The following is a 144,179-nucleotide window of genomic DNA, read 5'->3' as shown; positions in this document are numbered from 1 at the left end:
AGCAGTAGAAAAAAAAGTGTCTGTAGGAGCTGTGCACTGATATAATTCTTCTTGTAAGCTGCCAGTTTTTGAAACCTGAAAGTTCTTGTTTAAATATATGACTATATCCAAAATAGAGCAATAGCTTTCTCATTTACATTCCTATAGTACTCATTCTGCCTTTTATCGAGCAGTTGACAGGATTCAATAGAAATTTTAAAAATAATTTACTAAAGGTAAATTTCACAGAGGTGTGAATGAAGTTAGTGGTACTCAAATGGGAAATTGGAGTACTCGAGAACAACACTTAAGAAGCCTTTGCTCCCCCTAGGCCTGAATAGAGAAAGAAAATTGAATTTCCAGAACCTAATGAGAGCAAAAGCTTCAGTGAAGAACCATCTAAGAGGCTGTTTAATTGTAGGAGGAAGCAATTAACAGTGGAACTGCAGCTAAATTGAAAAGTTGAGGCCAGAGGGGGGAAAAATCTACCTCCATTTTCTCAATGCTTCATCCCATGGAACAAGTGGGACTAATGCATGGGCAAGCCACTCTTTGCAAGAAAGCTCGGTAAGGCCAATTTGTGAGCCTTCCTGGGCACGGAGCAGGGCAGGGACATGCAGAGAATGCATCTCAGGGGAATGGGAAGGGACAGAAAATACCAAATATCACTGGTAAGTTCCTGGGTATAGAGCTTGCATCTTCTCTGCATTTGTGACTCATCTCTACCCCACATCACAGTACACTGGCTAAATTATTCAAACTTAGAGAGTTTTTCAGTAGAATTTGCTGAATGAATTTTCTTACTAAAAATTCAATTTGTTTTTAGTCAATAGAGAAATCCAAGAAGGTAAGAGTCATTTCTTCTACAATTTAAAAACATGTTGGTTGTGTTAAAAAAAAATAAGAATTCAAATAAATCTGAAGATCTAATTGGCTTCATTAAACAATTCATGAATTAAGTAGCATCCCATCTAGCAAACTGAGGGGATTCTAAGGAGTTGTACAAAATGGAAGGGTTTTATAGGAAGGAGGGTGGAGCAAGAAAGTTAAAAGCTAAAGAAAAGAAAGGACTGTTTCAGACAAGACCACCTTCCCGTAGGGGAACGCAAGGGGGTTTATTTATTTATTTATTTATTTATTTATTTATTATTTTTTTTTTTTTCACAAGGGGGTTTATGAGGCAGATTACCTTAGCTTCCTCTGGGGAGTTGAGGGAACCCAAGTCAAAGATTACCTCATTGGTGCTTATTAGAAAGTCCCTGAATGACTAGTTCAGTCTTAAATTTCTGGAAGAAGTTGAAACAATGACTTGGTTTAAATATTAGGCCCTCATTTACTGACTTGTGGCCTTGACCTATATGATGCCATTTTGGGTCTGTGGGTTTCCTTTTAACGTCTGTCATTTGTTTATCTTCTAAATCAAAGAGGAGGAAAATAATTAGAGTCACTGACTTAAATTAATTGTTTTAAAGCTTATTTTGCTTTTTGGGGGAGCTTGGGAGATTTCAATTGACCCTGTGTTTCTTGACAGTGTAGTACTGAACATACAACATTTGGTAAGAAAATTTCTTATAAATAATTACAGATCATTTAATCTAATTATAAATTAGAATTTAGTGGTGTGTAGAACACACTAAGTATTACATTTAATTATCTAAAGATTTAGGGATTTTTAAAAACCCAGAATAAGACAAAGTAACTTTTTAAAAGACTTGATATGCTTAGGATAAAATGAATCATGTGGAATATTTCTTCCACTCATCCACTGTCACAAAAATGTTATTTACCTGAATGTCCAAATTTGATTGAAGCTTTGTATAATTTTGACATCTTTAAATTATGTTTCCTTAAATTATGATCTCATTGTAGAATATTAACCATATCATTAACATATCTATTAATGATAATATTAATATATTACATATAACAAAAATTTATTAAACAATTCTTACAAAAAATAAGGACAGGCTATTTTCATTTTGAACAGTACCAAAGAAGCTGTAAAAATTGGTTGACATCATCATGCAGTAGTTTTAGGATATATGAATGGGAAATAATTCCAGAATCTACATGAAACTCTTGGTTCTCTTTTGCACAGGAATTTTAACTTGGTTAGGTATACAGACTCAAGTCACCTACTTTTTTCCTACCAAAACTTTGTAGACATTACTCCTCTATTTTCTGTTATGTTTAAAGTTACTAAAAAAAATAAAGTTATTAGGGAAAAATGTCTAGAACAGGGTTGATATTTCTTTAAGTTATGTCTGGTATCTGAGTATATGGAGAATATATTTCCTTTGGGATTCAATCCCTTTACCAATTTATTTTTCAATTGTTAATTTTCAATAATAGTGCCATGTATACAGTGAGACTTTTTATTGCATAGATTCAGGCCTTTAATTTCCATTGTATTTTTGAATAAAATCCCTGTATCACTTCTCAGCCTTTAGGCTAAGATCAAGTGTGAATAAAATCCCTGTTCCATTTTTATGTTTGTTTACCTTAATTTACTTAGGAATACTAATTATGATCATGTTTCCTCACCATGATTTGCAATTCTATACCTACTGTTTTCCCTATAACTGCTTTCCTCTTTTCATCCCCCTTCATGACATCTTAGGGAATTTTCTCAAGCCTACTTTCTTAGATACAGAATTATTTTATTTTATTTATTATTTTATTTTATTTTTATTTTTAGTTGTCCTTAACCTTTTTAATATGTATATTATTTTATCAAAGTTCCATTTGCCAACATATAGTATAACTCTCAGTGCTCATCCCATCAAGTGCCCCCTCAGTGCCCATCATCCAGTCACCCCATTCCCCCACCCACCTCCCCTTCCACTATCCCCTGTTCATTTCCCAGAGTTAGGTGTCTCTCATGTTCCATCACCCTCTCTAATTTTTCCCACTCACTTCCCCTCCTTTCCCTCACAGTCCCTTTCATTATTTCTTATATTCCCCATATGAGTGAGACCATATGATGATTGTCCTTCTCTGATTGACTTACTGCACTCAGCACAATACCCTCCAGTTCCATCCATGTCGAAGCAAATGGTGGGTATTTGTCATTTCTAATGGCTGAGGAATATTCCATTGTTTACATAAACCACAACTTCTTTATCCATCATCTGTCAATGGACACCGAGGCTCCTTCCACAGTGTGGCTACTGTGGACATTGCTGCTATAAACATCGGGGTGCAGGTGTCCTGGTGTTCCATTGCATCTGTATCTTTGGGGTAAATCCCCAGCAGTGCAATTGCTGGGTCGTAGGGCAGGTCTATTTTTAACTCTTTGAGGAACCTCCACACAGTTTCCCAGAGTGGCTGCACCAGTTCACATTCCCACCAACAGTGCAGGAGGGTCCCCCTTTCTCCGCATCCTCTCCAACATGTGTGGTTTCCCGTCTTGTTAATTTTCCCCATTCTCACTGGGGTGAGGTGGGATCTCATTGTGGTTTTGATTTGTATTTCCCTGATGGCAAGTGATGCAGAGCATTTTCTCATGTGTGTGTTGGCCATGTCTATGTCTTCCTCTGTGAGATTTCTCTTCATGTCTCTTGCCCATTTCATGATTGGATTGTTTCTTTGCTGTTGAGTTTAATAAGTTCTTTATAGATCTTGGATACTAGCCCTTTATCTGATACGTCATTTGTGAATATCTTCTTCAATTCTGATCTTTGCTCTTTCTAGTATCATTTTAATAATGTAACATTATTTGTCTTCTTTACTTCTTTCCTTAGTTCTGACCCCCACAGTTATAATAAGTTTTTATATTGCTTCCTATTCTTATTATATCATTCATAACATTTTTTTAAAGTTATGAGCTTTTTCCTAAAGTTTTTCCAAGATATATATTTTTAAAAACTATATCATCTTAAGAAAACCAAAAAACCAAAAACCAAAAAACAAAAACAACTATATCATCTGAGGGGCACCTGGGTGTCTGAGTCTTGGTTTCAGCTCAAGTCTCAATCTCAGCATCCCAGGATCATGAGTTTAGGCCTTGCCAAATAATTAAATAAATAAATAAATAAATAAATAAATAAATAAATACTACTACTACTACTACTAGAATAATAATAGCAAAATTTTAAAAATATCATTTCAGGAAACAATAAAAAATTTAAAAAACTATATCATCTCTTTATTCACTTAATTTTATGTTTATTTTCTTCTTATTGAGGAAAGGTGGCATAATTTTATGTTTATTTTCTTCTTATTGAGGAAAGATGGCATAAAACCCACAAAGTATTCTGTTTTCTATGTACTTACTTATGGGTGATCTTTTCTACGTTTTGATGTTTGATTCCCTTTTCTCCTGCTCTCCTTCTCTCTCTCTCCACCCATCTCCAAAGATCATTAAAATTCTTATACCATAGAACTGAAGCTGGAAATAATTATGGGAGTATATGGTTATGAATGCATATTCTTTCAGCTTCTACAGAAAGCTTAGGGTGAGATAGGTCTTGGGGTAGGAGGTAGAAAATAGAGAAAATACTTAGAAAAACTATCATTACAGTACGGACATTTTATTTGACAATCACAATATTTTGTGTTCATATTTACTAAAACTCGTGCTCGCTTCGGCAGCACATACACATATTTACTAAAACTGTGCATCAGTCCTGAGCCCTGCTGTGTTAGAGGCATATTCCCCACTGGAGTTAGAGATTGGACGTTTTCTACTGTTCGTTTTGATTCTACTCTGAGATGCTCCACAAACTTTTATGAGGAGTTAGAAAGAGGCACCTAAGTTTGGCTGAACAGAGCCAAACAACCTTCTGTCTTGTACACTTTTTTTTCCCCTGCTATTCACATTTATAGAAATAGCTCCTTAGAGATTGTTCTCCATCATTTTGAAATCTATCACAGCCTCCAGACCTTTTTTTTTTCTATTTCTTGTCAGACCAAAATTGTACCAATATTGAAATCTATGTCAAAAAATGTAGCATGAAGCCAATGTTTCTATATCATTCATGCCAGTACTATTGCTACTTGATAGGTAAAGGGAGTGCAGATGGACACCATCTACTCATTCCATTGTTCGCTCTTCCTTTCAGGATTTTTCCTAGAGACTTAGGGCTGTTTTGAGTTTCCATATGTCCTTTACTAATAATTTAAAATTATTTACCACATTTCTTGGAAAGGTATTTTCATCTCACCCTCTAAGTTATTTGATTATAATTTTATAAATTATAGTGTTTTTAAGAAAGAGTTTTTAAAGTTTGTAATATAAAGCTAATCTGTATGTTTCTGAACCTCTCTTGCTTGTCTTTCGTTTTGTTTACTTCAGTGAATAAATCCATCTTTATGCCAATAGTTTTAACTTAGCAAAGCATAAAAATAGGCAATAGACAAAGACAATTATACGCCTCCTCTATAGCCAATCATTCTGTGTTCTGTGGAAGCTCTGCATTCCCCATAAGATAGAGCCCAAATTTATAATATGGCAAACAGGTGCCCATTTATCTTTCCAGTATCATCTCTCACTCTTCATATCTGGGATATAGGGTTGCAACTATATCAACATAGTTATAGTTGCTTATATGCAGTCCTTTTTATCACTTTCCTGCCTTTGAAACTCTGCTTTTTCTTTCTTCTTGATCATTTGCCTTATTTCTCAATTCAGTCGCTATACCTTTCTGGTAGCTTTAACAAACACCTTAGTTATTTTTTGATACTTTCTATTTCCAGTTCTCCAGAATCTAGTAAACAATGTCCTATTTGCTTTACTCATTTCCTTTGTGACTTTATAACCTTTAATTATTTTGTCTCTATAAAAAATATTCTAGTTAATAGAATATTATTCTATTGCTCTATATAGCATTTCTCATTCACTCCCCTTTTTCATCCCTTTCTCTAGCCTCCAACACCTTTTTCCCCCAAGTTTGAGGACTGTCTAAAACACATTTTATGTATGGTAAAACAGTATGGCTTCTTATATGTTATAGAGCAAGAAAATAATTATACCTTTTCAAAAAATTAATTTACCTGCAATATAATTTTAACCTCTTTACAACAACAAATTGGGTTAATATTTTCCAAAAGTAATCTGCAATAATTCCCAAGTCTATTTTTTATAAGTTATAGCTAAAAGTTCAGGGACTATTTTCTTATACATTTAGTTTAGGTTGTTTTGTGAATTTTCTTACCTATATTGTAGTTCATCTGCCACTTTTTAGACCACAGTCAATATGAAAGCATCCCCCGTAGTTTATCATTATCAGCTTGGTATTTCCATGACTGGAAGAATATATTATTGCTTTAAACTCAGCTATTTCTCTGTTTAGTCTCTTGGCATTAAATTAAAATGTTCAACAAAAAGTAAATTGATTCAGCTATCAGTTTATTTAGAGAAAACAAACAAACAAACCATGGAATACATTGTGAAAAATGTGCACATGGAGAATACAAGTTGTTTATTTTTTTAATGGAAAACAGATATCACTAACGAAAGCCATTTAAAGTATTTTAATCTAGCTTGTTAATAACGTTTGTGTTCTACTGAGCAATCTGGTTTATATGCACATCTCCGGGTATAGTGCTATCACAACTAGATTTTTGTCAAGTAAATGAGAATGGTGCTATTGGGCCAATGGGATCTTCTTATGGAGCCATGGAGCACTTTCAGCAAAAGCATGTTGAATTCTGAGCCTTAATTATGGCTTCAGTTCCAGAATTGTCTAAAAGAGTACACCCTTATAGGTCTAGTTAAATCCAACCGTTTTCAGGTTTAGCCATAAAGAAATACTGTTGAGCATATGTTTGAAAGTCATATGTTTGCTTCCACAATTCTAGGGATATCATGTTTTCTTATAGTCATAGTTTACTTTCAGCTCAAAAATTTCCTTTTGAAACTCACCCTCAGTGACAGGAAAGATTATTTATGATTCAGACAGTAAATGAGATTTGCTATTGAAAAACTGACAATTTAAATAATGGCTCATAGTATTCACAATCTATGAAATTCCTCTGAAATCATACTCTTATGTCCGCCAAAAAGATGTGGATTTTTTTTTTCAATTCTGTGATTCTTTTGAACTGAAGCCATTTCAGAAATTGGTATGGGGATAAAAGATAAAAATTCAGATCCCATTTACTCAATCTGAATGTACAGTTTGATTTTAGTATTTGTGCTTGCTTTTAAAACTTTTCAAAAAATTTTAGTAGAACAGTCTCATGTTCAGAATGTTCAAATAATAATATGGTAAAATCACATGAGTCACCAAGGATCTGAGAAATCAAAGTTTTCACAAGTCTTTCATTTCAAGATGTGAACTGAGCCATCAGCTCTATGAATTTCCGTTAAATATTTCCATCATTTGTTTTTCTAGCTGCCTCAGAAAAAATAAAATAAACCCCCCTATACCATGTCTCATCCTCTTACCTACCCATATTCCAGATGCTCCTGCAGCAACTATTTCCTGCAAGGGTAACCTGGTTGTGTTTGATTCTTGTTGCACCATACATCACAGTGCTTCCTGAGTGTCCTGGCCTGTTGCTCACGGCACAAAGTGCACGAGAGTCCACCACATTTGTGGCCATCCTTGGTAGCGGAGGATGAGCACCTGTGAGTACACACACTCCCTTCTTTGGCAGCTTGAACAAATAATTCAACACGGCTCCTCAGAGGATCCCTGACTGTTCAGCTCCACCTTCCCACAGTGATGATTAACCGGATGATCCACCATCATTTTGGCTTCCCTATTTTCCTGTCTCTCTCTTCTGGGATCCCTGCTTCCTCAAAGAAGAAAACAGACCACTAGTACTCAAGTCCTTAGGTCAAGTTCTCCTTTCTGGGGGAGAAGTCAGGATAAGAAATTCTGCTTCATATTTCTGAAATCGTGTGTGATGAGGAGAGTGGAAAGCTTAATTTTGAAGGAAAGTTATCATTTCTTAACTTTCTCTGTTTATTCAATAAAAACATTATATCCAAGAATGACATTTTTGGTAATTTTTCTTAATATGTCCAAAATTAAGCTCTTCACAGTGCCCTAAACTAAATCCTATTTAAATATATATTATTTTAATTATTAATATTAATATTAAATTAGTTAATACTAAATTAAATACTATTAATTAAATATTATATACACAATTTAATTAATATATAATATTTAATTAATATGTCATATTAAATACCCTATATTTAATATATCCTAAATTAATATACCCTATATTAAATTAATATTTAATTAATATATCCTCTCAGGTGCTCCAGAAAACTAAAAATTAGATTCTCTCCTTCCCTCACATGCCACATTTAATCCCTTTGAAAAATGCTATCCGCTCTACTTTCAGAAGATAACCAGTTTGTGACGACTTCTTAACCCTCCCTGCTATTGTCTCTTGCCTGGTGTTTGTAATAGCTTTCCTACTTTTAGATATTTTTCCCCCTTAATCTGAATTCAGAATACATTCCAAAGCCTTCCTAAAAGAACTTGCCAGATCTTGTCATCTGCCTCAAAATCTTACATGATTTTTCCATCTCATTCAGATTAAAACCAAAGTTTCTATTGTAGCGTAGCCTACAGGACACAAAAGCATCTTGATTACCTCTATGCTACTATCACCCTTTCGCACTGCACTCCAGCCATCCTGGCCTTTTCATTATTTTTTGAACAGATCCCTCTAGTAGTTCCCCTCGAATATTTACTCCTTCGCTTTGCTACTCTCTCTGTCTGGAATGTTTGACCTTTAGATATAGGCATAGTCAAACATTTACCCCCTTACTCTGGTATTAACTCAATATAACCTCCTCAGTGAGGCCACCCTATTTAACATGTTACACCCTGGCACTAATTATCTTCTCTTACTCTTTTATTTTTCCCCTCAGCCCTTAGCCCTACATGCCGAGCTCCACAGTTTAATCACTTATCTGACATAGTGTCCGTGTGTCTTTTCAAGTATAAGCTAATGAGGGGAGATTGCTTTCCGCTGTATTCATTGCTGTATCTCCCCTAATCCTCACCTCATGACAAGGCCAATAATGTTTGTTAAATTAATCAATACGTAAGAAAATGAATGTTAACAATATGAACTTTTTTCCCTCCAATTTATTGAACAAACCCTACCCGTGGCAAATGAATTCAGTTTTTGTTTTTATTTTTATTTTGCATTTTTTGAGAGAGAGAGAAAATGAGAGAAAGAGCTTATGTGCAGGGAGGCAGGGAGGGGCAGAGAGGCATCTCCAACAGGCTCCACACCCAGCATGGAGACCGACGCGGGAGGCTCCATCTCACAACCCTAAGATCATGATCCCAGCTGAAGTCAAGAGTTGGACACTCAACTGACTGAGCTCCCAGTTTTCTTTTTAAAGTCAATCTCATATTTATTTTATATTATTGATTCTAGTGTTTTATCTGTAAGTAAATACAGATATTGATATATAATAGACAAATAAACAGAATTTTCTGAATTTCTGCAGAGATAAAATTTTCATTATCATTCAGTACAAACTATACCCTTATTTGCATTGTGATAGCTGCTTTTACCCACTTTGTATTTAGAAACATACTAATACACTTTCACACACTTAGAATTTTTTTTTTTTTTAATTTTGTTGTTGGTTTCTGGATTAATTCAGTGGTGGTCAGAGATTGTATGACTTTATATTTCCAAGAGTTGTTGAATCTGTTTTCTGAGTCAGCATATCATCATTTTAGAAATATATTCCATGAGAATTTCAAAAAATGTATACTGTACTTCTGGGATGCAGTTTCTTTATTTGTTAATGTGGTCATTTGATAATCCTGTTGTTCAAATCTATATAGTTACTGAATTTCTGTTTACTTCTTTATCAAGGTTTTGAGCATATTCATTTTCTTATTTATTTCTCATGATTTTGATTAAATATATTGTGAATTATGTTACCAGGGATATTCAAGTTAATAATTATATTATTTTGGTGTATTTTACATTTTATGGTCATTGACTATCCATCTGTAACTTTAATAATGTTTCCTTAAAAGTTTTATCTGTCAGTATTGCTATACCTGCTTTGACTTGGCTTCTGTTTCTAAATAGTATATTTTCTTTTATTTTATAAAAAATAATATTTTCTCTTATTTACTTCTATCTTATATTCTTGTATTAAATGTGTATCTGTGATAAGTAGCATGAAGTCTTAAAAACTCCATTTTGGCAGTGTCACTTAATTGCTTTCATTTTTATATTTAAATTTAATATTACTGACATATATTCTGTTTCTTATTATTCCATATTGTTAAATTAACTTATTTGTCCTTCTCATTGCAAATATTTTTTTCCTGTGAGTCTGTGCTTCCATCTGGTATAATTTCCCATTGCTCATTATCATCTACTGGGTGCAGGTCTGCTTATTATGAAATATTTTAATATTCATATTCTGAAAATAAGTTTATTTCATCTTTAATTTTGAAGGATAGTTTCACTTGCTACATATTGCTATTTTTTTCAAATTGTATTCTTCAATTTGAAGATATAATTCAATTGCTTCAAGTTTCCATTGTTTCCATTGAATGCCAGTCTTTCTGCTTCTTCTGTGAAAAGTCTTCTTTTCTCCATCTTGGAAGCTTTTAAGAATTTTAATTGTCAGAAGTTGTATTATATTCTGCCTAAGTTATATTTTAGGAGTTTAAATTTTTCTTGGGCTTTATATCACTTTTAATATCTGTTTAAGGTCGTTAGGCAATTTTAGAAAGTTCTATGTCATTATCTTTTTGTTGATAATGATATTATTTCATTCTTTCATCTTTTCTGTTTTGTTTTGTTTTTTTTAAAGATTTATTTATTCATTGTAGAGTCAGAGAAAGAGCACGAGAGGCAGAGGCAGAGGCAGAGGGTGAGGGAACCTCAAGCAGACGCCATGCTGAGCATGGATACTGACCCGTCGCCCAGTCCCATGACCCCGAAGCTACTACCTGTGCAGAAACCAACAGCCAGAGGCTTGACTGTACAACCCTGGGACCCCATTTCACCTTTTCTTGTGAGAATCAAATCAATCATATGTAACATGTTTTCATCATTTGCCACTTGCATATTTCTCTATTTTCTGCCTTTTGCTTTTTTTTCCTTAATTAATTCTGGGCATTTTAAAATATTTTTGAATTCATAAATTCTTTCTCCAGTTGTGTCTGATGTGCTGCTAAAGCTATCCGTTGAGTTCTTACTTTGCTATGACACATGAAACTCTCCAGCTTCTTTTTTAGTTTCTTTAATATATAGTTATACTAAAGCCCATGATTAACAACTTCAGCATTTGAATCTTTCCTTTATAACCTTTCCTTTTCTTTCTTTCTTTCTTTCTTTCTTTCTTTCTTTCTTTCTTTCTTTCTTTCTTCTTTCTTTCTTTCTTTCTTTCTTTTTCTTTCTTTCTTTCTTTCTTTTTCTTTCTTTCTTTTTCTTTCTTCTTTCTTTCTTTCTTTCTTCTTTCTTTTTTCTTTCTTTCTTCTTCTTCTTCTTTTTCTTTCTTTCTTTCTTCTTTCTTTCTTTCTTTCTTTCTTTCTTTCTTTCTTTTTCTTTCTTTCTTTCTTTTTCTTTTTTCTTTCCTTCTTTTTTTTTTCTTTTTTGGGTTTTGCTTTGCTTTCTGTCAAAATGTGAAATCTTATATGACTGGTTATTTTTTTTTAAGATTTTATTTATTTATTCATGAGAGACACAGAGAGAGAGAGAGAGGCAGAGACCCAGGCAGAGGGAGAAGCAGGCTCCATGCAGGGAGCCCAACGTGGGACTCAATCCCAGGTCTCCAGGATCAGGCCCTGGGCTGAAGGCAGCGCCAAACCACAAATGCCCTTGACTGGTATTTTTGATGGAATGCCAGGCATCTTAAATTTTAACAAATGTAATGAGAATATCATCCTCTTCAGAGGACTACATTTCTTTCTGTTAGACAGCTAGACTGGGAGTTCTGGCCAGCTAAGATCACCTTAATCTAATCAGGAATCGAATGCTTTACCTGTGGCTTTTGATGGCTGGTCTGTGGTTTATTTTAAAGTATATATTTTGGAATGCCAGGTAAAGCCTGGAATGTATAACAGGACTCCTGCTCTTTGGCAGTCTCTGAAATCCATGGTAGAATGTTTTTAGTCTACTGGAAGTTCTGCTCAGCTTTCCAGCCCCTTAGATACAGCTTTAAACATTACATCCCAGAAAAAAAATAAAAAAGGTTTTGAAGTTCTTGGCTGAAGTCTCTAAGCTTCTCTTCCTTACAATACTTTTTTGCTACAAACCCTTTCTTTAACAATTCACCTTCAAACAGATATTTTTCATATTTTTACAGGAAAGCTTGAGCCAAAATATCTACTTCCACTAATATTAAAAGTGGAACAGATAGATTTTATTTTAAATGTAATCACATTGTGAGTTCTAACCAATTTTCTATTATTGTTATAAATTTTCTTTTTATAATTAATGTGATTGTTATATTTTTATACGATGATTTAAGGTAGCTATAAACTGGTGCTAGGTTCAGGCAGTTTACCTATGTTAGAAATCTCTGACCTAAAAAAAAAAAAAAAAAAGAGATTATTCTTAATCTGAAAGTAAATATATTTACATACATAATATATATATATATATAAAATATATGCACGCACAAATACACATGGATATATATTAAAATATGTATATATATATGTTTATTTGTGTGTATATATAAATTTACCGTTGATCTATTCTCAATGGAAGCTAGTTATAGATAAAGCCTTTGTTTGCCTTCATGTACATAATTACTAAATTTCTTATTTATGTTCTATGTTTTTCTTCTCAAATTCAAATAAGATATGCCTTATGTGTTTTCCTTCCTATGTTAAACTTTTTTCTGAATTTTCCCAAAGTAGGAAGGAACTCTGTGGCTACAAGTACTAAACACTTAGTGCCATTTATATTATGTAAGTCTGCATTATAACATTTAAATTTCTTATTATATTTCCCATAGTAAAGGAAATAAATTTATTTTTTATAATAGACGTGTAAGAAGATATGTTTTGTATGTGAATTGGAAAATTCGGAATTAAAATTTGGATAAAATAAAGGAGTAACACTTGCTTAGTATTTCCAGACTGTTCCGTCTGTACCATGGGCATTATGAGTAACTTGACAATAAGACTTAACTCTTAGAGGAGTTTGCACCCTAAGAGTTCTCCTCCTATTTTTTCATTGTGATTTTCTTAACATTTTCTTAAAATCAGTTAAATATTTTATAACATGGATAATTATATTAATCATATATTGGTTAGAGAGAAACAAGAATTCTGTTCTCCTTTCCATTTCAGCCAGTAATCATAATAGGCTCTAACTAGCCCCTGGCAAAAATGTTTTTGCTGGTCTCCAGATAGCATAATAAAGCCTTTTCGCATATTGAGCTATTTAGATTTTGGTAATTTCAGATTCTTGATTTATACAAAGAAATTCACAGAAGAAGTATTTTCCAAAAGTTTATACTGGTATTGCACAGTGTTCTCTCAAATTCTAAATAACCATTAGTCTCTAAATTCCCCAGTATACTACTACTTATTCTCATAGCTTGTGATCCATGCCCCTTAGAAGAAAATTTGGAAATTAAGCTTCCTGGACTTTTTTTTTTTTTTTGTAATTACTATGACAATAATTATTCTATATTCTGTTGATAAGTTGATAGCACTAGGGTTTAGGCTGATTTTTCTGCCTTCAATATATGTATCTCATTTTTGTTTTGGCTTTTTCATTTAAACCTCAGAACATTTTCACACTTGTTAATTTGAGAAATATTGGGTAATACAAGCTCTCATGTTCATAATAGAAAGATTATATTTATTTTTACAGCCAGACATCTTTTGCTGTGTTCATATTTAATTTTAATACTAAAATAGATTATTTTTCCTTTTCTAGATATCTCATTCAGTTTAAGTTGTTCTCATCTACAGAACACATCAAATTTTTAATGGCTTACAACAAAAGTTAAATTGCAGCACTATAAACACCAAAGCATTTTCTAACACACAAATAAATGTGATTCTGTTCCCCCTCTCATGCCATACAGAATTTCTAGAGAATTACTAGTATTCAGCCCTGAAATCATGAAGACTGGGTGGATTACCAAGGTTTGGAAAAACACCTTATGGATGAAACACTAATGAGTAGAGAAACAGTAATTAGTAGAGTATGATCTACAGTGACAGCAAGTGTAGAGCTAGCTGCTCAAGGACACAAACAATCCCTAATTTCCATTTCATAAGCCAAAAAGTTTTGAAAAACAACCTAATCTCAGCTAATCTTGTGGCCAAACTTGACCTGAATTGACTTAAGACTACCTATCATTCTTTATTTACTCTATTCATAATCTTATGTTTTCTTTATATAGATGATATGTTTGGTTACAAGTGCCTCTATAAAGGGGATAACATAATTAACAGCCTATGAATCAGGTTGCCTTTCTAAAATCTGAAAAAAAATTAATTCCAAAAATATTTGACTACAGGCATTTTTGGTAAGGAGTTGTGCAATTGGATTTACTGAAAGTGTTATAGAACATTTCAATGTAAACATTCTGGTACCCAAGTGCTCATAGAACTTCTGTACCACTATAGTGAGCAAAATGAAGATAAAATATAGGCTGTCTGACCTAGTGATATGGACCTCAGGAGCATAGATACAGGGAATCAGAGAAACAAGGATTTTGAAGTAAAAGGTAGGATAGGGACAATTTAAATTCTGGAAATCCAGTGAGGCAGATGTAAAAAGGGAGAAATTACTGCATTTGACAAAATAGAAGGACTTGATCCAATATCAATAATCAAATAGTAGTTTGTGGAAAAAAAAAATAGACCAGCTGAAGGATTCCCCTGAAGGTAGATAGTGATATGTTTGTGTTAGAGTATAGAACATTAATATTTTTTTGGTATATCTTCTTTGCTTGAAAGCCATGATTTCTTTAATATTCTCTCAACTTGAGTCAGCTTTTATTATGTATTTTTCTGTTCTCAGAAATAGCCCTTACAAAATGCAATAATTATCTCTTGGTTGTTTGACAGGTTAATGTTAGGTTTAAGAAATTATATTGTGATCATTTTATACTTAAAGAACTAAATAAAAATTAACATTCTATTTCATGATTCCACTGCAAACAATGTTTATTACATGTATTATCTAAAATAATTTTGAGTGGGTGTTTTATATACTCTTTCTTTTTAAATTTTTTTTTTTTATTTTTTTTATTTTTTTTATTTATTTATGATAGTCACAGAGAGAGAGAGAGAGAGGCAGAGACACAGGCAGAGGGAGAAGCAGGCTCCATGCACCGGGAGCCTGACGTGGGATTCGATCCCGGGTCTCCAGGATCGCGCCCTGGGCCGAAGGCAGGCGCCAAACCGCTGCACCACCCAGGGATCCATACTCTTTCTTTTTAAAATTTTTTCTGTTCACCTAAAGTCACACTTAAATACAAAACTGAAAGCTGATATCTTTTTAGCAATGTTTTTTCTTTATTGCAAGAGTTTAGCAATAAATAAAATCACCTTTAGTTGTATTTTAGAAAGGTACTAGCATAACCAAGGTGACTTTTCCTTTGATTTGGACAATTTATAGTTTTCAAATTTGCAGTAACTGCAATGTTTGGTGGACTGCCTAATTACTCTTCTTGTGGAATGAATCCTACATATTGATTTACTTTGAATCTTTTGAAGTGCAAGGTGCTATATAAAATAAATATTGATTTTATATGAACCTAGTAAATGGAAAATCAGGCTATAGAACTACAGTACGTAAAATAGAGCTGAAAGAGGCCTAGAAAAGAAAGACCTACCATAGACAACAGCAGTAAAAATCACAGGCTTCAAAGCTTGTCTGAGAGAGGCAGTTAGGTTATCCTTGAGCAAGGTTTTTGGGATTATCCATGTGCAGGATGAGTATCTTAGTGTGTATCACTTCTTGTCCATTAGAATTTGACATAATATTCATAAAATCATTGTGATCTCCCTGGAAAAACATTATACGTGCATGTAAACATTATTTAAGAATGGGTGGATGAAACCATATTGATGCCTTTATCTTCATGTAACCCAAGAAAACTTTATCAAAGTTTTTACCACGTGATCAGTGGACAGTGAAATTCCTCTGATGTGAAATAAAAGGCTTAGAAGAAATTATGGCTTTGCCATTTACAAGTTCTATGACTGTGCATCAATATCTTCATTTCTCGAAAAGTCCCTCAAGAGTAAAAATAAAGATAATAGTGTCTACTACACAGGATTATAAACACTAAAGAGATAATGCATGTAAAAACCCTTTGAGAATGATACAAGTTTTGGCTACTAAATGCTGAATATGATTTAAAAAAAAAAAAAAAAAGCTTTGGGCAGCCCAGGTGGCTCAGTGGTTTAGTGCCGCCTTCAGCCCAGGGCGTGATCCTGGAGACCCAGGATCGAGTCCCACGTCCGGTTCCCTGCATGGAGCCTGCTTGTGTCTCTGCCTCTCTCTCTCTCTCTGTGTCTCTTATGAATAAATAAATAAAATATTTTTTTGTTTGTTTTAATAAGCCTTTATCTAGAAGAGAGTTGTTGGGATTTTTTAATTGAGACTTTATGAGGACCAAAAATATTTTAAGTAGGAATAGCTGAACATACGGAATAAAAACCCTTGACTTTACAGTTACTTGAGAAAATATATAAAATAACTTTTAATACTTTATTTAAAAATTATTTTCCAAAAATTATAATGTGTGTACAGACTTATGTCTATTTTAATATCTTGCGATAGGCTGGTTTTCTCCCCTTTCTGTTTTATCAAAATCTGGCTTGTACTCTACGTACAAGTACATACTGTAGTATATAACAAAATGACGTTTTCCTAGACCATGGATCTTTGTAACTCTAGCATTCGACAGTGGTGGCATCAGATGTTGTGTAAATGGTTCCTAAATGAAAGAATAATTCAGTGAGGAAGTAGGTCAAAAGCCTAATCATCTGAGATGTGGGCATCAAAGCAGAAAGTATAAAATGCTCCTACCCTTTCTCACTCCTGGAGTGAAGGTGGAGATGTTGACAATGGGGGCACCTGTAGCCCCAAGAGTGCAAGGTTTACAAGCCCTGGGTTTACTTCGGATGGTGAAACAGCCTCAGCTTCTTAGGGACATTCTGGGAGAATAGGGTTGAGTTTGCCCTGAACACTCTACCTCCAAATAGTATTCCATGAATGAAACGAGGTGTGGGATCTTCTAAAACTTGCATAATCAAGATACTAGGCAGGACTGTGGCTACGACGAGCTAATTGTGCATTGAACTCCACAAAATATAATTTAACTAGTTAAAATAGTAGAGTGGCAACACCACTGGTCTTTCCTGGCATTAGACAGTAGTTTACATCCTGTCAAATGTTTTCACTCATGTATGTATTTCTATTGCCTGCCCTGAGCGAATGCCACTCGAGAAAGGCCCGTCACGGGCGTGTTTCCTCTTACACCAGGAATGACACTTCTCACCTATGATTTGCAGAGATTTTTTCTTTTTCATTCCTACGTACTATCCTTGACTCCAGTGTCTCCTGACAGACAAGGGACAGCGTTAAGTGGGGCACTTGGTAGATAATGGCCCGTTTCTGAACCCATTAACCACACGGTCAGCCTCCCTGCTGTGTGACCGAAGAGTGACCCTGCACGGCAGCCACCGACGCTCATGTCACCCGCAAGGTGCTGAGGGACACGGGCTTCCAGGGAGTGACCGGAGCCTCTGCTCTTCCACCATAAATACCATAAATACTGTGAAGCAGGGAATGTCGCTATGACTTTTCAAATCGAATGAGAACTACCTTGATGCTATTGTAGACAGAAAAGATGATGCTTCGAAACCTCTTTTTATGTTTGAAAATACAAACTTATTCCCCCACCCCCCGGAGGGACATCAAGGAATCTTTAAGATTTAAAGCAATGGGTAGCAGTGATTGTTTGTAATTGTTTTACATATTCTGTACTTTTGAAAATTGTTTCCTGCAGAAATGAGCCGGGGACTCTTAACTAACATATTCATCTAAATCTGAGATCTAATTAGCACTTTGAAAAGCACGGGAACAGCAACGGCCTTCATTGTACTATCTGCTATGGGAGCTTAAAACGTTTTATTTGACTATTTACACTGAGAAATGTTAGTATTTCAGTTTCTCGCATTTTATTACTCTTCATTACATAAGATATACTGAAAATGGTAATATTGACACATCATGTGACAACTTTGAATTGTTTTCGTTTTACTCCCATGTATATTTACTGACTCATTAATTTACTCATGGTTTTATATCTATTTTATTTATTTATTTATTTATTTATTTATTTATTTATTTATTTTACTCATGGTTTTAGATGCTGAGAATTCCTGTATACAGACTAGCCCCCTGCCTCCCGGGAGTGCACGTTCTGGCTCAGAGGTAAATAAATATATTAAATATGTAATAAGAAAATATCAGATGGTAATACATTATATGCAGAGCAGTAAAATTCAGTGATGCTTTAGGAGGCGACCGATACTTTCGTTTCAGAGGTGAGGGGATGGTTGTCTTCTTGGTTTAGGTGATAGCATTTAAGTTGAGATCTGAATGGTAAGAAGGACTATATGTGCCAAGGAGATAGAACATTCCAGGAAGAGGAAACACCGGGAACAAAGGCTTTAGGGCAGGAACAGACAAGGTGCATTGAAAGGAAAGCCAGAAAACCGAGGGACCCGACACGTAATTGGTGCTCGGGAGAGAGATACAAAATGAGAATATTAAGGTTAGCCTGGGAAGATCACTTAGGGCATCGTAACCTTGGGGAAGGCAGTTGTATTTGAGTCTAAGTGTGATAGAAAACCACTGGATACTTTGAAAAAATAACATCAGAGCTTCTCTGTAGTAAATTGATGGATAGAGAACAAATGATAGAGGCAGGATAGCAGTTGTGAAGCTGTTCTTTCAGCAGAAGAAGACTGTAACTCTTGTTAGGGTGGTAGGACCGGAAATGAAAAGACTTTAACCGTTAACATAAAGTCTAAACAGGAAATCCTTTGACTTTTGTCTACAAATTCATGCCACTATAAGGTTGTTGTCTTTAACTTTGACATGGCCACATCAATGCTGAGAATCATACTATATTTCCAGGACCAATTATTATTATTTTTTTTTTTAAGATTTATTTACTTGCTCATAAGACACACAGAGAGAGGCAGAGACACAGGCAGAGGGAGAAGCAGGCTCCACGCAGGGAGCAAGTGGGCACCTCAGACAAGGAAGCTAGCAACCAGCCCAAGAGCAGTGATGGGACCACCTCGTCTTGAGTCGGACTTTGCCCATGGAGGATGGAAAAGAGACCTGCTGTCCTCACCAGGACAGGGAGCCCTGGCACTGGCCTGAGAGTCTCTTCTCTGAGCCCCAGTCCCAGGCAGGCCAGGCCAGAGTGAAAAGGCACCCCCAGAGGCCACCGTGGCCCCTGCCCTGGGCAAGCCCTCCACCTGCACCCTCAGGCTGCACTGGTCTACCTCCTCCTCACTGTGCCCAGGTACACTTTCGAGGCCCTGTAGCTGTGGGGTGTTATTTATTCAGCAGGCACCTGAGTGAGCAGCCCCCTCAAGAACGCATCTCCACAGGTGGCCTGGGCAACAGCCACAGCCCAGCTCTGCCCCCCTCTCCAAGCCCAACCTTCTGGGTCAAGATCTTCACATCTTTTTTAAAAAAACACTTTTAAACTTTTTAAAAACTTAAAACCTTTTTTCAGCAGAGAGGGAGAGAGCTGGCTTTTTTTTGGGGGGTGGGGGGCAGGGGAGGCATTATAAGCTAAACCGACCTTCTATGCTGCTCTGGGTCCCCTCATGGAGCTCCACAGATCCATTTCTAGAGAAGGGGTTTTGTGTTCATAACTGTCTGACCAACTCTTTGCCCTTTCTACCAAGATAAGTGACACCTAGGACCCAGGAGATAAATGCTGATGATTTGTGTGAAAAAAAAAAAAAAATTACTAGAGTCATATGCTCCAGTAGAAGCAAGCTTCTACCTTGTACTCCCAGGGTCACGACCTGAGTCAAAGGCAGATAGATGCTCAACCGCTGAGCCCCCCAGGCAACTTGTCAGTTGTCCTGGCCTGGGGTCTACACATAAGCAGATCTTAAGACAAGGATTTGGGTTTAACATATTTGTTTGATGTTTAAAAAGTCACAAGAGTGTCATCAATCCAGCTACTACTGTGAGCAATTGGAGCTGGGTCTTCCTGGAAAATCTGGACTGTCAGCCTTGCCTCAGGATTGTCCTGAGTAAGAGGTGAGAAAGCTAGATTGTGTGTCTCTTCTTCCACTTGGGATTAGCAGACGGCTGCCTGTGGGAGCACTGACTCCCTCGCACGCACCATCTGCTCCTCGTGTGGACCAACAGAAAGCCCTCAGATGAGTCACGAGTGCCGTGGGAGGAAGTCATCATCATTAAGAAGAGAGTCAGTCTTTTTTTTTTTTTTTTCCTCTCTCTCTCTCTTGATTTTATAGGAATCACAATTTACTGCAACACTATCAGAAAATAATTGCAAAGATTTCAAAGTCTGGAGTCCATAGTAGACTTGAGCCGGCAGCTGGATTTTGGCTCCAGGCTTTAGGCCTCCGTATCTATATAGAAAGGAACATATGACAAGTCTACATATTTCAGCTTACATGATGAGAAACAATCACCAGAGCACAGAAATTAAAAAAAACATAATCAAGTCTGCTGAGACATCAGCTGCGAAGCGAGTGTAGTGCACTAGTCTCTTTCATGAGGATTCTACTTTTGTTGCATAAATGCCCCCCAAGAGCTCCACCTACACGTACCCCGTTTTGGAGAGTGAAGATCTCAATCTGTAAATTTGGGGTTCTGCGAACACTCAGATCACTGCACACTTGAGACTTTTCATATCATTTATGCAGATTATATTACAAAATCTGATGGCTTAGGGAGTTAATTTCTTAATACCTCAATCTTTTCTTTCATCGTATATACAAAAAAAATGTTTTGTCACATAAAGAAATGGTTGCTGATTTTTTTTTTCCAGTACACCAAAGAGAAACCAGACCCATTTAATGATTGCAACTACCAGGTTTTGAGTGTTTCAATCTGAAAGCATTGAAAGATATTACATATATACATATATAATATATATACATTGCATAACCTGTAAGTGGCTTATTAGCTCCATTTATATGAGGAAATTAATTAAGAGCATTTAAATTATTTATTGTCGGTTTTCAAGGTATACAGTTCTGCTGGTTTTTAAGGTATATGATAAAATTTATTTCATAAAATTATGTTCAGTTAATATTTTTTAAATCATTACATATAATTTTTTTGCAATAAATGAAAGTTCTTCTGAAATCACGGATGTTAAGTAAACTAAAAGTCAGAGTATCTGGGGGGCACCTGGATGGCTCAGTCAGTTAGGTGTCCAATTCTTGACTTCAGGTCAGGTCATGATCTCAGGGTTGTGTGATCCAGAACCTGTACTGAGCATGGAGCTTGCCCCTCCCACCTCCCTCTCCTTCTTCCTCTCTAAAAAAAAAAAAAAAAGTAGTCAGGGTATCTGGAAAAAACAGAGAGTTAAACAAATGAGAATTGAGAAAGGATAGATCTTGGAGCACCTAGATGGCTCAGTAAGTTAAGCAGCCAACTCGGGTTGGGCTTAGGTCATGATCTCAGGGTCCTGGGATCGAGCCCCTCCTTGGGCTTCCTGCTCAATGAGGACTCTGCTTCTCTCCTTCTTCCTCTCCCTCTGCTCCTCCTGTATGCTCTCTCTCTCTTTCTCTCTCAAATAATAAATAAATCTTAAAAAAAAAGAAAGGATAGAGCTCAGGTGTTATTTGCCAAAAGAGTGAAGACTAACAATAGGAGAAATATAAAAGGCTACTGGAATTTATATAGACTTCTATTTTATTAATTCTTCAAAAACATATATAGTGACTACTATGTGCAAAGAATCTGAAAGTTCTATTTGGCTCTAAGAATAATGAAATTTTATAATGTTCATGATTTTATTTACCAAATTTGTGAGGCTGTCAGAATTTTCCCAAGAATTTCAGAGGCGGCTCTTGAATCTAGAATGCAGAGAAAAGTGAAGGGTTCTACTAGAAAGAAAAGCACAGTCTTTGGTAGGGAAAAATAGGAGGCTATTGAAAAAGTTCTAAATAGCCTTCAATCAAAACATAATTTGTGCTTTATTAAATTCAGAAATAGAAATGTGCCAAATAACTTACCTCAGAGTACAAAGAGAGCACAGTGTGACAGGTTAATTTTTTAATGTAGGATATTCATGGAAACACACTATATGGCAACTGGGAATATCAGTGCTTGTGCATGAGCTTGATATGATACGTGAAATGTACTCTCAAGGAACATAATCATAAAAGATCAATGGGACCAGGAAGCATAATAAATGAACTGATGGATGCATTTTTCAAAAGCATTGGTATAAAGACTAAATTTAATGATACCTGAGATACTGCAATTATAAAGAAAACTAAGCATTATCTATAAACTAGTATCGGGTATCCTGAATTTTCTTAATGACAATTACTTATATTTTAAGTTGCACAGGATGAACTATAATTTTACTTTGTTTTTTGAAATGGAGCTAAAGAAATGTAAATGATAAGCAATCTTGAAAGTTATCATTTCTACTTCTAAGAATAAGTAGATTTCAAGTTGATAAGTTTAATAAGACACTGAAGGCAGTTAGTCTAGTCAGTCTTATGCTTCTCCAGCATAATGTTTCCCCAAAAGATTTTTTAAGGTTTTATTTATGTATTCGTGAGAGACACAGAGAGAGGCAGAGACACAGGCAGAGGGAGAAGCAGGCTCCCTGCAGGGAGCCCGATGCAGAACTCGATCCCAGGACCCGGGGTCATGACCTGAACCAAAGGCAGACGCTCAACCACTGAGCCACCCAGGTATCCCCCCAAAATGGTTTGATCATGAAAACCATGGGGGGTGCTTAGTATTTATTTTCCACAAACCATACCAAGTAAAAATTATAATCAAGTAAATTGAACACACTACTTAAATACCTTCTTTAACCTGAAAACCCATGTCTTGGGTGACTACCTTTTCAAAACAAAAACAGTCTTCTGTAAAGGATGAGACAGTTGGAATACGTTCTCATGGGAACAACATCCTTGTGAGAACTTACTGCTTAACGTCCAAGCAAAAAACATGCCTCCAATTATGCGACATCAGGATGCAACATTTTCTTGAACAGTTCTAAATCCAGTCACAACCTATCTTCAGATGCTTTCATTTCCAATTTCCTTTCTCAGCCTAGTCTTCTAGATTTTGCTACAAGGATGAGAATGAAATAAAGGATATTATCACTGCAATTTAAATTTGACACATCCTGGTTTTAAATAATGTCAAAAGCTCCTAATGTTTCCATGTAATGTAAATTAATTAAATGTTAACAAGAGCAAATTACTTGAAGGTTCTCATTTGCAAATAATTATATTTGCAATGTCAAGGACAATGCCAGTAGCAAAAGAGATAATGCATATTTGGTAGATAAATAAATAACGATTTTATTATATTTGAAATCTACTGGTCAAAGTCAGTCGCACGAATGCTGGCCATCAAATGTAGCAGCAGATTGCACAGTCTTGGGTTTATGGAGCCTTATTTTAATGAAAGCAAAAAGTCCGTGTGTGTATGTTTAAAGCATGTAATTATCTCTAGGTCTTACAAAGAAAAAGAAAAGGAAGCTGAAATTTGGGTAGACAGTGTTTAGAGCAGAAGAATATGACTGGTAGAAAGAATTGTTACAGAAATAACATAATTAGAGAAAAATAGGAAAAAATACTTTTAAGGACAACAGAGTATCTTTGAGAGAACAAAGGAGAAGAAGCCTTCAAATATTTATAAAAGAGAAAATGGTATAAGGGATGCATTAACTTAGAAAATGCAAACCTGACTCTCAATAATTCATTTCCCCAAAATGATGGCAAGTGGCAGATGATTCTTCCCCCAGCTTTGTTGAAATATAATTGACATATAATATTGTTATTTTTTGTGGTTTTAAAATATTTACTTTTGCATAGGTAATAATTGTACCTGTTCAAATTTAGGAGGAATAAGGAAATATAGACTGAAACACTGTCTCTCTCCTGCCCCCTTCCTTGGCTGCTTAACTGCCTTCCCCAGGAGCCCCACACCCCAGGGCAGTATGACTGGTGTTTAGGATTCTAATCCTGTTTTCACCCTTTTCTCATAGTCGTTTATTTTCTTTTACTTGAGAAATAAGCCTGAATAACTTGCTCATTAGTACTAATGAATAATGACTTAATTGCTTTCTTATTTGCATCTAATCATATAAAGGTCGTCAGTATATCAATAATTTGAGATTGGCATGTTTGGAGGATTAAAGTTTGTTCTTTTGAAGAATTCTATCATAGTCATTTATTATTTTTAGACATCTGTAGTTATAAGAGGGAAAAAAAAAGTATTCACAGAGATAATGAATACTATTAGCATTCAGAGAAGTGAATCTGGAGAACACATATATTTTTAATATTTATGTTCCCAAACATTTATTAGGTGTGTCTGGTTTGCCAATCAAACAATTTTTTAAACCAAAACCTTTAACCGGAATATTTTATGCATTAATAATCTTTTATTCAAGTGATAGGAAAATCACCTGATAGTGACCTAAACAAAAATATAGGCATATGCACGATATATATAAACAAAGCTATATCCATGTTTTAATTTAACAGAACAGCCCAGAGGAGGGCTGCCCTTCAGACGCCCCTCTATCAAGAGATTCACGATTCCCTTCTCTAGACCCTGCCCTCCCTGTTATCAGCTTCACGTCCAGGGTCTCGGATCTCATGGGAGCAGTGGCACAGGCTCCTGCCACCTCTGCTCGCTCCATACCATTTAGGAAGGAGGGCATCTCTTCTGGTCCCATTATGGAGACAGAGAGAACGCTTTTTTACCAAAGCCCCAGCAAATCTGCGCTCATCTATCACTGGCCAAGGTTGAGCCATGTAGCCTCATCTTCATCAATTAGTTAAAATGTTGATGTTCAGTAGGGTAGAGAGGAGCGAGAGGTCATGATTAATTTGAGCCCTTACGGGCCCACCTCTGAGCTGAAAATAGGGTTCATTCCACTGGAAAGCCACGGCTAAAGATGGGAGAGGAGGGCACTCCCAGAGAAACATGGAATAAAAAGAAATGGCAGTGGCCAATGCAGAGAGAGTGTCTGCAACAAAACTACACAACTTGGAAGTCATTACTTTTAAGGTAAAATTCATGGATATATCTAACAAGCATTCTGAGCAGTGGCAAAAACATAGGCTTTCATGCACATTTTAATGCTATATATATTTCTGCTGTATATACAGGAAAAAAATTGTTGTTTTAATAACATTGGGCAGCCTAGGAGGCCCCAAAAGGGAACTCTTACACATAGATTTTTTTTTTTTTTATTGACTTAGGATAAATTTAGCAAAGAAATCCAAGTACATGCAAAGTTATTTTTCAAAAGGCTGGTGGCCGGCAGTTCTCAATTTTTGCAGAGGATGCAACCAGAGGATATGGGTTTGGGTTGGAGCACAAATGATTTGTAGGTAATATAGTAGGACTTTCCTGGAGGAGAATTGTTAAATCCTAGGATGTGTGGTCAGGGAATATTCTTTTTTTTCATTTTTTTAATTAATTAATTAATTTATTTATTTTCAGGGAATGTTCTGGAATTTACTCTGGAAGCCTCTATGAAATATTTTTTTTTCCTATTCATATTCAAAGAAATTGTGCTTGAAAGATAAACTGGACAACTTTTTAATAAATATTTAATAAACATTGATTTTTTTTTTAAAGATTGATATTTTAAGCTGAAAATAATCAGCCAGGAGTAGACTAAAGAAGACAGATCCTTTTCCAAATAGAATTAAACCTCCAATTCCTCATTTGGTATACTAACTCAGCAAAATGGGAGTGATTGTATTTTAGAGATTACAGCAGATGTGACTTAAAATAATGGCTTAAAATCTTATATTTAAATTGCTATCTTTTAAACGAAATCTTTTCAGCATGTAAACACCTTCGGTGCAGAATTTTTAGAACACGGGGATAATTCCTTCTATGAAATTAAGACCAACAGTTTTTTTGAACAGCATAAAAGCAACCATTTTTCAGTTCTGTGCAATTTAAGTCATATTAGCATACATTAGTCATATTAGAAACCAAAATTCAATTCTCCTAGTCAGGAAACTTGTGTCGAGTAATTATTGGATATAACATTACTGTTATTGCTCATAGCTATGCACGTGTCCCATTGAGAAAGCGGCGTTTACTTCACAAGGAAAATGGAAAGCAAGAATATTGCAACTGGCAATCAAAAATCCATTAGAACCAATATTGTTTTCCTTTTCTTTTAGCTTTGCAATAGTTCTACTTTTTGGCTTTTATATTCTGACTATGCATAAATTGCAACCTACAGCCAACATTTAATTTTTACCCTGTGTTAGCAAAGGCTCATAACGGCAGTGAAATAAAACATGCTTTTTTTAAGTGCTAGAAATTATAGGATATGGAAATAAATTTTTTGAATTTACATGATTTACCCATGAAAACCAATATTAGAAATATTTACACGTGGAAATCTGGGAATGGGCTTTTAGATTTCCGTAGTTATGAAGAAATGTTGTTCTTCTTAAATGAATAATAAATTCAGTAACAATATAATTCATCTTTTTGATTAAATTATTTTAAACAAAAAACAAATGCCTCATTTTGGATTTTGAGTTATAATTAGTAAAAGTTTTGTGGGGGGGGGTCGGCATCAAGGCAAAATTGTATGAAAAGCAAGTGGTTGAGCACTGGGTGTTATTTTGTATGTTGGTAAATTGAACACCAATAAAAAATAAATTTATTATTAAAAAAAAGAAAAGCAAGTGGTAGATTATTATCTTGCTACACGATGTCAAGCAAGAAACAGTTTTGATGAAAACAAATGGAAAATCATAAATATGTATTTTCCACGATTAGTTTAGGAAACCACTGTCATCCTTTTTAGTATTCAAACCCATGAGAAGCTACTCTGGATTCCTAAGACTAACAGAACCCCAAGAATCTAACCTAAGACAGCAGTAATTCCTACTCAGGGAAAATGGGACCATATAGCTGATTCAAGATTACTAAATTATCCTTTGACTTACAAATACACAGTTTTAAGAGACCTTGATGCAAAATGACCTGAACAGTAAAAGCAGCACTATCTCATTCTATCTCTTCGGATAATTTCTTAAATTCATTTTATGTAAAGAAACCCTACATTCTTTGTTTTCTATTGCCAGCTCTGCTTCAGTTTCATGTATCGAATGCCTTATTCACATAGTAGATATAAATACACAAATTCATCCGTAAACATTAACATTATTTGGCTCTTCACAATATACCAGTTGCATTTTAGAATCCTACGGATGGAGAATTTCTGGTGTACTTTTGCCAAATCCTCAGACTCACCCCAAAGACATTTTTCTCTTTTCAATCTTGGTTTCCTGTTCAATAACCAAGAATACTCGTTTTTAAACTCTGTAGAGCAGAAGTCTGTTTGTGAATTCCCAGGTCCTCAAGAAAGCTAATTTTCTGGAATCATGCTGCCTCAGAAGTGGTCACCAACACCATCACGGCTGTCCCCAACCTTTGGCGTTCTTACCTATGGGGTACAGTTGGAGTCCAAGGAAGTTTTTGTTTTAATTGTCCTCATTGATAAATGTCAGCTCCTATTATTCTGAAGAGCAGTGAGATTTACTCTGGAAAAGCCTCTAGTTATATATAAGACCAATTTCCTGACCTGTTAAGAAAAGCCTAAGTATGGCCGCAGGATTATGAATACTGATTTCGCGAAGGGACCTAAACACAAGATGAAGATACATGTTTCGCCCCTTTCATATGACTATTTTAGAAACATTGCATTTCAGAGTAATGTGTGAATGCAAAACAGAACTATGGCAGGTGAAATAAAAATTATTATTTGCACAGGACCTTGTCACAATGACACTTTTCCTTAACTCCCTTACTTCTTCTTGAACTTCTTAATGTGTTTTATTTATTCAGTTCTCCTAACCACTCTGCAAAATATGTATTAAAATATTATTTCCAATTATATTTGAGGAAACTGCTTTTAAGAAAAGGTGAAGTGACTGATTTTAAGTCAGAGAGACGACAAGAAGGGCTGAAGCACAGTAGAATCAAGGTTTGCTAAGGAGAAATCACAGGATCTATCCACCAGCACTATTTGCAGATCTAATCAATGTATCTCAACCATTTCTTTAAAAAAATGACAACCTTTAAAAATAAATTAAATCTGTCTTCTATGCTGTGAAATAATTCTGTATTCTTTCCTACACATCGGCTGTCAACAAATAACAGCTCCCCAGTGACTAAGGAAATGGCATGAGCACCGTGTCGAAGGAGGAGACAACCAAGGATTAGACATCATGGTCCATAAATTTCAGGAGCAATAATAATGAACAAGGAAGAAGGAAAAGGAATGATTGTAGAAGTCATACTTTGGTAAATGTCTTACACTTAATCCTGAAGAAAATGATTTAAAAAAAATAGAAAAGAAAAAAAAAAGGGAAGACAATCATATTTACATTTCATGCAGAAAATGTGTTTGTTCTTTGGAGAAAGAGATTGAAGGAGATCAACCTGGAGACAAAGAGGCCGGTTAAAAAGAAGTTGAATGACCAAGGCAAGAGCTCCATGATGATTGTCTCAAATTGTCGAGGAGGAAAGCGATTCCAACCTAAACTCAGTCAAAAAAGGGAAAGAAAATATTGCATCTAAAATTATAAATTTTCTATCTTTCCTACTCCTTCAGTCATTCTCAGTTTTTCTTTTTTCTTTTTTTTCAGTGTTTCAGTGTTATCACTAGTCCTTTCACACTTCCAGTTCTGCCATAAATTGTCTTTACTCTGACATTTTCACAGAATTTTTCATCTCCAAGGTGTCATTGAAACTTAGCTCCCAATACTGCTTCGGCTATAGGCCACTCCAAGGAAGTGGCTGCCGCCCTCACACCCCGTAACCCAAGAGGTCTGTGCTGCCTGCCTCTGGTTACCTGCCAATGGCTCCAGGTCATCACTCTTCCTTCCCTTACAAGCCCTTCTAATTTTGAGGTTCACGCCCCTGGCATTTCCATTCTTTTCCTTTCTCCTTATACTCGTCGGTGTTTGTCAGAGTGTGGGCCTCAAATCCTTCGCAGGCTCTAGCGTCCTAACAGGTGATCCCCGTCAAGGCCAAGATGCTACCAGTTTTATTCAGTTTCATTTTTTACTTATTTAAGTGATCTCTACACCCAGAGTGGGGCTCAAGCTACTCACAATCCCAAGATCAAGAGTTGGATGCTCTACTTACTGCGCCAGCCAGGCCCCCCAAGGTGCTACCATTTTTAAAGCCAATGAAACGACTAAATTGTATTGACATTGGCTTGAATGCTCAAATCTTACGCCTCCTTACTCTGGCTAGCACGTTCAATACCGTGTGACGTACAAGTGGTGGAGGGGGCATCCTTGTCTTGATGATATTAGAGGAAGACTTTTCAGCTTGTTACCATCGAGTATGGTGTGAGCTGTGGGTTTTTCATATATGGCCTTTATTATGTATGTTCCCTTTATATCCGGTTGGTTGAGAGTTTTTATTATAAACGGATGCTGAATGTTATTCGTTGCTTTTCCTGCATCTACTGACATGATCATATACGTTTTTTTACCGTCGTTTTGTTAATGTGGTACATCACACGGATTTGTGGATGTTGAACCATTTGTGCACCACTAGAATAAATCCTACTTGGTCATGGTGTGTGACCTTTTTTAATATATTCTTGAATTTGGTTTGCTAATATTTTGTTGAGAATTTTTGCATCTATGCTCATCAAGGATATTGGCCTGTAACTTTCTTTTTTTTATAGTGTCCTTGTCTAGTTTTGGTATCAGGATAATCCTGAACACGTAAAATGAGTTTGGAAGTGCTCCATCCATCCTTTTCTATTTTTGAAGAGTTTAGGAAGGATTAGTATTTTTGTTTTAAATATGGTTGGTAGGACTCACCACTGAAACTATCTGATCCTGAACTTCTGTTTGCTGGGAATGCTTTTGATTGCTTACTTAATATCCTTGTTAATAATCCCTGTGTCAGAGTTCCTTTTTTTTTTTTTTTTTTCATGATTCAGTATTGGTAGATTAGGAATTTGTTTCTAGGAATTTGTCTTTTCTAAGTTGTTTGTTTTTTTTTCTTTGTAATTAACTTTATTACATCAAGGATAAAGTCTCAAATTGGTGCCAGTTTGTATTTATTGCTCCCGCAGTAATTGCTACTCTCTTCTCTCTCTCTGTCTCCTTATTTCACTTAAGGGCAGGTAAGAATATAAACCCAGACTTTGTTTGCAGTGTATAAATTTTCTACAACTTATTTAAGGCAATTAGTTCTGGTTTCTGATTTGCAATAGTTAAAGTTCTTTAATTTGTTGGCATAAAACTGTTCACAGTAGTCTTTTATGATCTTTGTATTTCTATGGTATCAGCTATAACATCTCCTCTTGAATTTTTTATTTTAATTCTCTTTTCTTCTTGCTGAGTCCAGCTAAAGGTTTGTGACTTTTGTTTATCTCTTTTCACAGAAACAGCTCTTAGTGTCATTGATATTTTCTGTTGTTTCTTTTAATCTCTATTTCGTCTATTAGTCTCTGTTGTATTATTTACATTCTAATCTGTTATTTCTTTGCTTTTTTCCTTTGTTTTTCTATCCCTAATTCTGTAAGGTGCAAAGTGAGCTTGTTTGTGATTTTTCTTATTTCTTGAGATAGAAATTTATTACTATAAACTTTCCTTTTAGAACTGCTTTATCTACATCCCATACATTTTGGTATGTTGTATTTTCATTTTCATCTGCTTCAAGCTTATCTTTTAATTGTTCATTGACATGTTGGTTATTCATAGCATGTTGTGTAATATCCATATATTTTTTAATTTTAATTCCCTTCTTATAATTGGTTTCTAGTTCGTACCACTGGGTTTGGAAAGATGTTTGATATAATTTCAATTTTCTTAAATGTATTAAGATCTGTTTTGTGGCCTGCCATATAATCTGTCCTGGAGAATGTCCTAAGTGCACTTGAGAAGAATGCATGTTCCATTGCTTTTGAATGCATGTTTTGTATGTGTTTTAAGTCCATCAAATCTCAAATGTGGTTTAAGGCCAGTGTTTATTGATTTCCTATCTAGATGATCTACTCATTGATGAAAGTGGGAGGTTGAAATCCCCTACTATTACTGCATCACTATGTATTTCCTCCTTTAGGCTTATATATTTTGATTCTTCTATGTTTGTTCTTTTTTTTAAATATTTTATTTATTTATTCATGAGAGACACAGAGAGAGAAAGGGAGAGAGAGGCAGAAACGCAGGCAGAGGGAGAAGCAGGCTCCATGCAGGGAGCCTGACATGGGACTCAATCCCAGGACCCCGGGGTCACGCCCTGGGCTGAATGCGGGGCTAAACCGCTGAGCCACCTGGGCTGCCCTTCTATGTTTGTTCTTAAATATTTACAAATGTTATATCCACTTGTTTGACCTTTTTATCAATTAAAATGAGGATTTTTTAAAATAATGTTCTGTCTCTTATTACAATCTTTGTTTTAAAGTATATTTTGACTGATATAAATATAGCTACCCTTGCTTTCTTTTAATCTACATTTGCATGGAATCTTTCTCATTCCTTCACTTTCAGTCTGTTCGTGTCATTACATCTGAAGTGAGTTCGGTAAGCACCATATAGACTATTTTTGGTTTTATATCCATTCAGTCTCCAAAGTCACTTACTCTTTATTTTTTCTTCTTTTTGCTGCTCTGATTGGATCGGTTGCACTTCCTTGTCTTTTGAGTTAACTCATTCTTTTTCTGTGTTTCGTCTAGTCTTCTGTTGAATCTTTCCACTGTATCTTTCAGCTTAGTTATTGCATTTTTCAGCTCTGTGATTTCTCTTTGGTATTTTCTTATAGTCTCTCTTTGTTGAAATTATTATATTCATCCATTCTTGTCCCAAGTTTGGTAAACATCTTTATGACCATTATTTTGACATTTTATCAGGAAAATCACAGATCTTCATTTATTAAGGTCTTTTTCTGAGGTTTTATCTTGTACCTCCATTTGCAATATATTCCTTTATTTCTCTATCTTTCATTGAATCTCTGAGCTGATTTCTGTGCATTAAAGAACCTCCTCTTCCAGTCTGGAAGGTGTGGCCTTATATAGAAGTTAAATCTTATTTTTCAGCCATGTCTTAGCTCTTGATTGTCTTTCAAACCTCTATGATTGTCCAACCAATTATTCTCAGTGATTCCCAGGAGTGGAGGGTATGTCCCTGTCAGTGTCCCACAGGAGAGGTTTTCAGTCAGCACCTAGATTTGACTTGTTTGGAACCAGAAACTCAGGCAGCAGCTTTTTAAGCATGCTGATATGCCCCTTTCAGAGGAAGAGTAGAGATGGGCATTTCTATCTGCTCCCTCTGCATTGAGCTCTGTGATGATAGCCAGTGAAGAAATGTTACCATCCCATCAAACTATGAGCAGAAGCTCTACTGGCCACCAGAGTTAGGCTCTCAAGGAACATGACCTCTGGGTGGCAGCTACAGAACCCGGAGTGTCAGACTTCTACATGAGCTTATTTCCCTGGCAACATAAGACTGGGCAGAGGGAGAGCACTGAGGTGCTCTGGAGAAAACTGTAGTTAGCATCTACATGTGGGTTTAATTAGAAGCCTGCCCCATAGGGTGAAGCTGTGAAAATAAACTACATAGGGTTCTTTCATAGACTCTTTCAGTCTGCCTGCCTCTCTCCTTGCCCTGGGGTGTAACTAGTTAAGAACTATTTCTTTATTTGTTAGAGTCCTATGGGACCCATGATCATAAGCCCACTCGCCTCGAGAGCCGTGCAATCAAGGGCGTCCCCTGGGGGGCAGTCACAAAAATCAGTTCATGAAACATGTGCGCAAGCTGTTTTCCAGGAAATACCAGCAACTCGGAGAGAGTCAGGAGAGAACATAAAGATCTGTTGGTAGGATTACATTTGGCCCTTAGACGTGTGTTTAATTAGAAGCCTGCCCCCTCAGGCCATAGCTATGAAGATAAGCTAAGAGGCCTCTTTCACGGAAAACACTGGGCATTTTAGTTTGCAGTCTCTCCCCTGTGCCTGGAGTATAGCTGGTGAAGGCTTCTTTCTTCATTTGTTATAGTCTGATGGGACCTGTGAACATGAACCCAGCCACCGGTCCAGTCGTCCAGTGTTATCCCCTGGGTGGCAGCTCTATAAACTGTAGTTGCCAGAAGAGTGCACGAGCTCCATTCCAGGAGATCCTGGCAACCCGATGACAGGCAGGGCGTGAAGACTACACCTGCCACGTTCCATCTTTGGGAGTATTTCAGAAGCTCCTAGATTTGTGTTAAATTAGATGCCCACCCCTCAGGCTAAGGCCTTAAGGTAAATGAAAAGGCCCCTGTCACAGAGGACTGTAGTCTTCAGTTGGCTCCCTCTGGGCTGGGTCTGGGGTGTAGCCGGGTGAGCCTGCAGGGGCCTTTAAGAACGGATTCTCAGTTTGCTGTAGCCTTGTGGATCTTGTGGACACACACCTGTTGGCTCTCAAAGCTCGATGTTTTGCAGGCTAATGTCTTAGGGGTAGGTCCTAAAAGTTGAGATGCCAATGTGGGGTTCAAACCCTTTACTTCTCCTCAGGGAGAAGCTTGGGATTGTGAATTTCTTCCTGACTGTGTGTCACTATGAGGGGGGCGGGGGGAGTCACTACACAGTGAAGTTTGCGATGAGATTGTCTTATTGCCTCCTGTCTCTTTTGATATGGGTTTTTTTCTCATTTGATCCATGGGTCAGAGTTGCTCAGCCAGCTTTAGGTCTCTTTGATAGAAAATTATTTCAAACATAACTATGGATTCAGTGTGTGCGTGCTTGTGAGAGGGGGTGAGTTCAGGATCCTCCTATGTCACCATCTTGAACCAGCTGAAAAATTTCTTAATTGAAAATGAAAATAACTTTTACAGTGTCTTTTATCACTTTTTATTATAAAATGTTTCTTGGAATCCCTAAACTGTAACTGCCTGTCTTCTAAAAAAGAAATAATTGATTTAGGACCTGGCCAGGAGAAGTGTATTTCCCCTTGTCGTTGGCCATAAATTCTCCTTAAATGTTATCATGTATATGAGTGTTGCCTTTTGATAGGTTTATAAACCAAATTGTTTTTCAGAATTACATTTGGGAATTATTAATCTTAAATATAGTTATATTTAGAAGTGGATCAATTTGCATTCAAAAGCATGTGAGTTACAAAATTTGTAAGACTTTAGAAGAAAGTCTTAGAGAAGCTTTAGAAAGACTCGCTGTACAGTATAAAGGCGACAAAAACAGTGACCTGGGATCATAGGTTCCCCAAGGGATTATAAGACATATTCACATATCTTTCATTTGAAGAAACTAATATCCATATAAGACTGGAATGATTAAGTTACTGTGTGCTTTTAACCATTTATTTCAGTTCTACATTGCTCTATTATTTCCTACGTATTGCTAAACTTTTTAAAAATCTCTGCTAAACATCAGCTACGTATCAGGTATTTAGGAACTGAAACTTGATGAAGATACCTCAGACATGTGGTTATAGAGACATACCACTTGTGAAATATCAGTTTTTTTTTTTTTTGTCAGATTACCAGGTAAGTGCACCCTAAACGCTTGGCCTTTAAGAACAAGATGTGAGGTGAAAAGACATTTGGGGATCACTAAAACAGAAAAGTTTTTGAAGTCATAGTTGTGGAAGAGATTGCGTACGTAGAGTGCGTAGAATAAGATGAGAATGATATGAAATCATAAGGAATAAATACTAAGGGGTACACGGAGGAGGCATCTGGAAACAAGACTGAAAAGGTCATCTGACCTTAGCAGGCCCACAGAGAGGGTTTGCACGTAGCTAAGGAAGGTGATGTGCTGAGAAGAAAATGATGGTTGGTGGTGGAAGATACTGTAGAGAGTCCAGAAGGCGGACGGAGGTGGAAAAGTTTAGTTGCTGTAGAAGAGTTCGGACAGAGTTCTGGGGGCTACGGCTAGTCCCCTGCAATACGAGGGATAAATTTAGGCAAGACGTTAATGATGCTGAGGATGAGTGAGATTTCTAAAAGGCCGAACTGTGAGGAGACTACTAGGAGCCGAGTGCCAGAGTGCCCTAAGCTGGGCACATCAGGTTTACGGGGCTGTTTTCGTTGCGCGTGTGTTGTGATGGCATGACCTAGATTCCAAACTTGAAAATGTTGAAACGTTCGTACAGGAGGGAACTGAAGAGACAGGACAGAGTAGGTGCAGATGACAAAACGTGGTCCAGGAGTGGAGCAGTGTGCAGGATGCATCGCAGAAGGCCTCGAGTGGAGGCGAGGCCCGGGAGCGGGTCCCTGACGGCCACAGCAGCAGCAGTTCAGTCCTGAAGCATGTTCCGTTTCCCTGCAAGGCCGAGGCACCTACGGGGATACTCGGGAAGCCTTCGGTCACGCCCCAGCCTGTTCAGCGCTGACAACATTCTAGTTTCTCGCCCCACCTCCTGCCCACGTGGAATACCCATATACCGTGTGTTTCTACTGCTGCTCTACACACGGTTGTTCAGTCGTAACACACACCGTGGCACACGCGGCCTGCAACGTGGCCCTTCAGGCCTCTACAGGAGCAGCGTGCGAACTGCTCACCTTTGCCGACTTCCTAAGACTTCATGTGACCAACAGCATCATGTGGTGAACCTGACCTCTGTTGCTCGTTGTGTGAGTGTGCGCGCCTGTGTGTTTCCATGGCTTAGGTATAGGTATAGGTGTGGTGGTGAAGTCATGAGAGTATCTCGTCAGGATTGGCAATATCTCAGCTATTGCCTGCTCCCTAGAGCCAAGTTGAATATTTCTAAAACTCTGGGTCTTTATTTTTTAAAAATATTTTATTTATTTATTATTTTATTATTCATGAGAGACACAGAGAGAGGCAGAGACCCAGGCAGAGGGAGGAGCAGGCTCCATGAAGGGAGGACTCGATCCCGAGACCCCAGGGTCACAGCCTGGGCCGAAGGCAGATGCTCAACCGCTGAGCCACCCGGGCTGCCCAAATTCTGGGCCTTTAAATAGCTATTTATCATGGGTGAGATAGAAAGTAGAAATCCGAATTACTACCGTTTACATATAAAGTCAACAACTATTAGTTGAGCACCTAGTAAGTGTCAGGTGCTGTCACAGGAGAGAAATCATAAAGCCCCACAAATCCCTGCTGTCTTGCACCCTGGTTGGTGAATAATTTCACTAGTAGTGACAGAAAGAGCCTTGGAGGTAATGTGTCTATAGAGATATTATGAAAATGAAGGATCCAGGGAACCTTATGAATACTTGAACAATAACCATTTTTCTAGATTCTTCTCTCAGTTCAAGGTAGAAACTCTCATGGTTTGGTTGTTCACCCACAGCATGATTGAAATTTGCCTTAAACCGTAGACTCAAACAGCTGTAAACAAAGAAGCAAAATGAACATGAACAGGTTTGCCATACTGGCCTGGGGATAGACGCAGCGTCCTGCCTCAGTCTACCTGTCCCTAAATAGCCATATGAGAAGCTACTCCTCTCTCTCTCCTAAAATAACTTATTAGAATCATAGGCTTAAGTTATTTGTTTACATGTTTGAGTTAAATGCAAAGAGTAAAGGGTAAAATGCAAATCTCTAAGTTATAAAATTGGATGAGATTGAAGAAATGTGTAACCTTGTGTAATCACAGTGCACAACATCACTCTAGAAACTTCCCCAGCCCATTTTCTGACAATACCCAGCCTCCACTGGCAACCACCAATCTGATTTCCATTACCATAGACACATTTTACCTCTTCTTGGACTTCATATTGATGGAATTATGCAGTTTGTGCCTACTTGTGTCACTTTGTTTCTCCTTGACATTTTAAAAAAATATTCATCATGTTCTATGCATCAACACTTACACTGTATACTGATGAGGATTATTTTATTACCCGGGAATACAGTCTTCTTGATTTTATTGAGCTCAAATTGGCATATAACATTGGTAAGTTTGAGGTGTACAAAGTGCTGCTCTGATGGATTTATGTATCCCCACACGGTTACTATGGGAACCGTAGTTAATGCCGTTATCATGTCGCATGGTTAGTTCTATTTTGTGTTAACAATTAAGATCCATGGGACACCCGGGTGGCTCAGCAGTTTAGCGCTTGCCTTTGGCCCAGGGTGTGATCCTGGAGACCTGGAATCGAGTCCCACATTGGGCTCCCTGCATGGAGCCTGCTCCTCCCTCTGCCTGGGTCTCTGCCTCTCTCTCTGTGTCTCTCATGAATAAATAAATAAAATATTTAAAAAATTAATAATTAATTAATTAATTAGTACCTTTAAAATTTGTAATAAAGTAATATTAACTATGATCACTATGCTGCGTGTTAGATCTCCAGGACTTATTTAACTACTATTTGCAAGTTTTCACTCTTTACAACATCTTCCCAATTCCTAACCCCCATGACTTCCACGCTACTGTCAGTTTTTACAAATTCAGATGTTTAGATTGCATGAGGTGACATTTTACAGTATTTGTCTTTCTCTGACGTACTCACTTCACATAATGCCCTCAAGGCCATCCATGGTTACAAAGGGCAGGATTTCCTCTTTACTCAACATATATATGTATCTGTGTGTACAGACACACACACACACACACCCCACATCTTTATCCATGCATCCACTGATAGACCCGTAGGTTGTTTCTATAGGTTGTTCCTATATGTGACTAATGCTGCCGGGAACATGGGTATGCAGATACCAAGATACTGATGTCACTTGCTTCAGGTATATACCAAGGAGTGAGATTGCCAGAGCATATAATCGTTCTATTTTTAATTTTTTGAGGAACGTCCATACTGTTTTCCATTACAGCTTTACCAACTCACATCCCAGATAACCGTGTGTGAGTGTTCCCTTTTCTCTACGTCTTTGCCAATGTTTGTCATCTCTTTTATTTTTTTTTATTTTATTATTTTTTAAATTTTTATTTATTTATGTATGATAGTCACAGAGAGAGAGACAGAGAGAGAGAGAGGCAGAGACATAGGCAGAGGGAGAAGCAGGCTCCATGCACCGGGAGCCCAACGTGGGATTTGATCCTGGGCCTCCAGGATCGCCCTGGGCCAAAGGCAGGCGCTAAACCGCTGAGCCACCCAGGGATCCCTTATTTTTGATAAAAAGCCATCTTAACACATGTAAAGGGATATCTCAGTGGTGGTTTTGATATTTATGTCCCTGATGATTCATCATTTGAATATTTTCATATACCTGTTGGCCATTTATATGTCTTCTTTGGAAAAAGTATCCATTTAGTTTCTCTGCCCATTTTTTAATTAGATGATTTTCTTTTTTGATATTGATATAAGGATTCAGCTTTGTAGGGCATACATTTCTATAATTTTTTTTCTAGATTATCTAGTTTGGAATATAATTGCTAATAGTAGTCTCTTCTTTCTCTTTCTACAGTCTAACACTTTCTGTAGTATCAGTTGTAATGCCTCTAATTTCTGATTTTATTTATTTGAACCATTTGTTTCATAGTTAAGATAGATAAAGTTTTGTCAATTTTGTTAATCTTTGGAAATAACTGGGTCTTATTTTCATTGATCTTTTTGGTTGATTTTCTGGTCTTCATTTTATTTATTTCTGCTCCGATCTCTGTTATTTCCTTCCGCGCTGGTCACTTTGAGCTTACTTTGTCCTTTTTCTACTTCCTTTAGATGTAAGGCTCTATTCTTTGAGATCTTTCTTGTCTAATCTACTCATTTATAAGTATAAACTTTCCTCTTAGAACTGCTTTTGTAGTATTTCAAAGGTTTTGAAATGTTGTCATTCTATTTTTTCTGATTCAAGATATTCCTTAATTTCCCCTTTTGAGCTCTTTTTTGACCTGTTGGTTGTTCATAAACATGTTGTTTAACCTCCACATCTTTTTCTAAAATGTGTTATAAAAACTGTTACAAGAAAATAAGGAGGGCATTATATAATGATGAAAGGATCAATTCATCAAGGGGATATAATAATTGTAAATATAAATGCACCCACCACTGAAGCCCTTATATATAAAGCAAATATGATTTTAATAATTATTTAATACATTTAGATGCTCCAATATTGGGTGAATTTTTGATTTAGTCCGTTTTGTCTGATAGAAGTATAGATATCCCCGATCTCTTTTGGTTTCCATAGGTCTGAAAAAACTTTTTTTTTTTTTTTAATTTCTTCACAGCCTGTGAGTGTCTTTTTTTTTTTTTAAGATTTTATTTATTTATTCATCAGAGATACAGAGAGAGAGAGGCAGAGACACAGGCAGAGGGAGAAGCAGGCTCTATGCAGGGAGCCCGATGTGGGACTTGATCCTGGGACTCTAGGATCATGTCCTGGGCCGAAGGCAGGCACTAAACCACTGAGCCACCCAGGGATCCCCCTGTGAGTGTCCTTAAAGCTTAAGTGAATCTACTGTAGGCAGAATATATAGTTGGGTTTTTTTTTTCCTAAATCCATTTAGACAGTCTGTGTCTTTTACTCGGAGAACTTAAACCATTTATATTTAAAGTAATTATTGACAGATAAGGACTTACCATGATCATTTTGCTAAAAGCTTTATAATTGTTTTGTTTCTTTAGTAACTTTCTTCCTCTCTCGCTTTGTTGATTTTTGTGTGATATGCCTGGATTCTTGTCTCTTTATTGTTTGTGTATTTATTATAGGTTTTTGCTCCATGGTTACCATGAGGATTTCATAGTACATCTTACAACTGTCAATTTTAAGCTGGAAACTATAATTGCATTAGAAAGTTCTACCCATTTACTTACACCCCCAATTTTTGTTGGTGTTTCAAACTTTATCTCTCTACATTTATTTTTAACACTTTTGTCTCATAACCTAAGTGCTAGATTTCATAGTGATTCCCACATCATTGAATTATTAGGACATTTTTAATTTGACTATATTTATTTACCTTTACCAGTGAATTTATAGCTTCATATATTTTCACCCTACTGATAAGCATCCTTTTTTCAGCTTAAAGAACTCCCCTTAGCATTTCTTATAAAGCAGATCTGGTAGTAATTTTCTTAATTTTTGTCTGTCTAGGACTCTATTTCTTCTTCATTTCTGAATGACAACATTCCTGGATCAAGTGTTCTTGATTAACAGCTTTGTTTTTGTTTTTGTTTCCCCTTTAAGTACTTTGAATATATCATGCCATTATCTTCTGGTCTAATGTTTCTGCTCAGAAATGCTGGTAGACTTATGAGGATTCCTTTATATGTGATGATTCTTTTTTTTTCCTGCTTTCAAATTTCTCTCTTTGTCTTCCACTATCGAGATTATAATGTCTCAGTGAAAATCTCTTTCAATGAATCTGGAGATCTTTACGTTTCCCAAATCTGGGTAGCCATGTCTCTCCTTAGATTTGGGAAGTTTTCAGTCATTAATTATATAAATGAGGTTTCTGTCCTCTTTCTCTCTTTTCTCCCTTCTAGAACCTTTATAATATATTTTTTTGATCATGCCCTATAATTCATAGAGGGAAGGCTTTGTTCTTTTTCATTCTACTTTATTCTCCTCTGACTAGATATCAAGAGAACTGTCTTCAATTTCACTATTCTTCTGCCGGGTTAAGTATGATATTGAAGCTATCTATTGCATTTTTTTTAACTCATCCATTGTATTCTTCATCTCCAGAATTTCTGTTTGGTTCTTTTATTATTTTATTCATATATTCTTTTCCTGTGTTGGCTGATTTGTCTGTCTGTACTCTTTTTAATTTTTCTGAACTTCCTTAATATAATTCTTTTGAATTCTTTATCAGATAACTTGTAGATCTCCATTTTGGGGGGTCAATTATTGGAATATTGTGTGCTTTTGATGGTGTCATGCTTTCTTTTAGAGTGTGCTTCAAGTGGGTTTGCATATTTGATATTTACATACTTGAGGGCAAACACACCTCTGTTAGTCTTTTTGAACTGGCTTCAGGGAGCAAAGACTTTGACTTGGAGATGGTTATAAGGATGCTGACTGGGTGAAATGTAACGTCTTTGGTTTCAGCAAAGGTACAGTGGTGCCTCCATGCTGGTCTTTTAGCTAAGGTTAGCATTGGCCAGACTGCAGGGTTCTTATCCGGCCAAGGCTGCAGGAGACCTGCCAGTAGCGTTGGCAGGTAGCCCTATTGAGATCTTCAGAGGCCAAGGCTGTTGGGTCTTTTCCTGTTCTGTTTTCCTCATGGAAGAAAGTTCTACCTGAGGGAATCCTTCTCCTCTGTATGCTGGTGCTCAGAATACTCAGAGCTGTACTGGAACCAGGGTCCTAGTGTCAGCTACAAGCAGCACTACCACAAGGCATGTGTCCTGCAGCATAGGTGGACTTGCTATGGCACTGCTGTCTGGTGTGTGCATGTGCAGATCTCTTATGGAACTGGTACAGGGGCTTGTTACTGAGACTCCAGCTAGCTGGGGTTGGGTGACCCAACAATGACCTTGGCCTTAGGATGACAAGGTGCAGCACTGGCCTGAGCCCAAGGGACAGACCTTGTACAGTCTGTGGATGGTGGGTCAGAGCCTCAATTCTGGCTCCAGGGAGAGTCACAAGAGAGCAGGGGTACAGTTCTAGTGGTGGTCTATTAAAGCCATGTGTTGGGACCTGGCAAGGCTGACTGAGTGCAGTGGCAGTGAGGATTCAGTGTCATGTCCTTGGAGCCGAGGGGCAGCTATGTGACCGAGGACCAGGAATGGGAAAAGGGCAGTGGCAGCTCCAGTGGCATGATGATAAGGTACCTGGTCCCTGAGAGCAAACAGAACCACTCTGGCCCCAGAAGGCTGGTGTCACCCCAGCAACAGCTCCAGCCTCTGGGAGTAGAAGCAGGAAGGAGGCTGCTCGGGGCTGCTCCTTCGGTTCAGATCCATCAGTGAAGCCAGGGCGGGGGACCTCCATGTCATGGCTGGAAGGAGTTTGCAGGGATTCACCTGCCCTCCTCCCTGGGGCTTCCTCCCTGCACAGAGCTGCTTCAGAATAGGGTTGGAGCAACACAGGCAAAATACTTCCTATACTTTTCTATGTACTTACGCTTGATTTTTGAGCTCTGCAACACTTTTACTGCTTCTGCTTTGTAATACTAAGCTTTCCCCGTGTTCTGTGTTCTTTTCTTTAGTTTGTAGTTACTTACTGTCTATATTGGGGGAAGAGGGGAAGAAAGAAGACATGGAACCTTCTAGCACTCCATATTGCTGATATGATCCATAAAATAATTTTTACAATCCATTTTCCTTCAGCTGTATCTGTGGCTTCTGTCCATGTTGGGACTATTAGGAGTATAGCTGCTGGGAACTTTTTTTTAGAAATCTTTTCCTGCAAATATATTTTCATTTTTCTTAGTTAAAAATTGAGAGGAAATACTCGGGGTCATAGGTTTGGTGTATTTATTAACTTTAAAAGAAAACACCAGTTTTCAGAAAATGTTGTACACTTTTACATACCCAGTAACAAAATTTGAGTAACAAAATTGCATTACATTCTCAGCAACATTTGATGTTGTCATTTTAGTCGCTTGAAAATGGTCATTATGGTTTTAAGATGCATTGTCCTCAGAACTGATAATGTTAAAAAGTGTGTGTGTGTGTGTGTGTGTGTGAGCGCGCGCTTCTTGGCTATTTGTTTATATACTTTTGGAAAAAGTAGAAGTCTTCATTTTAATTGGCTTGGTTCTTTCATTGCTTATTTGTACTATTCTTTCTGTATCCTGGATGAATAAGCTTTGTCAGACCAAGGAAGCACAAATCTTCCACTCTGTGGCTGGCCTTCTCCTTTGTTTAAATGATATTTATTTTGTGAGTCAAAGATTGTATCTTTGATAAGGTACAATTTATCAACATTTTGTCTTTTATGATAAGAGATCTTTGCCATGCTAGTACATTAAATGTATTCTCAAGTATTTAAAAAAAATACATTTAGGCCTATCATCTATCTCAAACAATTTTTTATGTATTGTGTGAAATAGTTTATATTTTAGTTGCTTTGTTTTTGTGTCTTCAGTTATTAAAGAAATATTGAAAATTTCTGAAGTTCTTTTTCTGTTCTGTTGATCTCTGTCTATCCTTCCATCAAGTCTTAATTGCTGTGTATTTATAGTAAATCTTGCAATCAGGTGATAAAAGTTCTCCAGTATCATTCTTTTGTTCGATTATTTTAAGTTCCTTCGATTTCCATATCAATTTTACAATTAGTCTCTCCTTTTCTACCCAAAAAAATATATTGGAATTTTGATTAGAATTCTAATAAATGTATAGATCACTATAATGAAATGGACAACTTAACAGTATTCAGTCTTCTAGTCTATAGTCTAGTCTATAACTATTGCATATCTCTCCATTTATTTCAGTTTCTTTGATTTCTCTCAAAATATACAATTTTCCATATAAACATCTTGTATTTCTTTTGTAAATGTGTCATTAAATATTTTATGTTACTTGTGCTATAATGAATGGTTTTAATTTCATTTTACAATTTTTGTTGACAATAGAATTACAACTTATTTTTCATATTGATTTTATATCCTACAGTCTTGCTAATGTCCGTATTTTTCAAAGAAGTATTTCTAGATTCTTTGTGATTTCCTATATAAGCAATCATGTTATCTGTTTATAAATTCTTCTCTTCCAATCTTTAAGATTTTATTTCCCAAAGCCACAGTAAAAGTTTTGTGTGCCACACTTAAAAAGGGCATAAATAATTTTGTTCATATTTCACACAGTTCAGTGACACCCTTTTTTGTTGAACTACACCTCCCTGAGGTACAGAAAATAAATTTCTTTTGTGGACAATATCTCTGGCTTGTGGTTATGGAGTTGAATCCTGCTTGTGATTTTTTTTTCTTCCTGACAACTCTTTAGATTTGGAACTAGCTGTATCAGTTTCAACAATTGTATAAGTCAGTTCTTTATAATAAAACAATATATAATTTCTTATAAAACTACAATCTACTGATTCTGCTTCTCATTAAATACTGACTGTCGCAGATTTTGTATAAATTTTCTATAAATTATAATTTATTAGACAATTTATTCATGGATATTGTTTGAGGTAGCGCTAAAATCAATATATGTATTTTAAAAATTGTCAGTTTAATGACTGCTACCTATAATTTCTATCAATGTCTAGGCAGACTCTTAATTTGAAAAAGAATCTGTCAACTGTGGTGACATCTATATTTGTCTACACTGTTTTTTCTAATATTATTAATAGCTCATGCTTCGTAAATTTGTCTACCCCATACATACTATAATTTGGATGTGATGTCAATACATGTTTTGCAATTTATGGGAAATATTGCAACAAATCTCCAACTTTAACATATATGAAAATAATTATTAAGCTATAATTAAATTATTAAAATAATAAAATAAATATATCATTAAAATTCAAAAAACATATTTTTATCTGATATTTGTTTCTTCACTAATATTAAGTCCTATAATTTTAGGCTTAATATATAAAGATTTGATTGCTATTTTCATTTTTTCTGCACACAGTGCTTTTGTTTTCTTTTTTGCTGACCATCTTATTTCTCTATTTTTTTAAACTATCGAGTCACTTTTGTAATCTCTAAGATTTACCAAATATTTTTATGATGCGTTCTGTTGTTTGCAGAATGAAAGTATGTTCTCAGAAGCCTAAACATTCAATTCCTCCTATTTATGAGTTCCAAAAATAGATCAATTAGTTAAGGGCGACAGGGGGAAGGCAAGTTACTAAGGAACTGTTCACATCCATGTGCTCTGGGGGGGCCTCTGTGTGCACAGGCTGTGGTAGTTTCAAAGTGAGGTGTAAGCGTAAGAATTAGAAGGCGGTAAAACCTTGAAGCTCATTCCTACTATGCCTTTAGCTAAATGCATCTTCCAGAAAATATTTATACCTCTGTGCATCTCTCAACCTTTTGCAAATGTAAATTTCAACAAGAGATTCACCTTATAGAGTTCCTAATTTTACATATATTACTTTTTTTATTCCATTTTATTGAGATGTAGTTTTACACCACACTGTGTAAGTTGAATATGGCATAATGACTTCATTTACATATAATTGTAAAATGATTACCGTGAAATTTAGTTAACATCCATTACCTTAGATTGATATAAAAAAAGAATAAATAATTTAAAATAATGTTTTAAAACCTTCTGGTGAGAAGTCTTAGCAACATTCAAATATCCCTTAACCTTAGTGTGAACCACAGTGGTCATGTTGTACGTTACATCCCAAGTACTTATTTACCTTATGACTGGAAGGTTATCCCTTAATCATATTCATTCAGTTCCCCCACACCTCACCCCAAGCCTCTGGTAACCACAAATCTCTCTTTGTTTTTGAGTTTTTTTTGTTTTTTTGTTTGTTTTTTAGATTCCACATACGAATTTTTGTTTTTATGTCTGACATTTCACTTAACATTATGGTCTTAAGGGCCATCCATGTTGTCACAAATAGCAGGGTTTCCTTTTTTATGGCTGAATAATATTACACACACACACACACACACACACACACACACATTTAGCCGTCTGTCAATGGACACAAGCTATTTCCATGTCTTGGCTGTTGTAAATGATACAATGAAAAACAGGGTACAGATATCTCTTTGACATGGTGATTTTACTTCTTAGTTATGTACCTAGAAATGGAACCATGGGATCGTAAAGTAGAGTGATTTTTAATTTTTTGAAGACTCTCCATGCTGTTTTGAATAGTAGCTTTCCTAATTTACAATCCATCAACAGTGCATGGGGTTCCTTTTTTTCCACATCTTCACCAGGATTTGTCACTTCCTGTCCTTTGGTAATAGCCATTCTGAGAAGTTTGAGATGATGTCTCTTGGTGGTTTTGACTTGCATTTCTGTATGATGGTTGATATAAAATGACACCTTTTCATGTGCTTGTTGGCCATTTGGACACCTGTGTAAAAATGTCCATTCAGGTATTTGGCCCATTAAAAAATATTTATATATTTTAGAGAGAGAGAGAGGATGCACATGAGTGGGGAGAGGAGTGAGAAAAAGATTCTTCAAGCAAAATCCTTGTTGAGTGCAGAGCCCAATTGGGACTTAGTCTTATGACCCACGAGATCATGAACTGAGCTGAGACCAAATGAGCCGCCCAGGTGTTCTGTTCATTTTCTAATTAGATTTTTTTTTCTTTTGCTACTGTAGGAGTCTTCTGTATATTTTGGATATTAACCCCTTAATAGATGTATAATTTGCAAATATCTTCTCCAATTGTTTTGTTTTTGTTTTTACTTTTGTTTCCATTTTGTTGATTATTTTCTTGGGAAGATTTTTATTTTGATGTAATTCCACTTGATTCTTTTTGATTCTGTTGATTGTTCTTTAGGTGTCATATCCAAGAAACAATTGCCAGGTCTGATGTCAAGAAGCCTTTTTTCTAAGTTTTCTGAATTCAAGGTTTTACATTTAAGTCTTTAATCCATTTCATTTTTTTCTTTATTTTTTTTCTTTAATGCATTTCAAATTAAATTTTTTTTTGTGAGTAGTATAAAACAGAGGTCTAGTTTCATTCTATTGTGTGTTAACATTCAGTACTGAAGAGACTGTCTTGCTCCAACTGACTATTCTTGGCTCCCTTGTCAAGCATTATTTGACAATAACACATAATTTTATTTCTGGACTCTTGATTTCATCCCATTGATTCATGTGACTGTTTTTACGCCAACATCATACTGTTTTATTTTAAATTTGTAATATAACTTAAAATCAGGAAGTATAATACTCTTCCACTTCGTTCTTTCTGGGAATACTTTGGCTATGTATGGGCTTTTGTAGTTCCATAAAAATTTTAGGATTATTTTTACTGCTTCTGTAAAAATCACCATATGGAAATGGATTGCTTTGAATCTAAAAATGGATTTGGGCTTATGAATATTTTAGCAATATTCTTCCAATCCATACCCATGGATTGTCTTTTCATTCTTTCATTAATACCTTGTAGTTTTCACTGTACGTGTCTTTCATCTTCTAAGTTAAATTCATGTGTTTGATATTGTTAAAGGGATCAATTTAATTCTCTTATAGATAATTAATTTTGTATACTGCAAATCTACTGATTTTCTTTATTAGATATAATACCTTTTAATGACATTTTAGGATTTTCTCTATATCAAATCATGTCATTGGCAGATAGATACATTTCTTCCTTTCCCTTACAATTCTGTATGTTTTATTTATTTTTCTTGCATGATTTTTAAGTCTTGAAATTGCATTATTATATTGAATAGGGGTGTTGAGAGTGAGCATTATTGTCTTGTTCTGGATTTTAGAGGAAATGTTTTGAATTTTCCACCATACAGCGTGTTGTTAGCCATGGCCTTGTCATATACAGCATTTATGTTGAGATATGTTCCTTCTATATGTAATTTGTTGAGTTTTTATCATAAAGATATGTTGGATTTTATCAATTTCTTTTTCTGAATCTATTGACATGATTGTGATTTTTAAATTTTAATCCTTGTAACATATTACATTTATTGATATTTGTGTGTTGAACCATCTGTGTATTCCAGAAACACATCCCACTTGATCATGACAAATGATTTCTTGATGTGACTGAATTCAGTTTGCTATCATTTCATTGAAAAATTTTACATCTATGTTCTTCAGAAATATTGGCCTATAATTTACTTTTCTGCTTTGGTATCAGGGTAATTCTAGCCTCTTTGAGTGAGTTTCAGAGAGTTTACACCTGTTTGATTTTTTGGAAAAATTTGAGAAGGAATTGGCATTATTATTTTTTCAATATTTGATAAAATTTGTTTAGTGAAGCTGCATGCAAGCCCTTCATTGGAAGTTTTTTGATTACTGATTCAATATTTTTCCTAGTAATTAGCTTGTTCAAATTTTCTATTTCTTCATGAGTCAGTCCTAATGGTCTGTATATTTCTAAAAATGTATTTCTTCTAGGTTGTTTGGTTTGGTGGTATATGTGTTTTTGCAGTCGCAAATTAGGATTTGTGTTAGGATTTTTGTAATGTCTCTCATCTATAATTTTGTAGATTTACAATTTTCTCATTTTTTCCTTTAGTTAATTTAGCTAAAGTTTTGTCAATATTGTTTATCTTTTCAAAGAAATAACTCTTAGTTTTGTTATTCTTTTCTATTCTGTTTCTGTCCTCTATTTCTTTTTTTCTCTATTTCTTTTATTTCTTTTCTAATCTATACTATTTCCTTTCTACTGCTAAGTTGTGGTTTCATATGTTCTTTTTCTAGTTCCTTGAGGTATAAAGTGAGGTTTTTTAGTATCTTAGAACTACTTTTGCTGCATCCTGTAAATTTTGGTATGTTGGGTTTCCATCTTCATTTAATTCACTATACTTTTTTATTTTCCCTTTTATACATTGGCTGTTGAAGAGAGTAATAATTTCTAAGTATTGTTGAGTTTTTCTGTTTTTCACCTATTATTGATTTGTAAATTCATATCATTTGGTCAGAGATCATACTGTCATGATTTTAATCTTTTTGTATTAGTTAAGACTGATTTTGTGACCTAATATATGATCTATTCTAAAATATGTTCTATGCAGACTAGAGAAGAATGTGTATTCAGCTTTTGTTGAATAAAATATTCTCTATATGTCTGTTAGGTCCATTTCATCTATAGTTTTGTTGAAATTTCCTGTTTTCTTACTGGTTTTCTATCTGGATGTTCATCATTATTAAGTTGAAGTATTAAAGTCCCCAACTATTATTTTGTTGTGTTTCTCTTTTTATTTCTGTATTTGCTTTGGATGTTATATTTATATAATTCAATGTTAGATATATAAGTATTGACAATTATCAGATTTTGAGGAGTTGGCCATTTTATATTATATAATGACATACTTTTGTCTCTTTTTACTATTTTTACTTTAAAGTTTATTTTGACCAGTGTAAGTATAGATATCCCTGTTCAGTTTGGTTAGCCTTTGTTTGAAATGCATTCATCCCTTCACTCTTGGTATATGTGTCCTTAAAGCTTAAGCAAGTTTCTTATAGGCTCCATATCATTGAAAAAGAAAAAAAAGAAAAAAAAAAAAAAAAGCCTAGTCAAACTGTCTTTTGGTTGTATAATTAAATCCATTTAAACTAAGTAATTATTGATAGGTAAGGACTTACTATTACCATTTTTTATTGTTTTCTGATCTATTTTGTAGAAGCATTGTTTATTGCTTCTTATCTTGCTGACTTCTTTTGTGATTCAATGGCTTTTCTATCTATATTCTTTGAATTCTTCATCATGATCTTTTGTGTAACTTCATCTTTTTCCCTGTGATTACCATAAGGCTTAAATACTTAAAAATGATTGTACCTTTTGTAAACTGACAAATTATCTTTGATAGCATTCCTAAACTTTATAATTTTACTTCTCCTCCCCTTTCCTTTTAGGTTGTTGATAATACATTTTACATGTTTTATGGTGTTTATCCAATAACAGATTATTATTGTTATTTTTAAGACCTTTTAACTTTTAAATTAGAATTGTATTCAGCTTTGGGCAGGGCTTCAGAGCAGGCCCTGTGGACAGAAAAAAAGGCTATATGTTAGGGGATAAAATCAGAAAGAACTAAATGCTCACCTCCCTGGAAAATCAGTGCTTTTTCCAGCTTTGGATATGTAGTGCTGCTGGCCAGGATCTTTTCTCAAGTGCCACTATAATCAGAACAGCAGGGCATCTACTGAGATTCCTGGGATCTCTGGTTAGATTTCCTTGGAGGCAGAGTTGGACATTGTGTTCAGCAGTAGGAAGGGGCACAGATGAGCATCTCTGCCAGCAAAGGTAGGGACGGGCACACAGAATAGGCCTCAAGACTGGTGAGACTAACCAGGCAGGATTGGGCACCACTCTCTCTGGGCACTTGGATTTGCTGGCTTGGCTCTGTTGCTGGTGCTCAGGATAGGCTTTGTGGTCGAGAGAGCCTGGGAGTTACCCTCATCAGTTCTTGGCTATGAATTAGCAGACCTGTCTGGGTGGAGCAGCAGAACTAGCTTCCAGACCAGAAAGATTCTTTTTGGGGGGTCTTCACTCAAGTGGAATCATGCCCTCTGTTTCCTGAGGAACATAGTCACCGGGTTTGCCCTGCAGACAGCTCTCCTGCCAGGCTCTCCTGCCAGGCTCTCCTGCCAGTGCTGCTGGGCTAAGAAGCTTTCCAGACCCAGCCTTCTGGTTACTTAGTGCTGGTATCCACACCCAGCAATGGGTGAGGTTATGACATAGCTCCCCTCTGCTAAAGAAGGAATCATGCTGAATTTCTTGGTCAAACTGTTGATTGACTTGTCTCAGCAATTGAGGAAAACCTCCAGTTGGGACTTTTATTTGTATACCACAGACAGGAACTTGCTCTGCCAAGATCTGAGAGCTGGTTGCTAGAAGCCTCTTCCCCTTTTCTGTCATTATCCAATTCCTAGTGATCAAGCTCTGCACATTCCTTTATGATCCCTGTGAGGTGAGACCACATTGGTCTTCTGAGAAGTGGCTTACAATGTTGGGGGCACTGGATGTCCACACTGGGCTCCTTCTTTTCACTGAGACATCTCCATGTGGTAGTGTCTTGGTCTGGCAGAGGGGCAGTCAGTTTGCATCTACTGTTCTTATCTTTTAATGCTGCCTATCTGGGTCACTATGGTGCAGGGAGGGTGCTGCAATTTCACCTAGGATTTTAACAGTTCTAGGATTTTAACAGTGATATCTTGTCCATGGGAGGTAAAGTTGGGAATGGCCTGTTACCATCTTGGTAAGTTAGTCCTCTGTACTGCTTTAATTTTAATATGAGCTATTGAAAAGTATCATGTTACTTTTATATGATTCCTACATATAATTATAAAATTATATAATTATATGTAGGAATATATATAATCATATAATTATAAAATTTGGATGTCTTTGGTATTTTGAAATGAAGGTAACATTTTTAAAGAAGCTTACAGTAAATGTTAAGAACAAATATGTGTTTATTAAATAAAAAGTTCACTGAAACATCGATTATACGTTTTTAAAACTATTCCCTCTTTTATAGTTTTATTTCAAAATTTAATTTGATAACCAATTTATTTTTTATTTCCCTGTTGATTAGTTCTCAATCAAACCCATCTTGATCAATCTTTAAGTCCTTTAGACAGTTCATTTCATTTATCTAGGCCATGTTTTACTCATCAATTGAAAAAAGCAGAAGGATTATATTAATGACTTAAAACTGGGTTCTCCCAAACCACAATATTCAAAAGAAATTCAGCATTTCACCAACATCTTATAGTTTAATTTCATTTGAAATGCAAATATCAATTAACACTTAAATAAGTTAATAGACCAATGGGAGACTAATTGACTACATACTCATCTTAACCTACTGGTTAGACCTCAAAAGAAATCCAGCCTAGTGCATATATTTGAAGATCTTATAAATGTGTCCTTGATTTTAGAGGTAGGAATTTGGAATTTTTTTTTCTTTTTAAAAGCCAAATTTACAAATCTGCTAAGTTAAAATTGTACAAACCATTACAATGTTGTAAGCACACATGCAATTCAGTTATGCGACTTGTAGGCAAGTGCATGTGCCATATTTTTGTTCTCATCAAACCGAAATGTGTAGTTGCCAAACAGTATGTAATCAGATGATACACAATATAGTAGATAAGAAGAATGTTTCAATTTTGCTATTACAACTAATTTTCAACTGATGAAAAAGTAAATATAAACCATTTGATACCTAGGGAGTCTGCTATTTAGAAGAAAGAGGGTAGCAGGGAAGTTGGCAAAGTAGGTGGATCCTGAGCTCACCTTGTCCCATGGACACACTGGGGCAACAACTGTACGTAATGCACCTAACTCTTAAAATGCCTTGAAGACAAGCAGAACAGATCTTCTACAGCTGGTCATTGAGAGAAGGCCATACATACATCCATACATACAGCATTCTGCAGACTGAAAGTGAAATGGTAGGAAAAGATACTCTATGCAAATGAAAGCAAAAGCATAAAGCCAGATAAACAATTCTTACATCAGACATAGTAGACTTTAAAACAAAGACTGGAGCAAGAATAAAAAGAAGAGAATTAACTAATGACAAAGGGGTCAATCTAACAAGAGGATATAATAATTATAAATATCTATGAACTCAACATAGAAGCATTCAAATACATAAAGAAAATATTAGAAAACATAAAGAGAGGTATTGACAGTAATACAATAGTAGTAGGGAAATTTAACACTCAGTTTACATTATTAGATCACTGAATAGAAAATCAATATGAAAACAATGGCTTTGAATGATGTATTAGACCAGATAGATTTTTTTTCTATTTATCTGTTAAAACTAATAACAGTAGAATATACATTTTTTTCAAGTGAATGTGGAACATTCACTAGGAGAGATTACATTTTAGGCTATACAAAAAGGCTCAGTAAATTTAGGAGGATTAAAATTATATTAAGTATGTTTTCTGAACACAAAGTTTTGAAACTAGAAATCAGTTATAGGGAAAAAAATGCAAAAAACATAAACACATGGAGGCTAAACTTCCTACTTTAAAACCAATGAGTCAACAAAGACATCTAAGAGGAAATTTCAAAAATATATGGAGACTAATGAAAATGGAAACACATGGTCAAAAAATCACTGGAACACAGCAAGAGCAGTACTAAGAAATACAGGCCTAACTCAAGAAACAAGAAAAATTTCCAACAATTTAATCCTACACGTAAAGAAATCAGAAAAAAAGAAAAAAAGGAAAAAGAAAGGTCAGAAATAATAGAGACCAAATAAAAAAAAAAATCAAACTAAAATCTGGATCTTTGAGAAGATGAGGAAAATACATTAGACTGATTGAGAAAAAGAGATGACTCAAATAAAATTATAAATTCAAGAAGAGAAATAATACCACACAGAAACACTAAGAATTGGGGCACCTCGGTGGCTCAGTCAGTTAAGCATCTGCCTTTGGCTCAGGTCATGATCCTGGAGTCCTGGGATCAAACCACATGTTGGGCTTTCTCCTCTAAGAGGAGCCTGTTTCTCCCTCTCCCCCCACCGTTCATGTTCTCTTCAAATAAATTTAAAAAAAAATCTTAAAACAGTAGAAATACTAAGAATTAGAAGATAATGCAATAAAAAATTATATCAGAAAATTGGACAACCTAAAACAGATATGTCCCTAGAAACATATAATCTTCAAAACCAAATCAGAAAGAAATTAGAAAACTTGAACAGACTCGAAATAAGCATGAATCAATACTACTACTAGATATAATAATAATAATAATAATAATAATAATAATAATATCTTGAGCAAGAGCACAGGCCAATGGCTTCATATATGAAATCTACTAGTCTTTAAAGAAGACTTGATACTTTTCTTCTCAGACTATTAAAAATTTTTGAAGAGTAAGGAAAACTACCAAAAATTCTTTAGCAGCATTACCTTAATACCAAAGCCAGACAAAAGACACTCTTTTAAAAAACAAAAACAAAAAACAAACACTAGACAACAAGCTAATATTTCTGATGTACATAGGTGCAAAAATCTCCAGCACAACATTAGCAAGTTAAATCCAACAATACACTGAAAGAATCATATACAACACTCAAATGATTTTTTTCTTCCGGGAATGCAAGGATTACTCAATATTTACAAATAAATCAAAGTGATATCACATTAATAAGAAGAAGGATAAAAGCCATGACTATCTTGATAGATTCAGAAAAAGCACTTGACAAAATAAAACATCTGTTCATCCCAAAATCTCTCAACAAAGTGGGTTTAGAGGGAATATACCTCAACATAAGATCATTTATGATCTAGATATCATACTCAATGGTCAAAATCCAGAAGTGTTTCCTCTAAGACCAGGAACAAGAGAAGGATGTCTGTATTCCCTACTTTTGTTCATAGTACTGGAAAGTCCTAGCCACAGCAATCAGATAAGAAAAATAAATAAAACCATCCAAGTTGGTAAGATATAAGTAAAACTGTCACTATTTGCAGATGATATAATAATACATATAAAAAAAAACCTTGAACATTGTAAAGCTTCAGGATACAAAAATAATACACAGAAATTTATTATAATTCTATACACCAATAGCAAAGTAGCAGAAAGAGCAATTAAGGAAACAATGCCATTTACAATTGCATTGAAAATAAAATGTCTAAGAATAAATTTAATCAAGTAGGTGAAAGACCTATGCTCTGAAAACAATAAGATATTGATCAAAGAAATTGAAGATGACACAAACAAATGGAAAAAGATACTCACTTATAGACTGGGAGAAATAATATTGTCACAGTGTTCAAACTACCCAAAGCAATCTACGGATTCAATGCAATCCCTATCAAACTACAAGTAGTATTTTTTATAGCAATAGAGCAGATAATAACAAAATTTGTATAGAAGTACTAGAAACCCCGAATAGCCAAATAATCTTTTTTTTTTTTTTTTTTTTAGCCAAATAATCTTGACCCAAATAGCCAAATAGTCTTGAAAAAGGACAAAATTGTAGGCATTGCAATCCTAGATTTCTGGATATACTCGAAGTACAATAATCAAAATAGTATGGTACTCACACACAAAGATCAATGAATCAGAATATTGAGGCTAGAAAGAAACTTATGTTTCTGTGGTCAACTTATTTGGGACAAAGAAGCCAAGAATATATAACAGAGAAAAGACCGCCTCTTCAATAAATGATATTGGGAAAACCTGATAGCTGAATGCAAAAGAATACAACTGACCACTTTCTTATGCCACATGCGAAAATAAACTCAAGATGGATTCAAGACCTAATCATGAAACCTGAAATTAAAAAAACTCCTAAAAGAAAACATAGGCAGTAATCCCTTGGAGATCATCTACTTTAGCAACATCTTTATGGATATATTTCTTCAGGCAAGAAAAACAAAGGAGAAATAAACTATCGGGACTATTTCAAAATAAAAAGCTTTGCCCAGCCAAAGAAACCATCAACAAAATGGAAAGGCAACCTACTAAATGGGAAATAAATCTTTACAAATGACATATCTGATAAAGGGTTAGTATCCAAAATCTATGAAGAACTTACACAACATCAAAATACAAATAACCTGATTAAAAATGGGCAGAGGGCCTGAATAGACATTTGTCCAAACAAGGGGAGATGTCCAACAGACATATGAAAAGGTGCTCAACCTCACTAATCATCGGGGAAATGCAAATTCACATCACAGTGGGATGTCACCGCTCAGAAGGGTTGGTATCAAAGGACAAAAAATAAGTCTCAGCAGGGATGTGGAGAAAAAGCATCCCTTTCACACTGTTGTGGGGATGAAAATTGGTGTAGCCATTGTGGAAAGCAGTATGGAAGTTTCTAAAAGATTAACTCTAGAAATATCATATAATGCAGTCATTCCACTACTGGCTATGTACCCAAAGAAAATGAAAACATCAATTTGGAAAGATATATCCACCCCCGTATTTATTGTGGTGTAATTTATAAAAACCAAAAAATGGAAGCAACCCAGATGTCCATCTGTAAGTGAATAAATAAGAAGCTGTGGTATATGTACACAGTGGAATATTATGCAGCCATATAAAGGAATGAGATCGTGCTATTTTCAACAACATGAGTGAGTCTACAGGGTATTATGCTAAATACAGACAGAGAAAGACCAATACCAGATTATTTCATTTACATATAGAATTGGAAAAAAAAAAGACACAGACACAGACTCAACTATAGAGAACAAACTTGTGGCTGTCAGAGGGGATGTGTGGGGGATGGGTAAAATAGCCGAGAGGGATTAGGGGTACAAGCTTCCAGTTATACAATAAGTCGTGGACATGAAAAATATAGCATAGGAAATAGAGTCAATAATATTGTAATATTTTATGGTGACAGTTATTACATTTATCTTTATGAGCATACATGGTGTATAGAACTGTCAGTGTTCTACACCTGAAACTCATATGACATTTCATGCCAAATATACTTTAACAATAATAATAATTTGGAAAGAGGAGATAAATAGGTTTGGCCATACTTTGTCTATTAAAAAAAGTCATAATTTGAAAAAAAAAAATGATTTCCTCCGCACAGTGCAGCAAAAGAAAATACAAAAGCCAGGGGCTGAGGCTGGCATCACTCTACAGACAGTAGCCATTTATTATGTTTCAGTTTGGACTTGCTGACGAACAAATATACCCACCTGTCCTAGGCTGTGTCATTTTTGTTTAAGAGAGTGACGCATGCAAGTAATATTGGCTGAATAGAATTTAAAAACCTGGAAAAACATGTAACACTAAATAACTTCAGGGTATTTCGGAAAGAAAAACTAAACTAAACGAAGTTGTAAGCCAGGGTTCTTGACACTTTTTGTTTTTGTTTTTTTAATTCATCCGACCTGGAGCCACTGGAGCATCTGTACGTTGAAGTATCAACGTGAAAGGGATGGAGAGCTGACCTCACACGCCCAGGGAACGAGCTCCGCCTCGTCCTGACCTAGTGCATCGTAGCCTTGGAGCGGGAAGGCGAGCAGAACTGGTGGGGCCAATGCTTGTTTCTAGGACCAGAGCCTCAACCCCCTAGTCAAACACTATCCAACTAACATATCAGCTTCTAATCAATCAGGTTTGTGACTTTTCCTCCTTAACTAGGGCTAGTGAGGTTGGAAGATGGGCCTCCGAAAATGAAATTTGGCCATAACTAGTCTCTTCACCCAAACACAAAACACATGGCCCGTTTTTCAGACTTTTGAAGGAGCTTCACTTTTCTTATTATTTTTAAAAATGAGCTCTTTACTTGAACTATTCATTTTTAGTCATAAGTCAGTGTCAAAGTGCGAATAAAACCCAAACAGCATCTACTTCCTTATCTTATCTTCAGAGAATCTAATTTTCTTTTTTTTTTTTTTTTAAGAGTTTATTTATGTATTTGACAGAGAGAGAGGGAGCGAGCCAGTGGGGGGAGAAGCAGAGGGAAAGAATCTTCCAGCACACTCCCCGCTGAGCACAGAACCCGACAAGGCGCTGCATCTCACTGCCCGGGATCATGACCTGAGCCCAAACCTAAGAGTTGGATGCTTAACCGCTGTGCCCACAGGTGCCCCACAGAATGTCATTTTCAATTTTAGTACATTTTTATCATGATGTTTGCTTCCATTCTTCTAAAAGCCTACTGACATTTATAAGTGGGAATTTAGCCCTGACTCCTTTTTTCATACCTCCTCATTATAAAAAAATACAAAACTAATGTGATACTGGGTTAACTCAATATTCAGTGTTTACAGTCGCAGATCTATGTAAATATCATTTTTAGCTGAGACATAATGTATTTCATAATTAAATTTGCTACCTACAACTTATTTTTCCCTTCAATTAGAATTATCTTTTAAAAGATTGCATAGTTTGTACCTATTTATTGCTAATTTGCTCCCAAACTCTTAGATTATAAATCTGAAAATATAAAAGTCAGCTTTATTTTTGTCTTGGTGCCATGTGTCTTAGAAATGTCCATTTCCCTTTAGTTGGTCTTTGGTCTGGCCTGGGAATTTCCTTTTCTCTTTTCTTTATCAGATCTTTTGTTACTTGCTTTCTACATTCCTAGACTATTTTTCCATTTTAAAGAAACAGCTTCTCCAGTTTCTTCTTTAAAAATTATGCTAAAGAGAGATATTTTGTCAAGCCTCAATATCTCCGCAGCCTGATTATAGTTAATTAGTGTTTGCCTTAATATGGAATTCTATCTTGAAAATCATTTTTACTCAAAACTGCTAAGGCGTTGCCCTATTTCTAATCTTTCTCATGAGCACAGAGTGAGTTCCAAGCAGAACAACTAGTGAGCTCAAGTATGAGCTAGCCATAGCTCATGAACTTCCATAATAGCTTGGAACTTCCATTCTCGCGCGGAAGCTTGAACTTCCATGCTAGCCCACATTTGGCTATTAGAAATTTATTGCATTCTTGTTTCTGACTTCTTTCAGTCTGTGTGGAACCCAAGTTCCTTCTTCTTCCTTTCATGAGCCCGAGTTCATACCATGTCCCACCTTGAAGATCTCTGTCATTTCCTCAGACTTTAGGTTACTTGGCTAAACTGAAATATCTCCTCTCCGATGGGCTCACAAAATTTTTTTAATTTTTAGAAATACCTTCTTTGGGGCACCTGGGAGCTCAGTCAGTTAAGCATCTGGCCTTCAGCTCAGATCATGATCCCAGGGTTCTGGGATCAAATCCTACATTGGGCTCCCTGCTCAGCGGGGAGTCTGCTTCTCCCTCTCCCTCTCTGTGCTCTCTCTCTTCCTCTCTTAAATCAATCAATCAATCAATCAATCAATCAATCTTAAAATTACTTTTTTTTTTTTTGTTGTTAGACTGGGCAAAATGCTCTCTCTAGCTTTCTATACTGTACACAGAATCCAGAAGCTCATTGTTCAGTTTTTTAAAAAAAATTACATTTAGGTAAAACTAATAAAATAAATTCCCATTTGTAAAATATAACTTTTGATCCAACTTGCAGGCCATACTGGTGTGCGTGTGTTCATTATAAAATGGATGGAATGATTGATATTATTTGAATAGATATTTAGAATAGTAGATGATAACTAAATTCTAAGCTAAAGCATGTGAATTTATATCTAAAGACCTTCAAAAATTAATGTTGTAAGTATTGCAGTATTTCTCAAATTCAGGCTAGGCGAATTCAGGTCTAGTTTCTATTAATCCTTTATATCTTGCGGTGTTTTTTCCAAAAATGATATTCACTCTAGGAAATTCCCACAGGTGAATTTAGGGAAGGAGGCTATCTCCATGTGTATATTTGCAAAAACTATATAGGATCTTCCTCTAAGGGATATTACTTGTCCTTGAATTAAGGATACCCTGAAATCCACTCTGGTCTCTGAAGAGACTATGATCTGAAAACTGAGTAAGCACTCTTTAATCTCCATTTTGATGGCTCATGACAGATCAAGTCATCTAACTGGAATATTTACAATTATACCAACTGAGTAACATTTTAGTAGTTGGCTCATGAATCTCATTACAATAATCATTTAGCCACTGATTTCTTTAAATCATTCTTGTTACCACTTTTCTGTTACCCATTTATAGTATAAATTTTATGTAATTTGAATATATATATGAATATTAATATATGTAAAATACAAATGTATGTGCTAGTAGCAGCTACTTTCGGATAGCACAAAGCATGATAGGAAGCTGGGTTAATAGCCTTTAAGAATGAAAAGTCAGACATGGTATTATTGTATTAATGGCCTTACCTAGAAACTAATATCTATTGTTCTATTAAAACATAATGTTGTCTGAAGCATTTCCTTACTTGGGAGATTCTGATATTAGTAAAAGTTTTAAGGGTGTTTCAGTTCATGTACAAGGTAATATATATGTAAAAATTATTAGCAAAGTATACAAATAAAACTTTCTTTTACTTTTTTTGCTTACATCCAGATTCCATAGAATCTATTGTCCTTCCTCTCTCCCACCCCTGGAAAATAACTTTTTTCTTATATAGATTTAACTGGAGAAAAAAAAAATTTCAGAAAGAGCAGTTAGCCAAAGACCCAGTTTTATTAAGTTAATAACAAAAATAACCTAGGATAAAAAGTCGAACTAATTTTAGAAGGAAATGATGGCCAAATTACTGAAAACATGGAAATAAAATGTGTTTGTAATTATGCAAACCTTGTGAATACATTATAGATAAGGTATTCAAAGTGACAAAAATAATAACAAGTTATTTCCATGGAAACCTCTGGATCATAATACATATGGTCTTTTAGAGATTTCAAAAATATCCTTGTAGAAAAATGCAAACTCTTAATGCTGTAAAATCCCAGGAGGCAAAAATGTGTTACAGCAAACTATCACAGTTTAAAATTGCATTTAGCTTAGTGTTTATAAATATTTAGTATCTATTGAAAATAAGCGTTCCTTAGGAAAAAAAATATGCAAACATTTATACTTGGCAGCTTATTTTTATCTTTGCATGTTTCATGGCAGTAAACTTAATAACATAAAAATGACTATGTAACTATAATAACTAAATAAATATAACTATTTTCCCAAAGTTCCTTATTCTTATTAAGATGAATTGATAGAAATAGCAACTTGATTAATGCTAGCTGAATGTCCTTCTTGAGTCTTAGTTTATTTTATCAATGAAATTCAGAATGTTTTAGCAATGCATCTTTAATACATTTTGCCACTCGCTTGTTCTGGAAATCTAGGCAAATCATTAAATTTTCCCAAGTTGGTTACATTACATGTAAAATGAAGGTACAATTACGCAAGCATTCTAGTAAATTTTATATATTTAGTTATTATTTTTTTATATTCAAATGACCAGTAACACTTTATCTTTACAAAATCTAAAATAAAGTAAAAAATAAATAAATAAAAGTTCTGGTATCAAATAAATGAATCCAAAGAAACAAATGACTGTATCTATCAAGTACCAAAAATATTTTTGCACTCATGGTTTGTTTATTTTCTTCCCTATAATTCATTGACCATACCATTCAGTTACTATGTAGCAGCTCTAAATACAAACACATATTGCAGCATTTTCTCTTATACAGAAAATGTTGAGGTTATAGTAATAGAAACTTTAAAACATCGAGACTAAGTGGAAAGGTAGCATTATTTTTAACATAACATAGATCAAAAAACAACCCAATGTCACTTACTGAATGAATAAAATATTATTGACTGACCATACGACAAAATATCAGGTCACCAAAGTAACATGAGGATAATATGGTGGAGGGCCTCCTGGCTGGCTCAGTTAGTAGAGCATGCAACTCTTGTGCTTGGAGTGGTGAATTTGAGCCTCATGTTGGGCACAGACTTTACTCAGAAAATATGGTAGAGAAAGAAGTGCCAGGAATATGTTTCTCCACCTAGAAAATAATTAAATGGCACAAAATGGCTGAAGTGACTATTCTGAAACATGGAGCTCTCTTTGAATACTTAGAGTTACAAGGGGAAAACTTAACTGGTAAGCTACAGAGACTATTACCCACCCAAATTCCCTGATCTCTGTGGCAGGCAACTGTGGAGATGACAACCTGTCTTTCTGGAATGGCTTTTTGAAGCCAGTGTGGGCAATAAGGGCTTTGTCCTCCAAATATTGGGCTTATGATTCTGATTGCTGATAGCTGCCTCTTCTTGTCAAAATGCAGGTACAGAGTCTGGCCATCATTATAAATCACTCTACCAGCTAAAGGGGCCTCCAGGAAATTTGAAAGAGCCACATTTGTTTTTGGTTTTTAGACATTCAAAAACAGCAGGGCATACAGGGATATTTAGAAAGCCACTGCACATTCCCAAAGTCAGTCTTAGAAACAATCTGAGAAGTCCATAAGCTTTCACTCAGGCTAGCAAGCAGCAGAAAAACAAACAAAAAAACAAAAAAATAAAAACACATTTTCAGGACACTGAAATAAACAGAAAACCCAAAGGGAGGTAAATAATCTGAGTTTTAGAGTTACCATGTTATAAGATTCGAATGCAAATTTCTTTTTAACAACACCAACACAAAACATACAAGGAAACAGGAAAGCATGGCTTATTCAAAGGAGCAAAGGAAGTTGACAGATAACATACCTGAGAAAGTCCAGACATCAGAGTTAATGGACAAAGACTTTAAAACAACTGTCCAAAGATAATCAAATAGCTAAAGGAAGACATCATAGGGAAAGATTTATGAAGTAAATGAAAATTTTAAAAAAGCAGGATCCCTTGGTGGCTCAGTGGTTGAGCATCTGCCTTCAGCTCAGGTCAGGATCCTGGAGTCCCAGGATCGAGTCCCATGTTGTGCTCCCCCCAGGGAACCCGCTTCTCCCTCTGCCTGTGTCTCTGACTCTCTCTCTGTCTCTCATGAATCAACACATTAAATCTTAAAAATATATAAAATTTTAAAAAGGTATAAAAAAGGAACCAGAAAGAAACTTTAAAATGCACTAGAGAGATTCAAAAAGAGATTTAACAAGCAGTAGAAGGAGTCAGGAAACTTAAAGGTAGGAAATTTGATTTATTGAGTTGGATAATAGAACAAAAATGAAGAAAAATAATATACAAAAGGTTATCAACAAATTTATCAATTTTTCATCAGCAACTCTGAATGCCAAAAGGTTTGATATATTATCAGTTCTTCACAGACAAAAACAAAACAAAACAAAACAAAACAAAAAACAAACAAACAAACAGAAAACCTACCCAATGAGAATTCTATATCCAGCAAAATTCTCTTTCAAAAATGAGGACTATATTAAGACAGGGATAAAAGCTATAGATTTCATTGCAACTATATCTGTCTTGAAAGAAATGCTAAGAGGAGACTTTCAGTTTTAAATGAAAGAATATTCTAAGTAAGTCTAAGTCATGCAAATAATTAAAAGTCTCCATTATAGGTAAGTACATGGACAGTTATAATTAATTTTATTGTGTTTTGAATATGTAACTCCACTTTTTATCTTCTACATCATATAAGAGAAATTTAAAAAATCATCTATTATTATGAACCCAATGTCTAATCATAATCTGTGATACCAATAACAGAAAAGTGCTATTGAAGTTAATATATATTGAAATTAGGTTAACATTAAAATGCCAATTGTAATGCTCATGCCAACCACTAAGAAAACATCTGTAGATTGTACAGAATAGGAAATAAATGACAATTAAAATGTTTCACCATTAAACAAAACAAAACAAAACACAAAAACACCTAGAAACAAAATGGGCAGTAGTGGAGGAAATGAGGAACAAGAAAGTTGTAAGGCATAATGAAAAAAAAAAATAGCAGAAGTTCCTCCGTCAGTAGTTTCTTTAAATGTTAAGTGGATTAAACTCTCTGATCAAAAGACAGACCAGAAGAATGAATAATAATACAAAAAAGATCCAAATATATGCTGCCTACAAGAGACTCATTTTACACTCAAAGATAAAAAGAAAATTGAAAAAAAAAATATAGAAAAGATGTTCCAAGCAAAGAGTAACCAAAAGAGAATCGGGGTGGCCATCCTAATATTAGGCCAAAGAAAGTTAAAATCCAAAAAGTTTATAATAGAGAAGATATCACTTAATTTCTCAAAAGAATGAAAGTTATAAACATTGACAGATCTAAAACAAATCTTCAAAATACATGAAACAAAAATTAATGGAATTCAAGTCTTTAATTCCCTACTTTTGATAAGAGATAGATCAACCAGACAGAAAATATGTAAGGAAATAGAGGTCTTGAACAACCCACAAAGGCTTAACGGACACATACAGGGCACTCCACCCGAGTGGAGAAGAATACAGGTCCCTTTTAGGTTCACATGGGATATTCTCGACATTAGAACATATATTAGGCCATAAACACTCTCAATACATATAAAAAGATAGATATACAAAGTATCTTCTCAGACCACAAAGGGATGAAGTTAGAGACCAATAACAGAATGAAACCTGGAAAATTCATATATATATATATATATATATATATATATATATATATATAGGGAAAATTACTTAAAAAGTGTCAAATCAATGGATCAAGGAAAAACCAAGGGGAAAATTAGGCTGATTACAGATGAATTAAAATATAAACAGATCTTGAAGCACCTGGGTGGCTCAGTCAGTTAAGTGTCTGACTCCTGGTTTCAACTCAGATCAGGATCTCAGTGGCCTGGGATTGAGCCCCACAATGGGCTCCACCCTCGCTGGGGTGTCTGCTCCAAGGTTTCTCTCCCCCTCCCTCTGCCCTCCCCACAACCCTCTCTCTTAAATAAATAAATGTTTAAAAAATATAAATAAAAACACTTCTCCAAATTTATGGGATGCAGTAAGAGTAGTGTTTGAAGAAAATTTTATAGCTATAAATGACTCCATTTAAAAAGAATTTAAGATTTTATACTGAAGCAACTAAACAGCATCATGCAAAAATAAAAAATAGCAGAAGGAAGGAAATAATAGATCGGAATGGAGATAAACAAAATAGAGAATAGAAAAAGAGACAATAAAACCATAAATTGGTTATTTGAAAGATCAACAAAATTGACAAACTTTAGCTAGCTTGATGATAAAATAGAGAAGATGCAAATAACTGAAATCAGAAATGAATATAGAGATATTACCACCAAGTTTATATATAGAAGTATTATTATAATATGAACTATTATACACCAGGTTAGATAACCCAGCGCTGGAAAAATTCCTTGAAACACTCAAACTGGGGAACCCAGTGGCTCAGGCAGTTCAGCATCTACCTTCAGCTCAGGTCATGATCCCAGCGTCCTGGGATGGGGGCCCCGCATCAGGCTCCCTGCTCAGTGGAAAACCTGCTTCTCCATCTGCCTGCCCCTCTCCCACTTGTGCTCTCTCTCTCTGTCAAATAAATAAAAATAAAATATTTAAAAAAAAAAACACTCAAATTAACTAAACTGACTCAAAATGAAATAGAAAATCTCACAGACTTGTAACAAATAAAAAGATCGAATCAGTAATCAAAAACCTTTCAAAAAGGAAACGTCCTGGAACAGGTAGTTTTTTTGGTGAGTTACACCAAACAAAGAAGAATTAACACAAGTCCTTTTTAAAAACTGAAGAGAAAACACTCTTTCGTTTTAAACGTTTTAAAATCATTTTTAAAAAATATTGTATTTGTTTATTTGCTTGCTTGTGTTTTAGAGAGAGAGAAAGAATCTCAAACATACTCCCCACTGAGAGAAGAGCCAGACTTGGGGCTCCATCTCATGACTCTGAATCATGATCTGAGCTGAAATCAAGAGTCAGATACTTAACTGACTGAGCCACTCAGGTGCCTTGAGAAACACTTTTTAAAATTTTTTTGTGTCTGTGAGGTCAGCATTATCCTGATACCAAAAATAGAGAAAGCTATCACAAGAAAATTACAGACCAATATTTTTATATAGATAAAAAAAAATCTTCAACAAAATATTATCAAATCCAAGATCATATTAAAGTAATTATTCCCCTTGACTAAGCAGGATTTATCCCAGGAATTCAAGGTGTTTTAATGTAAGAAATCTAATCAATGTAATATATTATTAGGAAGGGAAAGGGAAAAACACAGATCATTCCAGTGGATGCAGAGAAAGCATTTGACAAAACCCAACACCCTTTTATTACACAGACTCTCAGATAACTAGGACTAGAAAAAATTTCTTTGACATGATAAAAAGGTATTGATGAAAAAATCTACAGTTAACATCATACTCCAGTGAAAGAATGAGTTTTCTCCCTAATATTTCAAACAAGTAAATGTTTCCTGAGTTTACTTACTGCCATTCAACATCACATTATAAATTCTAGCCACAGTTATAAGAAATAAAATATCCACATTGGAAAGAAGTTAAACCACATATATTTGCAGATGACAAGGCCCTGTATATGGAAAAATTTCCAAAACACAAAAAAGCTACTGGAACTAATAAAGTCAGAAAAGTTTCAAGGTACAAGATACTATTTCTTTATATCAGCAAAGAGCAATAAAAAATAAATTAAGACAGTAGACATGAGGTAAACATAAACTGATAGTTTTTGGTTTCCAAGTACATATACAAGTTATGCTTATATTGTGCTATTAAGTCTACTTGGTATACAATAGCATTATATCTAAAAAAATAATGTATATACCTTAATCTGAAAATAGTTTATTGCTAAAAATGCTAACCATCACCTGGGATTTCAGCAAGTTGTAATATTTTTCTGTCCTTGCATGTTATACATGTAAGGGTTCTTCTGAAGACCTGCAGCATTTATACCCAACAAATTTTGAGTGTTATCCTCAATGACCTCAGGTTTGCCCCTAGATCCACACTCTGCTCAGTACTTTGACTATCCTTGGCCTCAGAAGACAAGTTTTGAAATGGTTCACAGTTGTTTATCCCTTTAGAGCCTGTATCTTCCTCAGGAATCTTTTTCTTTTTTCTTTTCTCTTTCAAGTAGTTATTTAAATTCTAGTTAGTTAACATGTCATGTAATATTGGTTTCAGGAGTAGAGTTTAGCGACTCATCACTTACATATAGTTTCCCGGGCTCACAAGTACCCTCCTTAACATGCATCACCCATTCCCCACCCCCACCCCCATCAAGCTTCCGTTTGTTCTCTATAGTTCAGAGTCTATTGGTTTGCTTTCTCCTTTTTTGGGGACTCTAACACATCTTAATATGTGGGAAAGTAATGGTGTGGGCTGCAACATTATTAAACTTATCACTCTCCATCCAGATTGTTCCACCTCAATTCCTACTTTTAAGATTCTCAAGGTAAGGAATAGGCATCATTCTCTATATATACCCCAAAACTTCTGGATATTTTTTTTACACGTCCTCCCAAGAAACATCATTACATTTCATTTCACAAGCTGCATCTAATGGGCATAAATGCTTCAGCCTACCACTAAATATCCAGCTGACAAGAAGGTTGTTCCACTCTCAATCTGGTAGGCATCACTAATCTTAAGGGTTTCTCTCATTCGGTTCAATGGAAGAACAACTCCATGGATGACAGAAGGGAAAAATTACAATACTACCCCCAACCTCTTCAAGGACTCCTTCAAATACTCACATTTTCAGCTTTCTCTTCATATTGACTATTTTAGAGTAGTGGGGTGAGTATCGCAGCAGTGGAGTGTTATCTTCTGAAAATCCCTGGAGAGAGTATCTGGAATTTCCTCCATGCTCTCTGAAGCATGGAGCATGGGAGTGTACTAGGTTTTTTTTTTTTTTTTAGATTTGGGGCCTAAGTCAAAAATCAATACAAATATTTTAAATGTACATGGAACATTCTTCAGAATAGATCATATGATAAGCCAAAAAAATAAGTCATGTTAAATTTAAGAAGATTGAAATCATATCAAGCTTTTTTTTCCAATCATAATAGTATGAAAATAGAAATTAATTACCAAAAAAGTGGAAAAAATCCACAAATACATGAAGCAAAGCAACATGCTACTAAATAACCAATGGTTTGACAAACAAAAGAGGAAATGAAAAACAAAAACCCTTGAGATAAAATGGAAACCCAATATTCCATAATCTGTGGGATGCAGCAAAAGCATTTATAAGAGGAGTAAAGTGATATAAGCCCACCTCAAAAACAAGATTCTAAATCTAACCTGAGAAATTAAAAAAACAAGTAGGAAAATAAGTGTAAATGAAGGCTAAAGTTTTTTGTAAGAAAGGAAATAATCAGATCAGAGTAGAAATTAATAGAAAAGAATAAAAAATAATAGAAAATATAAATGAATCTAAGAGATGACTCTTTGAAAAGATTAATAATTTATATACTTTTAACCAGATTCATCAAGCAAAAAATGGAGGGTCTAAAATAAAATCATAAATGAAAGAGAAATTACAACTAACACCACAGAAATACAAAGGAATAAAGAGACAACTATGAACAATTGATGTCAACAAATTGGGCACTCTATAAGAAAATACATAAATTCCTAGAAATATACAATCTTCCAAAATTGAATAAGGAAGAAAATTAAATTCTGAGCAGACCAATTACTAGTAATGAAATGGAATTAGTAATTAAGAAGTTCTCAACAAAAGCCCAGGACAGGAGGGATTTACAGGTGAATTGTTTTAAATATTTAAATAAGAGCTAATACTCATCCTTTTCAAACTACTCTTAAAAATAAATGAAGAAAAGGAATGTTTCCAAGTTCATTCTAAGAAGCCTGCATTACCCTGACACCAAAATCAGAAAAAGCCACCAAAGAAAAAGAAAATGAAAGCCCAATATCCCTGATGAACATTGATACAAAAAAAAAAATCATCAAAATATCAGCAAATTGAATTTTAAAATATGTTGAAAGTATTAGTCACCACAATCAAGGTGGATCTATTGCAGGAAAGCAAGGATGTTTCAATATCCACAGATTAACCAATGTGATATATTAACAGATTAATGTTAAAATTATATAATTATCCCAATGGATGAAGCAGAAGCACTTGAAAAAAATCCAATATCCATTCAGGATAAAACTCTCAGCAAAGTGGGTATAGAGGTAACAAACCTCAATATAATGAAGGCCATCTAACAAACTCACAGGTAATATGGTCAACGATGAAAGGCTGAAAATTTTTCCTGTAAGATCAGGAACAAGACAGGATGCCCAGTTCTCCCACTATCCAACACAGTACTGGAATTCATAGCCACAGCAATCAGATGAGAGAAAGAAGCAAATGTCATCAAAACTGATAAGAAAGATGTAAAACTGTCACTATCATCAGACAACATAGTGTGTGCAGAAAACCCTAAAAACGCCAAGAAAAACTATTAAAAATAATAAATAAACTCAGTAAAGTTGCAGTATATAAAGTTTATATATATAAATTTGTTGTTTAGTGCACTAATAACTATTAGAGAAGTTAAGAAAAATAATTCTACTTACAATTGCATCAAAAAAATAAAATAACTAAGTATAAATTTAACCAAGGAGGTGAAAGACCTATGCTCTAAAAACTACAAAACATTGATGAAGAAAATTGGATATGATACAAATAAATGGAAAGATATGCCATGCTCACAGACTGGAGGATTTAATACAGTTACAATGTACACATTACCCAAAGCAATTCATAAATTCAGTGTGATCCTTATCAAAATACCAATGAAATTTTTCATAGAACTAGAACAAATATTCCTAAAATCCGTAAGGATCTACATATGCGACTGCATAGCCAAAGTATTCTCGAAAAAGAACAAAGCTGTGGATATCAGACTCCCAGTTATTAAACTATACTACAAAGCTATGTTATCAAAATGTATGGTATTGACACACAACAAAACACATGGATCAATGGAACAAAATAAAGAGCCCAGAAACAAACCCACACATATTGGTTAATCAGTTGTTATATAGTCCATTATGTCATTATATTGTAAATTAACCACAAAAGAGGCAGGAATATAGAATGAGAAATGGAAGAGATGGTGCTGGGAAACCAGACAGCTACGTGCAAAATAATTAAACGGGACCACTTTCTTATACCATATACAAAAGTAAACCCAAGTGAGCCAGAGACTAAGAGTAAGACCTGAAATGATAAAACCCCTAGAAGTAAACATCAGAAGTAAATTTTTAGACATTAGTCTTAGTAATATTTTTAGGGGTCTGTCTACACCAACCAGGGTAACAGAAACAAATTTATAGAATTGAGAATACATTAAATTAAAAAGATTCACATAATGGAGGGAAAAAAAATCAAAACATGAAAAGGTAATGTATTGAATGGAACGGAGATTTTCGGATCTCTCTGATACAGGGTTACTATCAAAAACACCAACCAACCAACCAACAATCTGATTGAAAACCAAGCAGAGATTTGAATAGACATTTTTCCAAAGAAGACACGCATATGCCCATCAGACACAGGAAAAGATGCTCAACATCACGGATCATCAGACAAATGGAAAACACAACCACAATGGGGTATCGCCTCACATTTGTCAGAATGGTCAGTATCAAGAAGACAAAAAACAACAAGTGGTGAAATGTGAAGAAAAGGGAAACTTTGTGTATTTTTAGTGGATATATATATATATATATATATATATATATATATATAATTAGTGGAACCCCTATAAGAAACAGTATGGAATTTCCTTAAAAAATTAAAAATAGAAGTACCAAATGATCCAGAAATTTCAATTCTGGCTAATTTGAAAGCATTCATATATGATATATGCTATCATATTTATATATTTATATATTACATATGCTATTATATTTGTATATTTATATATGCTAATATATTATATATTTAAATATATTCTATATTTATATAGAATATAAAATTCTCTCTATATATATATCTCCTGAGGTTCCTTGTGACATTATTTACAATAGCCAAGGTATGGAAACAACCTAACTCTCCATCCGTAGATGAACTGACAATGCGAATGTGAGCACACACACATACATATATAATAGAATATTATTTAAAATTCTATTCATATATAATAGAATATTAATCAGCCATAAAAAGGAATTAAATCTTGCCATTTGTGACAACTTGGAGGGACCCAGAATGCATTATGCTAAGTGAAATGAGTTAAAGGAAGGTAAATGTCTTATGTTACATATATGTGGAATCTACAAAACTGAGCAGAAACAGAAGCAGAAGCAGACCCCTAAATACAGACACAAGCCGGTGGTTGCCAGACAAGAAGGGAGGTAGGGGGATGAGCAAATAGGTAAAGAGGTAAGAGGCCCGAGCTTCTGCTGTGCGGTCGGTCACGGGCTGGGTGATACCGCGTAGTAACAGTCCATACTATTGTGACAACCGTATGGGGACAGTAACTAGACTCATTATAAGGTATATAGACGCTGAGTCAGTGTGCTGAACGGCTGAAGCTAACATAAGAGTGATCGCCAACTTCATCAAAAAAATCAAAACAAAAGGAAAATCTCAACATCTAGTCACATTATTCTGACTCAGTAATTACATAAAATAAAAACACAGCTTATAGTATCAGATACGGAAGGGGATGACGGAGACAAAACAATGTAAACACAAACTAGAAATTACCTTGAATTTGCTAAATTGGAGCATATTTGGCTAAATGGGGACTTGGCACAACAAAATGTTAGACTACTCTTAATGTAGATCAAGCTATATAATTCTGAAAGAATTTTTACAATACATTTGAAATAAAAGGGAGATGTAGGGAGATATTGGAGGGTGATGCCGCTTTAGAAAAACAAGCAAAGAAAGTCACATTTATATTTATATATATTTATATTTATATATAACTGAGTAATCATTAAAAAAATGGTGTGGAAAGATACATGCCAAGCATTATCCTATTTTATGCTTAAGAGTTGCAGTGAAGAGAGAAAAGAAAAAAATACTTTGAAAATAGAAATTATGCACAATGCGAATTAATAGAAAATATAAAATTCTATATATGGAAACACCATAAAAGATTAAAACAATACAAAAATACAAGAAAGCAAAAAGGAAAAATAAAGACATTAATGTGCTTTTGCTTTGGGATTGTGACCAAGTTATTAGGAATTTTGTTAATTTTCATGTAGCTTCTTCAGCAAAATAATTGGAGAAAAAAATGCCTGGGGTTTGTTTTGTGTAAATATTTCTCAGGTTTTCTTTCAATTGCAATTTCTCTATTAAATCTTCCTTTCAAATTAAAGTACTTCTTTCCATTTCTAAAATATTATAGCAATTATGTTCTGCATAATGTAACAATTAAAACTATTAACCACACCACTGTCTCATGATATAACTTATTTTCCTTCTTGACCTATATCCATTTTAAATTTGTACTGGAATTTCAGAATTTGTCATATTATCCAATTAGATTTTGAATTCCTTGTGGTTAGAAACTCTATCAAATCTTGGATTTCTCTAATCATTCACAACATTGTGTTGCATGCACTGATAGACACCCTGAATAAAAGTTGGGGAATTAATTTAAGAGTAAGGACTTTTGACTTAAGGACCTAAGTAAGGACTCCTTGCTTAAGGAGAGCAATTGATTTAATTCCTCTCAGTCAACAAATATTTACTTAATTGGCACTTGGGTAAAAAGTCCGTTTGTGGGTATTTGGATTATCAGATAAAAAACTATCACATATTACTGGCAATAAGCAAAAACACACTATAATAGCAGACACTGCTATGAGCGGCAAAGAGCAAACAAGACAGGGTAAAAAGGAGGAATGGGAGAAAGAAATAAGTTCTATTTTGATGTGGTACCATTTGAGCAGAGACCTAAATTCCATGAGAAAAAATCTATACGGATAACTGAGAAAAGATGAGTTCGGACTGAAGGAGTAACGCTGCCCATGTTCCAGGAAAGAAAGGAAGCCTCTGCAGCTTGAGAATCTACGAGTGCAGAGAAATGTGGTAAAGAAAAAGGTCAGGAAGTCAGCAGAGTCAGATCATGCAGGTGCTTCTAGGGTTTAGGGATTTTACTCTAAAGTGCTAGGAAGGCATTGGAATGAATAAGTGACATAATCACATACAGATTTAGAAATCATTTCTTCTGGTTTGTTCAGAACACACTTTGGGGATAAAAAAAAAAGACAAATTGGGAGAATTACGTAATGGAAATTGGGTGGTATTATGGTAAAACAGGCAAGAGGTAGTGGTACGATGAACTACCCATGAAAATGCTGAGAAATAATCAGAAGTAAAACATTTTTGGAAAGGAATCGCTCACAGATGCCACGCGGCACATGAATAATAGAAAATATTCAAAAAATATTTCAGATTTAAGGCTTGTAAAGCTGGCTGGTTAATAGTACCATATAATAAAATGGAGACTGTTTGGAGAAAGTAAGTTTGGCCTACGGAAAGGAACAATTCTGTTTACAGCATATTATGTTTCAGATGAATACTAAAGAGCTGTATTAGGTCAACTAACCATACTAAAGCACATTTCTAAAATAGAAGTGGCTTAGACCAACTGACAGCCTTATTTCTTGCTCATGTTATACTCTAACCCAGCTCGCTGATGGTGAGGGAGCAGGAGGGTCATTCAGAAACTAGGATTCCAACTCTTTTTACCCTTCTCTTCCCAGAAAAATCAGTTATACATACATTAGTTCTAGGTAAGACCCGCTTTTAACCAGATGCAGGGAAGCTTTGGTGATCCCAGATGAGTCTGTTGGAACCTACGTGGAGTGAGGAGGGTGCTTCTCAGAAACACAACCCAGCAAACGGTGTCAGAATCTGAGTGCGGTCAGGAGGCCAGGGCAGCCCCAACAGGGATTTGCAGAGCACGAGGTATGAGAACCAAAGCAGAATGAGAAGAGCATCTACACAGCAGGCAGCCTTGGATCAGGTGCCACAGCCCCCCACACGGCATATATGGCGAGAGGAGAGTGACAGCTCGGAGGGGGTCCTTGGAGCCTGGCGGGTTGAGAAAAGAATCTCTGTGAATTGACTCAAGAGAAAGCAGGGGGGTCCGGGGTGTTAAGATTCTGAGTGGAGTGAGGAGGGTGTGTTTTCAAGACAGAGCTGATGGCAGACACGGGCGACAGTGACTGTGGCACCACAACATGACCCCTGACTCCTCGTGCTTACGCTCTTGTGTGATTCCCGTACCTTGAATGTCACCAGAACCTGGCACTTGCTTCTCACCAGAATAATACAGCAAAGGCCAAGACAAGATGTGACTGTAATGATTTGCTTCCTAAGAGTGTAGTAGTCATCTTGCTTGAGTTTCTCTCTCCCTTGCTAACTTTGAGAAGGGAAGCGAAATCCCCATACTGAGGAACTTCAGGGTAGGATTTAGGGGTGGCTTGTAGGCAACATCCAGCAAGAAAATGAGTTTTTCGTCCTGACTGGTATGAGACCAGCAATTTCTCCAATAACCTGAGTGAGCTTGGAAGTACATCCTTCCTCATTTAAGAATTCAGATGAAACCACCACTCCAATGCTCAACCTTAGATTGCACCTTGATCGCAGCCTCACAGAAGACCCAGCTAACCCATGTCTCGACTTCTGATCCATAGAAAATGGCACACAATGAATATGTAATGTTTAAAGCTGCTAAACTTGTAGTAATACTGTTATAGGACAATAGTTACCTATTTAGTTACATACAGGGTGATTAATCAAATAGTTCAATATATTCAGGGTAATGAGACCAGGTCTCTTAGTATCACATGGGAGTTAAAAACCTGGAAATATAGGGGCATTTCAAATCTTAATTAGTGAAATAGTAAATTTTTAGGTTTCATTTTTACCAAAAAAGCTTAAAATGTAAGAAAACTAATGTAGTGTGTCTCTTACTCTGGGCTGAATACAGCTATATAAGTCTTCAATTTTATGGGGCATTTGCTCTTTCTTCTTTGTGTTTATGATCCACAATGACACATCCTAACAGTCTCAAGATATTTTTGACCTTGACAGGAAGACATAAAAAGGAAATACTTATCTCAGGATTATAAAATGAGTATCAAAAGTTCAGCCATGGGACGCCGTGGGACTCAGCAGTTGAGTGGCTCCCTCTGACCCAGGGCATGACCCCGGGGTCCTGGGATCGAGTGCCATGTTGGGCTCCCAGCAAGAAGCCTGCTTCTCCCTCTGCCTGTGTCTCTGCTTCTCTCTCTCTCTCTCTCTCTCTGTCTCTCATGAGTAAATAAATAAAATCTTAAAAAGATTCAGTCATAAAATTAATTGCTTGTCCAGGATCTGGAAGAAACAAGGTGTCCCTAAAAGTAACTAAGAAAATTTGCTTCTGCTTTTTCTATTCCTTAATTTTATGAGGAAAATAAAAATTTTGCAAAATTTCTGTATACATTTACCATACTTTGAGTTTTTTTTCTTCATTTTTAACTTCAAGGTTTAAAAATTGATAAATGAAGTCTTAGATAAAATTAAAATAGATATTTTCAGGAAACCAAAGTTTTAATGTTATTGAGTGTATTTAAGAGTGTTCAAAAATAAAGTTACACACATATCACCAAAAAATACCTCATATGTTACATATACAGCCAATTATATGTTTTATTTTAATGTTTTTGATGATCCAGAATTTTAACAATATAAAATTACAGTTGTTATGAAACAAAAAAATTATATATCTTTGAGGCTCCTGACTCTGCCTTCACATTCAGATTCTCTAAGAAGCTTTAAATAATAGTAATGCTCAGGCCCCCATTTGGATCCAGTCAACAGTAATTTTTAAGTTTCCCAATGTGCAGCCAGAATTAACGTAAATCTACTTTTAACAAAGTAAATGTAATTATCAGAATTATATGTAATCCATCATCTAAGAAATAAAACATAAATTCCCTGTAAAAGATAAAATACAAAATCTCAGTAATCTGAATTCTAATATGTAGATTTACGCTCATTTTCCTCTTATTTTAAAGTAAATATTTTTAACTTTGCAATTAGATTTCCTTCTCTAAATATGCAGATAACAATAACACTTAAGGAGTAACTAATTAAAATCATTTGTGATAATATTTTTAAAAAACACAAAATGACTCAAATTAATTTTGAGTATATTTGTAAAAAAGAGGAAGATCTGACTTCAATATTTACCCAAACTTTCCATTTATTATCGACTTTTTGGTTGACATTTTCCTCTTTTACCCCCTCTATGAGCATTTTGCTCAGAGTGGGGCATTTTCAAAGTAGGAGAGCAACTGCCTCTTACAGAACCCTTAGACTGTCAGGCACTGGAAGGTGGGAGGCACTAGACTATGTCACATAACAGTAAAGAGAATAAACCCATCAGTAGAAACCTTTCTAGCAACCAGTGCCAGAGGAGGAAAAATTAAACTGCAATTGATAAGTTGTGGAAGACTCCAAATGGACAAATCTAAGAATTAACAAGTCCAAAGGGACCCAGTCACAGGGTGGCTCCAACACTAGTGAATTTTACTTCCAGGAGCTCTACCTAATTCTTAAAATAAACACCCAACAATAATCTCTTTGCACCTTTAACAAGAGAAAGGAAAATTAAACATCTTGAAATATGCCAAAACTTTCTATTATTCTTAACAAGTCCTGCCTAAAGGAGAAACTTTTTTTTCTCTATTTACCAGAGAAAAATAAGGTTTATTCAGAGCCAAAGCAACCTTGGGGAAGGGAAATACCTGACTCCCATTGGCTCCAGCTAGTTTGTCCCACCTGTGGAAGGAGAAAAATGAGAAACACTGGTAAAGTACACAGACTAAGAGTACAAGGTTAAGCAAAAGACTGAGATTTAATCATAGGTCTATAGGCTCTTCCCTTACCCCACATCTCACAACATTATTAAAGGCTTGTTTACCCAGTGCATTATGTACACCTTTCAACAAAAATTACAATACATAAATTAAAATGGAAAAAGTAGTTTGAAGGGATGGAAAGAAAAACATCAGAACAAGAGTTAGAGGGGAAGAAGGCAATAATGAATATATCAGACCAGAATTTTTTTAAAAATGATTAATATCCTAAGAGTTTTAATGGAAAAAGTAAATGTCAAGCAGGCACAGATGGATGACATAAGCAGAGAAAAAAAATGTTAAAAATTATGTTGTTTTTTTTTTTAAATTGTGGAGATCAAAACATTGTAAAAGAAAGGAAGAATGCCTTTGATAGGATCATTAGAAAAGTGGATACGGATGGTGGATAAGTAAAGAACATCTGATCTTGAGGTTATGACAAGATAAACTTCCAAAACTAAAAAAAAAAAAAAGACAAAAAGAGACTGAAGGGGGAAAATCCAGAATATCTAAAAACATGGGACAATTATATGAGATGTAAATGTACATGATAGGGGTACCAAAAGACTAAGAAAGAAATAAAACAGAAGCAATAATTAAAGCATTAAAGACTCAGAATTTCACCAAATTAATGTCAGACACCAATTACAGATCAGGAGCCTCTAAAAACACAAAGTAGAATGAATGCCAAAAATTCTACACCTCGGAGTACCATAGTCAACCTCAGAAAATCAAAGATAAAGAAAAAAGTCTTGAAAGATGTCAAGAGAAGGGGGGAAACTTACCTATAGGAGCAAAGAATTAAATCAGTCCTCTTAGAAACCGGGCAAGCAAGAAGAGAGTGAAGTGGAATATTTAATGTTAAAAGAAAAACCCAACTAGTCTAGAATTCTGTTCCCTGTGAAATTAGTCTTCAAAATTGAAGGAGAAATACACATTCCCACATCCAGACAAATATCAAAGGAAATCTTGCTTTGCAAGAAATTTTATAAGAAGTTGTTCGGAGAAAAGGAAAATAACATAGGTCAGAAACTTAGATTTATACAAATAAATGCATAAAAGAAAACAATACAGATAATATAAAATGTTTATTTTCAATTGATCTAAAAGATAACTATTCATTATTTACATCAATGGACAGATCATACAAACAGAAAGACAACAAGGCAACAGCGACTTTGAATGACCCACTCAACCACATTGATTTAACAGACATGTTCAGAACATTCTATGCTAAACAGCAGAATACATATTTTTTTTAATGTACCTGGATCATTCTCCAGAAAGATCACATATTAGACCACAAAACAAGTCTCAAAAAAAAAAAAAAAAAAAAAAGAAACAAACTGGTCATACCATGTGTCTTTTCTGACCACAATGCTATGAAAATAGAAATAAAACACAAGAAAAAAAATATAAGACCACAAGTGCATGAAGATTAATAACATGCTAATAAAAAAATGAATGGATCAACCAAGAAATCAGAGAGGAAATCAAAAATTATATGAAGACAAATGAAAATGAAAACACAACATTCCAAAACATTTAGGGTGCAGCAAATGTGGTTTTAGTAAGGAAATTTGTAGCAAAACAAGCCTACCTCAAGAAGCAAGAAAAATATCAAATACATAACCTAACTTTACACCCAAGGAGTGAGAAAAAGAACAAAACCAAACCCAGAGAAAGAATATAAATAATAGGGACGCCCGAATGGCTCAGCGGTTGAGTGTCTGCCTTCAACTCAGGACGTGACCCCAGGGTCCTGAGATCGAGTCCCACATCGAGCTCCCCGCAGGGAGCCTACTTCTCCCTCTGCTGTGTCTCTGCCTCTCTCTCTCTGTCTCTCTCATGAATAAGAAAATAAAATCTTTAAAGAAAGAATATGCATAATAAAGATTAGAGCAGAAATAAATGATACAGAAACTAAAAAACAAATAAAAACAAAAAACAAACAAAAAACCAAATCACAATAGAATAAATTAATGAAACTAAGATCTGGTTCTTTGAAAAGATCAATAAATTGATAATTCTCGGAAAGACTCATGGAAAAAAGGGAGAGTATTCAAATAAACAAGTACTAATGAAAAAGAAGAAATAACCAATACCACAGAAATATAGACAATTGCAACAAAATATTATAAAAACCTCTATGCCAACTAATTGCCTTAAAAGGAATGGATAAATTTCTAGAAAAACATAATCTATCAAAGCTAACAGAGAATAAAAACCAGAAAATTTGAACAGACCAATTACCAGCAATAAAACTGAGACATAAAACAAAAAAAACAAAAACAAAAAACTCCCAGCAAACAAATGTCTAGGACCAGATGACTTCACAGCTGAATTTTACCAAACATTTAAAGAGAGTTAATGTTCATACTTCTCAAGCTATTCTAAAAAAATACAAAATTAAGAAAAGTTTCCAAATTCATTCTATGAGACCAATATCACCCTGACACTAAAACCAGAAAAAATGCCAGAGAGAGAGAGAGAGAGACAGAACTACTGGCCAAAATCTGTCATGATGTAGATACAACAATCTTCAACAAAATATTAGCAAACTGCAACCAACAATATATTTAAAGAATCATACACCATAATCAAGTGGGATTTATTCCCAAGATGCAAGGGTGGTTCAGTATTTGCAAAAACAATTAACATGATACATCACATCAATAAGAGAAGGGGAAAAATATCATTTGGATAGATGCAGAAAAGGCATTTGACAATATATAATATCCATTTATGATTAAAACCCTCTGTAAAGTAGGTCTCGAGGGAACAGATCTCAACAAAATAAAAGCTTCATATGAGAAAACCCATAGCCAGCATCATACTCAGAGTTTTTCCCCTAAGGTCAGGAGCAAGGCAAGGATGTCCACTCTTATCACTTTAATTCAATATAGTACTGGAAGTCCTATTCTTAGCACCAACAAAAAGAAATAAAAGGCATGTCAATTAGTAAGAAGAAGTAAAACTCTCACTATATGCAGATGACATGATACTGTATAGAGAAACCCTAAAGACTCCACCAAAAATAAATTGAGTAAAGTCACAGGATACAAAACCGCTGTACAGAAATCTGTTGCATTTCTATATGCTAAGATTGAAGTAGCAGAAAATGAAATCAAGGAAACAATCCCATGTACAGCTGCACCAAAACCAATAAAATATCTAGGAATAAACTTAACCAAAGAGGTGGAAGACCCGGGGGCGCCTGGGTTGCAAACATCAGACTCTTGATTTTTGGCTCAGTCATGATCTCAAGGTCATGAGATCCAGCCCTGTGTTGAATTCTGTGCTCAGCATGGAGTCTGCTTGTCCTTATTCCTCCCCCTCATCCCCTCCCTCTGTGCTCTCACTCTCTTTCTCTCTCTTAAATAAATGAATGAATAAAATCTTTATGAAAAAAAAAGGGTGAAATACCTGAACTCTAAAAACTATAAAACATTGATGAAATAAACTCAAAATGGTGCAAAGAAATAGCCATTTCATGTTCATGGGTTCAAAGGACAAACATTTTTTTTTAAGATTTTATTTATTTATTCATGACAGACTCACAGATAGAGAGACAGAGACACAGGCCGAGGGAGAAGCAGGGTCCCCGCAGGGAGCCCGACATGGGACTCAATCCCAGGACCCCGGGGTCACGCCCTGAGCTGAAGGCAGATGCTTAACCACTGAGCCACCCAGGGTCCCTCAGAACAAACATTATTAAAACGTCTACATTACCCAAAGCAATCTACACATTTAGTGCAATCTGTATCAAAATACAGACAGCCTCTTTCAAAGAACTAGAACAAACAGTACTAAAATCAGCATGGAACCACAAAAGATCTCAAATAGCCAAAGCAATTTTGAAAAAGAAAATAAAAAAAAAAAGGCCAGATTTAAATTATGCTTCACAAAAGAAACAGTCAACAAAACTAAAGTCAACCTACACAATGGGAGAAGATATTTGCAAATGACCTGTCAGATAAAGGGCTAGTTTCCAAGATCTATAAAGAACTTATTAAACTCAACACCAAAGAAACAACAATCTAATCATGAAATAGGCAAAAGACATGAACAGAAATCTCACAGAGGAGGACACAGACATGGCCAACAAGCACATGAGAAAATGCTCCGCATCACTGGCCATCAGGGAAATACAGATCCAAACCACCATGAGATCCCACCTCACACCAGTGAGAATGGGGAAAATTAACAAGGCAGGAAACCACAAATGTTGGAGAGGATGTGGAGAAAGGGGAACCCTCCTGCACTGTTGGTGGGAATGTGAACTGGTGCAGCCACTCTGGAAAACTGTGTGGAGGTTCCTCAAAGAGTTAAAAATAGACCTGCCCTACGACCCAGCAATTGCACTATTGGGGATTTACCCCAAAGATACAGATGCAGTGAAACGCCGGGACACCTGCACCCCGATGTTTCTAGCAGCAATGGCCACAATAGCCAAACTAGAAGGAGCCTCGGTGTCCATCGAAAGATGAATGGATAAAGAAGATGTGGTCTGTGACTACAGTGGGATATTCCTCAGCCATTAGAAACGACAAATACCCACCATTTGCTTCAAGGTGGATGGACCTGGAGGGTATTATGCTGAGTGAAGTAAGTCAATCAAGAAGGACAAACATATGGTCTTACTCATTTGGGGAATATAAGAAATAGTGAAAGGGAATAAAGGGGAAAGGAGGGAACGGAGTGGGAAAAATCAGAGAGGGACACAGAACATGAGAGACTCCTAACTCTGGGAAAGGAACTAGGGGTGGTAGAAAGGGAGGTGGGCGGGGGGTGGGGGTGACTGGGTGACGGGCACTGAGGGGGGCACTTGATGGGATGAGCACTGGGTGATTTATTATAGGTTGGCAAATCGAACTTCAATAAAAACAAATGTAAAAATAAATAATAAACAAGCAAACAAACTGCAAAACAGTAGTAATTAGAGCAGTATGGTACTAGCATAAAAATAGACACATAGATTAATGAAATAGAATAAAAAGCCCAGAGATAAACTCAAAATTATTTGGTCAATTAATCTTTGACAACGGAGGAAGGAATCTAGGATGGGAAAAAGTCTCTTCCACATATGCTGCTGGAAACTGGAAAGCCACTTATAAAAAATTGAAACTGAACCACTTTTTTACACCATACTCAAAATGAATTAAAGACCTGGATGTGATACATGAAACCATAAAAATCCTTGAAGAGAGCAGAGGAAGTAATTTCTCTGAGATTGGCCATAGCAACATTTTTCTAGATATTTCTATTTTCCTGATGCAAATAATCCAATTAAAAATTGGGCAGACGACATGAATAGATTTTTTTTTTTCCCCAAAGAAGACACACAGATGACTAACAGGCATGTGAAAAGATTTTCAACAGCACTAATCATCAGGAAAATGCAAATCAAAACTACATTGAGAAATAATCTCATACCTGTCAGAATGGCTAAAAAAAAAACACAAGAAACAAAAACTGTTGATAAGGATGTGGATAAAAGGAACCTCTTTTACTGTTGGTGAGAATGCAAATTGGTGCAGCTACTATGGAAAACCACAGATTCTTCAAAACCTCCTAAAAATAGAACTACCGTATGACCAACAAATTGCATTGGGTATTTATCCAAAAAAATATAAAACCACTAATTCAAAGGGATACATGCATCCCTATGTTTGCTGCAGCATGGGCAACAATGGAAGCAGCCCGAGTCCATGGATAGGTGAATGGATGAAGAGGTCGTGTATACACAATGAAATATTATTCAGCCACAGGAAGAATAAAATCTTTCCATTTGCAACAATTTGGACAGAGCTGGAGAGTACAATGCTGGGTGAAATAAGTCTATCAGAGAAGGACAAATACCATGTGATCTTATATGTAGAATTCAAGAAATAAAATAAAGGATCAAAAGGGAAGAAAAAGAGAGACAAACCAAGAAACAGACTCTTTACTATAGATAACAACTGATGGTTACCAGAGGGCAGATGGGTGGGAGGATGGGGGGAAATAAGGGATGGTGGCTAAAGAGTACACTCATCATGATAAAAAAAATGAAAAACAAAATATAATGCTAGAAAAAAGATTGTTCAAAATAGTAATAGCAGCAATGTATTTGATTACATATATGCATCTATATAGTATATCTGCTTATGATAAGTGAAATGAACAATAGCAATGATATAAAAATTAGGAGGTAAGAAGTAAGAGTATTTTGTTATTATACAATATTCCTGTTACTTGTGAAATAATGTAGTATTATTTGAAACTGCTCTTAGCTTAGTTGCTGATGCATATTACAAACTATATGGCAACCACAAAATAAATACATATACATAATATTTTATATATATATAAATGCCTTGAGTCCACATGACATTAAATAAGAAATTAATAACAAATATAACTGGAAATCTACAAAATACTTGGAAAATAAACTATGTTTCTAAATAACAAATGAATCAAAGAAGATCTCTCAAGTGAAAACTAAAACAAAAATTAGCTAAAATAAATTGAGAAAAAAAATAAACAACAGCTAATCAAAATCTGTGGGCTGCAACAAAAGCAAGCTTGGAGGAACATTTCCTGCACTGAATCCAAATATTGGAAAAGTAAATCTAAAATCACTAATTGAAGTCTGATTTTCAGGGAACTTGAAAAAGAAAAGCAAATTTAGTCCAAAATAAACAGAAGGTGGGCAGCCCGGGTGGCTCAGCGGTTGAGCGCTGCCTTCAGCCCAGGGTGTGATCCTGGAGACCCAGGACTGAGTCCCACATCGGGCTCCCTGCATGGAGCCTGCTTCTCCCTCTGTCTGTGTCTCTGTCTCTGTCTCTCTCTCAATCTCTGTGTGTGTCTCTTATGAATAAATTTTAAAAAAATCTTAAAAAAATAAACAGAAGAAAGGAAATAATAAAAACTGGAGCAGAAATCAGTGAAGTAGGAAAACTATCTCAAAAAAGAAAATCAACCAAACCAAAAGTTGATTTAAAAGATCAATAAAAGTAATAAGCCTCTAGCAATGCTCAGAAAAATGGAGGAAAGATACAAATGATTAATATCAGAATTGAAGGAGGAGACATCACTATAGATCCCGTAGACATTAAAAGGATAACAAGGGAATATTATGAAATTTATGGTCACAAATTTGATAATCTAGATGAAGTGGCCCAATTCCATAAAAGACAAAATCTTTCCAAATTCAGAAGGACAAAATAAATCATATGAAGAGGGCTGTCTCTATTAGGTGAATTAAATCAATAATAAATAAGACATTCCAAAGAGAGTACCAGGTCCAAATGGGTTTACTGATGAATTCTACAAAATATTTAAAGAAGAATCTAATCCATATATCTATAATTTCTTCCAAAAGAGAGAAGAAATATTTCCTAATTTATTATTTAAGACCAATATTAACCATGGTTCCAAAATCAAAGATATTACAAGAGAAAGAGTAGATAAAAAAAAGAGTAGATCAATATCCTTTGTGAAAATAGATTTAAAACCTGCAACAAACTATCAGCAAATAAAATTTAAAAATGTATATATATAAATAAAAATGTATAAAGATCATTATGAAATTGCAACTTAAACCAATAATGAGGTATAACTACACACTTGTAACAATGGTCGAAATTCAAAACATTGACAACAAACCCAGGAGTGGAATTAGAACAACAGTAATTCTCATTAATTAGCTGTCAGAACACAATAGTGTCTAGCTACGTTAGAATACCATTTGACAGTTTTTTATAAAACTAAATATATCCTTACTGTGTGATCCAGCAATCACACCCCTTGGAATTTCCCCGAAGGAATTGGAAACATGTAAACACAAAAACCTGCACATGGATATTTTCAGCAGTTTTATTAATAATTGGCAAGCGTGGGGGCGGCAAGGATGTCTTTTCACAGGTGAATATATGAACTGGCATATCCCATCAATGGATTATTAGTGCTAAAAACAAATAAGATATCAAGCCATGCAAAAACATGGAGAAAACCTAAATGCATAATACTAAACGAGACAAGCCAGTCTGAAAAGACTACTGTACAATTCCGAGTATATGACATTCTGGAAAAGGTTAGACTGTGAAGATAATAAAAAAGATGAGTTGGTTGCCAGGAGGAGGAGGATGGAGGCAGGCATAAGCAGAGAACGAAGGAGACTATTCCACATTATACTTTAATGTGATTGATACATATCATTATGTATTTTTTCAAATCCATTGAATGTGCACCATCAAAAGTGAACCCTAAAGAAAACTAAGGGCTTTGGGCAATAATGATGTGTCAGTGCAATTTTATCAATTGTCACAAATGTGTCACTGTTGCAGGGTGTTATAGTGGAAGAAGGTGTATGTCACTCAGAAAAGGGGTATGGGCGCAGGTGTTATATGGAAACTCGAGGTACTTTCCACTCCATTTCCTCTGAACCTAAAACTTCTTTAAAAAAAAAAAAAAACAACATTTATTAAAGAAAGTGAATTGGAACTTCTACCAAAAACAAACAAAGAAAACAAAACCAAACCAAACAGATTTCCTCTTCCATGTATGAGAGCCATGGGAATCATGCTCCATTCCTCCAAAGGGAATTAGCAAGTTACAAACACTGCCGGGGATAATAAATATTTCTGGCAAAGAGTGAACGTTCCTTTTGCCAGAATGTGCATCGCCAGTTCTTTCCCTTGGCAGTTCATGAGCAAACGTTCCAGCAGACCCGTAAGTAGGAGGCCTTGCATGATGTACAGGGAAGAAATTCCAGCATTTGCCCTGAACTCATAGCATCTGACATCTCCTCTCTGACTGGCGCCTAGTTCTCCACTTCCTAAGGCAGCTGGTTGAAACTAAATATATATTTTTGCTCTTAATATGGAGTCCAAGCTAATTTGAAAAAAGAACTGTAGTTGACCCACAATGATTGATTGATTGATTGATTGATTGATTGATTTTTAAAGATTTTTATTTATTCATTCATGAAGAACAGAGAGAGAGGCATAGACATAGGCAGAGGGAGATGCAGGATTCGATCCCAAGTCAAAGGGATCTCAACACTCAACACTGAGCCGTCCAGGTGCCCCCAGAATCTGCCTTTTAAACAGGTGTCCATGTGATTTTCATATATATATATATATATCAATATATGAGATTTAGCACGTCTCTAAACAGCTTGGCTCTGTACAGATCTATAAAGCTGTTTCTCTTTGCATTGAATTTTTAAATTTTCCCTCAAGTTTTATGTGAAAATGCCACTTTGGAATAACTATAGAAAATCAGCTGTTATAAAATCACTTAAATTTTAAAAGACTTATAAAGTCAGATAAAGTGTGAGCTTAAACTATGTTTATATATTATTTGATTTATGGTGCTATTTAATTTTTCTGTCATTTCATGAATTTTAAATGAGAAGGAAGGGAATATCTTTGCTTTTGCTCTAGGCAGTATTTTGATTTGCAAGGCTGATATCTAAACCCTGATGAAAACTGTTGTGTATCTTTATTGTGGCTTGTCTCTTATTCTAGAAAATTGTTTGAAGAATAAAAAGCAAACTTTTTCATAATGCCCACTTACTGGGAACTCTGCTTCCAGGCAAACTCTACAGCTTAGAACACAGCCAAAAAGCTCAAAATACACAAAAATGGGATCTCCAAAACAGAATAGCAGTCCTAAGGTCCCCCTGCACATGTACATATTTGCACATACATACCCCTATATATATATATTAAGACCTAAATTCTAATTCAATAAAATCCATATTTATCTATCTTCTAGAAATTTTATAAAAGCTTAAGGAACAAACTATAAAACCTTGGGGACAAAGGCATGAACAAAAATAAACCGAAAGAAGTAAAAGCTACCTATTCAAAGTATAAGAATGTAGAAATTTTAAGCTTTCAAAAATTTTTATAATTGATTTTACTTTTCCATGTTTAGTAGTGAATGGATAGGCACATTTGGATCAGTTTTTATTAAATTATTTTAATAATATATTAGATGATAATTATACTTCGTGTAATTCATGTGATTACACTTCAGAACATTTTATTCTAATATATCCTCATTTGATTCTGATGACACAAAATATTTGTCTGTATACCATTTAAAAAAAATCCAGAGTATCAGCAGTCTTCTATGTACTGACTATTGGTTCCAAATTAATAAGCATTTTACAAAAACTGAGTCTCAAAATTTGGTCAGAGGTAGACTTTGTTTCCCACATCCCAATGGCTTTCTTTAATTTTGGAGCTAGAAAACAAAAGGCAAATGAACCTTAATGTTTTCATAATAACAGAAGCTGCATTTTCCTAAATAGGTAGGACTGAGTATAACTTGAAACACCCAACACCCAACGTGCACACCTTTTGTTTTCCTAGGTAGGAAAACAAAACCCAACCCAACCCAACAAAACAAAACAAAGCAAAAAACCCCCACAACATTCAGCAGAATAAGACAGTCCATTTAAAACAGTAATAAACTCAATTGTCATCTTATTTTGCTCTTGACATTCCCCTGGCATTTGCTCATATCAGCCATTTGGGATAGTTTGTCAGCTGAATATCAAAACAATCATGACAAGCAAATAAATATAAAAGTCTGAGAAAATATACTCAGACAGGAGTCACAGCTATGTGTGAATGACAGGCAGCCACTGATACTGATGATTACATTTTATTTTGTGATAGAAGGCTAAGAATCCTTCCTCCCAATGCTCTGTAGTAGACATACTGAGATTTTTCTCATGTTAAACTCAAACACACACACACACACACACACACACACACATCTAAGCAATTTGGGAAAGTTTCATCCTCACAGTGGTTAACTCCTCGAATCTACTTTCTAAGCCAATTATGTGGACAAACATGCCTGGTTTAAGTTCAGAATGAAGTAGCCAGGATCTAAAACATCATCAGCATGACTCCTCCAAAGAACAGGAACCCCTGATCAGGAATATTCATTGTTTATTTGTTGTTTAAATAATCATCATTGAGGAAAAGAGAATTCCATTCTATAAAACAAACAAACAAACAAACAAAAAAAAAAAACTTTACTCAGAAAATCCAATGAACTGATTTGTTCATACGCTATCAATTGAAAACATTTCAAGATCAATAAAGTGATGACAACAGACAATTTGAACAAATAGTGTGTAGGATTGTTTTTGGGGAAAAACTTTCATCGATTGCAAACGGATTATGCTTAGGTTTGTACAAAAATTCAGTTATCTTTTAAGGCTCTTGATAATAAAAGCCTAATCTAATTTACAGAAGCAAGTGCTTGGCAAGTTGACTGTTCCCACACATTTAGTGTATGCCTTCTGCATAATGCATCCGTGAGTTTATCCCTCTCTCCATTGGTCAATAACAGAGAACATTCTATTGCTAGGTAGAAAAATGTTGTGCTCCCCCCACCCCTAGTGCTGAGAAATTAAATTTGCCATTCCAAGTGTGCTCTGTTGGATCATTCCTTCTGTGCTTTATCTGAGCTCCACAGGGGTTTGTTTGGAGCCACAGAGAATCAAATATTCCTACTTCATTTTTGCTGATTCTCAACTCACTAAGCTTAAGCCAAATTGATGAGACTATCACTCAAAATATCACACAGCAATCAAAGAGGACAGATTTCTAAGCACTAAATTATCTCAGAAATTGAGAAAAGCAAACTATAGTAGCTACACACAGGGAAGTTGTGTGTAGTACTAGCCACCACAATGAACTGCTAAAATTCAGGCTTATACTACCATATAGCACTTCCTATTTTTTTCTCAAATGGTAAAAAGAAGTAACACATTTTTTTCAGTGAATAAATATGAAAACATATTTCCTAGAATCAATATAAACACTAAGTTCAACCAAAGGGTCAAATGATTAGGCATATTTAATATATAGAAATGTATTTCCCAATAAAACACAGATTAATTTATTTTTTCAATATTTTTAAAGTCTACAAAGTCCTTATGAAGTCCATGAAAATAAATCACTGAGTAGTTAGTATTTTGTTTTCAGTTCATTTGTACTCCCATTAGCTAAGAGATAGTATTTGAAAAAATAATTGCCATAACTGATAAAGGACTATCATCCAAAATATACAAAAAACTCTAAAAACTCAACAATAACAAGTAGTCTGATTTAAAAATGGCTCAAAGACCTTAACAGAAATCTTACCAAAGGAAATATACAATGGTAAATAAGTATATGAAAAGATGCTTTATATCAAATGTCATTAGGAAAATGCAATGAAAACAACGAGATATCACTACACATCTACTAGAATGGCCAAAATCTGGGATACCGACAAAACCAATTGCTGGTGAGAATCTGGAGCAACAGGAATTTTCATTCATGGTCAGAGGAATGTAAAGTGATACGGCCAGTTTGGAAGATAGTTTGGTGGTTTCTTACAAAACTAAACATACTCTTACCTTACAGTCCAGCAACTATTCTCCTCGGTGTTTAGCCTTTAGCCAAAGGAGTTGAAAACTTACATCCTTACAAAAATCTGCACAAGAATGTGTATAGTAGTATTTTTTAAATAATTGCCAAAACAGGGAAGCAACCAAGAAGCCCTTCAGTAGGTGAATGGATATAAACTATGGTACATCCAGAGAATGGAATAATACCTGGCACCAAAATAAAATGACCTATCAAGCATTGAAAAAACATGAAGAACACTTACAGGCATATTACCAAGTAAAAGAAGGCAGTCTGAAAAGGCTACATAATGTATGATTCCAAATATATAATGTTCCGGAAAGGATAAAATCATACAGACAATAAAAAGACCAGTGGCTTCCAGGAGTTAAAGGAGAGGGAAGAATGAATAGGCCAAGAGTGGAGAATTTTTAGGGCCGTGAAACTACTCTGCATGATACGACAATGATGGTATATGTCATTGTGCATTTTTCCTAACAATAGAATGTATTATACCAACAGTGAATACTAATGTGAACTATAGAATTTGGCTGATAATAGTCAATGTAACTTAATCAATTTTAACAAAGGGGTAATTCTGATGGAGGGTGTTGAGAATGCACAGTGGGGAGTATTTTAGAAATCTCTACATTCCAACCCATTCTAGTGGAAACCTAACACTGCATAAATAAATAAATAAATAAATAAATAAATAAATAAATACAAACAAACAAGCAAACAAACACTTTAGACCAGAAAGGATTGACATGACATATTTAGCATGCTAAATGGGAGAATTATGCCACAAAGAATACTTTATTCAGCAAAGCTGTCTTTCAGAATAGGAGAGATAAATAGTCTTCAGGACAAACAAAAACTAAAGGAATTTATGAACACTAACCAGCCCTGTAAGAAATATTGAAGGGGATCCTTTCAACAGAGAGAGAGCCCAAAAGTAACAAAGACCAGAAAAGAACAGAGACACTATACAGGAATAGCAATCTTATAGATAATACAATGGTACTAAATTCATATCTTTCAATAATTACTCTGAATATAAATGGACTAAATGCTCTAATCAGAAGACATAAGGCATTAGAATGGATAAAAACAAAAGCAAAAACAAACAAAAACAAGACCCATTGATATACAGCTTGCAAGAGACTCATTTTAGACCCAAAGACAACTCCAGATTGAAACTGAGAAGGTGGAGAACCATTTATCATGCCAATGGATATCAAAAGACAGCTGGAGTAACCATCCTTATATGTGACAAACTAGATTTCTAAACCAAAGACTGTAATAAGTGATAAAGGAGGACACTACATCATAATAAAAGAGTCTATCCAACAAGATATAAAAATTGTAAATATTTATGCCCCTAACTTGGGTGCAGCCCAATATATAAACCTTTGTTCTTTAATAACAAAATTAAAGAAACTGACTGATAATAATTAATAGTAGGGAACTTTAACACCCAATTTACATCAAGGGACAGATAATGTAAGCAGAAGATCAACAAGGAAACAAGAGCTTTGAATGACGCACTGGACCAGATGGACTTAACAGATATATACAGAGCATTTCATCCTAAAGCAGCAGAGTACACATTCTCCTTGAGTGCACATGGAATATTCTCCAGAATAGACCACATACTGGGTTACAAATCACATCTCAACTGGTACAAAAAGACTGAGATTATACCATGCATATTTTCAGATCACAATGCTTTAAAACATGAAGTTGATTTCAAGAAAGAATTTGGAAGGACCACAAATACATGGGGTTACTTTTTTTAAAAAAATATTTTATTTATTTATTCATGGGAGACAGAGAGAGGCAGAGACACAGGCAGAGGGAGAAGCAGGCTCCCTGCTAGGAGCCCTGTGTGGGACTCGATCCCGGACCTTGGGATCACTCCCTGAGCCCAAGGCAGACATTCAACTGCTGAGCCACCCAAGAGTCCCTACATGGAGGTTATAAAGCAACCTACTAAAGAATGAAAGGGTTAGACAGAAAACTAAAGAATAATTTAAAAAATACATGGAAGCAAATGAAAATATGACAATTCAGAACCTTTGGGATGCACCAAAGGCAGTTCTGAGAGGAAAGTATATGGCCATACAGGCCTTCCTCAAGAAACAAGAAAGTTCTCAAATATACAACCTAACCTTCCACCTAAAGGAGCTGGCAAAAGAGCAATGAATAAAGCCTACATCCAGCAGCAGAAGAGAAATAATAAAGATTAGAACAGAAATTAATGATATAGAAATTTAAAAAAAAAGTAAAACATCAATGAAACTAGCAATGGTTCTTTTAATTATAAGATTGATAAACTCCTAGCCAGACTTATTAAAAAAAAAAGAAAAAGGATACAAATAAACAAAATCATGAATGAAAGAGATTACAACCAACACCAAAGAAATGCAAAGAATTATAAGAGGATATTATGATCAATTATAAGTCAACAAATTAGGCAATCTGGAGGAAATGGATACATTTCTAGAAACATATAAACTACCAAACCCGAAACAGAAATAAATAGAAAATTTGAACAGAACCATAGCCAGCAAAGAAATTGAATCAGTAATCAAAAATTTCCCAAAAAACAAGAATCCAGGACTGGATGGTCTCCCAGTGGAATCCCACCAAACATTTAAAGAATTATTACTTATTTTTCCTGAAACAGTTATAAAAAAAATAGAAATGGAATGAAAACTTGCAATCTCATTCTATGAGGCCGGCATTGCTTTGATGCCCAAGGCAGACAAAGGTCCTACCAGAAAAGGAGAATTATAGACCAATATCCCTGATGGACATGGATGCCAAAATACTCACCAAGACACTAGGGAACAAGCTCCAACAGTACATTAAAAGTATTATTCACCATCAGCAAGTGGGATTTATTCCTGGGCTGCAAGTGTGGTTCAACATCCACAAGTCAATCTACGTAATACACGTTAATAAAAGAAGGGACAACAACCAGATGATCCTCTCACTAGGTGCAGAAAAAGCCTTTGACAAAATACAGCCCCTTTCTTGAAAAAAAAAAACAAAAAACAGAAAACAAAAAAACAAAAAACAACTTTCTCTATGTAAGGATCAAGGGAACATACCTCAATACCATAAGAGCCATAAATGAAAAAAAACCCACAGCTAATATCATCCTCAATGGAAAAACTGACTGCTTTTCCTCTAAAGTCAGAAGCACGACAGGGTTGTCCACTGTCACCACTGTTGTTCAACAGTCCTAGAAGTCCCAGCCTCAGCAATCAGACAACAAAAAGCAATAAAAGGCATTCAAATTGGCAAAGAAGAAGTCAAACTCTCCCTCTTTGCAGATGACATGAAACTATGTAAAAAACAAACAAACAAACAAAAACAAAGACTTCAACCAGAAATTGCTAGAACTGATACAGAAATTTAGCAAAGTCACAGGATATAGAATAAATGCAAATAATTCAGTTGCATTTCTCTACACTAACAATGAAGAAGAAGAAGGAGAAATCAAGGGATCAATCCCACTTACAATTGCACCAAATGCCATAAGATACCTAGGAATAAACCTAACAAAAGGGGTAAGGGATCTGTACTCTGAAAACTGTAGAACACTTGTGAAAGAAATTGAAGAGGACACAAAGAAATGGGAAAAAAATTCCATGTTTATGGATTAGAAGAACAAATATTGTTGAAATATCTACCTTACCCAAAGCAACTTACATATTCAATGCAATCTCTGTCAAAATACCATCGACATTTTTCACAGATCTGGAAAAAACAATCCTAAAATTTGTATGGAACGAGAAAAGACCCCAAATAGCCAAAGTAGTGTTGAGAAAGAAAACTAAAGCTGGAGGCATGATAATTCTGAACTTCAAGATGTACTACAAAGCTGCAATCATCAAGAAAGTATGGTAGTAGCACCAAAACAGACACATAGATCAATGGAAGAGAATAGAGAATCCAGAAGTGGGCCCTCAACTCTATGGTCAACTCATCTTCAACAAAGCAGAAGGAATATCCAATGGAGGGACACCGGGTGGCTCAGCTGTTGAGCCTCTGCCTTCAGAGGATCAAGCCCAGGGTGTGATCCTAGGGTCCTGGGATCTAGTCCCACATCCAGCTCCCTGCAAGGAGCCTGCTTCTCCTTCTGCCTGTGTCTCTGTCTCTCTCTCTCTGTGTCTCTCATGAATAAATAAATAAAATCTTAAAAAAAAAAACACATTGAGATCCCACCTCACCCCAGTGAGAATGGGGAAAATTAACAAGACGGGAAACCACAAATGTTGGAGAGGATGCGGAGAAAGGGGGACCCTCCTGCACTGTTGGTGGGAATGTGAACTGGTGCAGCCACTCTGGAAAACTGTGTGGAGGTTCCTCAAAGAGGTAAAAATAGACCTGCCCTACGACCCAGCAATCACACCGCTGGGGATTGACCCCAAAGATACAGATGCAGGGAAACGCCGGGATCCCTGCACCCCGATGTTCACAGCAGCAATGTCCACAATAGCCACATTGTGGGGGGAGCCTTGGTGTTCATTGACAGATGATGGACAGAGAAGCTGTGGTCTGTGTCTACGGTGGGATATTCCTCAGCCGTCAGAAAGCATGGATACTTACATTAACAGTGATGTGGATGGAGCTAGAGGATATCATGCTAAGCAAAATACGTTAGAGAGAGACAACATACCTTATGATCTCAGTCATGTAGAATTTAAGAAACAAAACAGATGGGGGCGCCTGCCTGGCTGTCAGGTAAGTGTCTGCCTTCCACTCAGGTCATGACCTCGGGGTCCTGGGATTGAGCCCCATGTTGGACTCCCTGTTTGGGAAGCCTGCTTATCCCTCCTCCTCTGCCTGCTGTTCCACCTGCTTGTTCTCTCTCTCTCTCTCTCTCTGTTAAATAAATAAAATATTTTTAAAAAAGAAACAAAACATATGAACATAGGGAAAAGGAAAAATAAAACAAAAGGAAAACAGGGAGGCAAAACACGAGACCCTGAACTCTAGGGAATAAGCTGAGGGTTGCTGGAGGGGTGGGAGGAAGGGATAACTGGGTGATGGGCGTTAAGGAGAGCACTTGATGTAATGAACACTAGGTGTTATAGTTAAGTAATGAATCAATAAATTCCACCCCTAAAACTAAGAATATAGTATAAGTTAACTAAATTGATTTTAAATAAAACACAAAAACAAATACACTCAAAATATGCAAAGTTTATGTAAATGTTCCTAGAACATTAAGAAAGTTTAAAGTCCTTGGTATCTCTAAAAGCCATTTTCCAGATTGTAGTTATTATACTTTCTATTTACTTATGTGTAGCTTTAGATTTTAATATGTTTCCTTTCATCTTCCATTTATTTTGTGCCTAAATTAGCCTATAATTGTTAAAATATATTGCTTCTTAATACTTTCTCTTTATTGCATTAAAAGCAAACTTTAACAGCAGAGACCATTTTGGGTGGGACTTTAGATTTTTTGTTTGGGTACTAAGTGCAGAAAAATAGCTAATAGTGTGTTTCGTGTATCCTTAAATGATAGAATTCCACTAAATTCAATTATATGTTTTATAATTTGTATGATAGAACATTAAAAGGAAATGGATACTTAGCAAATAAAACTCAAGAAAAATTGGATCTTACCTATTTAAAAAATCCTAAACAAAAATGTGCTTGGAAGAAATGTGTCATTTTGTGACAGAGAAGCCAGTTGCACCGGTGATATGGAAGATAAATCTATAAGGCATGGTAAATTTTTTATCATTATAAAAAGATGATGTAATAAATCCTTATTATGCACCATATTGGTTTTCTATAGTGACCACTTTTAAAATAAAATATTTTTATGGTCCACTAGATTGTATTTAAGGTAAAAGATGACAAAAGAAACATGACTGTAGAAATATTTTAGAAATTTTTAGAAGTTGTTTTTAAAATAAAAATAAAAGATAAAAATCAAAGATCTTTAAAAGGATATTTTGAAAAGAGGCAATTTCCATGAGATAAGAAAGAAATAAATTTTGAATAGAAACAGCTGCTATTGGGGCACCTGAGAGGGTCAGTTGATTAAGTGTCTGCCTTCAGCTCAGGTCATGAGCCCTGGGTCCTGGGATGGAGCCTGCTTCTCCCTCTTTCTCTACCTGCCACTCCCCCTGCTTCTGTGTGCACTCTCCCCCAAATAAATAGATAAATAAATAAATAAATAAATAAATAAATAAATAAATAAATAAAAAAGAAAGAAAGAATGAATAAATAAAATCTTTAAAAAAAATTGCTGCTAACATCTACAGAATTGAACTAATTTGGCATATTCAAGACTCAGCCAATGTGAACAGAACCAAAGCATTACACCGTATTTCTCCTTTCTGCAGAAGACAGACAGACAGGAGAATTACCTAGAAAAGAGAATCAGCAGAAACTGATGACTGATTAAAGTTACGGGTTGAGAAAAAGATTGGATTGAGTTCAGGCTTGAGCAACTGTGTAGATAATTTTAACATTAATTAGAAAACAGAGAGAGGATAAATGGTTTTTGGTGAATATATTATAAATATTGAAGGATAAGCAAAAGGGAGACCAGTGAGCCCTAAGATAAATGGCCTGAAGTTCATACGAATCACAAAGAAATTAGGTATAGGGCTTCAGATTTGGGAATTACCGGAAAATATATTATAATAAATGGTGTAAGAAGACACAAGACTGACTAGAAAGGGCAAACCCTGAAGAACTTCAGCATATAAAGGATAAGACGGGGGGAAAAGAAGGATGAAATGGAGACTGAGAAGTCTGTCAGAGAAGTGGGAGGAAGCCAGAGTGACTTCTCATCTGAGCCAAGAGGGATTTTAGGAAAGAGCAATTAGAGAGTCAAATGCTAATAAAAGTTGAAGAAAGATGAAAAACACCCACTATATTTAGCAAGGAGAAGATTTCGTTGAAATCAGCAGCAGAGGACTGGTAGATGTAGATGTTGGAATGCAGTGAGTTGATGAGAAATTGGGGCATAAAATACCAGCAAGCAAAGGAATTTGATTATGAAGAGAAGCTTGAATGGGTTGCAATTAAATGTAGAGTCAAAGAAGGTTTTTAGTTTTGATAAGATGAAGTGAGGTAAGGGGGGTTAAGATAAAGTAAGATAAAATGGGATAAAATTGCTTGTGCTTAAATGTGTGGCACCGGTAGTAGCTGATACAAGGTGCCAGTAAAAGGTCAAATTAAAAAGATTTAAAAAAATGTATATTTACAAAGGAATGGCCTACGTATGTGTGAAAACATGGGACTCTACTAAACTCCAGTGAAGGGAATCAACCAAAGCCAGTAAGAGGGACTCCTCAATGGATCCAGACTTATAAGACTTATGAGCTGTGTGACTGGGCTTAGGTAGTTTACCTGTATTCCAGTTTCTTCATTTAAAAAATGAAGAAAATGATATTTATCCCAAAGGGTTTTTGCAAGGGTCAAGGGGCCGATACTTGTTTGAGAAAACCATTTGTCACATGATAAACTTCTAAAATATTTATTTATTTATTTTATTTTTTATTTATTTATTTATTTATTTATTGTGTTATGGAAATACTAAGAACTGAAATAGAGCAGTATTAACAATTGAACGGGTAGCTGGGCATATGACGAGGGTTGGTAGGGTTAGACGAGGCAGTAAGCGTGTGAAACAAGATGCTCAGCATCCTCAGGGAAATGTGGATCAAGTCCACACCGATAGACCACCTCCCGCCTATTATAATGGCTGATGATATAATTAGATGGAAAATCGGAAGTGCAGGCGAGGACGTGTAGGAATTGGAACCTTTATACACCGTTGGTCGGAATTTAAAACCATGCAGCTTAGTGCTGCGCCGTGGATGAAACTTGAGGATCTTGTGTTGGATGAAACAAGCCGGAATCCTAAGCTTCCACTCACGTGAGCTACCTGGAGTAGACAAATTCACAATCACAAAATACATTGTGGTTGCCAGAGACTGGGGAAGGACTTAATGAGGCATTTCTAGTTAATGGATAGAGTTTTAATTTTTCAGGATGAGAAGAAATTTGGAGATGGATGGTGGTGGTGATAATTGCACAATAACTCAGATGGACCAATATTACTGAACTGCACACTTAAAAATAACTAAGTTGCTACATTTTATGCTGCCTGTATTTTACCAACATTTTGAAAGTTTTTAGGAAGCTTCTAGGGTCTGTGGCCTACAAGAAATTGTTGAAGCTCTAGTCGTGTGGATTCTATTACGTCTGTGAATTAAAAACCAATCATCTGTTATGCAAATGAAGGCAGTAAGTGTTAGGCTCTGAGGTTTGAGAAAAAGAGAGGTAAGGGTTCTTCTATTAATTTTTTGGTGTTTGTATTCTTATTAAAGCAAACCCGACTATATCCTTTTGCATTCATAAATATTTTAGTTATAATATCTCGTTTGTAGGCGGAAAAGTAGGGGGGGTGGGAATAGCCTTCTAACAGCCAGCTCTTGCTCCGCACGTTGGCCTCCTGAGAGCATCTGCATACTGACTCACCGACCTCGAATCAACTTAACCGACTGCCAACAAAATTTACCCTGTTTCCTGATGACCACCAATCCCAGACATTCACAATGACCCAGACCTACAATTCTTTATTAGGAAACCTCTCCTGTTAAATCTAAAAATCAAAAGCCTGAAACTGTGATCGGGTCTGAGCTACGGGAAGATCTAGTTTCATCGGCTACACCGTGTTAACTACACCTACACCCTGGGTGCCAATCTCCACGCCACGGGGATCTCAGGCAGCAAAAGACATGGTCCACGCACTGAAAGCTGCTAAAATCGAAAATGAGGATTTTTGTCCTAAACCTTTTAGGACTTAAACTTCTTAAATCGTACACCAATAACTTGGAAATGAGACTGTTTTGTATTTATGTGAATCGATTCCACTTAACATGTAGACAGTAGCTTTCCCAGCAGCATTTACTAGGTAGTTTTTGCTCTCAGGACTCAGCTGTCTAAATGCCTAGTGGTCCGAACGTGTTTTCCACATGCCAGGCATTGTCCACGAGTGTGCAGTTTGCACCCCCATAAGTGTGTACACCGGTAGGGCTCAGGGATGGATAAGCCCTATTACACTATTTCTTTGGCTCATAAAGTGCATCGAGGATCCTGGAGAAAGCCATGGGTAGAAAAGTTCTTGGTGTTACCGGCACATATCCAGGTCCTACGGCGGTTGGACAAGCTAGGATCCCTCCCTAATGCTGTCCATAAGTGTTCTTGTCTTCTTTGGCATGGATGACAAAGAATATACCACGGAAAATAATATGTGGTTTTTTTTAAGTATTTTTTTAAGATTTTATGTATTTATTCATGAGAGACACAGGCATAGGGAGAAGCAGGCTCCATGCAGGGAGCCCGATGTGGGACTCATCCCAAGACCCCGGGGTCACACCCTGAACCAAAGGAAGATGCTCAATCACTGAGCCACCCAGGAGTCCCTAATATGTGTTTTTAAAAGAAAGTTAGAATTCTATGATTAAGAGTTGATCATAGGACTTGCTGACAAAACCTGAATAACAGTTAAACCGGGCCAGATTTTTCATCAACATCTAGGTCTGCATCATGGAAATGAGTTTTTAATTGCATTTTTACAGACACTTTGCATTTCAGTCGGCAGCCAGGCGTTTCCAAACCAATTGTCTACTATTTCCTAAGTCTAAAAGTTCGGGTAAGAATACGGAGCTGTGGCGGTAGAAGTTGCTCTGATGTACACTCAGGGGGAATTTATTTTTCTCCCAATTCCAAAGCAGAGATTTCAGATATTTGGTACTAAATGTCCACGCTACATGAGTAAGAGTGTTGTAGTCACCTTCACGGATGCTGGACATTTGTTGAAATTGCCTGGAATCTGAGCTGACGGCTCGTGACAGCGTTGACGTCCCTGTCCCATGCCAGCTGGAGAGAACCTTCATTGAGCTTTGATAGTCGCCTTTTGGGTTTAGTTGGAATGATCTCTTCTGGCCCTTGTGCGACTCACGGTGTTGTGACGGGGGCACTTCCTTTTCATCACTTGCTGTCCTGCAGCAAACTTTTACACCTCAATATCCCCTGGCAAATGGCGCTTCCACCTGAACAAGCTCGTTGTCCTTGCTGACCCCGTCCCACTTCTGGGCAACAGGATCAGAGGCTCCTGAACGCCAGTGCATGAGCATTCAGGCCTCCTCCAGCGCCCCTCGAGGGCCGCTTCCCTGACTGCTTTACTAGGTAGGTAGGACAGGCTTGCTGTGGCGACCTGATAAACTCCTGAATTTCTCCTCTGCCCATTGAAGTGACGGGAACTCAGATTTGATTTGCTTCTGAAATTTATCCTTGTTTCCTGAAAGCTCCTTCCAGTCTCCTTAGCTCCACCTCCAGGACCTCTCAGTGGCCTCTTCCAGGTCAGGACTTCCCATGTCCTGCTTGCTCCTGGGCAGGGAATTAAGGCAATTACCTCCTTCCACAAACATGCTTGATGGAATCCCTCAGGCAAACCCGGCAGGGTCCAACAAATATAAAATAGAGTTCTTCACAGAAGAAAGAAGGGCAAAGCACACCACAATGGGTCATGGGGACAGGTAGGTATTCTCCACTCACATGGAAGGAAAACCACACAGTTGTTTCATACAAGCACATACGTGGATTGTGGGAATGGAAGTGGGAAGAGCCCTCACCTTCTAGGAATGCAAAGTACCCACTTCAGATACGTAGCTCACGTGCTCATCATTATAGGTTAGCAAGCGGGACTGTGGAACCCACTATGAAAAAGCAGCGTCCACACAGACGTTGGCATCAAGCGGAAATCTAGGCCCGAGGCAGTGTACACGTGTGCAAACACTAGGAACCATATCCCCTGGGGTATTTAGTCATTGCTCAATGATGGAGTCAGCTGTCCATTTCTTTATTATTACAGCTGAGGGCATTTACACACACACGCACACGCACACACGGCTGACGTAGAGGGTGAGTACATGAGACACGGAAGCTGGAGGAAGCAGGGAGGGAAGGCAAGAAACAAGTGAGCGTAGGATGACCAAAATCATGAACTTAATGATGAGGAATACAGAGAAGGGTTGAGAAAGATGAAAATGGAGAGAGGGGATGCGGGGGGCACACACGTATACTTACATACATGAAAAGGAAAAAGAAAGAAACATATAAAGAGAAGAAGTGAGACCAGAAGGAAGCAGAAATAGATAATAGGAAGAAAAAGAGAAAAGATGAGCTGCTACACTGATCACTTCTCAGATGATCATTAAGTGCCCCCTAGTTGGTTTTTGAAAATCAAAGTATTCATGCATGGCTGGAATATCAACAGGAAATTACTATTAATAAATTAATATAATTAATACTATAAATTAATATAATTATATAATAATTACTATTATATAATAGTAGTAATTATATAATAATTACTATTATTATATTTACTTATTTATTTATTTATCTATCTATCTATTTATTTATTTATTTATTTTTCAGCAAGAAATTAATGATGAGGGTAATTTTGTGAATTTGACCACACAGTGAATCTTAAGGAAGCCTTACCTCCTATTTTCCTTTTTACTTCATGTACTAAACAGGACTCTCCAACCTCCTTTATTATGATCCAAAGAACAGGCTTTCTATCGGGATAATGAAGACATTTCCTTGGACAATGAGGTGGGCAATCTCTAACCACTTAGGAGATGCAGAGAACCAGCCCGCAGGTTGTGTCACTTGTCTTCTCTGTCTAAAGACTTGGGGGATGATACAAATAACTTCGAAAGCAACAGAATTTAAGCACTCAATTTGGTGACTGTACTCGTGTCTATAAACTATGCACAGACGTACCATATGTTATGACCCTATTTATTTGAATTAGTATATATCTATGCACAAAATCCCATCGGTTTTATTTCAAAAGTGTTTCTGATACCCAGTCCAGTACCTGTGTTCCATCGCTCCTCTACTGGATTAGTAAGACACCTCTTTGTCCTGATTATACAGTATTTTCATGTTTGTTTATTATCCCTCCTTAAGAATATAAATCCCAAGAAAGCAGGGATCTAATCTGTCTTGTTCACTGTTTCTCCATCACCTAGAACTGTCCCTGGCACAGAGCGTTTAATGCTAAAACACAAAAAAATCTTTTACTCACTGACAGTTTCTGAAGTGAACCTCTTCAGCTCATTGTTACTGCAAATCTGTCTCTAGTTACTTATTTTCCACTTTATATTTTAATAAATTAAATAGGACTCTGACACTTTTATGAGAATTACAGCTTTTCTTTCTGTCCCCTGTACTACCATGTTTTTACACATACACTAGTCAATAAAAATTAAAATATATACTATTATCAGATTTCTGATCATCAATCATTATTAAGCAGCAATTTAAAATATTTCCTCTTTAATAATAATTAAGCATGCCAACACTGACCTTGAGTTCATTTTAGTACCCAAAGGTAGATTGTCTACTGTATTTTTTTTCTATTTTGTTTTCTCCTAATTATTTTAAAGCTCATTGGTTATCCTCTCTCTATATATAAATCACACATTTCTCTATGTGTCTTTTTTTAAGATTTTATTTATTTATTCATGGAAGACACAGAGAGAGAAGCAGAGACACAGGCAGAGGGAGAAGCAGGCTCCCTGCAGGGAGTCCAATGTGGGACTCGAGCCCAGGACCCCCGGAGTCCCTACGCCCTGGGCTGAAGGCAGGTGCTAAACTCCTAAGCCACCCAGGCTGCCCCTCTGCGTGTCTTTTAAGGAGGTAATTGATTTTTTACATTTTAGAGTCCCTGGCAAAATGGTGAAATGGAGAGTGAATTTTGTATTACCTGCAGTAGGATAAGACGCTCACATTAACATGGTAGGAAGTTATGACAAGATTATATCATAATGCTATATGCATGTATGTGTGTGTGCATGTATTTCCCATTTCTTGAACAGTATGACATCCCCATAGCTGAGGACCTATGATGTGACCTTAGATTAACTTTTTACATGGGACATATTGCTACCTAATGATAAAGTACTATTACTTTGGAAAACCAACAACATTGTTTTTTTTCATTGTTCTTTTTTCTTATGGTGTTAAAATATGGGATAAAGTTTGAAAAGAGATATATATTAACGTGGCTTATTGTCCTTGGCTTTTCTATCATGCACCTCGTCTGACTCCTCACAGTGTAACTAATGTTTCATCTACGCACTATCAGTTAATAACTAGCTATTAGAAGATGGGTATGTTTTGTGCATGTTATGTCAATCCCAGAAACTAAAACAAGGCCCAACACCTTTATTTTTTCTTTCCAAATGTCAAATTCACTCAAATATTAGACACTTATCATTTGCCTGGTGAATCCTTGACATGAAGGGCAGCTTACTAGTACTATTATGGAGAAAGCATCTGTGCCTTAGCTTAGAGGCTGCTTTCGTTTTGATAGATTAACTGACTTTTCTTTTTTCCTATTACATATTAAAAATAGTATGTTTTGTGTATACTTGGCCAATCTTCAAATTAACTAAAAACATTTATTTATGTATTTTTATTACTCTGTGCTTTAGTGTTGAATATGAAATCAGAAAAAGTTATTGCATGTGATAAATTTGAATATTAGCATATTATTATTGCACTGATAAGAAGGTAACTGCCACACATAAGTTCAGACCAATAGTTTAGTTATGTGACAAATCCATTAAAAAGGGAAAGCTAGTCAATTTTTATCTGCTTTCTAAAAAGCATGTTGGAAAAAAAAATAAAATAAAAAGCATGTTGGTACAACCTTGACACTTTGACTTTAAAAATATTTTATTTCAACCATACGCAGAGCAGAGCACATATACATAATTCCTCTGAATCACTTTCTCTAAGTAAATCATATTTCATTTGGGAAGTATTATTGGATGACATGAATTGGAATTGTATTATATATATAAATATAATTCCTATTATATTCATTGAAGTGAAGAAATTGTTTAAAATTCAAAACAACTCTACAAATTTTATTTTCTATGTTCATTTCTTTTCTAAACCCTTCCTCATCTTTTAAAAATTTAAGCACTAAAAAAGCCAGGTTGACTTCCTTCATCTCTCACAACCGACTATGTCAAAGGTAATATTGGGTAGGACAAGGTGCAAAAAAAAAAAAAAAACAAAACTGAATTGGAATTTGTAAACTGGAGCAAAATTTCATTCCAGCTCTAACTCTACAATCAATGCATAAACTAAAACTGAGACTATTTCACAATTATTACTGATTAAAAGTTATTATTAATAATTAAATTTAACTGTTCAAAGACCAACAATATCAATGCTGGCAAGGATTTAAAAGAACTGAAACCGTCACTCTTTACATTAAGTATGCAAATTTCTTTTTTTTTTAAAGAATTTATTTATTCATGAGACACAGAGAGAGAGAGGCAGAGACACAGGCAGAGGGAGAAGCAGGCTCCCTGCAGGGAGCCCGATGTGGGACTTGATCCCAGGACTCCGGATCACGCCCTGGGATGAAGGCAGACACTGAACCACTGAGTCACCCAGGCGTCCCACAGCTTTTTTTTTTTTTTTAATAATAGCTCCAAATTGGATACTATTCACACATCCTTCAACTGAGGAATACATCAATATTTTATAGAATATTAATACAGAACACTACTAGCAATAAAAAAGAATAGAGTTTTACCCTATGAAATAATATACATAAATTTCATACACATAATTGAGCAAAAGCAGCCCAACATCAAACAACAAATACTAAATATATATTGATTCCACTGAAGATAGAAGCTAAAAAAAAAAAAATGAGAAAAAATAAAAGAAGAAAACCGCAGCATTCAACCTACCAATGAGAAGAGTTTGAGCATATTGTACAAAATTAGAAATTGAACCCATCAGAGATCTGGTTTGCAGAGCATCCAGGTAACCCAAGTCTAAAGGACAGACATTTCCAAGGAGAGATGAAATGTCTGGTACATCTGTGGCTGATCTTCGATTAGCAGGCACCGACTGCCCCACAAGTAGATAAGAAAAAATGAGAAGAGCTTTTAAAAATATGCTAAAATCCAAATGGGCTAGTATAATAGCATGGAACCAGTGACAGCCTGTTTAGGAATAAAACTTTCATGGTTTTTCTCAGTGGTTCTGTAAAAACTCCTTACTCTTCTGAGACTGGAAAATGTATATGATGTGAAGATAGGAAATATGCCTTCACTTCCCCTGGGAGCAGTTTACTCTTCACATACCATTAGAATGAAGCAGTAGCCATTTTTCTAGTTTATTGTTCTCATCCTAAAGGATAGTAAAACATCTCATATTTACCAGAAAGACAAATGGTCACAACCTAGTCTGGGTCACTAGGTTAAACCCCAGGGTGCCAGAAAGACTAAAGTGCTTGCTCCCTAGGTATTTACTTTTCTAATAGTATATAGCATAAATATCTGAGATAGCTTTCTATTATGAAAGTTAGAGACATTGGGGCTTATTTGTCCCATGAAAAAAATGTATTTAGATTCCACAAGGTAAGAGTAAGAATCCAAGACTCTTTCTATTTCATCCTGAAGAAGAAAAAAACTTCCTTTTTTTAAACAAAATTCTCTCTTTGGGGAAGAATGTGGGACTCCTGTCTCTCATTGCATAGTAATGGAGATAATATGTCATTCTCTACTTTTCACATATGAAGTGTTTGGCTCGCCATGTAGGCGGGTTTCCATTCTGGCTCTCATCTCTACACACCAGGGGTAATGTCTATAGAAGCAGGACTGGCATATTTATTATTTATTATCAGAAAATTAATAAGAAACTGTGCCTAATCTAGAACATTATGTGTTCATACTCAGGAAAATGTTAATAAAGATGAAAATTTAAAACTTGATAGAATTCCAAACACAAGGAGAGTTCACTCTCAACTAAGGGCTAATTTCCATGAAATCCTTAGGTTAACTGGATTAGAAAAACAACTGCATCTGTAACCTACCACAAATCTAGTAATCATTCAAATGACGAACAAAGAACATTTTTTTTCCAGAGGGTCAGGGGCATAAGGAGAGACTCATTTTATGGTAAAGACATGAAGACAGAAGTGAAAACTGGCTATAAAACACTAATACTGATAAATATACTCCAACATGCCAGCCTCCATCATAAGCTCAAGGCAATGGCAGCTGATTTTGCTAGCAAAATTTAAAGCCTAGCAACAAAATAACGTAACTTCAGCTAAGCTCCAGACTAAACTGATACAAACCACCACAGTGACTGCATAAAAGAAGAGGTATGGCTATTTTCAGGCATAAATATAACTTACTTCAGTCTCTACTGTACTACAAGTGATAATGAAAATTTAATAAGAAATTAAATACACACAAAATATTGAGGTTAAGAAAAGTGTTGAGAGTCAAAATAATAAACATAATAAGACACAGAAATGACCCAGGTGGAGGAAAGATCTAGCTGGCACAGAGATAGCCCAACAAAATGAACCCAAAGAGGCTCACACTGACATACAGTAATTAAAATGACAAGACGTAGCGATAAAGAGAATTTTGAAAGCAGCAACAGAAGACAATTACATACAAGGAAAACCCCATAAGGCCATCTGTGGATTTTTTAGCAGAAACTTGGCAGGCCAAAGGAAGTGGTATGATATATTCACAGTGCCGAAAGGGAAAAGAAATCTGCAGCCAAGAATAATCTATCCAGCAAGGCTATCATTCAGAATAGGAGGAGAAGTAGAGTTTCTCAGAAAAACAAAAGCTAGAGCAGTTCATGACCACTAAACCAGATCTATAAGAAATGTTAAAAGAGACTCTGAGTGGATAGGAAGGAACAAAAACAAAAGTAGGGAAAGTAGGAAGCAAAACACAGTAGAAATAAGCACATAGATAAAAATCAGCCAACAGGGCAGCCGGGTGGCCCAGCGGTTTAGCTCCGTCTTCAGCCCAGGGGTGATCCTGGAGACCCGGGATCAAGTCCCATGACGGGCTCCCTGCATGGATCCTGCTTCTCCCTCTGCCTGTGTCTCTGCCTCTCTCTCTTTAGAGTCTCTCATAAATAAATAAATAAATAAATAAATAAATAAATAAATAAATAAATAAAATCTTAAAAAAAAAATCAGCCAACAGACTTCCAAAATAAAAGGATGTAAAATATGGCACCATCTACCAAAATCATGGAGGATGAGGGAAGGAGGGGTAAAGAATGGACTCAATTGCAATAAAAACAAAGTATAGAAGGAAAAAAAAAAAAAGACAAGTAAGATAGAAACAACTAACATGATGACAAATATAAGTATAATCATATGAATAATTAAATTAAAAATAAACGGACAAAACCCTCCAAATAGTAATGGTCTAAAATACAGAAATTTTTTGATTCAATTTAAAATCAGGCTCTAACTATATGGTATCTCCATGAAACATTCCAGATATCAAGCTATGGACACATTAAAAGTAAAAATATGCAAAAGGCCTACTATTCAAACACTAATCAAAAGAAAACTGACACAGATATATTGTCAAATAGACTAGACTTCAGAATAAGAAATATTGTCGGGGAGAGACAGAGACATTGTATAATGATAAAGCGGTGAGTTCATTTAGATGACAGGACACTTTTCAACGTGTATGTACCTAACAGAGCTTTAAAAGACATGAATTACAAAACAATGGAACTGAAAAGAGAAATAGACAAATCCACAATTATACTTGAAAAGTCCATATTCTGCTGTCATTAAAAAATAGACTAAGGAGACAGAAAATCTCAAGTGTAGACAGTTCCCAACCTACGAGGGTCTGGCTTAACAATGTTTGTACTTTACAATGGTGTGAAAGCAATACATATGCAGTAGAAACCATGCTTAGGGGATCCCTGGGTGGCGCAGCGGTTTGGCGCCTGCCTTTGGCCCAGGGCGCGATCCTGGAGACCCGGGATCGAATCCCACGTCGGGCTCCCGGTGCATGGAGCCTGCTTCTCCCTCTGCCTGTGTCTCTGCGTCTCTCTCTCTCTCTGTGACTATCATAAATAAATAAAAAAAAAAAAAAAAAAAAAAAAAAAAAAAAAAAAAAAAAAAAAAAAAAAAAAGAAACCATGCTTAGAATTTTAAATTGTAATATTTCCCCAGGCTAACGATGTGCCGGTGATACTCAGGGCGCTGGGCAGTGTCAGTGACTAGCAGCTCTCGGTGATTCCGAAGGCAAACAGAACTGATAAAACCAGTCTATATCCATACAATAATTCTGTGTTGTTGTTGTTTTTTTTTTTTTCAGTTTCAGTATGGTATTTTAAAAAGTATCTGAGACATTCAGCACTTTATTATAAAATGATAAATTATGTTAGATGACTTTGCTTAACAGTAGGTTAACGTAAGTGTGATGACCATGTTCAAGGTAGGTGAGGCTTATTTTTCGTGTTGGTAGGGTAAGTGTGTTTTCTACTTACAACATTTTTTGAATGTATGATGAGATTATTGACTTATAACTCCCTTGTAAGTTGAGGAAGATCCATATATAGGAGATTTGAACTTTACTGTTAGTCACCAACAATAGGAGACACATGTTCTTTTCAAGAATGCATGGAATATTCATTAATGTGGCCCATACTGTCAGGCCATAGCACGAATCTTGACAAATTTAAAAGAATTGAAATCATGCAAGGTATGTTTTTTTCTGATATCAATCAAAATAAACTTTAAATGAATTAGAGGACAACCTGTGAAATATCCTCAATATTTGGAAGTTAATAAACTTCTAAGTTACCTGGGATCAAAGAGAAGTCACAAGAGAGTTGAGAATATAACTCGAATTGAAGGGATCCCTGGGTGGCTCAGTGGTTGAGCGCCTGCCTTGGGCCCAGGGCCTGATCCTGGAGACCCAGGATCGAGTCCCATGTCAGGCTCCCTGCGTGGAGCCTGTGTCTCTGCCTCTCTCTCTCTCTCTCTCTCTCTCTCTCTCTCTCTCCCTCTGTGTCTCTCATGAATAAATAAATAAATAAAATCTCAAAAAAAAAAAAAACCAAAAACCTTGAATTGAAAATTCAAAAAAAAAAGTAAAGATATAACACATGCAAATTTGGATAATAAAACCAAATATGAGAAAAATCTTTAAAAATTAAATAAATGGGGGAGTTGCATCTGGGTGGCTCAGTTGGTTAAACATCTGACTCTTGATTTCAGCTCAGGTCATGATATTGGGGTTGTGAGATTGAGCCCTGGGCCAGTTCCCATGCTCAGTGGGGAGTCCGCTTGAGATTTTCTATTTCTCCCTCTGCCCCTCTCCTGCTCACACTTGTTCTCTTTCAAATAAATAAACAAACAAACAAATATTTTTTTAAAAAAATATTTGGAGAGTTTTATTGTGTTTATGGATTGAAAGACACAATATGTCAAGATATTAATTCCTTCCAAAGTGATTTTTGGCTTAGGTGTAATTCCAATCATAATCCTTTTAGAATTTTGTTTGTGAAAACTAGAAACAGTTTATTTGGAAAGGCAAGGGAAATAGACAATTCAATCTGGAAAACAATTTAAGAATTTGGAGTCCTCTCACTTCGGTTTTGACATTTAATATGAAGCAACAGTAATAAAGATGGTGTGGTATTTTGTAAAACAAAGACACATAGACCAATGGCACAGAATAGAGAGTTAAAAAAAAAAAAAAGAAGAAGAAGAATATCCACATACATTTGGTCAATCAATTCCTAACAAAATTGGTAAAGAAATTCAAAGGGGAAAGGATAGTGTAGTTAATAATTTACTACTAAAAAAATTGGGCACCCCTATGCGAACCAAGTAAAATATAAACATTTACAATGTGTTTAAAAATAAAATATATTATCAGTTTAAAACTAGAACTAATTAAAGCTGAAAATTTCAAGAAGTAAACACTTGAGGAAAAAAAAAAGAAAACACTTGCGAGTATATTGAGACTTTAGGAAAACCAAAGCTTCCTTAGGGAGGACACAAATACATAAAATAAATTTAAAATTACATATTAGACATGATCAGATTAATCTTGCCTCCTCTTTGGAAGACATTGTTAAGAAAATGAAAATAAAATGAATATCCAGAAACATGCTTACAGTGTATTCTGAGAGACAAAGAACTAACATACTTCAACAATAAGAGGACAAACAATGCAATACAAATGAACAAAAGATTTAAGTAGATTCTTTATTTAAAAACATAGAGATAGCAAATGAGGATTAAAATGTGCCTCAACATCATTAGTCACTGAGGAAAATATAATTAAAACCATTACATGCTGGTGAAGATACAGAGCAATTATAACTCTCAAGCACTATTGGTGAAAAATGCGAAAGTTACTATTACTTTGAAAAGTAATTATAATTTCCAAGTCTTATAATTTCTAATATAGTTAACTATATATTTATCATATTACATAGCAACCTTTCTTGTGTGCTTTTTACTCAGGATAAATAAAATACACATTCAGACAACATTTTGTAGGTAAATATCCAATCCCTGAAGAAATTCTTAGTTTTGAAAAAATTTCTATTTTGTGTGGCAAGTTTCCAATACCTATTCACCTAATCTAGTGAAATAGTGTTTACTTTGATTAAAATGTGTTGTTTAATAGAAAATTATCAGTTGCTTTAATATTTATTTAGAACTAAAGCATCAAAAAAAAAAAGAACTAAAGCATCATCAGCCAAAAAAACACTCATTTTAAGTATTGCGATCATTTGACATTTATCTTTTCAGAAACTTAATTGTGCATGTGTGCCTTGTGTTTAGCTTAGACCTAACCTTCATTTACCTTAAATTTGAATCAAAATTTCAGTCTGTACCTCCAAAGCTATTTTTTTCCTAAAGTGCCTATCAGCCAAATGCAGGAATATTTAGCTCTTTGGCCCATACTTTAGAACTCTAATAAATAATTTCATCCCTGTGTGAGGGTTTAACTTGCTAAGTACACACACACACACACACACACACACACACACAATTAGATTCTCAGTCACAGGTAGAAATGTTTCTATGAATATGCCTGAGGACATTTTAGTTCTCTACAATTTTTTATAATCAAAACACATTAAATGCTAACATAATTGTTGCTGAATATGTTTTGGGCAACCTTAATCAAGGATTCCAAAAATGGCCCAGGTTATAAGTAACAGTCAAGTTCCATGAGATCAAAATTAAACCCAAACTATTAAAACCCATCTCTGGGCCACGTGGGGGGCTCAGTGGTTGAGCATCTGCCTTCAGTCCAGGGCGTGACCCCCGGGGTCTGGGGTTTGAGTCCCCATGTTGGGCTCCCAGCATGGAGCCTGCTTCTCCCTCTGCCTGTGTCTCTGCCTTTCTTTCTGTGTCTCTCATGAAGAAATAAATAAAAATCTTAAAAACAAACAAAAAGAAAAAAGAAAAAACCCATGTCCTGAGAATGGGCTTTATGAGTCAAGTTCACCTGATTTTTTATGATCTTTTTTCTTTTTCTTTTTCTTTTTTTTCTTTCTTTCTTCTTCTTCTTCTTCTTCTTCTTCTTCTTCTTCTTCTTCTTCTTCTTCTCTTCTTCTTCTTCTTCTTCTTTCTTTCTTCTTCTTCTTCTTCTTCTTCTTCTTCTTCTTCTTCTTCTTCTTCTTCTTCTTCTTCTTCTTTTTCTTTCTTTTTTCTTCTTCTTCTTCTTCTTCTTCTTCTTCTTCTTCTTCTTCTTCTTCTTCTTCTCTCTCTCTCTCTCTCTCTCTCTCTCTTTTGCTGCAAATGTTTAATAATGCATTACTTTCTATCTGGCATTGCTTTGTGTCCTGTTAATTCCACCAGGGAATATAATTACCTTAAAAAAAATAGGCCTGCTTATGCAGTGGCTCTGAGTGCCAGCATGTTTTTACACATAAGTAGCATCACTGGATTCAATCAGACTATGTTAGCATCCACCACATAGAGAAATATCCATAATACGAAATCAATAGTTAGTGTGATATTCTCTTATGGTGGTGGTGGGGGTGGTTATTGCTGAATTCATGCCTAAACACTCTTCCCATACGTTTGAGTCAATTGCAGATTCTTGAGAGGGTTTAAATGTTAGGCAGTCATTTTCATAACACAAATTGTTACAGTTCTATGAAAAACAACTCAAATTACATGAAAAACTAAAAGACAAGAGGCAGAAGCAATGGAGGAAATTAAAACGACTGATTTTTCCATGTTTTGCAGGTTTCTCAATTACTCATGAAAAGTGAATTAGAAACTTAGAAAATTGCTTCAATCATTTCTGGAGTATTATAGAATGGTGGATCAATTGGAAAAAAAATAAAAAAAAACATCCACACGATGAAAATGCACTATCTAATGTAAATGACATCTGAAATTTGTGGCAAAAAATATTTTCAAATAGATAATTACATTGAAAAACTTAATTTATTCAATTTCTTATACCATATCCAAGAATATATTCTAAAGGTCTTTTTGTTTGTTTGCTTGTTTTGTTTTGTTTTGTTTTTGTAATTCATTTGTGAGAGACACAGAAAGAGAGGCAGAGACACAGGCAGAGGGAGGAGAAGCAAGACCCATGCAGGGAGCCCAATGTGGGACTCGATCCCAGGAATCCTGGGATCCTCAGGAATTAGCCCTGAGCCCATGGCAAATACTCAACCTCTGAGCCACCCAAGCGTCCCTTTTTTAAAATTTTATTATTTTTAAAATTTTATTTATATATTTGAGAGACACAGAAAGAGAGGCAGAGACACAGGCAGAGGGAGAAGAAGCATCAAGAATATATTCTAAATGGATAACAGATCTAAATATTAAAAACGGAAACATCCGGGTATGTGTTAAGTAGTAGTGGGCAACTTGGTTGAGGTTTGACTATGTGGTTTTCAGAATCTCCTCACCGTGAGTTGGTTAGAGTTGGCCAAAAGAAAAACTAAGGCAATATCCAGGAAGACAACTGGTCTCAATTTTGTGATGAAAGATGACTGACTTCTTGCATTATCAGCCTGCAAACTTTGACTCATCCACTTATGTAGTATTTCAGGTGGACAGGAGTCATTTTAACATAAAAACAGGTGGCATTGATTTTGTCATTAGAAAGTTGAACGAGGCAGAGAAAGTAGCTGAGAAATTGTTAATAAAGTTAATAAAAAAAAGCTAACCATTCATGAGACTGAAAAAGCAACAAATAGCTGTAGGAAGAATGGTGACTTGTGTTTGCAGTTGCAGAAAAATTGGAAAAAACTGTCATCTATGGTAACAGGGAATACAGAAAATTATCTAATAAACTGTCACCTTGGAAAGATGATTTATAGACACAATGTATAATAAAAGTGTCAATCCATTTGTTTTAATTATAATAAGATATAGAAAGAAAGATGAGGTAAAGAATAAAATATTCAATTTGCAAGCAGAATTTAGAGATACTAGAGCAGCACCAAATATAAGTGAATCTGTTTCCTCTCTCCAGACGCCCATCAGTAAAAATCTCCCCAAATTTAAAAAAAAAAAAAATGAACAAGATCTAAAGGTGAAGATCAACTCCATGGATAGGACTGTAAGCTTTTTTTTTTAAGAACTCTACTAAATTTGTTAGTGCCTAAGATTCCTTTAGGCTTATCCAAAATGATGGAATTTTCAATGTTTTTTCCACTGAAGGTTGAGGTGTCCTTGTAGACAAAGTTCTGTCTTCCTAAGAGTACAGAGGTGGCCCATCAAGTACACTTGAATCAGATTCATAGAAAGCAGATAGTTTTTAAAGGAATTATATGGATGATTATACCACATGCTTGGTTTACAAGATATTGAAGTTCTTTAAGAAGAAAAAAAGTTTTGGGTCTACAACTTTGTATCATCAGGAAACAGGTGGAGAATGCTGTTCAGCTTTTGCTTTAATGACCTACTTTAATGTAATAAATTATTCAAACATGTGCTCATGGTTTTGCTAGTCAAGAATATGCCCAGAGTTTGAGGCCCCTGGGAGGCTCAGTGGTTAGCATCTGCCTTCGGCTCAGGACGTGACCCCGGGGTCCCAGGATCAAGTCCCCCATCAGTTTCCCCGTGGGGAGCCTGCTTCTCCCTCTGCCTGTGTCTCTGCCTCTCTCTATGTCTCCCATGAATAAATAAATCTTTTTTAAAAAAGAATTTGGACAGAATTCCAGAATTTGGTGCCTCTTCCCTATCATGTTGGTTGGGATAATTCACTTGACTACGTTCAGCTTGTACTTGGACTGTTCCAGAAGGGCCAAGAAAGCCATACTAAAGTCCTGGCACCTGTCTCCATATAGCCATGTAGACGTCTTCACATGTATATTGGGGCTTGTCAACTTGATGCTCTTAGAAAGTCTCGGTCATCAAATAAAAAAGCTAAGGCTAATCTTCTGATAATGAGAAACATGTGGCCCATTTACATTCATTTGAAATTTATCCAGAGTTTATTTCTATTGGATACTTTTTGTCAATATTCTCAAAAACAGAAAGTTCTCACTACCTCCTTAGGATCTTGAAATTCTAAAGTATTGGCCTTGGCTTATCCTTAAGAAGAAAGCTAAAAGCCATATCCCATTTGCTTATATAGATTTTTTTTTTTTTTTTGCAGAGTTTTGTTACCAAAGTGACTATCCCCATAAGAAATCTTATCATCTAATATTGGGAATAATATTGCTTTCATTTTAAAATTACTTCTATGAGACAGCTAGGATATTTTCCTTAGAAATGAAAAAGGTTTTCATATGCATAACTGTTCCTTATTCAACTATACTCTAGATAAAATAAGGAACCTCAAAGGATAATAATCCTTAAATTTCTTCAAGCTTTATTTTCCAATTTTTTAAGATAATAACGCTATAGCATTAGATTCTAGGGATGTATCCCTTACAGTGTTGCATAATTTATCCTCCAGTCGAAAACAGTTAATTATGAAAATGCTATTTTTAGGCTAATTCAGAATACTTATAGATTCCTATATAAATCTTGAGGTAAAACCTCAAGACCCTCTTTTCAACATACTATTCAACTACTATGGCTTCTTTACAAATTACTCAAATTTAATTATATAAAACGATCACTATTTGCTTTTAGATTCTATGGACCAGAAATTTTAACGAAGAACAATGGAGATGACTTGTTTCTTTTCACAGTATCTGATGTCTAAGCTAGACAGGAAGATGTTAAGGACTATAATGACCCCAAAACTGGTGGCAGACAGTAGCTGCAGGCTGAAGACGTGCCGATGTCTGTTGGTCAGAACACCAGAATAATATAAAGATAAACAGATAAACTGATAGGTGAGAACGAGGTATCTCAGCATAGTTTTAATCTGTATTTCTTTCATTATATTTAAGGCTGATAATTTTTAAATTATTTATACCACTATTTTTTTTTCTTTTAGAACTTATTAATATTTTCCTTGTCTTACTTTTAGAATCTCTTTATACATTAGGGATATTAGTGACATCATTTGAAAATGTTTTCTTATTTTACCGTCTGTTTTTTCATGAGAAATACTTTTATTTTTATATTATCAAAATTACCATTCACTTCCCTTACATTCTCTGGAATTTTACTCATAGACATTTTCCCCACACTTCCAGTAAAGGAACTTACTCATATTTTGTTCTTGTTATTTGTATTACATAGCTTTTGCTATATGATAAAGCACCTGACATTGAGTGGTTTAACACGAGGAGATAATTTTTTTTTTCCGTAAAGGGGCCAGGGCTTAAGTATTTAGAGCTTTGTAAGCTACATGGTACCTGTTTGCCTAATTCTGTTGTGTTTTGCTGACTCCTGTTCTTCTCCAACATCTTGATTTTATACACAGGGCAGTTGGCATTATGCACGTGCTTTTTAAGCTACTTGCTTCTTAGAAGAGAGGACACAGAAAGCTGAGCCATGAGCAGTGGAGAACACTGGAACAGAGGATCAGAAAACAGAAGAGTTCAAGGAGCTAACTTCATCCTTGAAGATATAGAGGACAATTAACTGGGAAGTCATTTCTAGGAATAAAATCTAGGTCCGTCTCTAAATGAGGAAAAAGAATTCTTCAATAATGCAAAAAGTGGAATAACAAATATAAGAATCTTAAGATTGTAGAATGGATACTGCTCATTTTAAATGAATTTATATTAATAAATATATTAGAAAAATAAAGGGAAACTTATTTTTATCCCTGAGCCTGAAAGGTACAGGTTTATGGATTTTAAATTGAGCATCTAAAAATTAAACTGGTTATGATGAATCTAATGTTTAAAGCATTTTTCCAGGAAAAGAAGTTGCACCGAATATATACAACTAACAATGAAAGGTAAAAAAGGGTCATGTGCTATTTTTGAAGTAAATTATAAACAAATGTATAGATACCCCACATCTTCTTTTTCCATTCATCTGTCAATGGACATCGAGGCTCCTTCCACAGTGATGGAATATTCCTCAGCCATTAGAAAGGACAAGTACCCACCATGTGCTTCGATGTGGGTGGAGCTGGAGGGTATGATGCTGAGTGAAATGAGTCAGTCAGAGAAGGACAAACATTATATGGTCTCACTCATACGGGGAATATAAGAAATAGTGAAAGGGATTGTGAGGGAAGGAGGGGAACTGAGTGGGAAAAATTAGAGAGGGAGACAAACCATGAGAGACTCCTAACTCTGGGACATGAACAGGGGGTGGTTAAAGGGGAGGAGGGCGGGGGGTGGGGGTGACTGGGTGACGGGCACTGAGGGGGGCACTTGACGGGATGAGCACTGGGTGTTATACTATGTGTTGGCAAATCGAATTCCAATAAAAATATAACAAAAAATTATAAACAAATTTAAACATCAAATTTGATAAAATATGTAAGACATGAGAACAGTTTTAGCAATTTATTAGGATGAATAGTTTTATAATTATTACATAAATGTGAATTTGGAAAGGCACTTTTCTGGTGCAGAATCTAAAAGTCAATAATAATATTTTGAGGAAAAGTGCTCTACTATAAATCATATGAATAGGGCATGATTCCAGATTATTAACTTTCATAGAAGAAATTACTCTAAAAATTATCTTAGAAGAAAGCATAGAAGACTATTTATTCTGAAATTTATTCTGTGCTAAAAGTCTGACTAGTTATTTCTGAATGCAACTAATGCATTCGGAAACTATCCATCTTTTAACAAAATTATAAATTAATCTCTGTAATTGAGGGATTCCTGCCTGTATCTATTCTGTAGTGATAGTGTGTGTCCATGTTTGTGGAGAAAGATGGAGAGAGAGAGAGAGAGGGGTTATACATTTCTCTGATAAACTGAAATTTTTTCCGCTGTGCTTCTAAATCTAGTAGCTTTCTGTAAATTTCTATAATGGTACCTTTATTTTCTCAACTGGAAATGATGTCCAGCTGCTCTCGCAAGCTGAGAACTGGCCCAGTTAAATTCTGTAGTCAGTAATAACACTTAGCACTGTGATTATTATACCTTATGATCCATACAGCCATTAAATTTCAGTTTATATGGTAATCTTGGTGTTAATGGGAAATACTTTAGTCAATTTAACTCTTCTCTTCCATATTGAGAAAGATACTAATACCAAGGTTTATTCTGATTATTCACAAGGACTAAAATTACAACTAATTTTGACAGAATACATAGTTCCCCCAACTGTGACTCATTTTTTCCAAAGGGCCAGGGTCTTTTGGTTGAATTTATTATCTTATGGAAAAGGCAAAACCTAAAGTCTGACTTGAAATGTGCTTGCAGCTTATTTGCCTTCTGTGTGGTATGTCAAGGCCCCGTAGTGCCAGGCCTGGTTTACACTTATGCTGTGCGTATCTGTTTCAACAAAGGGATCTATGATGTGTCACGTGGACTTTTGTTTGAAGTGACTATGGAATAATATAAATGATTTTAACAACAAAATTCATCAAAAATAAGTATTTACATTAAGAGATAATCATGCTGCAATCCCACTTACACGAGCATTGCCGCAGCAGTATTTTCAGGATCGCCCTCAGGTCCGCCTGGTGGTGTACGGGAACTGGCTGGCACTGGCTCAAGAGTCATTTGTGCCTGTTGCTTTCCAATTCTGTATTCGCTATTACTCCACATCGGTAGCTTAAAATTGGCATTTGTGGGAAAATATATGCCTCAGAAATTGTCCACCTGTGAATTAAGGTTCTCCAACCTATGGAGATCTCATTGTTAAATGCCTGGCACTATACCACTGGGCCGACTCCCTTGTTTCTTTTTATTCCAGTCTATTTTTCTTTTCTTTTCTTTTCTTTTCTTTTCTTTTCTTTTCTTTTCTTTTCTTTTCTTTTCTTTTCTTTTCTTTCTTTTCTTTTCTTTTCTTTTCTTTTCTTTTCTTTTTTTCTTTTCTTTCTTTTCTTTTCTTTTCTTTTTTCTTTCTTTTCTTTTCTTTTTTCTTTTCTGTTTTCTTTCTTTTCTTTTTTTCTTTTCTTTTCTTTTCTTTTCTTTCTTTTCTTTTCTTTTCTTCTTTTCTTTTCTTCTTTTCTTTTCTTTTCTTTCTTTCTTTTTTCTTTTCTTTTTTCTTTTCTTTTCTTTTTTCCTTTTCTTTTCCTTTTCTTTTCTTCTCTTCTCTTCTCTTCTCTTCTCTTCTCTTCTCTTCTCTTTTCTTTTCTTTTCTTTAACCATTTACATTCTGTGCCAAACCATTTATTCAGGATATATATGCTACTGACATTTCCTTCACTTTCTGTTTATCTGAGAATGTCTTGGTTTCCTCTTCATTCTTAAAGGATATCTTTATAGAGATAGAGTTCTGGAATCACAATTTTTTTATCGTAGCACTTGAAAAATGCCATGTCATTTTCTTTTGATTGGCATGGTTTCTGATGAAAAATCTGTTGCCATTTGAATTCTATTTTCCACTCTCAGCAATGTACGCTTGCTTTCTCACTGCTTTCAAGAAATTCGTGTGTGTCATTCGTTTCAATTTGTGATAAATCTTTTTTTTTTTTTTAGATTTTATTTATTCATGAAAGACCCACAGAGAGAGAGAGAGAGAGAAGAGAGAGAGGCAGAGACACAGGCAGAGGGAGAAGCAGGCTCCTTGCAGGGAGCCCGGACTCAAACGCAGGACCCAGGGTTCACGCCCTGAGCTGAAGGCAGATGCTCAACTGCTGAGCCACCCAGGAGGCTTGTGATAAATCTTGATGTGGATTTCATTGGAATTATCCTCTTTGAGTTTGATAAACTCTCACATCTGTAGGCTTATGCCTGTTTAACCTTCAGGTTAACCTTCAGGTTAATCTTCAGGTTTAACCTTTGCTTCTTCTCCTTCTGTAGCATCAATGATACAAATATTAGATCTGTTGAGAAACTATCATAGGCCACTGAAGTCTCTTTATTCTTTTTTAAAGTCTATTTTCTCTCTGTTGTTCAGGTTGGTTAATTTCTATTGCTTTAAGTTCATAGATTTTTTTCCCCCTGTCTTCTTCATTCTGCTATTAAACTTATCCGTTGAGTTTTTTTTTTTTTTTAATCTGATTACCTTATTTTTCGGTTGTCTTTTTTTTATCAGCACAGGACCCAACACTGGGCTTGATCTCACAACTTGAGATCATGACCTGAGCCAAAATCAAGAATCTGTCACTTAACCGACTGAGCCACCCAGGTGCCCCGTATTTTTCAGTTCTATAATTGCGTCTTCTATCTTCTAGTTCTTTTCTGAGACTTTCAACGTTTTATTTACTGCAAACATGTTTATCATTGCACACTAAGGCATTTTATATGATGGTTTCAAATCCTTTTCAGATAATTCTGACATCTGTATTATCTCAATGTTGGCATCTGTTGATTCTATTTTTTCATTCAAATAAAGACTTTTCTGGTTTATAGTTGATGCGTGACTCCTTCATGTCTGGATATTTGGGGTATTATGGTTGAAAAACTGGATCTGTTTTAGCGATTTTCCTAGGACACTGTGCCAGGAAGGGACATAGGAACACTGTTCTATACTGACAGGTGAGGTGACAGTCCAAATTTCCCTTTTAGCCTCCGTTGGCACCACAGGGATTTCCGGCTCTGCACTAGATATCCACTGATATTTTGACTGAGAGGAGGAGAGTGCCATTGCATTTCCCCCATGTGGTTTCCACTGACATGATAGAAAACAGGTGGTAGTCAAAGTCCTGAATTCCCTCTGAGCTCCCCTCCCACCCCCAGTGGGCAGAATGAGGTATTGTTTGTTGCTGTTGCATGGAGGTAAAGTCTGGGCTCCCCCACATGTTCTCCAATGACACCAGAAGGAGGAACATGTTATTTCCCAGCAGGGATAAATAACCTGAATTCCCATCCCATTTGCCTTCTCTGATACCACTCTAGCAGACAGTAGGCAATTAGGAGATTCTTAAAATAGCCTGATGAGGATGAAGGTCCACTCTCCCCTTAGCCTTTCCTGATGAGAGCGGGAGTGGCGCTACAGTATTTTCCTGGTGTAGAATCACCACTGTCTGAAAGCTTTCTGTCTTGCTTGGCTGTCATTTCCTGGTCATTGAGATAGAGAGAATAGGTTTTACATGGGCTTTTTGGCTTACGGCCATTGGCATTTCTAAGTTACGACTTCATTAAAAAAAAAAAAGTTATGACTTCACTGAGTCTGTGATAAATAAGGCAAAAAAAGAAACTCAGGACAGTCAGTCACTGCCACGGCATTCCTTGGTTATCACAGTCTCTAATAGCCTGCCTCCTTCTCTTCACATTTCAGAATCTTCTTCTATTTATTCTGTATATATAATTTTAGAAAAAAGTGTATCTAGCTTGAGTTGTCTAGAAACATTTCCATCACACTTTCAATGCCCAGGATATTGCCAAATGCTATGACAGCATTACTTGAAAAATGCATTATTTGCTAATTCAGTTTTTAAGACTCATAACACTCATGTAGGTGTTTAGATTGTGTATTTTAAATATCATTAATTCTGCTTTTAAAGTCTCTAAGAGTACTGACAAAAAGTCACATAACTATTATGACATGGAATTAGTTTGCCACAATTTGCTGTATTTTTGAGCAACACAATAAACTGTTTTGTGTGTAATTCTAATACAATCTTAAATCCTTTAAAATTATAAATCAGGAAAAAATTATTATATCTGCATTTAAATCACTACTATATCATACTATACTGTATAACCGTTCACATTGGAATAAAATACAAAAGGTATGAGGAATCAAAACAAATGAAAATCATTACATACGTTGAATCCATCAATGAAACAGAAAATACAGGAAACATTGTCAAAATTTAAAACCATTCTCATTAATATAATAAAAGAGGTGATTGTTAAAATTTTCAAATAAAACTATAAGCTTCAAGAAAACAAGTCATTTTCTATTTTTATATATTTATATATACAAATATTTATATATACATTCACATTTATATATGTGTGTATACAAAAACTCTGGCTACATTTTTTAAAAATAATACAACACAATTACTATTTTCATTAAAATTACTTATAATAATTTTATTGTATTTTTAAAGGGATAGCCAGAGTCATATATATATGTAGTAAAGTAAAATATTTTAAAAAAATGAATGTTGAGAAAGAACAACAGCAAAATATTCCCATAAAATCCTATTCATGTCTCCCAAAGAGAAATTCACACAGGTCCATGATGGAATAAGGGAAAATAAGAAATAAAATTAAATAATGGAAATATATATATATAAATATATATATATTTACATATATCCTAAAATATACCTCGAAAAAGTGTCCTCTTGTTTAATTCTAATGTGCAAACCTAGAGTGACTACCATAGTTCTTATTGTATTTCATTACAAATATATACAATAAAAAATCAAATATATGCAATCTTTTATTACATTTAGGATTTAAACATCCTGGAAACTTATTTTTTCACCAATTTTAATTGAAATATGGAAATCTACACAGCAATCTTTTTGAAGGCTTTTTAAACACATGCATAACTAGATTTATTAGGGTTGAATAATTCAGTAACCATGAAAATGATAAAATAATTGGCAATGTTCCAGAAAAAATTGTTTATCAGAAAAATTATCAGTCATTTCTTTATATCAGTTTGTTGCATTTCTCATAGTTTTGGCATATTATGTGTTCATGAGCTGTTCTCTCATAGTCTTAAAACTATAACATTTTTGTTTAAATAATGTCCATCATAACATTTCATGAAGTTTTATCAACCTATAATATCAGCACTACAAAAATACATTTTGACATGTGCTAATTTATTCAAAATGCCATAGTTAAATTACCTAGTTTAAAAGTTAAAATGTTTTTATTCAGTTTTCTAAGATTATTTGAATTACACTTTTTGAGAAGGAAGGAATTTTTTAGAGGCTATTTTTTCTGTTCTTTATGTTGTATACATAGCACTTATTTTATATTTTTGTTTCAAGAAATGATGCTAAGTATGGAAAATCATCCACATATGAGAAAAAAAAATGAGGTCCAGAGCTATGAAAATCCAATTCACAATGGCACCATCATAATGATGGTAGGATTAATATGGTAATGACCAACAGAGAAAAAGCCAAGAAGATAGGTAAAAGGTTGAAAGTTGAAACATACAATTTTTTAAATGATGTATATTTTTAAGTGGCCTAGTCCAACATCTTAATTTGGCAAATAGGAAACCTGGTACTGGATACGATTTATCATGTTCCATGGCTTATCAGTAAATTTTCTTCTTCAAAATGTTTGTCTATGTTAGTCCGATTAATGATACTCTTTCACCTTGACAATGCCTAAACTGCACAACAAAAAGTGGTTATATGGAAGTGAATTAAGAATAACTAAATAGGCCCTAAAAGACCAGTTGGGAAAAAAATAAGGTTTTTCCTATACTGTCTTCTACCTCATGTAGGCAAGAGTGGCAACAGGGAGATGAGTGAGAAGTTTGACAGAGAAGTCCAAGTGAGTGGTGACGCTGAGCTTCATGAGAGTGGTACAGATCACATGGAAAAAAAGAATGAATTTGAGATGTGGTCTTGAGGTGGAAGGGGCAGATTTGCTGACACAATTGGATGAAAGAAGGTTAAGGAAAAGGAGGAATCAAAGATAATGGGCTTCTCCTATCTGGCACAAGAAATTGGTAGCATTTATTGGGACAAGTAGGTTGTAAGTGAATAGTTTTGGAAAAGGGGAGAGTTCCATTCTAGTCATAATTTCAGAAGTATTTGTGGCACTTTATAAAATGATGGTATTAACACTATCTATTAAAATTAATTTATTAATATTAAAACTTCAATATTTTTATAGCTTGATGGACATTTGAGGTTCTAAGGATAAAGAGAAAATTCTTAATAGGATCTACAGGGTAGATTAACACATGTGAACAACAAAAAGCCTAAGGAAACAATAACCTTATAATCAACAATTTACTTCCAAAAGAATAAACTGCAGTAAAAGAAAAATTGAATCTAAGAGAGGAAAAAAACTCTAGACCCCACTAACCTCAAGTATATAAATCCCATAGTAGAAAAATATTAAGATTTATATTTTATATTGAAAAGGTTTAATTCATCTTTAAAAATGAATAGTCATTACCTTATCTCATAATTCTCAATTGTTTTTTTTCTGTATTTTTTAGAGAAATTTAACAAGAAATTGACTTGTGCAAAATCAGAGAGGAAGATTTAAACCACATCTCTGCCATCAAATACTATGTTGAACCTATGAAAGTGCCAGTATTTGGTCATTTTGAGCTACCAAAAATGGAGAAGTAACCAACTAAGAAGAAACATTATGGAGTTTGAAGAAAACATTTAAAACTTTACTTTGTTTAAAAGTAATAAAGAATCCTGCTTTCACCAAGCTTACATTCAAGGAACAATAAATAAGCTTGATCTAACAGATGTCAAAATGGATTAGAGACAGGGATAAAAATAAGGCTTTCTGAATTTCTCCATACTTAAGTAAGGCCTGGCCTCCTGAAATGTATATGATGTAAAGATAGAGAATGTTTGCTTTCATTTCCCCCAGAAACACTTCACTTACCCCACACCATTAGTATTATATTGGTGGTCATTTTTCTAGTTTATTGATTTTATCCAAAAGAATAATAAAACTTCTCTCCTAGAGAGAGCAAAATGGTTACAGCCCAGTCTAGTTTCTTAGAGTAAACTCTAGAGTGCCAGGGAGACTGGAACATTATCTTTCTAGATATCTACATGATAAAAAGGAGAAAGACCTAGAAAAGGAAACCATCTTTAAGTAGGAAAAGATGAGACACAAAGACTGTCTGGCTCCTGGATAGATTCCATTTATCTAGGTGATTATAGTAAAGATTCAAGTCCCTTATATCTCCAAGGAAATCTTTTCAGGAAGGGAGAAAGATAGAGGTTCCCTTCCTTTTTATAAGAAGAGAGAAATATATTTTTTTTGTGTGTGTGCCTTTGAGGCATCCAAGTATTATGTAAAACAATTGGCCTGGCACTTACCCCAGGACCCTAGAGATTAGGACCATGTGGAGGGTCAATGAATTATTTATAGTGAAGTACTTAAGAATAAATCTTTTTAACCCAGAATACTTCATGTGATCATGGGATAGTCAAACTGAAGAGACCTCACAAAGATCTGCTTTTTTTTTTTCTTTTGCTCCGTTTCCTGATTCCGTTCTTGCTAAGACTTGCACTTCCACGTTATACATGCCTATGGTGCAGATAGTGTATGTCCTCCTTGTAAGGGTCGAGGGAGTCTCCCCGCACAATAGAAAACATCTAAGGAGTGACCAGGTGAAGATGTCATTTATGTTCTCCGGTACCACGACTCCAGATATTCTGACACCTGAGCACTCATCCTTGTTTTGACCAGTTCCTGGGTGCCTGAGAGGAATGTACTCCAGACTACAATCCTCAGTAAAACCCCTAGACCTGAAATAAAGACGAAACTCGCTCTTCTTTCCTTTCTGAGTCTCCCAGACACTGTATCTGCACTCTCTATATAACTTCAGTCAACTCTGTCTCACTTTCTCTTGGCTCATGTTTAATTTCTCTTCTGCACAAAGTCAAGAATTCTCTTGGCTGATACTGCAGGACCCATCTGGGTCCTCAGACCCAGACAGCCTACCTCAATCATTGAGAATAAAATTAACGAAGACACATATTAAAACCCAACAGATAACTTTGTATCCAACAAAAATATGCATATCACTCAAACAACTTGGAACCATTAAAAATAAATCTCATCGAATTCTTAGGACAGATATTATACAGTTTTCCCCCTTACGTGAGTATGAAATAGAATCAATAAGACTAATTAAATGAATCTTGAAACATCAATACAATGGAATATGAACCATAATTTAAAAAAATAATTCTTGTGTTTCAAACATTATGTAGAAGTTTTATAGACACACGGATATAAGGAATCCTCATGTTGTACGTATTCTCTAGCCTCCCAAACATTAGCCCATAGCCAGTCCTGCCTCTTCTGTAACCAATACTCTGTGTATCACCAATTGGGGCTAATGATAGTACCTACCTCTCAGAAATGCTATTTAACCTAAAATGAGGTTGCTGCAGCTGGTACTGTAACCAGCCTAGAGAATGAATTCTGGACACTAACTTCTGCTTTCCCTGGCACTCACAGAGCTGAGCCATGTTCCACCAAAGGACATTACCAGCAAGGCACCCAAAGACACATTCCTTCTGATTAAAAGCTATCCTTTTCTGGAGCATGCAGTAAAGAGTAGAGAACTGGACAATTATTTCCACTTCAGTTATCTTCTTTTTATTCATGTAACCAACATGAGAATTTTTCTTGCATTTTTTTTGGTTCCTAGTGTTAAAAGATCCTTAATGTAGTTGATCTATGAAAGTGAGTTTCAGAGTTTAAAAAAAAAAAAAAGGCTCAAATTAAGAGCCCACAGAATTTACTCTGCAGGCACACTAGGTCATTAGATAGAAGTGTTCAAGACAACATCAACCTTAGAAGCCCAAAGATGATAAAAAAATTCATATTTCTTGTTTTAGAATAAATCCCCTCATTATAATATTTCACTCTCATCTTTTACAATTGGTTGGTTTATATAAAACTTCAAATGTAATAAACAGCATTTAGGATTCCACGTACATGATAAAAGTTATCTTTTAATATTTAATATTAAAATGTGTAAAAAAGGCTAAAATGATTCTTCTGGCCGTAGGTCATATTATTTGCGTAACTTCCACTTAAATAAATATTTAAACTAAACATACATATATGGGTGCAGTTAAGTTCAGTTAGGTTACCTCTTAGAATTCATGATTGAGTAAACTACATATTATTATTATTCAAGTCATAAAGTAATATAGGTCTAAAATAATATTACTTTTAATAATCAGTAACTGAGAAACTGACTCAAATATTCTGAAAGAAAACAAATAAATGTCAAGCACAGCAGCATAGAAATGAGGTAAATAATCATTTACAGCAAATCTATGACCTGGCTTTTGGCAGCAGATTGACTTTGTCACAATTCTAAATTAATGGTAATTTATTACTGTGAAAAACGAAGCTGCATTAGAGAGACCACTAATAAGTTTTCTAATGCTCAGAGCATCAATCTCAAGAATTAAAATCGCAAGTCACAAGACCCAACGTATTCATTTAAGAGAACTGGTCTCCATGCTTCATGAACTTTCTAACCAAGCACAATCAATTGAGCAAAGCAGTAGAATCAAGGTACTTTCAGTATTAAAAAGAGGTTGGTCATAATAACTAATAGTTTACATGACTGAAAAATTTATTAAATGAGTCTTTACCTGTAACAACTTAAATGCTAAGAATAATCTCTAAGCCAATACCTCTGTATAGAAAACTTTTGATTTACCCAACAGTTATGATTATTAAAGGTTGATTTTCTCAAGACAGAAATCAAAGTATTTCACTTGAAATGATTCATCCCGTTTTCCAGTCTTTATCTCTTCTCCTCTCCCGCCTGTAGGTGCCTTATTTACTGAAAAAGACCCATCTTTCATTTTCATTGTTCTTGCAAAACACCCTGCACTTTCCTATATCCAGGGTCTTATTTAAGTTCTCTCTGACTTCCCTACTCCTACATCTATCTTTGAAGCCTTATAATTTTCCGATAAAACTTGTAAGATTTCTGTCAAATTTATACTCTCACAGTATGCGTGTTTTAGAGTATGGGAGGCAGAAATCAGTGAAAAGCATGATTTTGCTATTGTCCCAGAAATGTTCTAATTCTCACAATTAAGAACAAATATATTAAATAATCTGCCATTAAGAGCAAAGTTTTCAAAAAATAACATTTATCACCTCTTGTAAAACTTATTTGAAGACTATAAGTTTGTAGAACTAGTCTACCCCAAATCTTCACAATGTTTAATTTAGGTCTGATAAGTCTGGTAAGACAAAGGGTGACCTTCGGGCGGATTTCAGGGTAGGTGAATCAAATATACTTTCTTCCCTCACATCTTCCTGGTGTGAGAAAATCTTTTACCTTCCAAGAGAATGATATATAAAAATTCTACTGTAAGAGATAACCGGCATTTCTATTTCTATCTGGATAACTACCTACCCAGTGTCTGATTAACAGCTTCTAAATAATTAGGGTCGAAAAAACTGCAAATGATGGTATCAGGTGATAGACAAGAGATAGAGAGGTAGGGCTTCACCCTTGGATTAAATTCCTAAGGGGTTTGGAAGACAGATTCTGTGCCTAGATGAATACTCAAGAATTAAAAACTACTATCCAACTCTGTTGCAGAAAGGTAAAAAAAAATCATGTATATTAATTAAATGAAATAAATTAATGTAACCATTGGCCTAGGGACGTTGTTGAATATAGACTCTGGTCAGTTTTCTTTCTTTCTTTCTTTCTTTCTTTCTTTCTTTCTTTCTTTCTTTCTTTCTTTCTTCTTCTTTCTTTCTCTTTCTTTCTTTCTTTCTTTCTTTCTTTCTTTCTTTCTTTCTTTCTTTCTTTCGATTTATTTATTTATTTGAGAGAGAGAGAAAGAGCAGACACGTGAGTTGGAGGAAGGCTCAGGGGTGAAGAAGAAAGAGGCAAAGGGAGAGAGAGAATCCATAACCCAAATCCTTGCTAAGCATGGAGCTCATTTCAGGTTTGATTCCAGGCCCCTGAGATCATGACCTAACCTGAAACCAAGAGTTGGCCACTTAGATTAAGCCACTCAGGCACCCAGTATTTATTCTTATATTCAATTATCTGTTTAAAAACATGGTGGAGGTGACACTTCACTTCTAAGAAAATGCTTGCATTTTGTTTGAATTTTCATTTGGGAAATATCTTATGACTTTCATCTCCATTAGAGGAAATAAGGAAATTTTTATTAAATTCATACTAACTTGCAAGTATTCTTTTCTGAATTTTCTGAAATACTGTTGATGAAGCAAACAGCAAATCTCTGAAAGCCAGAAACTATGTATTGGAATCTGACCTTTAATCATTTCTCCACTCATGTATGCTTCTAAATTTTGTGAAAAACCCTCTACCTAAAGCAGCTAGTAATTTACCACTGAACACAATTCCCAATGATGGCAGTTTTGTCATATTTTCTAAATTTATCTCAAGTTGATTCTTGCCTCCAGACTGTTTTTCACCATTCTTTCATCAGTGGTATGCACAGAGTGGGCAGCGGAAGCAGCTGCTTCCTCTCCTGGTTTTTCTGTTGTGGCTATGACACATAACCATAGACTCAGTGGCTTAAAACAACAAAAAATGATTATAGTTTTATAGAACCAAAGTCCAGTATGTATTTAATGAGCTGAAATCAAGGTATTATGCTCCTCTCTGGATGCTTTGGAAGAGGAATTGTTTCTTCTTCACTCGGATTGTTGACAGGACTCAGTCCCTTGTGGGACCATGCTATCATTTATTTGCTGACAATAAACAGAAAGCCATTTTCAGCTTCCGGAGGCTGCTGCATTTCTTGTCTGTGCCTCCTACTCTGTCTTCAATGCCGCCGAAAGTGCTAGTTCATCCCATGTGTTGAATCTATCCTTCTTCTTTAGTCTCCTCTTCATCTGGGAAAGATATTGCTCTTTTAGGGGCCCAGGTGATTAGATTGTCCCACCCAGATAACCCAGGATCATCTCTCTCTCGGCAGTATCTCTTCCTATCTAAGTAACGTGTCCACGGGTCCCTAGGATTAGGACGTGAATGGCTTTGGGAACTCATTATTTTGCCTACTACACTGCTGGTGAATATATACCCTAAAGGAGGAGAACATAACGACATTTATTATGTTGTCGCAATAGCTGCTGACACTATGATGAAAATACGTTAGAGGACAAATTATGAAAGCAAGAGTAAAATTTGTTCAGTACAGAATCTAACCAGATAGAGCAAGACACAGGCCGGAGCTGATATTGGTATATAGGTACAGTTCTATGTGCTGGCTTCCCCAATATTCTTTATGGGATGCTTCTGTCCTCTTGCCCTCTTGTGGCATTTTCATCTTTTTATTATCTAAGGAAAAATTTGTATCTCAAAAAATCTGAGGCTATTAAGGCTATGCAAAGCTTTCAAGAATTCCAAAACAATCCAAGTTTGCCCGAAGTACTACTGCTCATCAACATCCTTTCTACCAAGAATTCACTTGGGTGTATTTTTAGGATTGCGAGGCTCATGGAAGCACATGCAGCGTATATGCCATTGGGGGGTGAGGATATCCAGACATTATCACCTGCCAAATGATTTCCAAGGGGACAGGTAATAGCCTTTCTTTTTGGAAGTCCCTTAAATATAGTTGATCAAACAGGTCAAGGATGCTGACAATAATCAGTATATGAAGGTAATAATCCATGAATACTTACAGGATGGAATAGGAAAGCAGTGTGTGGAATAATAGGAGAAGAGAACCAAAAGAAGAATAAGAATGTATAAATACTACCTTTAGTTCAAAGAGGTAGATTCAGTCATATTATTTTGCTTTTATTGTAATTACTTAATGCTAAATTTCTGTTTCAAGTGCTAGTGATTTTAAGGATTTTGTATTTAACTGTGAATTGAAATAAACACAGTATAAACAGTATGCTTAAATTTCAATGTTCCACACTCAAAGGGATTTTATAAGGTTAAAGTCACAAACGAGAGCTTAAAGTGTACTGATAGAAATTCATGTTTTGTTTAAAATATATATATATATATTTATTTATTTATTTATTTATTTACTTACTTACTTACTTAGTTACTTATTCATTTATTTCTTTGAGAGAGACAAAGAGAGAGAGAGCAGGGAGAGGAGCAGAGGGAGAGGGACAAACAGACTCCACACTGAGCGTGGAGCCTGACATGGGGGTTGACCCCAGGACCCTGAAGTCATGACCTGAGCTGGAATCAAGAGTCAGATGCTTCACTGACTGAGCCACCCAGGTCCCCCTAGGATTTTAAGTTCCATGGTAAAAGTTATTTCTGTTATTTAAGCAACTTCTAAGGACAGATCATTTCACCTTTGTAAAAATTGTGGTGTTTGGAGAAGGAACTAATTTGCCATTCTCATGCATAATTCTTGCAATATCTAGTTTTGTCTTAACTACTTTATACCTGAGTTTCCCTTAAAAAATTATAGACCTAGTATCTACACTACCTATTTTGCAAATTGATGAGACAATGGAAAATGAGTATTTTAAAAGGTCTAAAAATTTAGCATAAATTTTAATATTTATAACAAAGGTCAATAATATCTACTATCCTTTTATAATTAAGAAAAATCTTAAAAAAGCTGTCATCAGCTATTTCCACCCTAAAATCCTGTCCACTTTTTCCTTGAAAATTTATCCAGATTTGAAGTAGTTCTAACCACCCCTACAATCACCATGTCGGTCTAATCCATCATCATTTTCTGCTGGACAGCTGGAAGAGCCTTCTGGTTGGTCACTTTTCTTCTGCCCACATTCACTTCTATATATTTCCCACAAAATCGGATATGACACTCCTTCCAATGGCTTCTCATCGTACTCAGCGTAAAAACCAAAGTCCTTGTTATTATATACAAAGTGACCAAGCCAAAGCTACCTCTGTGACTTCCCCTTTTATTAATCTCCTTTATTAGTCACTAGAGCACTTTGCCTTCTTTGCTGGCCCTTTGTTTTTTTCTTTAAGATTCTGTTATTTACTTGTTTATTCATGAAAGACACACAGAGAGAGAGGTGGAGAGATAGAAGAGGGAGAGGCAGGCTCCTCGCAGGGAGCCTGATGCGGGGACTCGATCCCTGATCCTGAGCTCGGAATCATGCCCTGAGCCGAAGGCAGGTGTTCAGCTCAACTGCTGAGCCCCCCAGCTGCCCCTCCTTGGCCTTTCCTTGAGCACGACAGGGATGATCCCACCAAGGGCTTCTGCACTTGCTCTTGTCTCTGCCCGGATTGGTCTGGGAAAACAGGACATGGTTGTCCCACTTCCTTCAGGTCATTACTTAGGTCATCTGCTCCGTGAGATCTTCCCTAGCCTAAACTGGGACACTGCAACCTTATACTCACTATCCTCTGGCTTTGCTATAATTTTCTCCTTAGAGTGTAATACAACTTTAAAAACTGTCTATTTTTTTGAGATTTATCTTATGTAAAAATGCTTTTTTTCCTCCATTGAATTGTCTGCTATATAAGAAAAAAAAATTCACCTCTTTATTTGTAGCTGCATCTTCATCACTTGGACCAGTGCTTGACAAAAAGTAGTCACTCAATAAATATTTAATGACTGGTGCTTAAAAGAAAACTAACATAAATACAGAAGTATTTTCATTTACGGCTCCTACTATAAAATGAGATAAACTACGGTGGTCACTTCAGACACTAGCCATCCTGTATAAAGTAGCAACCCCCCCAAACACGTAAACCAGTTACTGTTGTAGCATTTGGTTTCTTATCTAAACATTTATCACATGGGAAACAGCTTGTTTAAATATGCAAGCTTCAAACCAAGAACGTTACTTCTAGCTCAAACCATAACTTGAGTCATCACACTAGTCTATGAACTTCATAGAGTTCATCAAAATACATGTTAGTTATATGGAAAAATAAGTAATTTTGAATGAATGCATGAATGAACGAATGGCCTCTATTTGTAGGGACTCTGTATAGTGCCCGTCTCCTTTTCAGCGATGACAAGAGGGCAATAACTTAGAGAGGAAAACAGAAAATGGGAAGAGTTCGCACTCTGTCAGTGCTCAAAAGAAAAAAAAAATCAAATTGCAGCATCAAAACAGACAAAAAGGACCAGCGAATAAAGCTCAGATATTTACATCACATTAAATGATTAGATCTCCCCCATTTCAAGACAAATAAATGCAGCTGCAGTATGACCACTTACACTATATTTGTGGATTTTCTGGTAATTTCTTTTTCAAGATTATTAATGCTATTCCACTTTTCTTGGTTTCACCTGTTTAAGAATGTACAGGGAAGGTCAGGCCTGAAAGGGGCACAGGGCAGTACGGCCACGGATTAGACCAGTTCCGCATCTCACTCTTCAGAGATGGTCCACGGGATCGATTAACCATCCTACTCTTTTGCTCCATCACTCACCTGTGTCAGCCCTTCTCATATGCTCTTTTGGATTTATGGTTGCCATGCACAAGATTTGCAAAGGAAGATAATACAAAATAAAATTCACCGTTAACATTATGATCAGGAAGTAACTAGAAATCATGATTCTGAGTTTCAGTATTAATTCAACCTATACATTAATTCATTTAGTAAATCTATAATAAGTGGGTTAGATAGTAGTCTTGTTTTAAATGACACATCAAACCAAAAATGGGCTTCATTATTCTTTATTTGTTCCCTGACCAGTACCAAAATTACAAGTTCCTATCAGAAAAAGACAGGTGGCCCTTTGACAGACTGGTCTACAATGTCACCACTGCACAGAATTCTCAATTTTTGATATACTTATCCATCACTGCCAGGCTCGGGAATAATGTGATTGCACTAATGGAATGAAATGTTTGTGCTCCTGAAGCAGTAGGTGGCTTTGCCTCGTGTGGATGAATTACTGCCAAGGCATACATTGGTCATGCACAAACTGTACTTTGCTTCCTCAGATTTAGTTAGACTACACTGTGAATCGGTGGTGCTCAAAATTGGTCAAAAGTCCCGTCACATACAGCAGCGATACCAATACAGGCTTAACTCAGCTTGAAATTTGCAAACTGAAGTTAAAACACTGCTTTTCAAAATGGGATTATTTTAATTTTTTTTTTTTTTTTACTGGTAAATCTTTAAAATGTGGTTTAAATGTTTTACTAAATATGATAAGAGTCCATTGTTTGCCTCTCCATTATTGGTATATAAATCGAGCAATGTTTATTTGCTATTTCAAAAAAATATAACAAATGCTTAGCAGGTATTAGGCAATTTTCTGTTCACTGTTAACAAGGAGAACCATGACTTCCCCCCTCAGAGGCTTATATCTTCTGGGGGAAAATAAACACTGCACAGGTTATTAATTTTTTTAAAAAAGATATAATTTAAGAAAATCAATATAAAATTTCTAAGTTATAATTTTAGTTGAAATAAACCACTGTATGAAGACAAAACAGAATAACGGCTTCGAGTGAGATGGGTAGAGAATGACTCACTGAGGAAGGGACACTTGTTTAGAGACCTAAGACGATGAGAAGCAGGGCCCCGCAAATATGAAAGGGGCGAGTACACCCGGAGGGCAAGTGCTAAGTTCTGTTGTGGAACCTGCTTGATTTATTCAAGGAATGACAAGGACAATGTGATGCAGCAGGATGTGTGGGAAAGAAATTGGAAAGTGATATTGATGGAAAACAGCCAGGACTAGCTCTGTAGAACTGAGGGATTTTCAACAAGTGAGCTAAAAGAACTATCTTTCAAACAGTGGGGCAAGAATGGAAGCATCCTTTCATCCATTTAGAAGAGACGATAATTGTGAGAAATACATGGACGGCAGTAGAGGTGGTGAGAATTGTTTGAACTTGGATTTATTTTAAATGTTGTCCCAACAGATTTCGCCAATGTTGAGTCCGCAAAAATAAGAATCCGTAATGACCCTTGAATTTGAGGCTTTTTTTTTTTTATTTGGGTGAACAGTAACACCTTTGAGGGCAACGGGGGGGCCTAGCGCAGGAGCAGGTCTGAGATAGGGAAGCGCATCACACACGTGGTGCATTCATCATCTTGGAGCTGTTGCGGGTTTAATTCTGGATATTGTAATAAAGTGAAAGTCACAATAAACCAAGTCAAATAAATACCGTGTTTTTTGAGTGCATATAAAAGTCATGTTTAACTATACCCTGAGCTGTTAGGTGTGTAACAGCAGTATGTCTAAAAAAAAAGAGCATGTGTGCCTTGATTAAGAAAAAAACACTTTATTACTAAAAATTGCTAGTCACCACCAGAATTCTCAGCAAGTCATCATCGTTTTGCGGATGGAGGGCCTTGCATCGGTGTCGATGATGGACGGTGGTGGTCCCTAAAGGTTGGAGTAGCTACCGCGGTTTCTTAAAAGAAGAAACAATAAAGTTTGCTCCAGTGGCTGGTTCCTCCTTTCTTGGGTGATTTCTCTGTAGGACGCAAAGCTGTTTGATAGCATTTTACCCCCAGAAGAACGTCTTTCAGAATTGGAGTCCGTCCTCTCCATCGTGCCACTGCTTTTATCAACTAACTTTACACAATGTGTTAAGTCCTTGTTGTCGTTTCAACGACCTTCATCATGTCTCCATGAGGAGTAGACTCAACCTCAAGAAAACATTTTCTTTGCTCGCCCACGAAAAGCAAGTCCTTAGCCACTCAAGTTTCATAATTAGCTTGTCATAGTCCAGTCACATCTTCAGGCTCCACTTCTAATTCTAGTTCCTTTGCTATTTCCACACTTGGCAGTTCCTTCAACTCTTGAACCCCTCAACATCATCCATGATGGTTGGAATCAACTTCTTTCAAATGCTGGTGAAGGTCGAGATTTCGGCCTCTTCTCGTGAATCACTGATTTCTTTCATGGTACCCAGAATGGTGATTCCTTGCCACAGGTTTCCAGTTTACTTTGTCAAGATCCTTCCCAAGTGTCACTGTCCACGGCAGTGGTAGCCCTACAAAATGTAGAGCCTGAATAATTAAAATCTGAAGGTTGAAACCACTCCCTGATGCACGGGCCGCAGAAGGGGTGCTGTGATGGCAAAGCTGCAGACCAGGCTGATCCGTCGCCGTCTCCATCAGGCTCCTGGGCCACCAGTGCCTCGTCAATGAGCAGCCGTATTTTTAAAGGTATCTTTCATTCTGAGCATTAGGTCTCAACGGTGGGCTCAAAATGTTCAGTAAGCCATGGGGACAATCAATAGGCTGTTATTCAGGCTTTGCTGTTTCATTTATGAAGTGCACGGAGAGTAAACTTAGTGTAATTCTTGAGACCCCCAGGTTTTCAGAATGGCCAATAAGCATTGGCTTTAGCTTAAAACCAGCAGGTGCAGCCTGTCCTTGGAAGCCAGGCATGGACTTCTCTGTACCTGGTAAAGTCCTAGATGTCATCTTCCAATATATAGCTTTTTCTTTTCTTTTTTTTAAAGATTTTATTTTTCATGAGAGAAACAGAGAGAGAGGCAGAGACACGGGCAGAGGGAGAAGCAGGCTCCATGCAGGGAGCCCGACGTGGGACTCGATCCCAGGACCCCAGGGTCACGCCCTGAGCCTGAACCACTGAGCCACCAGGTGCCCTAGCTTTTTCGTCTACACTGAAAAATCTGCTGTTGAGTGTGTCTTAGGCATCTTAGCTAGATCTTCGGAGGAGCTTGATGCAGCTTCTCCATCAGCACTCGCTCTGTACCTTGCACTGTCTTGTTACAGAGACGGACTCTCCCCTAAACCCCAGGATCCAGCCTCTGCTGGCTTCCAGCCTTTCTTCTGCAGCTTCCTCCCCTCTCTCATCCTCCCTAGAACTGAAGACAGCTGGGCCTCACTTTGGCTTTTGGGAAACTTGTGGCCAGTTTGATCTTTTTGCAGACCACTGAAAATTTCTCCACATCAGCATTGAGACTTTCACTTTCTTGCCACGTCTGTGTTCACTGGAGTAGCGCTTTTTTGATTTTCTTCAAGAACTTTTCCTTGGCATCACGACTTTGGTGCAAGTGGCCTAGCTTTTGGCCTATCGCAGACATACGTGCTCACTAAGTCATTTCTATTTTTTTTTTTTTTAATTTTAAATAAGAGATGTGTGGGACGCCTGGGTGGCTCGGCAGTTGAGCTCTTGTCTTGGCCCAGGGCATGGTCCTGGAGTCCCAGAATCGAGACCCACATCAGGCTCCCTACCTGGAGCCTGCTTCTCCCTCTGTCTGTGTCTCTGCCTCTCTCTCTCTCTCTCCCTCTCTCTCTCTCCCTGTGTCTCTCATGAATAAATAAATAAAATCTTCAAAAAAATAAATAAAATAAAATAAATAAAATAAAATAAAAATAAAATAAAAATAAAAATAAAATAAAATAAAATAATAAAATAAAATAAAAAGAAATGTGTGACACTTCCTTTCACTTAAACACTTATAAGGCTCTTATTTGGCCGACTTTCAATACTGCTATGTCTCAGGAACCAGGGCTGCCCAAGGACACAGAGATGGAGAAGTAGTCAATGGAGCAGTTAGAACACATAATGTTTATCGATTAAGTTTACTATTTTGTAATGTCTCAGTTTTTGGTGCTCAAAGATAATTACAATAATAATATTAAAGATCCCTGATGACAGATCAAGTATAATATTAATGAAAAATTTTGAAATATTATGAGAATTACCAAAACGTGGCACAGAGACACAAAGTTAGCAAACGCTCTAGGCAAAGTAGCACGGGTAAACTTCCTTGGCGCAGTCATGGCAAAGTACAGTCGGGGAAAGCTTCAGCATGAAGTGAGGTATGCCATATACAGTGTCTTTATGAGAAAAGATAAATGCACGCAGTGATATAGCCAAGATGGTTCAGAAAAGTTACTAGCAGCCCTCAAGTCGTTTTAAATAATTGATGCACTATTTTGACAGTAAAAGTACTTAAGTGAGAAATCAGGTATCACAAAATAACAAAATAATCTTCACACCTTGAAATATCAAAATGCATTTATAACAATATCATGATAAGAATCTCAAGTGGATTCTTTAACATTAGAGGCAAGCTATAGCTTCCATAGTAAAATATCAAAAGTTGAAGGATCAGCTAAGGTAGCATTTGGGAGGCAAAGCTTAGCTAACTGCCAGCCCCGCAAATACCAAGGACTCAATCCGAGTGTCAGCACTGACTTTCTCTTGCTTCTTACACTGGCAACATCTAAAACACATATTAGAAAAACAATGGGAAAATTAGATTAATACACTAAGCAACCACATTAAGAGACTTTTTGCTTCTTAATTAATAAAAAATATTTGATGCTAGCTTTTTTTTTTTTTTGTCAAATTTAAGTGTGTGAAATGATATCTCGGTATTTTAAATTGCATTTCTCTGATCATGTTTAAACCTCTTTTAGTCTGTTAATCAGCTTTGCCTGGGCCTTCCAAGACTTTGTGTGTGCTGTTTTTCTATTGGATTATATTTTACTCATGGCTTTCTAAAAGCTTTTAATATACTCTGGAGATGAATCCTTTATCTGTCACATGTTTTTTCAATTGAGTAATGCCCTTATTTATTAATTTTCTTCCCATTTTGTCATGTTGTCATTTGGCATAGAGAAATTTTTTAATGTTTTATTTAGTAGAATTAATTATCTTCCCTCTTGACATAAGAGGCTTTATCTCATTGCTATTTAACGAATTATTTCCTCATGCTTTCTTGGAAAGTTTGATCACTTTATTTTTCAGATTTAGCCATTTTATATGTCTAGGCATTTTTGGTAAATGATGATTGGCAAAATTCCAAGTTTTATTATTTTTTAAAAGTTATCCACATGCCTTTCTGCACTATTTGCTGAATAGTTATCTTGCCACTATTTATCTATAAGGTCATTTCATGATATACTAATCTTTCCAGATATGTGACAAATGCTTAGGCTCACTATTTTGTTCTCATGATTCATAATTTATTATTTCTTTTTTTTTTTCATAATTTATTATTTCAAATGCTACCCTTTACAGTCATCACTAGATAATAGTAGCACTTAAACTCCAAAAAAACATATCTCCAGATATGGTCAAAAGTGCCCTGGATGGGAAAACTACTCCTGGATAAAACTGTTCTGGACCAGTTAAATTAAAATTATAATATTAAAGCAAGTTGAAATGTTATAAAATTCCTGTGATGTTTATTTTTACGCACCAACTCGGCATGTTCATGAATGGCCAGGAAAGAACTGTGAGTGTTGACTCTGAGGTTACAAATACACTTTAATGAAATCTGCAAAAACTAATGAGGATTGATTGTATATCCTACTGGTTCTGTTTCTCTGGTGGAAATCTGACATTTTTTATACATATTCATAAGAAACAATTTCTTTGTGAGATGAGAGGAAGAAAAGACTTTTCCAATACAAAATTATTCTACAGTACAGTGATGAGAAGTTTAATACAGAAAACAAGACTGACATTAATAAATAAGGCAAAATAGTTGCTGATATTTTCCTTTTTATAAATTGTTTCTGTGTGCAGAAATTATTCTTTATCACCTTTGTGAGCAGTGGTTGGGATAAATTCATAACTTTGATTAATTTACAAAGATGATCTCTTTACAGGATCTTCATTTTGACAATAATTTATCTGAATTGTTGACGATTTGTTTCCCTTTTCCATTAGATTGTTCCCTCATGAGTGAATCACTAGGACCAATAAAGCCACAGCTTTCTCGAAGTCATTATATAAGACAGCCAATGGGAGCAGAGCTGCAAAATAAGTTTATACAATTTCTGGATCTTCTCTTACTCCTTCCTAGCTTCTCTATGCTCCTTCTACCTTTTAAAAGACAGTCTAACTAAAGTATATAAACCATTATCTGTGAATGTCATTGCACTGCCATGACTAATAATTGATACCAGTAACATCAATGTTTGAATGGTCATCATTTCTGATTTTTGGAGATTATATTTGAATGGAAAGTCTTAAAATAATGTAGTATTAAAGTAATGGTTTTGCAACTTATTATCTGTAACCTTGGGAAAACTACCTAACTTCTCTGAGCCTTGGTGTCCTAATTTGTATGCAACCTAAATTATCACTGCTCATTCTCAAGGAGCTTTACTGCCAGAAATTAGCTTCTTTCAATGAGCCCTTTCAGTGCCTTCTAATTAGCTCCCCATGTTTCTGATTGATATGCTCAGGAGTAGGCCTAAATATTCTCTTGATCTACCCCTTCTTGTGCTATGCTAAGTCAGCTGCCCAAATCTCTTGATAGCACCACTTGGCTAAGCATCTGTCTCCTTCATCCCCCAACCATAACTAATTCCAGTTTCCTAAACTTTGACAACAGAGAATGGCTTCCCTTTATCAACTTTGTTGAGGAAAACCTTTTCCTTTCATTCTCCCTGGCACTGCAAAGACCATAGATTACAAATTAGAATTCTGAAGATTAGATTAAAATAAAAGGAATGGCAATACTGTATTAATTTCTAAATAGTGAAAGGGGTTATAAGGGAAAGGAGGGAAAATGAGTAGGAAAAATTAGGGAGGGAGACAAACCATGAGAGACTCCTAACTCTGGGAAATGAACAAAGGGTAGTGGAAAGGGAGGTTGGGGGGGGGTACGGGGTGACTGGGTGACAGGCACTGAGGGGGGCACTTGACAGGATGAGCACTGGGTGTTATACTCTATGTTGGCAAAGCAAACTTCAATAAGAAGAAAAAAAAAAAGAAAAGAAAAAGAAATACTGGGACACCTGGGTGGCTCAGCAGTTGAGCATCTGTCTTTGGCCCAGGGTCTGATCCTGGAGACCCGGGATCGAGTCCCATGTCGGGTTTCCTGCTTGGAGCCTGCTTCTCCCTCTGCCTGTGTCTCTCTGTGTATCTCATGAATAGATAAATAAAATCTTTAAAAAAAATTCTAAATACTGTAGATATCTCCCTCTATCAGGATTCTTACCGAGCAGCACCTTCCAATTCTCCTGCCCACCTCACAATGTGTAACATAGAAAGTGCTCTAGGACCTCAAAGTCCATGTCAGAGAAAGGATGGAGTTTGTCCTTACATTTTCATAACATGTATCGCCCTCAATTTACTGTATTAGGATTACATTTTTCTAGGTTGATGGTCTTTGACAACTTTTCCTTCCTTTAGGACAATCCCTCATCTCCCTCACATACACACAACAAATTCATAGTGTGGGTTTTGGGCATAAATGTGAAACAAGACAATCAAATGGAATATGTTTAAAGCTTTATTTATTTATTTATTCAAGAGAAAGAGAAAGAGAGAGAGAGAAAGAGAGAGAGAGAGATCATTAGTAGGGGGAGGGGAAGAAGGAGAGGGAAAAGCAGGGCTGGATCCCAGGGCCCCAGGAGCATAACCTGAGCCAAAGGCAGATGCTTAACTGGAATATTTTAACAGCCTATTTCCAAAAGTCTGAATTTTTCAGCCTTTTAAGTAATTTTTTAGTGCGGATATCAATAGATTGAGCTATAGAATTTGATTAGTTCCATTTTTTGTTATTCTTTTAACTAAGATTTTAAAAGTATGAGTGTCATTAAGAGTTTAAAAATGTGATTGTCATATCAGGAATAGCCTAATAAGAAATGAGCGTAAAAGTAACCTACACCAGAGAATTTCATGAAGTAATATGTGGAAAATACCATATATTCAATTTGTTCTCAATTGATGATCTTGTGATAATGTTAAAAATACATTAAATATATTAAAATGCATTAAAATAATTAATGGTTAATAGTTAATAAAATAGTTAATAATACATCTCTCCCTAGAATATGAAAATTTTATTTATTTTACCTCCTACATGAGAAGTTTAAGCTTTATTCTAATTGTAAAATCAATAGCTTTGTCTCCTTTTATAAAGGATTTTTAAATCATAGGAAAATAATTTTGCTTATAGGCAGTGTTTTAATCATGATTTAATTTTTCACAGTCAGTCTTAAGCCAATTTATCCTCAGGGAAAAATTCTTACTAAGGAGGAAACTCTGCTATTTTTTGAGTCAGAATTAAACAAATATATGGGGTGAAGCAGTAACTGACAAGAAATGTAAATTTTGGAATATAATCGAGTCTCACTCCAAAATAATCCCCCACACAAGGTCCTCACTTCATCTCTTAGGAGTCCCAGTATTGCCAGGTATAGAAATCAAATGAAAATCTGAGAGGGTGGAAGTGGGTGGGAAGGGCAGAGGATGACATGCATGGTCAGACCGTTCCAGTCTATTTTGACTGGGGTCTATTTGGAATAAAGAGGGATCTTGGCCAAGGCACGCTTCTAGAACTATACAGATACTGGAGCCAGTGTGACTGAGCTCAGCTTTCCTTCAGCTTTTATAACTTACAAGTCATTAATCCCCCTCAAGGATATATGGCAAGTCAGCAGTTGCAGTTCACACGCCGATTGCAGTGTGAACTACAAAATAAGCCTTCTCCAGAAGTAGCCTCAGCACACTTGGGTTAGAATATCCAACACATAGCACCTGCAGTTGGACTTGCTTTTACCTTAGATCTAGCATATTCCTCTAGCTTCCTTGATTGGGCTTTACAAGAAACCTGAGCAAATGTCACATCATCACTCATCTCTGGAGCCAGGGAAAAATATTACTGATGAGATACTAATATTTTTCTTATGACATTATACTTAATTGCTATCATATGCAAACCCAATCAACTAAAATATTATGGACTTAATCTCTAACAAAAACAATAGTATTTCAGACATTATACTGAGTTAATAATGATTATTTGTTTACTTAAAGATATCTATTTACAAATTAAAAATAGAGCATAATAAAAATGTCAGTTTGTCAAATAGGATAATTTCACAATTTCAACTGGATCAAATGATATATTTAAAGCAAGGAGATTAATCAGAAAGTTGTGGTTTTTTAAATTGACTTTAAATTAGGTAAAATGTTTTAAAAAGTACTGTAATCAATCCCAACATATACTACATGAGGATGAAAACTGACTGAATTCACTCTCACAATACTTTATTACTATGATAAGTTAGGCACCCAGACATTGAGAATATTATTTATTAATTGGCATTTTTTTGGCATTTCTTAGAATTGATAAAGAAGGCTTGTCCATACACTTATAGCTTATGGTTAAGCTATTTTAAAAAAAATGACTTGTCTGCTTTTGCAAGAGTAATAAATAACTTATATGATAACTGACTTTATTGCCTCTTAAGCTAGCCTGCCCAAACAGGACTTAATCCTCAGGTATTATTGCGTTCTGAATAAAAACCTACAATTCTATAATTACAAAATCAAGATAATAAACTTCTGCTTTTCAATTATTATTTTGCCACATTAGATTTATTAGAATATTTCTGGGAAATTTCCAGTGGAGAAAAGAACTAAAATTGTTATCCTAAGTAATTGAGATATAATATTTTTTGTTATATAATTTCCAATCCATAGGCAATTGTACGGGAACATATTGGTATTTCTTTTTCATTATCAAATACTTTTCAAATTAAATGTATACATCATATTTCAAAAATACGCTTAAAATATTTAAATTAATGACTGTTTTCCAAAACTTGACATGCATATAACATTAACATGCTAATTAAAACCATACTTGAACTTATTTTAAGTCCCTAAGTACCAAGTTATTGTAGAATCTTAAGTCCTCATAACAAGCTCTTGGACAATGCTGTAAACCTAAAGTTATTGCAAGTGACTAAGGATGATATAAATCCTTTTGGGATTATGATGTAATGCAGACAACTTTCATCATTAAGAGGCAATTATCACAGGACGCCTGGGGGTTCAATGGTTGAGTGTCTGCCTTTGGCTCAGGTTATGACCCGGGAGTCCCGGGATCGAGTCCCACGTCGGGCTCCCTGCATGGAGCCTGCTTTTCCCTCTGCCTGTGTCTCTGCCTCTCTCTCTGCGTCTCTCATGAATAAATAAATAAAATCTTCAAACAAACAAAAAGAAGCAATTATCACAATTATTTGAGATTCGCATGTTTTCTAATATATTCAATTATTTAGATCATCACAACATTATAGTTGCTCCCACATGGTAATTTCCTTTTTTTTTTTTTAAGATTTTATTTATTTATTTGGGGGGGGATGTGCAAGCATGAGTTGGGGGCAGAGGAAGAGGGAAAGCAGGCTCCCCACTAGGCAGAGAGCCTTGATGCAAGGCTAGATCTTAGTACCTTGGGATCATGGCCTGAGCTGAAGAATGATGCTTAAGGGACTGAACCACCCTGGTGCCCTCCTCATATGCTAATCTCTTACAGAAAATAGACAATTTTCTTGGGGAATAGAAAATGGAAAATAAGTCTTGGGGAATATAATAACATCTATAAATATAATGATGATTGGCTTTGTAATCACCGCCACAACATCCCTGGGTCTTCAATATAGATATAGTTCCATCTATTGATTGGCTTGGAACACAGGCTGCACAAGCATAGTTTATGAAAAATAGTAACTGTATTGCATGCTATGTGCCAATATCTCTGCTATAATTTTTAGATACCTATCTCATTTAATCCTAAAACTAACTCTATAATTTGAGTTTTATTATAACCCTATTTGCAGATGAAGATATTGAGACAAAATATTCAAGGTTACATAGTTTGTCCAACCAATATTTTGTAGAACTTTACCCTGATTTTTAAAAAATCTGTTCAGGTGCAATTTCCTTCTCAGGGGTTAAGATCAATACTCAACTTGAGTCCAAATCAGTTTATCATATATAAAGGGATACTATAGACATTATGACATATAAACTTGAGAAAAAAATATTTTGGGCTGCGTGTTATTTTTGCTTATACTACAGATGACAATACAGAGGTAGTTTTTTTGTTTTGTTGTTTTTCTTTGTTTACTGTTTGTGTGTGTGTGTGTTTGTTTTGTATTATTTTGTTTTTTTTGTAAGTGAATGAACCAAAGTCACTTTTCTAGTGTAGTATAAATAAGTCTGGACTTTAAACTAGTAATCATTGCTTTATCATATTCCCCAACAAAGCATCTGTCCTTTGAGAATTTAAGGGACAAATTTATCTTAAATTACAATTAAATAAAAGCTAACTCTATAAACTTTATTCTCATAAAAATGAGCCTTACGTTTAACAAGACCTGTGTCTGTGGAGGGGGGGGGAGTTACAAAGAAAAAAGAAAACAAAACCCTGGCAATATCTGAAATTAACATTACACTGTATGCTAACGAACAGGAATTTAAATAAAAACCAAAAAAAAAAAATTGGAGGGGGAACTTGATTTACAAATTAGTGGGATAGACTCCGTTTTATTAGATTACTTTCAGCATAATACATACATGTGTGATACTGGGAAAGAAGATAAACCAAATCATGCATATTTCAAAGAAAAAGAGGGGAAAAAAAGAAAAGGTAAGTCTTTCTATGAATACTCAGAGTGTCTCAAGTTTTCATTAAAATTCAGTATTTTGTATGTTAACTAAAAAAATATTAGGAGACCTAAGAGCCAAACTAAAACTTCGACTAACACATTATGAGAAAAGACCAGAAGGAGTGTTTATACTTTTCTTACTTTTCCCTGATATTTAATGAATGAAAGACAGGCCATCTAGTGTTATAGCTTCTAGAATTCAATGCCAAAAATAAGAATTAAAGCATTAATATTTCAAGCCTGCTAATATAAGTATAGCTGAGTAGCTGTACTTGCTACCTTAACTAATTTACTGTGATTATATATTCTTCTCTGAGAAGAATACTCTGGAATTTATACTCTCTCCTCTCATCCTCACTTCTTTCATTTACAAAGGTAAAGTGGAATAAAGCTGAAAAAATGCAGTGGCAGAGATAACAAAAGCTGCTTGTAAAGAAAATGAGGCCCATCATATCAGAATGGGGAGTTAGCAAATAAGAGCCATAGAAAACTCTTTCAAAAAGGGGAGAAAAAAAAAAGGACATGGAATATGGTGGACACGTGGGTCCAGGACTCCACAAAGGTCATCTCTAACTACTAAAATAACTATTCACACAGAAACAGAGAGTATCTCTCAGCGAAGCTTTTGTTTAAAATTTCTTTTGGCTTGAAATTAGTCGAAGCAACTAAAATATCGTGAAAACACACTTACATTTACATTTCTTCCTTCGTCTTGTCTTTCAAAAAGCATTTACTGCCTACAGACATATACACAAAAGATAATGAGAAAGGAATCTAAGCTTAAAACAAAAAAAAAAAAAAAAGAAGAAAGAAATCAAACTGTAAGTGAAGAGAGCAAGAAAAGGACAAACTTCAAAAACAGCCAGAAAATAATCAACAAAATAGTATTAAGAATATGCCTATCAATAATTACGTTAAATGTAAATGAACTAAAAGCTCCAATGAGAGAGACTGGCCAAATGAATTTAAAAAGACCTATTTATATCTTACCTACAAGAGACTCAATTCAGATCTAAGGACACACGCAGACTGAAAGAAAAAAGATGGAAAAGATAGATTATGCAATGAAAGCAAGAAAGCTGAGAAGCTATACTTGGACAAATTAGAGACCTTAACTCAAAGACTTTAATAAACGACAAAAGGCATCACATCGTGATACAAGGGTTAGTCCAGGATGAGGTTACGACATCTGTGAATATTGACACACCTCCCATAGAAGTGCTGTCATCACCAATTATTATTTTTATCGCTGCGTTTTGTTTTATATGTCGACTTCTGTGCAACTGCTTAACTCTGAGTCTTTGTGATTTTTGGATATACGCTCCATTCAGTGTGGATTTATGTGTATACGCACAATTTTAATTTATCTAAATTCTTCCTAATTGGTATCAATTTTACAATCTTTTGTTTTCAAATCAACTACACTATAATGTTTTCTGGTAGAAGAATCTGGCAATGAATGCATTTAATTTGTTCTGGTATTATTTGCTACTAATCATTTCAGCCCTTTTTTTTTCCCTACCAGAACCCATTTTTCTCAATTGTATGTTTTTTTTTTAAGACACTAATAAGTTTTCTAAACATTGATTATTCACTTTAATTAAACTTTAAAAACTACTGGGTTAAGTATAACATTGCAGAATC

Source organism: Canis aureus, chromosome 13 (genome assembly GCF_053574225.1).
Source record: "Canis aureus isolate CA01 chromosome 13, VMU_Caureus_v.1.0, whole genome shotgun sequence".
NCBI classification, from domain to species: Eukaryota; Metazoa; Chordata; class Mammalia; order Carnivora; family Canidae; genus Canis; species Canis aureus.
This window is presented reverse-complemented; position numbering follows the sequence as displayed.